The 144,179-nt window shown below is 40.4% G+C and overlaps 4 protein-coding genes and 1 long non-coding RNA gene across 7 annotated transcripts; 3 read left to right on the forward strand and 2 right to left on the reverse strand.

Moving 5' to 3' along the window:
* The first annotated feature begins 15,180 nt into the window (after positions 1-15,180).
* On the forward strand, positions 15,181-16,928 carry LOC128583890 (elongation factor 1-alpha 1-like). The gene has a single exon (XM_053588534.1). It carries the CDS (start codon positions 15,239-15,241, stop codon positions 16,625-16,627), a length of 1,389 nt encoding a protein of 462 aa, XP_053444509.1. The 5' UTR covers positions 15,181-15,238; the 3' UTR covers positions 16,628-16,928.
* A 10,576-nt stretch (positions 16,929-27,504) lies between these two features.
* Positions 27,505-62,017, forward strand: LOC128583862 (sulfotransferase 1C1). Its single transcript, XM_053588500.1, has 7 exons — positions 27,505-27,676; positions 31,446-31,574; positions 45,819-45,916; positions 59,213-59,339; positions 60,228-60,322; positions 61,494-61,674; positions 61,905-62,017. The coding sequence occupies exons 1-7, from the start codon at positions 27,505-27,507 to the stop codon at positions 62,015-62,017; spliced, it is 915 nt and encodes a 304-aa protein (XP_053444475.1).
* LOC128583863 (eukaryotic translation initiation factor 1b-like) lies at positions 37,675-38,573 on the reverse strand. The gene has a single exon (XM_053588501.1). It carries the CDS (start codon positions 38,402-38,404, stop codon positions 38,066-38,068), a length of 339 nt encoding a protein of 112 aa, XP_053444476.1. The 5' UTR covers positions 38,405-38,573; the 3' UTR covers positions 37,675-38,065.
* Positions 62,018-63,422: 1,405 nt separating the features above from the next.
* LOC128584609 (uncharacterized) lies at positions 63,423-75,599 on the reverse strand. The gene is made up of 3 exons (XR_008379696.1): positions 75,462-75,599; positions 74,704-74,848; positions 63,423-63,505 (listed from the first exon to the last, which is right to left on the reverse strand). It is a non-coding gene; the product is annotated as an uncharacterized LOC128584609 (long non-coding RNA).
* On the forward strand, positions 66,001-110,950 carry SULT1C2 (sulfotransferase family 1C member 2). 3 transcript variants are annotated; one of them, XM_053589657.1, is made up of 8 exons: positions 66,001-66,159; positions 87,366-87,543; positions 87,914-88,039; positions 96,758-96,855; positions 100,169-100,295; positions 100,888-100,982; positions 101,140-101,320; positions 110,610-110,950. In XM_053589657.1, the coding sequence occupies exons 2-8, from the start codon at positions 87,393-87,395 to the stop codon at positions 110,720-110,722; spliced, it is 891 nt and encodes a 296-aa protein (XP_053445632.1). In that variant the 5' UTR covers positions 66,001-66,159; positions 87,366-87,392; the 3' UTR covers positions 110,723-110,950. The 3 variants fall into 3 exon arrangements, with proteins under 3 accessions (XP_053445632.1, XP_053445633.1, XP_053445634.1); XM_053589658.1 differs by lacking the exon at positions 66,001-66,159 and adding an exon at positions 70,949-70,994; XM_053589659.1 differs by lacking the exon at positions 66,001-66,159 and adding an exon at positions 72,024-72,127.
* The last annotated feature ends 33,229 nt before the right edge of the window (positions 110,951-144,179 follow it).

Genomic DNA, 144,179 nt, shown 5'->3' on the forward strand with positions numbered 1-144,179 from the left:
CAAAATTTCCTAAATTACTCTATAATTTCCAGAAATTTGGTGGGGGGCGGGGTTGTAGATATATATCTTCTCAATGAATTTTCCATTTATATCCTGAATTATTTGTTTGGTTTCATTTTCTTGGTTTTCTATTTTCTCATTGATCCTACTAAATTTGCTTACAATCCATATTTTATTTTGTTTTCTTTGTTTTTTCTTATTGTTTTTGTTTCTGAGAGGGTCTCACTGTCACCCAAGCTGGAGTGTCGTGGCATCATCATAACCCACTGCAACCTCAAATTTCTGGGCTTAAGCGATCCTCTTGCCTCAGCCTCCAAAGTAGCCAAGAGTACAGGCGCATGCCACCCTTATCCCAGCTAATGTTTTCCTGTGTATTGGAGAGATGGGGGTCTCACTTTTATTCAGGTTTGGTGTCAAACTCCTGACCTCAAGCAATCCTGCTGCCTTGGCCTCCCAGAGTGCTAAGACTCTACCTGTAATCCATATTTTCAATTCCATATTTGACATATTAGAATTTTCCCCTTCTTTGTACTCCATTGTTGGAGATCCTTTGGGAGTGTCAAAATGGCCTGTTTTTTATATTGCCAGAGTTCTTATGCTGGTTCTTTCTCATCTGGAACCTCTTCCCTCAGCTCAAACAGATAGATAGCTTTTCAATTCACCTATTCTCCTCTGTTGGGAACTCTGCTGCTCAGTGTAGAGAGGGAGAGGTCCACTGCCTTTCAGCTTATCATGTAGGTAACCACTGTGGTACTGTTGGCAAATTTTGGACCTCAGACCCTTGGGACAGCATTCAGGTGCTAATAGTGATGGACTAAGTTTAGTAATCCCTGTTTCTCCAGTTTACTTGAGTCCTAGGGAGACCAGACTGAGACCCAGCTGCCAAACTTGCCTTCAGGCCTCCCTGGGTTCAGGTTCTGGCCGTGGCAGAGAAGGGTGGATCATATGCTCCTCTAAGCTCAGGCAGGAGGAGGGCAGATGCACTGTGAGCCTGCAACAGTCAGTGTGGGCCTCTCTTGATGAGATGAGCAGTGGCACAAAGCTGTAGGACAAACTACCCACTCATATCTCCCTCTCTCATCAGCAGCAGCAGTCTCTGTCCTCCAGGGGCACAATAGTACTCGGATTCCCAGCTCCCACTCTGCCCCAGCTGAAGCAATGGTGGTGGAGGCAGCTCTGCCCAACTAGCTATGGGCTGTGACTGAAAGGCTGCAGGCTGTGGCTGGAAGTCTCCTGCAAGAGAGGTGCAGTTGTGCCAGGGACTTGTCCCGAGGGTAGGCTGCTCCTCCCAGAGGAGACAGGCAGCTCAGAGACAGGGCTATGAGCCTGCCCTTACTCATAGGAGGTGGTAGGTTTGTCCTTGGGGCCACATGAAAGCACTTGCTGCATTTTAGAGGAAAAGGAGTGAGCCCCAAGCTCTGCGGAGGGAACAGAAGAGAACTCTGACTGAGGGCTTGCAAGTGCCCTGACTTAATTGTTCCCTGCGGAACCTTCACCAATCCTGATTAGAAAAGCTACACTGCCACAGCAGCAGTGAGCCGGGGAGGGCAGGAGAATATCTCAAATAGTGGGACATTGGAGCCCCATTCTCATTTGTCCTAAAAGGCCCTCTGGCCATGTTGTTCTCTCAGCTGGAAGCAGCCCTCCCTGGATCCCCAAGCTCTAGGAGACCTGCAGTTCTCCCAGGACCCACTGTTTCTCCAGGATGCCTTATACTGAGTGGGTGATGAGGGCATTGGCTGTGAATCCAGTTGTGTAGAGACCCAAAGGCTGAGGTTCTTGGGTTGAGACAGCCTGTCCATCCACAAAGGGAAGGAAATGAACTGCACCCTCCGGGCAGAACCCAGGCACGGTGAGCAGAGTATTGTTCAGGCTGTAACCACCCCGCTGTGAGCCTGGCTGTCCTTTAGCTCACCCACACCAAAAGCCATGCTTCAGAACAGAGGCCACTATGGCCACAGCATTGGGTGGCAGGAGGAAAAGGTCCCTGTCTCCAGCCTGGGGAAAGAGGTCCCTTCGCAGCTTTAAGCTCCCAAAATAGAGGGCCTGGGAGTGCAGAGGGCAGGGCTTCTTCCACACAGTGTGGGCAAGATGGCAGGTAGAGTGCTGCCCACTGGGGTCTCCATCTCACTGCAGCTCATAGCAAGGCAGTGGGGATCATCCTAGGAGTAGGTGCAAGAGCTCGAGCACCTCTGCTCATTCACGTGGGCAAGGCTACAGCTCATCCCAAGAGCTGGGTGCTGCCCAGCTTTAGATTCCCAAACTAACACTTTGGCCTGTGACCAGAGAAGGTAGGGCTTCTTCCAGGCAAACAGCATGGGCCAAATGAGAGGCAGTGCAGTCTGCTCACAACCCAGTCCCACAGCAGCCCACAGAAGGGTGGTGGGAATTGTCCTAGGCGTATGTAGGAGAGTTTGGGCTCCCCTGTCCCTCCTCAGCTACGTGGGGCTGCATCAGCCAGAATTCAGCCCTAGGGTGGGTTGCTGTCCAGGCTCAACTCCCAAAATGGTCCCCTGGGCCTCTGACCAGACAAGGCAGGGCTCTTTTCAGGCAGGCTGCACCTCCAGCAGGAAACTGTAAGGAGTGCAGCTTTCTTGAGGCTTGGTCATACAGCAGCTGGCTGCAGGATGATGGACACTGTCCCACATGTGTGCTGGAAAACCTGGCTTCTCTGCCCCTCCCGAGTCAGTAAGAGTTTCAACCATGTCAAACCCAAACCCAATCCAAGGGCAGGGGATAGCCCAGAGTCAAACCCTCAAAATAGCATCTTATATTTGTGACAGAAAGACTGGGGCTCCACTCAGGCAGTCAGTGTGGATGAGGAACTGTGAAAAATGCTGTCTGCCCACACCTCTGTCTCCAAAGCAGCCCATAGCAGCAGGGTAGTGGAGACCCCCTTGGGCGTCTGAGAGCACATGGCTCCTCTGTGCCTCTTCGGAACAGTGCAGTGGTGGCAGGTGCACCTGAGAACCAGTGTCCAGGCTCTCAGAATAGTGGCAGGTTCAAGTTGCTCTAGGCTTGGGATTCCATGTGAGTTCCCCTTCTAGAACGAAACCTCTGTGCAATCTCCAAGCAGCTCCCTATGTTAGGCCTCAGACCAGTGTGGGTCAGGAAGTTCTCTTGTAGCCAAGAGCACAAAAGCTTATCTCAGAGAAAAGCCCTGGAGCTTCTCTCTTAGTACAACTCACATCCAGGAGTTTCTCCCAGCTTTTAGCAGCCAGGCAGCCAGGCAAATTGCCGTGAACCCTCTCTTTACTCAAACTTTGTGCTTCCCAATCACTTCCCTGGTGAGTCCTAGCATTTTTCTCTAGATGAGCTATTCAAAATTTGAGAATCTGCTCACTATTCTGATTCCTCTCCATGGAGAGGCACATTCCATGTGTCTAGCAAGCCATCTTGATCAAGCCATCAAGTTAATTTATTTATAATCTGAGAATAAAGAAGCCCTTACAAACTAGGACACAAAACCCCAAAGCCAGTAGGGAAAACATTAGCAACTTTAAACATGTACATATTTGTATTTTTTTATTTCAGAAGAGAAATGCCATAAACAAAGTTAAACGACAAGCTGGGGAAAACTATTGCAACATATATGAAAAGAAATAGCTATTAATTACAGAGAGCTCACATAAAGCAATAGTAAAAAGACAACCCAATAAAAAAAGGTACATTCTGTATAAACAAGCATGTGAAAGAAAAGTAAATACTAAGGAAAGCCAACAAGTTTATGAAAGGATATTTATTCTTCTTAGATATAAATGAGTTAAAGTTCAAAACAAGGTATATTTTCTGCACAAATTGGTAAATATTAGGACGTTGGAGAATACCAGGAAAGGGATGTGATACAGACACCCTCTCACCCTGCAATGGAAACCATACCCTTTATTGGAGAAAAATTGGGCTATTGAGCTATACGTACCAACTTTCATTTATTTTTTTTTTTTTGAGACAGAGTCTCACTATGTCACCCTGAGTAGAATGCAGTGGTATCACAGCTCCCTCAACTCTTGGGCTTAAGTGATTCTCTTGCCTCAGCTTCCCAAGTAGCTGGAACTATAGGCCCCTGCCACAATGCCAGGTTGTAGTTTGTCATTGTTGTTTGGCAGGCCTGGGCTGGAGTTCAAGCTACCAACTCGAGAGTATGTGGCTGGCACCCTAGCCACTGAGCTATACGCGCCGAGCCTATGTACCAACATTTTATTTTATTTTTTTTCTTATAGACTAGGAATTTTTCTTTTTTTTTTGTATTGACTTTATTTATTTATTTTTTATTGTTAAATCATAGTTGTGTACATTTGTGCAATCAAAGGGTACAATGTGCTGGTTTCATACACAATCCGAAATATTCCCATCAAACTGTTCAATGTAGCCTTCATGGCATTTTCTTAGTTATTGTATGTAGACATTTGTATTCTGCATTTAGTAGGTTTCGCCTGTACCAATTCTAAGATGCACTGTAGGTGTGGCCCCACCCATTACCCTCCCTCCACCCTGACTTCCCTCCTCCCTTCCCTTCCCTTGGCCCTTTCCCCATATTCTTGTGCTGTAGTTGGGTTATAGTCTTCATATGAAAGCTATAAATTAGCTTCATAGTAGGGCTGAGTACATTGGATATGTTTTCTTCCATTCTTAAGATACTTTGCTAAGAAGAGTATGTTCCAGCTCCATCCATGTAAACATGAAAGAGGTAAAGTCTCCATCTTTCTTTAAGGGTGCATAATATTCCATGGTACACATGTATCACAATTTGCAAGTCCATTTGTGGGTCGATGGGCACTTTGGCTTCTTCCATGACTTACCAATTATGAATTGGGCTGCAATAAACATTCTGGTACTGATGTCTTTGTTATATTGTGATTTTTGGTCTTCTGGGTATAAACCTAGTAAAGGAATTATAGGATCAAATGGCAGGTCTATTTTTAGGTCTCTAAGTATTCTCCAAACATCCTTCCAGAAGGGATGTATTAGTGTGCATTCCCACCAGCAATGTAGAAGTGTGCCCTTTTCTCCACATCCATGCCAACATCTCTGGTTTTGGGATTTTGTTATGTAGGCTACTCTTACTGGGGTTAGGTGATATCTCAAAGTAGTTTTGATTTGCATTTCTCTGATGATTAAGGATGATGAGCTTTTTTTCATGCGTCTGTAGATTGTGTGTCTTCTTTAGAGAAGTTTCTATTCAAGTCCTTTGCCCACCCTGAGATGGGATCACTTGTTCTTTTCTTGCTAATACGTTTGAGTTCTCTGTGGATTCTGCTTATTAAACCTTTATCGGAGTTTAATCTGCAAATATTTTCTCCAATTCTGTGGGCTGTCTGCTTGCTTTACTTACTATGTTCTTGGCTGGGCAAAAGCTTTTTAGTTTGATCAGGTCCCAGTAATGTATTTTTGATACTGCTTCAATTGCCTGGGGAGTCCTCCTCATAAAATATTCATCCAGGATGATTCCTTCAAGAGTTTTCCCTGCACTTTCTTCAAGTATTTTTGTAGTTTCATGTCTTAAGTTTAAATCTTTTATCCAGTAAGAGTCTATCTTAGTTAATGGTGAAAGGTGTGGGTCCAGTTTCAGTCTTTTACAGATCGCAAGCCAGTTCACCCAGCACCTTTTGTTAAATAGGGAATCTTTTCCCCACTGAATGTTTTTAATTGGCTTGTCAAAGATCAAATGATGGTCAGTAGCTGGATTCATCTCTTGGTTCTCTATTCCATTCCAGACATCTAATACTCTGCTTTTGTGCCAGTACCATGCTGTTTTGATCACTATCGATTTATAGTACAGTCTCAGGCCTGGTAGCGTGATTCCTCCTGCTTTATTTTTATTGCTGGGTAATGTTTTGGCTATTTGAGGTTTTTTCTGATTCCATATAAAATAAAGTATTATTTTTTCAAGATCTTTAAAATATGACAATGGAGCTTTTATAGGAATTGCATTAAAATTATATATTGCTTTGGGTAGTATAGACATTTTAACGATGTTGATTCTTCCCAGCCATGAGCATGGTATGTTTTTCCATTTGTTAACATCTTCAGCTATTTCTTTTCTTAAAGTTTCATAGTTCTCTTTATAGAGCTCTTTCGCATCCTTTGTTAGATAAACTCCCAAATATTTCATCTTCTTTGGCACTACTGTGAAAGGAATAGAGTCATTGACTGTTTTTTTGGCTTGGCTGTTGTTGGTATATATAAAGGCTACAGATTTATGGGTGTTGATTTTGTAGCCTGAGCCATTGCTGTATTCCTTGATCATTTCTAAAAGTTGTGTGGTAGAATCCCTATATTTCCAAATATACGATCATGTCATCTGCGAAGAGTGAAAGTTTGATCTCCTCTGACCCTCTATGGATACCCTTAATCACCTTTTCTTCCCTAATTGCAATGGCTAAAACTTCCATTACAATGTTAAAGAGCAATGGAGACAATGGGCAACTTTGCCTGGTTCCTGATCTAAGTGGAAATGATTTCAATTTAACTCCATTCAATACAATATTGGCTGTGGGTTTGCTGTAGATGGCCTCTATTTATGAAGTGTCCCTTCTATACTAATTTTCTTAAGTGTTCTGATCATGAAGGGATGCTGTATATTATCTAAAGCTTTTTATGCATCAATTGAGAGAATCATATGGTCTTTATTTTTTAGTTTGTTTATGTGCTGAATTACATTTATAGATTTACATAGGTTGAACCAGCCTTGAGACCCTGGGATAAATCCCACTTGGTCCTGGTGTATAATTTTTTTGATGTGTTGTTGGATTCTGTTTGTTAGGATCTTATTGAGTATTTTAGCATCAATATTCATTAGGGATATTGGTCTATAATTTTCTTTTCTTGTTGGGACTTTCCCTGGTCGTTTAGTGATCAAGATGATGTTTGCTTCGTAGAATGTGTTGCGTAGTATTCGTTCCTTTTCTATATTTTGAAAGAGGTTTAGTAATATAGGTACTAGTTCTTCTTTAAAGGTTTAGTAGAATACTGACGTAAAGCCATCTGGTCCTATGCTTTTCTTTTTAGGGAGATTTTGTATAGTCGATGCTATTTCAAAACTTGATATAGGTCTGTTCAAAATTTCCACTTCGTTCTGGCTAAGTCTTGGTAGGTGGCATACTTCCAAGTATTGGTCAATTTCTTTCAAATTTTCATATTTCTGAGAGTAAAGTTTCTTGTAATATTCGTTAAGGATTTCTTAAATTTCCGAAGGGTCTGTTGTTTCTTCATCTTTACCATTTCTGATTGAGGAAATTAGAGATTTTACTCTTTTTTTACTGGTTAGGTTGGCCAAAGCTTTCTCTATTTTATTTACCTTTTCAAAAAAACAACTTTTGGATTTATTAATCTGTTGTATAATTCTTTTGTTTTCAATTTCATTTAATTCTGCTCTAATTTTGGTTATTTCTTTTCTTCTGCTGGGTTTGGGGTTGGAATGTTCTTCCTTCTCCAGTAGCTTGAGATGTCTCATTAAGTTATTAACTTCCTCTCTTTCCGTTTTCTTGAGGAAGGCTTGCAGTGCTATAAATTTCTCTCTTAGGACTGCCTTTGCAGTATCCCAGAGGTTCTTATAATTTGTGTCTTAATTGTTGTTTTGTTCCAAAAATTTGGTGATTTCCTTCTTAATCTCATCTATAATTCATCTATCCTTCAGCATCATGTTATTTAGCTTCCATGTTCTTATATGGGTATGCACATTCCTGTTGTTATTGAGTTCAACTTTTATTCCATGATAGTCTGCGATGATGCAAGGAATCATTTCTATTTTTTTAAATTTGCTGAGGTTATACTTGTCCCCTAGGACGTGGTCAATTTTGGAGTATGCTCCATGGGCTGATGAGAAGAATGTGTATTCAGTTTTGTTGGGATGAAATGTTCTGTAGATGTCTTGTTAAGTCCAGATGTTGAGTGGTTAAGTTTAAATCTAAGATTTCTTTGCTTTGCTTTTTTTTGGAGGATCTATCCAGCACTGCTAAAGGGGTGTTAAAGTCTCCAACTACTATGGAACTGGAGGAAATCAAGTTGGTCATGTCTGTTAGAGTTTCTCCTATAAACTGAGGTGCATTCTGGTTGGGTGCATAAATATTAATAATTGAAATCTCATCATATTGAGTATTACCTTTAACAAGTATGAAGTGTCCATCCTTATCCTTCCTTATTTGGGTTGGTTAAAAGTTTATTGCATCTGCAAATAGGATTGCAATGCCTGCTTTTTTCTGCTTTCCCTTTGCCTCAGTATAGATGACCATCCCTTCACCTTGAGTCTCTATTTGTCTTTTAATGTAAGATGAGATTCTTGTATGCAGCAGATATCTGGCTTGAGTTTTTGTATCCAGTCAGCCAACCTGTGCCTCTTTAGAGGACAATTTAAACTATTCACATTAATTGAGAATATTGATAAGCCTTTTGAGAGTCCGGTGGACATTTTTAATCCTTTTGCAACAGTGGAAGTTGGAATTTGATCAAAATTTTCTGGGTGGGTTTACTTTTGTGGTGGAGGATTACACTGGTCTTTATGGAGGATAGATCTGAGAATATCCTGGAGAGCTGGTTTAGTGATGGCAAATTTCTTCAACATGTGAATGTCATTAAAGTATTTAATTTCTCTGTCATAAATGAAACTCAGTTTAGCTGGGTACAGGATCCTGGGTTGAAAGTTATTTTGTTTTAATAGATTAAAAGTCAATGACCATCCTCTTCTAGCTTGAAAGGTTTCAGCAGAGAGATCTGCAGTTATTCTAATATTCTTCCCCTTGTAGGTAATGGTTTTCTTTCATCTGGCTGCTTTCAGAATTTTCTCCTTCATATTAACTTTAGTGAAATTAATTATGATGTGTCTGGGGGATGTGTCGGGTTCAGTCATGCTGGAGTTCTGAAACTGTCAGCTATCTGGAATTCAGAATCTCTTGGCATGTCTGCAAAGTTCTCTTTCATAATCTCATGGAGAAGAGACTCTGTGCCTTGTGAAGCCACTTCATCACTTTCAGGGATCCCTATAAGATGAATATTGATTTTCTTTGAATTATCCCAGAGCTCTCTGAGAAAGTGATCTGTTTTTGCCCTCCATTTCTCTTCCTCTCTGAGAGTGTGGGAGCGTTCGAAAGCTTTCTCTTCAATGTCAGAAATCCTTTCTTCTGCTTGCTCCATTCTGTTACTGAGGGATTCTACTGTGTTTCTCAGATCTTTGAGGGATGCAACTTCTTGTCTCAATGTGTCAAAAATCTTTGGTCATTTGTTCTTTGAATTCGTTGAATTCTTGAGACATCTTTTGGGTTAGTGTTTGAAATTCTAATTCGATCTTATTTGCTATCCAGATTCTGAATTCGATTTCTGACATCTCAGTTATTTGTTTGTGCATGGGATTTTGTGCTATGTCTGCCCATTGTTCCTTGGGGGACTTGATCTACTCTGATTATTCATATTTCCAGAGTTTTTCCTTTGATTTCATCTCATGATTGTTTTTCACCATTGCCTCTGGCCATCCTCAGAGTCGGGGTGGTGTCTCTCAGAGATTAGACCCCGGGGGGATCACTCTATTGTTGCTGGATCTTTGTAGGGAGTGACCCTGTGTAGCTCTTCTGGGGCTGCCCTAGCCAGGGAGTTCTGGTTGTGGGAGCAGCACCAGAGTGTGACACCCCCGGATCCAGCAACAGGGCGGAGGGTGGTGCACACGGTTCTGGGAGTGCCTGGCGCCCAGTGACTTTGGCACAGAGGGCCCAAGACTCCAGCAGTCTCTGGCCAGGTGAAGGGCTCCGTGCAGAGGCAGGGGGGGCTCCAGAGGGCACGAGGCTACTGGAGTCCCTGGCCAGATGAGCAGGTGGTGTGGAGGCAGAAGGGTACAGGAGGGAGGAGGTGGGGTTGCGGGGCTCCCGGTGTTCCTAGTCAGGGCGTGGGGAGGTCCAGCAGGCTGGGTAGCAGGTCCTGGCGCAGCTCTTACCAAGGTCCAGGCTGATGCAGCTCTTACACAGGTCTGGGAGGGTGCCAATCGCGGGTCCAGCGCCTGTACCAACATTTTAAATGTACATTCCCCTGTACAACTCAGAGTGCAGTCTTAATCCCAGATTTTTCAAATCCATGTTCAAGGATCTTCTTTGCAGTCCCTCAGGGCCTGCTTAAATAAATTATACTGTATTTATGCACCAGAATAAAGAGTAGCTACTCAAAGGAATGATGGAAGAGGAATATCAGTTAAGTACCAACTTTATAGATCAATCAATTATGCTAAGTTTACAAAAAGAAAGTTACCAAGCAGTGTATTTAGGATTATCTCCTTTGGGTAAACAAAATAAAGTAGAGAAATGAAAGCTAGTTAGGTCAGTGATAGCTAAAAATGTTAAAAGATAGATGATAGACAGCCACCTATGGATACCTTTCTAATGCAAAGAAACAGTAGAACTTTTTGACAATATTTTACATAGTTTACCTTCGGAGAGAAGAGCCAAGAGTATGAATGAGAGAAAGAATTTCATTAAGGAAAATAAAATCTCAGGATTATCCTCCCAACTCTTTATGTAAAAAGGAAGGAGGCTGAGTCATGCAATGCCCCTTTCCAAAGGGATAGACAGATGTTACTAACATTATGCATCAATCAGACCCTGCAGAAAGACAAAGCCTTCAGGCACCTGCCAAGGGATGCCCCTACAGATTATTTGCCAGGAAATTCTTTGCTAACTTCCCATAAAGGAGTACATGCAAACTGCAAATTTGAGTCTGTGGCTAAGTCTAGCTTTTAAAACAACTCTCGTCAATCCCATACTATATTAGTCCATTTTGTACCACTATAATGGAATGCTTGAGCCTGGATAATTTATAAAGAAAAGATTTTGACTCGGCTCATGGTTTTGCAGACTGTGCAAGAGACATCACACCACCATCTGCTTCAGGTGAGGACTTCAGGGAGTTTCCAATCAAGGTGAAAAATGAAGGGAGAATGGGTCTGTTAAATGGCAAGAGAAGGAGAAAAGAGAGAGTCCTCTGGGAGATGGTGCCAGGCTCCCTAAACAACCAACTCTGTAGAACTCTCTCAAACTCATTGTGGGGAGGGCACCAGCCATTATGAAAGATCTGTTCCCATGACCCAGACACCTCCAGCAGGCTCCAACTTCAATATGGGGATCAAAGTTTAACTTGAGATCTGGAGGGGCCACACATCCAAACCCTATCACTAACATGAACACTAATAATGTTGATTATAGGTTTATTTTCCCAAGTGCAGCACAGCAACAAGACAAGATCAAACATTCTTTTGCCTCCCCAGAGACTCCTGCATAATCAATGCTTTTTTCAATCCCTTTTTCTCTTCTAACGTTCACCTTATCTTATGTAAAATCGATGTCATGGGTCTCAGGAGAATGTAACCATTTTGTTTCCATACCCACGTCACTCCTTTTCATTTCTTTCTGTATGCCCTATCCCCTTTCAAATCTGAACTCTCAAATTCCACTTTGGAAAAACAGCCACTAATTCATGTATGGTTGGTGTCTTTCCCAGGCACATCCTCAAACTTTGGCTTAATAGCCCTTCAGTAATGAGATCTTTACCTGGGTTAGTTATTTGTCATTATACAGGGTGTCCATAAGTTCATGTGCAACGTTAAATATTTTATTTTAAATTGCACACAAACTTTATAGACACCCTGTATATGCCTTTGTACCTCTAAATTTTTTTCTTACATTCAGTTTTCAATTAATGCTAACAAGTTTATTAGACCATGAAATTATTTTTCACTATTGTTGCCTTTCTACACTTAGATTTTTTGAACTGCACACGCAATGTTGTTTGTGGGTGTTAATTAAGGAAATAGTGCAGTTTAGGCCAGGATCCTCTTGTGCTGACACATTGCACATAGGCTAGTAATAGCCTGGCAGTTTAAATGGGATGCCTGCACCTGGAGGCTCAGGGCTAGCATTCTCAGAGGATGTATTTGGCCAGAGTCTAGGGCAGCCATCCTCAAACTTTTTAAACAGGGGGCCAATTCACTGTCCCTTAGATGGTTGGAGGGCCAGATTATAGTTTAAAAAAAAACAACTATGAACAAATTCCTATGCACACTGCACATATCTTATTTTGAAGTAAAAAAACAAAATGGGAACAAATACAATCACACCACCTCATGTGGCCCATGGGCCGCAGTTTGAGGACCCCTGTCTGAGCTATGCTAAGATATAGATGGGAATCACCAAAGTGAGTTAGGAAAGTTAAAATTTACCCCTTTACTTCTTTGATTGGATTTTTGGAATCACATGATGGGCCCTTATGATTTTTTCGCCTTTACTTCCAATTTTTTACTGTTAATAATTGCTTGGGATGCCCAGTTCCTTTATTTCTATTATTAATCTTATGGTCCATGTGTTCAGCACATTTTATGGCTCTTTGCTAAATAAAAGGACCCTTGAGAAATCTGTGTGGGGCTGCACTTGCTGGCCTCCTCTGGCTAGTGACAGAATATGCCTCTCCAGGCTCTCATTGGTTATTTCACCCGAGATAATTGAGTCTGAGTCTACCTTGCTCCATTCAACCTCAGTGTCTGACTGCCTGACTTTTGTGGGGTCCCGCAGGTCCCCACAGTTGATGCTTTGAGGCTGTCTAGTCATTGAGTCTGTACATGGATCCATCATTTTTTTTATTTTATTTTATTATTATTTATTTTTATTGTTAAATCATAGCTGTGTACATTAGTGCAATCAAGGGGTACAATGTGCTGGTTTCATATACAATCCAAAATATTCTCATCAAACTGTTCAACGTAGCCTTCATGGCATTTTCTTAGTTACTGTATGTAGGCATTTGTATTCTGCATTTAGTAAGTTTCGCCTGTACCCATTCTAAGATGCACTGTAGGTGTGGTCCCACCCATTACCCTTCCTCCATCATAACCTCCCCCCTCCCTTTCCCTTCTTTGGCCCTTTCTCCATAGTCTTGTGCTATAGTTGGGTTATAGCCTTCATGTGAAAGCTATAATTTAGCTTCATAGTAGAGCTGAGTACATTGGATACTTTTTCTTCCATTCCTGAGATACTTTGCTAAGAAGAATATGTTCTAGCTCCATCCATGTAAACATGAAAGAGGTAAAGTCTCCATCTTTCTTTAAGGGTGCATAATATTCCATGGTATACATGTACCACAATTTGCTAGCCCATTCGTGGGTCGATGGGCACTTGGGCTTCTTCCATTATGAATTGGGCTGCAATAAACATTCTGGTACTGATGTCTTTATTATATTGTGATTTTTGGTCTTCTGGGTATAAACCTAGTAAAGGAATTATAGGATCAAATGGCAGGTCTATTTTTAGGTCTCTAAGTATTCTCCAAACATCCTTCCAGAAGGGATGTATTAGTGTGCATTCCCACCAGCAATGTAGAAGTGTGCCCTTTTCTCCACATCCATGCCAACATCTCTGGTTTTGGGATTTTGTTATGTGGGCTACTCTTAGTGGGCTTAGGTGATATCTCAGAGTAGTTTTGATTTGCATTTCTCTGATGATTAAGGATGATGAGCTTTTTTTCATGTGTTTGTAGGTTGTGCATCTGTCTTCTTTGGAGAAGTTTCTATTCAAGTCCCTTGCCCACCCTGAGATGGGGTCATGTGTTCTTTTCTTGCTAATATGTTTGAGTTCTCTGTGGATTCTGGTTATTAGACCTTTATCGGAGGTATAACCTGCAAATATTTTCTCCCATTCTGAGGGCTGTCTGCTTGCTTTACTCACTATGTTCTTGGCTGTGCAGAAGCTTTTTAGTTTGATCAGGTCCCAGCAGTGTATTTTTGATACTGCTTCAATTGCCTGGGGAGTCTTCCTCATAAAATATTCACCTAGGCCGATTCTTTCAAGAGTTTTCCCTGCACTTTCTTCAAGTATTTTTATAGTTTCAAGTCTTAAGTTTAAATCTTTTATCCAGTGAGAGTCTGTCTTAGTTAATGGTGAAAGGTGTGGGTTCAGTTTCAATCTTCTACAGGTTGCCAGCCAGTTCACCCAGCACCATTTGTTAAATAGGGAATCTTTTCCCCACTGAATGTTTTTAATTGGCTTGTCAAAAATCAAATAACGGTCAGTAGCTGGATTCATCTCTTGGTTCTGCCGCACCCACGGCACCACAGCCGTAGTGAGGCAGCGCTGTCCGCGTTTTAGAACGCTGGTAAGGAGGCTTGTGCTCCACGGAGCTTTGCCCCCAGCGACCCCTGCACAAACGGCATCAGAAACGGTGCTTTACGTGCCAGGTCATCCGCAGGAGCTTGAACGACCGTGGCAGCCTTTAAAATTTATTACTTTGTTTTTCTTTAGCATAGGTCTGTGTGCTCTGACACTAATCACAATGTACTTTCTCAAAGCTGAACCCATCACACTACAGAATAAGATAAGGCACAAGCCTGCTAGACTCAGAGCCGCCTATAAGTCAGGCACTAAAACGTTTAAGTAATAAATACCATCACAGTAAATACCAATGATTTAGGAGTAAAACAATTTCACAACCATGAGCGGTACTGTTTATTTTAGGTATGCTTTTAACTGCTATCAATTACGAACAGAGACAAAGTAATTACATTGTTAAAAATATCTAAAACAATCAGAGCTTACCTAAACACAAAACTGCAACCTAAGGAAAAAATTTGTAACTTTCCCAGTAATTCAGAATGACCCTTGTGTAACCCATGACGCCCCTGCCTGTGAGCAGAAGTGTATAAGTACTTGCATAAGTTTCACAGTAAAATTACAGCTGCATACTTCACCCGTGGTGTGCCAGACTGTCTTTCCTGCGCCGACCTCTCAACTTTCCTCGTTCCTTCTCCCTGCTCCCCCTCGGACTGAAGCCCACCGACAGGGTGGTCCGCGGCATGGTTCTCTATTCTGTTCCAGACATCCACTTCTCTGTTTTTGTGCCTGTACCATGCTGTTTTGATCACGGATCCATCATTCTTGCATTCAGTAGGCAAGTGTTGAGTGCCCTTGATATGCCACTCTGGTGCCGCGGAAGACAGAGGCCACAGGGCACATCCCCACCCTTGAGGAGTTCATGGCCTTCCTAGTAGGGAGAAGCTGTTCATTAGAGGTTTGCTAACTATACACTAAGTGACATCCTGGAGAAAATCATAGTGTGATGAGAGGGCACAGAAAAGAGGGGGATGACCCTACCTGCCAGTGTGCCCGTGAAAGAATGCAGTTACAGCCATGAGGATTAATGAAAGTCTGTCCTTTCGCTTTTTCACAATGGGTTTGCCGCCAGAACACAGGTGTTGTGAAAACCGCCCATATGATCCAAAATGGGGAAGGAAAAGACTCATATCAACATCATTGTCATTGGACACATAGATTCGGGCAAGTCCACCACTACTGGCCATCTGATCTACAAATGTGGTGGCATTGACAAGAGAACCATTGAAAAATTTGAGAAAGAGGCTGCTGAGATGGGAAAGGGCTCCTTCAAGGACGCGTGGGTCTTGGATAAACTGAAGGCTGAACGTGAGCGTGGTATCACCACTGATATCTCCCTATGGAAATTTGAGACCAGCAAATACTATGTTACTATCATTGATGCCCCAGGACACAGAGACTTTATCAAAAACATGATCACAGGCACATCTCAGGCTGACTGTGCTGTCCTGATAGTTGCTGCTGGTGTTGGTGAATTTGAAGCTGGTATCTCAAAGAATGGGCAGACCCGTGAGCATGCCCTTCTGGCTTACACACTAGGTGTGAGACAACTAATTGTTGACGTTAACAAGATGGATTCTACTGAGCCGCCCTATAGCCAGAAGAGATACGAGGAAATCGTTAAAGAAGTCAGCACTTACATTAAGAAAATTGGCTACAACCCTGACACAGTAGCATTCATGCCAATTTCTGGTTGGAATGGTGACAACATGTTGGAGCCAAGTGCAAACATGTCTTGGTTCAAGGGATGGAAAGTCACCGGGAAGGATGGCAATGCCAGTGGAACCACGCTGCTTGAACCTCTGGATTGCATTCTGCCACCAACTCGTCCAACTGACAAGCCCTTGAGTCTGCTTCTGCAGGATGTCTACAAAATTGGTGGTATTGGTACTGTCCCTGTGGGCCGAGTGGAGACTGGTGTTCTCAAACCTGGCATGGGGGTCACCTTTGCTCCAGTTAATGTTACAACTGAAGTAAAGTCTGTTGAAATGCAGCATGAAGCTTTGAGTGAAGCTCTTCCAGGAGACAACGTGGGCTTCAATATCAAGAATGTGTCTGTCAAAGATGTTCGTCGTGGCAGTGTTGCTGGTGATAGCAAAAATGACCCACCAATGGAAGCAGCTGGCTTCACTGCTCAGGTGATTATCCTGAACCATCCAGGCCAAATTAGTGCTGGCTACGCTCCTGTACTAGATTGTCACACAGCTCACACTGCCTGCAAGTTTGCTGAGCTGAAGGAAAAGATTGACCGCCGCTCTGGTAAAAAGCTGGAAGATGGCCCTAAATTCCTGAAATCCAGTGACGCCGCCATCGTCGATATGGTTCCTGGCAAACCCATGTGTGTTGAGAGGTTCTCAGATTATCCTCCTCTGGGTCATTTTGCTGTTCGTGACATGAGACAGACAATTGCTGTTGGTGTCATCAAAGCAATGGACAAGAAGGCTGCTGGAGCTGGCAAGGTCACCAAGTCTGCCCAGAAAGCTCAGAAGGCTAAATGAATATTATCTCTAATACCTGCCACCCCAGTCTTAATCAGTGGTGGAAGAACGGTCTCAGAACTGTTTGTTTCAATTGGCCATTTAAGTTTAATAGTAAAAGACTGGTTAATGATAACAATGCATCGTAAAACCTTCAGAAGGAAAGGAAAATGTTTTGTGGACCATTTGTTTCTTTTTGTGTGGCAGTTTTAAGTTATTAGTTTTTAAAATCAGTACTTTTTAATGGAAACAACATGACCAAAAATCTGTCACAGAATTTTGAGACCCATTAAAACAAAGTTTAATGAGAAAAAAAAAAAAAGAAAGTCTGTCCTTTCACTTCATGAGATGATAAAATTTAGTCACCCTAGGAGAGGAGCATGATATAGCCTGGACCAGGGGACACAGCTCAAGAAAGACAGCAAGGAAAGGGTAGCTTTATCTGACCCTCAGGGAAGAAACAGGTCTATCTTAGTCTGCTAGGGACTCTATGACAATACTACAGACTGGGTGGCTAAAACATCAGATAGTTATATTCTCACTGTTCTGTAGGCTTAAACTTCAAGATGAAGGCATTGGGAAGTCCAAATCCTTTCTTATGTAGGACACTGGTCATTCTGGATGAGGATGCACTCTAAATACCTCACTTTAACAGAATTTTCTCTTAAGGGCTGACCTCCAAATTCAGCCACATTCTGAGGTAGGAGGGGTTAAGAATTCAATATTTGAATTGGAGCTGGGGGTGGGGGGCGATACAATTCAGCCCATCAAAAGATCTTAGCCAAAAACTAAGTTGACAGTGGTCAGAGGAACACTGTGTCATGCTGAAGGCTGCTTCCTATCAGCCTTTAACAAACAAATGTATCTGTGTTAACAAATAAATGTATCAGCTTTGAGCTGACTGGTTTGTTAATTATGCCAGGTGTGGTGGAGAGCAGAGGGGAGACACTTTCTGGCCATCCAGCAGAGAGATGTTGTGCCACTATTCCTGCCTGAGCAAGAGGGAGCTCAGGGCTTATCCAAGAGCCCAGATTATAGAATCCCCAGATAAAGCCCCCACATGTCACCATCAGGAGTGTCTAGCAGGCCCAGGACAATCTGGCTCCAGCTTCAGCCTCCCTCACTTGGGAACTGTGAGTTTCCCCATGACAGCACAAACCCAGCACCTGCCGGCCATCCCCACTGAGCTCTCCTCTCACCTGCTGCCCTGTGGCTGCCCTCTACAAACTAGGACAAGTAACAGTCACCAAGGATGTACAGTTAAGACTCATTCCAGATCTCAGGAACTTCAGTCTTTATAAAGACTCAAGACTGAAGTCTATTAGTCTATTTAGGAAATCAACAGTAAATTTCCTGGGGGGAGGAGGGTCAGACTCTATTTCTCAGAGAAGTTTACTGTTCTCACCTGTTTGGGTTTTTCTTTCTTTCTTTCTTTCTTTTTCTTTATTGCTTATTTGCTTTTTCCAACTAAAATTATAACCCTGTGCCTGAGAAGAAAATGTCACTCCACCGCATTTTCCCTCTTCACTCTGTAAGGAAGGAGGAAGCCACCACCCATAGTCCTGCTAAGCCCACTCCCCACGCCCATGCTTCTGTTCACAGGCTCCGCAAGTGGCCACCTCCTCAGGGGCAGGTAAACAATTCTTTAATCCTTTAATCCTTTTATGCTGACATACAATTGAGCTTATTTCCACTAGTGATGAAATCCTCTAATCTCCCAAGTAACTGAGCAGTGAGTATGGCTTTCCCTGCAAACACATCTGTTGTGGAGAGAAATAAATGATCCCTGCAGGTGTCCAAGTGGTAAATCTATACTCTCAGCAGGTGTTTCCACTGAAGGGCCAACAGGTAAGGCCACTGGGATCCCCGACTATTTCTTTCCCCCAGACAAATAGTAGCCAGAGTACATATTCCCATCACCACTGCCAACACATTTAGTCCAGAAGATGCCTATAAAGTGAATGTTTTTTTCCATTACTTCAAGACAGAATAAATACAATCATTTGACTGCAGAGGAGTCTCTGAGCTGGTCTCAGCCATTGGAATTCCTGTTCCCTACCAACAACTCTCCAACAGCAACCAGTGTGCTCTCTGACCAAAGGAAATCAGAGTTCTGACTTTTTTTTCATATTTTAAAATTTAGTCTGAATTATTCATGTTTTCTCCATTGCTTTAAGTCTAGAAGATCAACAATACAATAAATCAAGCCCTGATTTATGGCATTTGACAATTACCAAGGAATAAATCATTCCATCGTGGTTGATTTCAAGCTACCAATACGAGATAAACTTCTCCTGAGCCAACAAGAGAGGCTCAAGCCCATATAATTTATTGTAATAATTTAATAAATTTGATTAATTTTTTTTTTGAGACAGAGTCTCACTCTGGTGCCCTGGGTAGAGTGCTGTGACATCATAGCTCACAGCAAGCTCCAACTCCTGGGCTCAAATGGTGCTCTTGCCTCAGCCTCCTGAGTATCTGGGCCTTCAGGTGCCTGCCATAGCACCCAGTTAGTTTGTCTATTTTTAGTAGAGATGGGGTCTCACTCTTGCTCAGGCAGGTCTCAAACTTCTGAGCTCAGGCGATCTACCCACCTTGGCCTCCCAGAGTGCTAGGATTACAGATGTGAGCCACTGCAGCTGGCCTGATTAAATTTTATAATTTAATCAAGTAAATAATATCAGAGTTCTGATTTTAAGCAAGTGGATTTAAACCCTTCAAAGGGCCCCTCTTGATTTGGAATAAAAGCCAGCCCAACTCTTTCCTAATCACAAAGCCTACTTGGCCTGACCCCTCCCTACCCTCCTGATCTCACCCCACCACTCACCCCTGATGACCACATGGATTTGAGCCTCATGTTGGCTCAGGAGCTGGTCTGGCTCCATGGGGCTCTCAGGACCTGGCATTCCCTCACCAAGACTCTTGTTCTGCTTAGCTCCTCAGGTCCAAATTCCACCCACTTCAGAGAGCATGTTCACAACACCTTGCCCATCATGCCATTGCTTTCCATCACTGAATCTCATTAGTTTCTTCATGGCACAGCACCTGCTGCAATCTTATTATTTGATTATTACATGGGGTCTGCCTCCTCACACCGAATTGGAAGCTCTTCCCCACTACCGAAAGGTAAGCAATCCTAGAAGGTGCTCAGTAACTATTTGTGGGAAGGATAGGTTAACGTACAAATGAGGGCTACCTATCTACATACAGAAGTCAGACAAAAAGCTCCATAGTTATCTTGTTTGAAATTATCTGAGTAAGTCCCTATAATTTGTATTTTGTTCCTTAGTACTCACAAACTTGTCATGATTTTTGAACATCATGGTCCAGATGTGACTAGCATTTCAGATTTCTTAGGTCATTTCCACCATCCCTACGATTAGCTAGTCCAGTCAGAAGTTCTAAGGCATTTATACATGGACAGAAGAATCAACACAATTATTATAAATTTTTTTGTAATTCACAATTAAACACACATCTTTCATATGACCATCATTGCAGTTCTGGGTGGGGGCCTCAGTGATGATTATTCTGGACTAACAGTCCAGAACATAACATTTCCAGTAATTGCCAATATACCATTTCTCTCACTTCATTCATTTTCCCTAGAACAAATGGCAATGGACTAAATTGACATCAAATGTGTAGTATTTTAAAATTTAAAGTTTTATAGCTTAGAGCAGTGGTTCTCAACCTGTGGGTCACTACCCCTTTTTAACAATGAAAATACATTGCGGCAGTAGGAAGGTTGAGAACCATTGGCTTAGAGCAAGTATCTTTCGGAGGCCATTGCTTTACTATTTTTAAATGTATAATCATACATATAAATAACTTGGTTGGCTTTGAAGATTATTAGTTTAACATATAAAAATGTGAAATATAGTTTATTTAGACAATTACAGGTTTCCTAATCTAATTTCCTTCAAAGTCATTGCTTCAAAATCTGGAGCAACCTATAGCTCTGCTTCTGTTATCAAAAGTAAGCCTCTTGGCATTAAACTGCACTAATCAATTTTACATTAAGACCTTTCTGTCCACTGTAGGAAGGACTGTATAATAATGACTAAGAAGATTTGAAGGTCACCTGCCTGAGTTCATATCCCAAATTAGCTGTGTAACTCTTGGGGGGTTATTGAAGCTCTCTTAGCCTTAGATTTCTCACCTGTAAAATGGGAAAAATCATAATATCTATGTGCCAGGACTATAGTAAAGGTTTTAAAATGATAGTAAGACAAGTAGAGCTCTTACAAGTTGGTCTCAGTTATATACTGACCTTTAATGAGTATTAGCTATTTATTGTTTCACTTATTTCATTTGGGGGTCCATAGGTCCTTTGCATGGCAATTACCGAAAGTGATAAAAATTAACATATTAACCCTCACACACATAATAAGATATTTAAATGCTGTTTAAGCTATATGTGGAACAAAAGCATATGCAAAATAACATTAAGACAAGGTAGCTATAGTTTTATGAAATAAATAAAAACAGTGAATTTAGCAAATACAAAATTGCCATGCAGCATGTTCATAGGAACATTCATGATAAGAGAATCATGTGAAGCACAATTAAATTAAACAAGCAAAACCAAATAAAAATGCTTAGTTTATAATTATTAATAAATAGAAAAAATGAAAAAAATTAATGGAAAAAATGGAATTCTAAACAAGAAAGGTGTCATTGCATCTTTAACCTTTGGCATTTATTCCATTTGAACATCAAGTAAATGATGAACCAGGGGTAGTAGTCAGGTTTTATCTTTTCGCCAACTCTTTCCAATTGGAAGTGACTCTCTGGAAATTTGGGATAAAAGAATTCTGAGGACACATCTGGGTTCACTGGGAAAAGAGTTCCCTGTCCATTTATGGATGTACATACACTACAGGTACAGGAGGGAAGGAAGCTGCTCTACCTTGTAATTTCAAACTTACAATTTCAAAATGGTTTGCCAGTGCCAGGAAATAGCCATGAAACAAAGCAGTTTGGAATCAATGGTCAAACTGTGCCATCGGGAAAACTGGCTGCAGTTCATGACGGGGCTTTCATTGGTTACTTCCTTTACTTTCTCCTTCATCTGTGGAGCACTTAGATGCAACCTGATCCCTGAAGCAGGTCCTATATCAAGGGAAGGAAGGGACAGGATAATGCAAGAACCACTCCACAAGCCCTCCTCCGTATGTGACGCATGTCAGGGCTTCAGAACTCATGAACTGCCCTGGAGAAGACACTAAAGAAAGCAAAGTCATCAAGGGTCAACAAAAAGCAAAGAGCAAAGTCTTGAACCTCTCTCGCTTGGAACTTGTGAGTATTACTGAAAGTTCCCATCTTTCACTACCAATCAGCTTCCTTCAGGGGGAACACTTAGCAAGGTCAGGAAGAAGGGGGGGAAGGGGGTCACTTTCTCCAGCAAAAAATAGAAAAACATTTTTTTTTTCAAAAATATGAAGGAAGCAAAAAAAGTATTTTTCTTCCCCAGTCCCAAATTTCCCAAGGCTTCTGTCCTTCGGCCCCATTGTGGCCTTATTAAATTAAAGAGTAATTCTCCTCAAAAGTTAGCTTAAATTCCCCTGAGAAAACTATTGCCAAGTTTCTCCCTGCAGGTGGGAGACAGCCTGACAATCCCAGCTCTCTTTGGGGGCCAGGGTAGGAGATCACCGAAGGTTAGGTAATGGAGATGCACCCAAGCAAGACTAAGACCCCCGTCTCAGCAAATATAGAAAAAAACAGCCCTCCATTGTGGTGGGGCCTGCAGTCCCAGCCACTTGGGAAGTGGGCGAGTCTCACAAACCCAGGGGTTCAAGGCTGTTGTGAGTGCCAGTGTCACAACACAGTCTAGCCCAGGAGCAAGACTGCCCCAAAAAACAAAAAACAAAACAAACAGGATGTCTTGGTTGTCTAAAGGAGTTATGAAAGAAAGATAAGAAAAATAGAAAACTAACCCAAAAAAGGAAAAAAGCAACAGAAGAACCAAAAGTTAATATTTAAAAAATAGATATTACACGGAGGCCAGATGGCTCCAGGATAGGAAAAGAAAAAGAAAAGAAAAAAAATTATTGTAAAGGATACCAGTTGGCGCTCCTGGGTTTAAAAACAAACAAGCTAGAAAACAAGCAACAACAACAACAACAAAACCCTGCGTTCAATTCTGAATGTGGTGGGGGCAGGAAGTTACTAGCTATTTGCCATGAAAACCCAGCCTTGATTTCCTGATTTTTTTTATTTTAATCTGGGCATGGTAGCTATGCAAGAGTCAGATCCCTGTAGGGGTGGGGAAACAAAGTCCTGAAGCTTAGGCCAGACTTTCTGGGGGATGCACCTTGGCCATCCAAACAGTTCCTGGCAGCTATAGGGGCATCTGTGTGAGAGGCAGTGTCTGCCCAATTCAGCCTGCTCCCCTGTGGGAGTAGGTTGACCCCTCAACACTGCTCGAAACTGGGTCTCCATGGGTGCCGACTGGTTCAAGTTTTCAGCACTCTCCTTTCCTTGCCTGCAGCTCTCAGGATGGGGCATAGGGAGGTGCCTAGCAGCCAGGGCCCTAGCTGGACAAGTTCCACGTCTAAACCTACACCTGGCGCTGCTGCTATGAGTGCCCAGGCTCAAGCCTCCAGCTCCATTTCAAAGAGGAGTCCTGTGGAACCTTAATTTCTGCTCAGTTCATACCACACCCACTCCTGGAGAGACAGGCCCTCCCAGAGTTCAGTCCGATCCCCAGATCACCCCAACAGGGTGCTGTGGAGGGAGGGGATGGAGGAGAATCTTCTGCAGACTTAATGCCACTGGGATTCCACGTGTGGGCTCTGTCCCTGTGTCACAGCATTCCCTTGCACCACTTTCTGTACAAGCCTCCCATTCATTTTATCTTTTTTGGCTTCTGGTGTCCCACGCTGTCTCACTGTGTTATCACAATGTTGCTTCTGGGCAGGACCATCTGTGGAGGCCACTAGACACTCTTTTCCCTGACATCATTGAGAGGGGCAGATGAGGCATGTCTCTAGTCCAACATCTTGGAGGCATTTCCTCTAAGTTGTATGTCAGAGGCTCTTAAAGAATAAATTACAGGGCAGCACCTGTGTCTCAAAGGAGTAGGGCACCAGCCCCATATACCAGAGGTGGCAGGTTCAAACCCAGCCCCGGCCAAAAAGTGCAAAAAAAAGAATGAATTAAAGATTTATCACCTAGGGCTGTGGGCATAGTTACACAAACTGGGGTCATGAAAGGTCTAGTCCTGTCCAGGATATAGAATTAAGTCCAAGGTGGGGCAAACACAGTATGGGGCAGGAGAGTGATGGCAGCTGCAAAGCAATGTCCATCCGGGACCAGATTCTGTCCTTCATGAGGCTTTTTGGAATAGTTGATCACACTTCTTGGAAGATTACACCACTTTTAATATCTCAAACTTCTACCCAATTTCTAAAAAAACTCGTAAGAACATGCCTCTGGGTGGCGCCCGTAGCTCAGTGAATAGGTTGCCAGCCACATACACTGAGGCTGGCCGGTTTGAATCTGGGAGTAGTGGCTAAAACAACAATGACAACTGCAACAACAAAAAATTGCTGGACCTTGTGGACGGCGCCTGTAGTCCCAGCTACTTGGCAGGCTGAAGCAAGAGAATCGCTTAAGCCCAATAGTTTGAGGTTGCTGTGAGCTGAGCCGCCACGGCACTATCATCAGGGCAACAGCTTGAGACTCTGTCTCAAAAAATAAATAAATAAGAGAACATGCCTCCCATTTTGGAGAAAGAGGCAGCACAAACAAGTATATTGGCAACATGTGCCAAAGTCAGCTTCACTGGCCTGCATTTACTTTCCAACTTTGGAGCTGATTCTTTAAGTTCTGTGTCTCTGTGACCCCATTAAAGCTGTCCTTCCAGGGACCGGTAATCCGTCAAATTTATTCTTCAACAAAATCAAGAATGTTGCAAAATATGTGTAGTAGGCCTGCGTAGGCCTAAAACATAATACATATTTCTGAAGCATCAATTTTTCTTCTACATTCTGGGTAGAAGGAAATCATTTTTATGTGAACTATTAATAGATATATCACAGGAAAAAAAATGTAAAACATTCAATTTTTCTAAACAGATTTTATTTTTAGGGAAGTTTTAGGTTCACAGCAAAATTAAGCACAAGGTATGTAGCAGCCCGTATAGCCTATGGCTAGGAGGATGGAGAGTTATAAAAAAATACCTATATAGCTCAATAATGGAACACCTTGGTGAAAAGGGCATAGAGAGGGACTTAGCGCTCCTAACAAGCATGAGAGCTCGCGCCATGAGAGCAGTGGTGAATTGGCAGTCTCTACACCTGTGGTGTTGAGAGGCATGAGATCAGCCTTAAATTGGGCTGGAGGAGCAGGCAGTCAGGAGCATGTGCATTCTATCACAGACCCACTTACTCTGACTCTGTCTCCTCTCCTGCCTGTAGAATGCCAGCACAGTGTCTCTCTGCTGAAGATTACCGAGCTCTACTAACGACTATGATCTATCTATTCTAAGACTGCTTTACTCTAATACTCTCTCTCTCTCCTGCAGAAGTAGATAGCCCTCAGGCACCTAAGAGACATTAGCGGTCTGCGTCCAGAACCTAGTTAAGCTGGACCCTGACAAAGGTATGCAGAGATTTCCTGCATCCTCCCCCCAACCCGCACACATGTATAGCCTCCCCCAGTTTCTGCCACCCCAACCAGAGTGGGACATTTGTTACTTCATCTATGAACCTACATGGATAGACACATCATTATCACCCAAAGTCCTGAGTAAACATGACAGTTCACTCTTGGTACTGTATATTCTATGGGTATTAACAAATGTATGACAATGCCTATCCACTATTATAGTATCATAGAGAGTAGTTTCCCTGCCCTGAGAAGTCTGTGTCATCTGTCTGATCATTTTTCTTCCCAACCCGGGCAACCACTGATCTTTTACTGTCTCCACAGTTTTCCCTTCTCTAGAGTGTCACATAGATGGAATCCTACAGGATGCAGCCTTTTCAGATTGGTTTCTCAACCTTAGTGACAGGCACTTAGGTTCCTCCATGGCTTCTCATGGCTTGGTAACTCATTTCTTTTTAGCTCTAGATAATATTCAGTTATAACTCATTTAATTTTTAAGACAAAAGAAAATTCTTCAAAATTTTCTCTTTTGCCTGGTGCGGCTTTAGGACACAACTCCAGCTGTCCCTTCTCCCCTACCTATGATGTTACATCTTCAGTCACCTTAAGGACTTCAATTCCTGGAAAAGTCAAAGCTTTTACAATGTTCAGCTGTTAACATGGGCTGCTTTTTTTTCACTTTAGAAGGGAGTGCAGTGTCCTATAAAGGTGGTGTCACACTTGTTTTATTAATTCCAGAACACTTTGTTAGAAATAAAATGTACAGGATCCCCAAAATAGAAGACAGGGAAGAGTGGACCTGCTTAGGTCAAATGGACGGGAAGGCGGGGCCAGATCCCATCCCCTCAGGAGCCACATGCACCCAGCTCTCCCGGGTGGATGGGGGCATCCCAAGTGTCTTCCAAGCATCTTCAGACCTGCCAGTGACTGGCCTTAAAGACTTAAGAAATTTTAAATTTAGACTTTGTCCTGGATATGGTGTGTCCTGCCTGCCTGAGAGACCCAAGGTGGAGGACAACAAGGGGCAGGCAAGTTGCAGAGACACACACTGCCATTGCACACTGCAGTCACTTTAAAGGTTATAACTCAGCAAGCAACTCATAAATGGAGTGGCCATGATTTTATTTGACTTTGAGTTAAGGAGACTGTTATATTAACATGCAATTATTAAGTCACAGGGAACTTACAATGACAGTCTGACCCCCTCATTTGCCAGCTGAAGGAAGCAAAATTCAGAATTAAGACCAGAATGGATTCTTCTGACATCAGCCCAATGCCCTTCTATCTCAAGCCTTCTTACTAGGCCTCAGAGTATTGAGGAAATATGGTAAATGTTTTCCATAAGGCTTTTCAACCTAGATAATAAAATTTCCCTGAGTGTTTTAAATTGCACATAACTTAATATGTTCTTCTGTTTTCTTAATATGCACTTCAGTTGTCTAACAACAAAAAGAAAAAATACAACTTCAATAAAGCTTACAAACCTAGTAAATCAAGCTTATGAATATGCTAACATTTAAATTCTCTAATATATTGTCAAGCTTGGTAAAATCGTCTGAATATTCAACCTAAAATCTCAAGCATAATATTAAAGTACTTAACAACATATTAACTTCCAACTTTAAAGTTCATCTGTTAGATATTCTGAAGTGCCAACTTCTTGTCTACGTAATAAGCACTTACTAAATGTTCCAAAATTATTCTTAAACTTGTAACAAAAATTGTGATGCTATGGTTTGATTTAGTTTATAGTATTTCTATAATAAGTTTAATTGCAATATTTTAATAGAGATTTAAAAAGTGATCTACTATGGAAAATATTATCATATCCCAAACCAGTCAGGTTTACTCCCCTAAGCAAAGTGAGGTTCCTCCTTATTTGGTGGACAGGAGTCTGTGAACTTAATGCCCTCCACCCATTGCCCCTGGGCTCCCCAAGGCTGCCTCTGCCTGACCCTTGGGCCTCAGACAAACATCTCTGATGAGCCCAAACAGAAGCAGCCCTCGGCTAACACATCTCCCAGATTTGCGATCCTGCCTGGTGGTTTTTCCATCAGAAGCGTGTTTATTTCTTTATCTTTACACCCTGAAACAAAGCTTTTACAATGTTCAGGCTCCCATAGTTTTGACTTCTCTCACGTAAGTTAACAGGAAACACAGTAATGAATTCCCACCACATATCCCTCCCAACTCTCTGACATAATATTTTTTTTTATGGACTGAACTGTTCTAACAGTTGACATGCATCCCTTTCTCTGAAACACCTTTCCAGTCCACATAGGAAGATGTCCTTGGATAACATGAAAGATCTACAGCTGGAAGAAAAATACCCACAACCGGAAACCAGAGAAGTGAATGGAATCCTCATGGCCAAGATGATAAGTGATAATTGGGACAAAATCTGGAATTTCCAAGCAAAACCTGATGATCTCCTCATTGCAACCTATGCAAAGGCAGGTAGGTATGAGAGCATGTCCGTCAAGCCAGTGCTAGCAGAGACTGACACCTGAAGGGAGCCTCCTAATTTAAAATACGCAGGGTTTCATCAGGGCTGGCCCTTGCAAAGCAGACATGCTCATGGGCTGCAGTTCCCTAGGGCCCAGTATCCTCCATTTATTTGGGTCCCTGATAAAGATGCAGACAGAATCCCAAGTCCCTAAAGGGCAGAATGAATTACAAAGCGATTTAAGAGCACAGAATCTGACCGACTGCATAGAAGTTCTTACAGTAAATCCTGCCAACCCAGCCAGTCCCTGCTCTCACCCATAAGCTCCCTGGAATTAAGCACAATCCTTTCCTCAAAGAAGCTCCTCCTAGTGGCAGGAGGCAGACGTGGCACTGAGTACTTTTCACCTCAGTATAAAAGTGCTGGTACAGTTGGGTCCAAAACTTATGTGAGGGTGCAGGCGAGGATCTGGGAAAGTGGGGAGGGGGTGACATTTACCAAAGCCTTAGAAAATAATGGGTCTGTGGGGAAATCAAGAATTAGGAAGCTGTTTCAGGCTTGTGTAGATAGATGAATAGGAAATATCCCCACCAGGGAAGACTGTGGGGTCAGCTGTGTATTAATAATAGCTATCCCCCTAGGTCAGCTGTGTTAATAATTTCAAGCAGTGTGACCAAGTGAGGTAATAAACTTTAAGCTGTAACCATTTCAGGAAAGTCACTAGGCACTTGACTCAACAAGAGGACAATGGACAGTCCATAGCCAGAAAGATATCAGAAAAGGTCCGTTCCCCAGTTCTGTGAAATGTGCTTCTGTCCTCACTGGTTGCAAATTCCTCCTTAGCCTCATTCCCATCTCTCTCACTCAGCATTTGCTGGAAAGGACTTAATGTGGGCAGGGGCTTGTTGTTAGCAGATTTTAATTTCTCAATAAACTCCTTTTTTCCATCTAGTTTGCACTGGACACTTCTCTTGCTCAGATATGAACTTAAACCTCTATCTCCCCAGGGCAGAAATTTTGTTTTAGCCCACCCTGGAAATTATGGAACCCACCCCAAGGCCTTTCATCCAAAGATACAAAATTGTCCCCCCGCCCCACCTCTCCCACCAACTCTCAACTTGCTATGAGCCTTACTTCCCTCCCACCATGATATATGCTGCCTTTATCTTAGCTTATGAGGTTCCACAGCTGGCAAGCCCTACCCTCACATGAAGGGGACATTCTATTATTGCAAAGCTATAGGTATTCCTAGCTATAGGAATTCCTCCTCAGCTGAGCCCTCTGCATTCGGTCAGCCCTCCTGTTCTGAACTGCTGTGGCGCTTAGCACTCCTTTACAGCCCTTCCTTTGAACCATTTATCTCTCAGTTATCTGGGTATATGTCTCCCATATCAGTTGTTAGTACTACCAACCTTAGCTGCAAGCCACAGACACCCCAAAACTAGAAAAGAGGAAATTAGATATTTGGTGGACAATTAGCTCTCTCCCCGACAGCCCAGCTTTTTACTTACCCACATGTTCGTTTACACACCTCTTCTACATCAGTTAGGATTCAATTTAGGATCCAAATGTTGGAAAATCCAAAATAAAGCAAATGAAAAATGAATCTGAAGGTTGGTAGTCCAGGGATGATGTGGTGGTTGCGCTGATTATCAGCAAACCGAGCTCTTTCTTTCTGCTCCACCATCTTCAGGTGTGGCTTTTGATTTCATGGTCCAATGACTGCTTCCATCACATGCACGTCCAAAGAGAAGCAAGTTTTGCTTTTTTGTTTGTGTTTTGAGACAGGGTTTCACTCTGTTGCCCAGGCTGAAGCGCAATAGCATGAACACATCTTACTTCAAGTTCAAACTCCTGGGCTCAGTTGATCCTCCTGTCCCAGCCTCCCAAGTATCTCGAACTGCAGGTGTGTGCCACCTTGCCAGGCTAATTGTTCTATTTTTTGTAGAGAAAGGGAGGGTCTCTCTGTGTTGCTCAGGCTGGTCTCAAACTTCCAGTCCCAAGTGATCTTCTCACCTCAGCCTCCCAAAGTACCAGGATTATAGAGGGTCACAGCTCAGCAAATTCATGAGTAGATTAAGCCATAGAAGAAAATAAAATGACTTGACGCGGTGGCTCATATCTGTAATCCTACCACTCTGGGAGGCCAAGGGGGGTAGATTGCATGAGTGCATGGGTTTAAGACCAGCCTGAACAAGAGCAAAACCCCTGTCTCTAAAAATAGCTGGACGTTGTGATGGGTGCCTGTAGTCCCATCTACTTGAGAGACTGAGGCAAGAGAATCGCTTCAGCCCAAGAGTTTGAGATTGCTGTGAGCCATAATGCCACGGCACACAAGCCAAGGGTAATAGAGTGAGACTCTGTCTCAAAATAAATAAAATAATGTCTTTTGCAGCAACATGTATGGAACTGGAGACTCATATCCTAAACAAAGTATCCAGGAATGGAAAAATAAACACCACATGTGCTCTCTAGTATTTGGGAGCTAAATGACAGGCACACACAGGCACAAAGAGATGTAAAGGTCATTGGAATCCAAGTAGGGGGCAGCATGGGATGGAGTGAGAGGTAAAAACTCACCCCAACTTAAACGTTATACAAGGTATCCAGGTAACAAAAACATTTTACCCCCTTAACATTTTGAATTTTTTTTATTTCCTTGCTTATTTTTTATTTTTATTTCTTTACGTTGTTGTTGTTGTTGTTGTTGTTATAGAGTCCCACCCTATGCCCTGAGCAGAGTGCAATGGCATCATAGCTCACTGCAACCTCGGACTTGGGCTATAGGCATCACACTGCCTCAGCCTCTAGAAGCCGCTGGGATTACAGGAGGTCACCGCGGTGCCGGCTGGGTTTTTAATTTTTTTAGGAGTTGGGTTTCACTCTCGCTCAGGCAATTCCTGAGCTCCCTCAGGAATTTTCCCTTCTCAGCCTCCCACAGTGCTGGGATTACTGGCGTGAGCCACTGTGCCTGGCTTGAATTTTTTTTTAATGAAATGATTGCAGTGAGAAAAAATAGTAGCAAGGAGGTATGAAGGAAGAAATAATGTCACTTTCTCTCCCTTTAAAGACAAGTTCCCTGAATTTAGTGGCATGGCCCCATTTGGCTGCAAGAAAGACTGGAAAATGTAGCCTTAAGCCCAGCAGGCACATGCCCAGCTAGAAACCGAGACTCTGTTAAGTTGAAAGAGAAGGGAGGTGTGAATAGTAACTATGCAAGAAGCAGTCTCTGTCACATCTTACCCCTCCCCTCCAAAATTATAAGCTTGTTAGAGCAGGTGCAAAGGCTAATTCATCTATATATCTCTCTGCTTTCATTTGATTCAATATTCATTCAATCAAGCTACATTTCTTGGGCTTAAAGGCCTGTGCCTCTAAAGGTATGAGGGAAAAGAGAACAAAAGGATGAGTCCCTCCCTGTGCTGAGCTCTCAGGGCTGCAAGAAAGCAGATAGTAAGCGGGCCATCATAGGAGCACAGGGCCACCAGTGTGCACAGAAGAGGTCCTGCCCACACTGCGTGGCACATAGAGGCCCTTCCCATCCTGGTTGACACAAAGGAACCCTGCCCTCCCTGGGTGGTAAGTTGAAGCCCTACCCACCTACGCTTGGTGTCAGCCAGAATCCCTACCCATGCTGGTAGCAGGTGGAGGAGTGGCCAAGGGAGAGGATTCTGCTCAACACTGAGCAAATGTGAATTTAACTGAATACACAAATAATCCAGGAAATAGAATTAAACTGTGTCACAAATACCTGGAATAGAGTATAACTAATACTTCTAGGCACAACCTGGACACAAGAGATTGTGGACATGATCCAAAATGATGGGGATTTGCAGAAGTGCCAGCGAGCCAACACCTTTGACCGGCATCCTTTCATAGAGTGGACGCTGGCCCCTCCCCTCAACTCAGGTCAGTTTTCATATGAAAGGAAAATCACTTCCACAATCTGCCTTTTAGAAATTAATGTCAAATGGAACTGGGAAGGGGTTTGAAGGGGTTTTAGGTCAAAATAGCTTGGGGTAAAAAGCGTCCCAAATTCCTTTCCTAAGATGTATGATGTGGCCGTATCAGACAGCACATCCCTACTGCTGTGTGCGGGTTTGGCTTATAAGACAGTGAATGAGGACTGGGGACACAGCATCCAGTCAGTAAAGACCACATTCTGGTCTCACTGTGCTACTAGCTCATGCAATGTTGTCTTCAAAAATATTTTATCTATAACCTGTCTACTGGGGAATGCTAAATTATATTATCAACAAATGCTTACAAATGCATGACCTAACACCCTTGAAGAGTTTGTAATCAGGTTGAAAATAAAAGACATATTTTTATAAAGTAAACAGTAACAAATAGTTTTCTCAGTGGGAGACAACCTTATGGTGAGAATGCATAGACTTGAAAATCAAACAGTCCAGCTTTAAACATGGGTTTGAATTCTCATCTGGGTGACCTGGAGCAAGTTATTTCGCATCTCCAAACTTACTATTTCTTCATTTGTAAAATAGTAATACCTAATATATATGGGAAACATGTTATTTATTGCACTGATTATTCCAGCAATATTTGTTGAAAAGTTTATCTTTTATCCCATTGAATAGCATCCACCCCTTTGCCAAAATCAATTAAGCATATATGCATGGGTGTAATTCTGGATTTTCTATTATGTTTTTTTCCATTTTGTATCTATCTTTATGCCAGACTACACAATTTTGACTACTGTAGCATTATAAGTTTTGAAATTAAGTAGTATACTACACAGTATAAGTCCTCTCGACCTTTCCTTCTTATTTTTGCTTTAGCTATTCTTAGATCTTTATATTTCCATATAAATTTAGAATCAAGTTGCCAGTTTCTACCAAAACAAACAAGCAAATGAACAAAAATCTGCTCATATGGGCTTGTACCGAATCTATAAATCCATTTGGGAATAATTAAACCCTAACAAAATTGAGTTTTCTAATGTACGAAAGTGGTTTATCTCTCCAATTACTTAGATCTTTTTAAATTTCCATCAGCAATGTTTTATAGCTTTCATATTAAGTCTGGCATATCTTTAGTTAAATCTAACCCTAAGCATTTTTTATTGTATGGTATTATAAATGGCATTTTTATATTTTGATTACTTGTTGCTAATATGTTTAAATATAATTGTTTTTGGCTTCAACCATGTACCCTACAACATGGCTATTAGTTCTACTAGATTTCTTGTACATTCCATTGGTTTTCTACATAAGATGGTCTCTTCTGTAAATAACAAAAATTGTACTTCTTCTTTGCCTTGTCCTGATATCTGTGATTTCTTTTTCTTGCATGATTGCACTGTCTAGGACTCCCAGTGCAATGCTGAATAGAAATCACAAGAGCAAACATCCTTGCTTGTTCCTGATCTCAGTAGAAAAGCATGGAGTCTTCCAAAATTAAGTATGATGCTCCTTCTCAGACTGAAGAAGTCCTCTTTATTCTTTGTTTTTTCTGAGTTTTAAGTCATATATCAGTGTTGGATTTAGTCAAATGGTTTCTGAGTCAGGAATGTAATTCACTTACTTTTATTTATTGCTTGTTTAGGGCTATAAATTTTTATGTGATTACTAAGCTAAAATGCATTTCATTTTGATATGTAGTATTTTCATTACATTACATTTTACCACATCTTAAATTTTTTTCCTAATTTTACACCTGAAATATTTAGTAGATGTCTTTAATTTCCCAATGGAAGTGCCTTTTAAGATTTTAGCCTTAGGTTTTATTGCATTGTGATAAGAGAATATTGTTTGTAAAATTCCAACTTTATGAAAATCTACTGATATTTTACTTGTGCCTTAATATATGATGACTTTTTGTGAATTTTCTATGTACACTTTAGAAGTAAGTATCATCTCTATTACCCAAAAGATCTAATATGTCATTTATGTTGTTTCAATCTTTTGTAACTTTTCTTTTTTTGCCCATAGACCTGTTTTTGCACTGAAAGTGAAAATATACCATTATTAATGTGTTTCTATTTCTCTTTGCATCTGCTGTGGATTTTTTAAATTTATACATAATATTTACATATTTCAAGGTACACATGAGTATCTGTCACACAGATAGAATATATAATGATCAATTCAGGGCATGTGGGGTATCTATCACCTTGAGTATTTAACATTTCGGTGTGTTGGAAACATTCCAAGTCCTCTTTTCTAGCTATGTTGAAATATATAATACACAGTTGCTAAACATAGTCACCCTATTCTACCATTGAACATTAGAACTTATATCTTCTATCTAACCATACATTTTGCCCATTAACCAACCTCTTTCCATCCCTCTTTCCACCCACAGACCTTTCCAATCCTCTAGTAGCTACCATTTTATTCTCTACATTGATGAGATTAACTTTTTAGCTTCCACACATGTTTCTTTTTGTGCCTGGCTGATTTTATTTAACATAATGGCCTCTAGTTCCATCCATGTTGCCACAATGACATAATTTATTCTTTTTATGGCCAAGTAGTATTCCATTGTGTATATATTGCATATTTTCTTTATCCATTTGTCCGGTGATGGACACTTACATTGACTCCATATTTTGGCTATTGAGTATACTGCTGTGACAGACATAGGAGTGCAGGTATACCTTTGATATACTGTTTTTCTCTCTTTGGATTGTTGTATCTGTAGCAGCCTGTAAGGATAGACTCGGGCCCCACTTAGGATAGTCAGATGGTGATTTTATTACACCTGTGCAGGGGACCGCTGAGCAAAGAGGCAGACGGCCCCGAAGTGAGGAGCAGGCTGATTTTTATACCTTTTTGGTGCTGCATGGCAAGCAAGCAGGCAAGTACAGAAGCGGAGTGTGACGGTTAGCTCGGGGCAGGGTTACAGTGTGAGAAACACAGCTCGAGTCCATTGTTTTGTTCACCAGGAACTAGGGGGGTTTTCGGGAACTTGGGGACTTTCTGTGCTTTCTCATTCTGAAGCTGTTTCTTGGAATCTACTGGGGAGGGGGCTGGGGTTTTGGGAGCTAACAGGCTTTTGCAGGATAAACATTTAGTAGTGGGATTGCTAGAACATATGATAGTTCTACTGTTAGTTCTCTGTGAAATCTCCATATTGTTTTTCATAGTGGTTATGCTAATTTATATTCCCCTTCTCTGCATTCACACCATCATTTGTATATTTTATCTTTTAATAATAGCAATTATAACTGGAGGAAAATGATGCCTCACTGTTGTTTTCATTTGCATTTCCCTGATTAGTGATGTTGAACATTTTTTCATATACCTGTTGGCCATTTGTATGTCTTCTTCTTCAAAATGCCTAGTCATGTCTTATTGCTCACCTTTTAATGTTTTACTGTGTTTATTTTTTACTGTTTAACTGTTTGAGTTTATTGTATATTCTTGACATTAGCCTCTTGTCAAATGAATAGTTTTTAAATATTTTCTCTCGTTTAACAGATTTTCTCTTCATTCTCTTGTTTCCTTTGCTATGAAGAAGGCTTTTTCATTTACTATGGTCCCATTTGTCTGTTTTGGGGTTTTTTTGGTCTGTGTGTTTGAGGTCTTAGCCATAAAATCATTACCTAGACTAATGTCCTAAAGTGTTTTTTCTATGTTTTATTCTAGGAGTTTTATAGTTTTAGGTCTTACATTTAAGTCTTTAATCCATCTTGAGTTGATTTTTCTATACAGTGAAAGATAGGGGTCTAGTTTCATTCTTCTGCATATAAATATCCAATTTTCCCAGCACAATTTATTGAAGACAGTGTCCTTTCCCCAAGTACATTCTTGGTATCTTTGTTGAAATCAGCTGGCTATAAAGACATAGATTTATTTCTGGATTTTCTACTCTCTCCCCTTGTTCTATGTGTCTGTTTTTACATAAATACAAATACCATGCTGTTTTGGTTACTGTAGCCTTATCATATATTTTGAAGATAGGTAGTGTGATGCCTCCAGCTTTGTTCTTATTGCTCAGGATTGCTTTTGCTGTTTTGGATATTTTTTAGTTCCATATAAATTTTAGGATTTTTTAATAATTCTGTGAAAAAAAGACGGTAGTATTCTTTTTTTTTTTAGTTTAAAACAGTGTCCATTTATTATTTCACAATAAGACAGTAGTATTTTGATAGGGCTTGCATTAAATCTGTAGATTTCTTTGGGCAATATGATCATTTTAATGCTGTTATTTCTTCCAATCCATGAGCGTGAGATATCTTTCCATTTGTTTGTGTCCTCTTCAATTTCTTTCATCATTGTTGTAGAGTTTTCCTTGTAGAGATCTTTTATCTCCTTGGCTAAATTTATTTCTAGGTGTGCTATTTTGTTTTCATAGCTTTGGTAAATGGGATTACCTTCTTGATTTCTTTCTCCACTGGTTCATTACTGTTGTACAGAAATGCTACTAATTTTTTGCATGTTGCTTTTGTCTTCTGCAACATTACTGAATTTATTAATCAGTTCTAAGAGTTTACTGGTGAAGTCTTTGTTTTTCTGATATAACATCATATCATCAGCAAAGAAAAGCAATTTGAATTATTCTTTTCCAGTATGGATGCCTTTTATTTATTTCTCTTGTCTGATTGCTCTGGTTAGGACTTCCGGTACTGTGTTGAGTAGAAATGGTGGAAGTGGACATCCTTGTCTTGTTCCAATTCGAGGAAAAGCTTTCCTCCTTTCCCCATTCAGTGTGGTGTTAGCTGTAGGTTTATAATATGTGACCTGTATTACACTGAGGTATGTTCTTTCTATGCCTAGTTTGTTGAGAGTTTTTATTATGAAAGGATGCTGAATTTTACCAAAAGCTTTTTTTGTATTTGTGATGATTATAAGGTTTTTATCTTTCATTCTGATATATCACAGAATATATCACATTTATTGATTTATGTATGTCAAACTACATTTGCATCCCTGAAATAAATCCTACTTGATAATGGTATATTTTTTATATGCTATTAGATTCTATCTGCTAGTATTTTTGTATCTATGTTTATGAGGGATATGAGCCTGTGGTATTCTGTTTTTGTTGCATTCTCGTCTGGTTTTGGAATCAGGTAATGTTGGCCTTGTAGAATGAATTTGAGAGAATTTATTTATCTTCAGTTTTTTGTAATAGTTTTAGGAGAACTAATGTTACTTCTTCTTCTTTTTTTTTTTAGAGACAGAGTCTCACTTTGTCACCCCAGGTAGAGTGCTGTGGCATCACAGCTCACAGCAACCTCCAGCTCTTGGGCTTAGGTGATTCTCTTGCCTCAGCCTCCTGAGTAGCTGGGACTACAGGCACTCACCACAATGCCCAGCTATTTTGTTTGTTGTTGCAGTTTGGCTGAGGCCGGGTTTGAACTATGGGGCCAGCCCTACTCACTGAGCCACAGGTGCCACCCCTAATGTTACTTCTTATTAAAAGTTTGATAGAATTCAGCAGTGAAACCATTCAGTCCTAAACATTTCCTTGTTGGGAGACTTTATTACTGCTTTGATCTCATTACTTGTTAGTGGCTTATTCAAGTTTTCTATTCTTAATTCACTCTTGGTAGATTGTATTTGTCCAGGAATTTATCCATTTCCTCTAGATTTTCCAGTTTGCTAGTGCGCAGTTGTTAATAATAGTCTCTTTTTATGTTTTGTATCTATAGGTATCAGTTGTAATCTCCTTTTTCATTTCTGATTTTATTTAGATCTTCTTTTTTCTTTGTTAATATAGAAAATCCTTTATTGATTTTGTTTCTATTTAGAACTATTCATTTCATCGATTCTTTGATTTTTTTCTTAGTCTCCATCTCATTTAGTTCTGCTCTGATCTTTATTATTTCCTTCCTTCTACTAATATTGGGTTTGTTTTGTTCTTTCTTTTCCAGTTCCTTGAGGTGTATCCTTGGATTGTTTATTTGAAATCTTTCCACTTTTTGGATGTATGTGCTTTTTTGTAATAAACTTTCTTCTTAGCAGTGCCTTTTCTGTATCTCATAGATTTCAGTATGATATGTGTCAATTTTTTTTTTTAAAGATAAAACACGTGTATTTTACTTAGATTTAGGAGCATAACTGCTCACAAAAAGATTCACAGTTTTTTTTTTTTATTGTTAAGCTGCAACATGCATGGTTTAATACAACAAAAACTTTTAATTAAATGAAAATAAACTGAACAATAAACAAATAAACACTCAAAACAAAATATTTTCCATTGGAAACATGTTAAGATGAATACGGGGTTTTGTTACCATCTCACTGCAATTTTCTTATGTGTTACTAGCCTACATACCCCATTTTTTCTGTGATCATGCAGATGTGAATGGAAGTTTGAATGATTAAATAAATGAGAAGTCCGTTTACTGCAGAGAATCATTTCACAAGGCAGCCAAACTGGGTTTAGGGAACAAAATTATTCAAGATATTCTCCACGTATTTAGGTTCATTTTAGAATCCATTAACCTTAAGCTGCTCCTCCTTGACGCCAACCTCCAAGAGAAACTGGCAAATATTCTTTCTTTGGTCACCTTGCAGGGGAATAACCTCTCCGTATTCAGGATGTTCAATCACAGTACCATTACAGGCAAATTTCTTTTTGAAAGCTTTCACAAGTTTCTTTTTGTCATAATCATCTGCAATGCCCTGAACAGTAGTCAGTGTCTTTCTGCCGTTTCGTTGCTGGATTCTTACATGAATGTGATCCTCAGTCCCTGCCGGGAGTAAGTCGTCACCCTTAGTTGCATCAGCAAAGGGGTCGAAAGATTGGAGGTTCTGGATAGTGGCCATGCGATACTAGTGTGAGGCCGGAGAGGGAATAAGATTTCTGCGGGGCCCGCCCGGATCACGGTGTCAGGAGGCTGCAGTGGCGAGAAAACGGAAATAAATAAGAAAACGCTTCGCCCGGGGTTGGGATTCGACTGGAGCGGCGGCAGCAGAAGCAGAGACGAGGCAGGAAGAGGCGGCGGCGACCGCTGAGAAGACGCGAGAGGAGCGATATGTGTCAATTCTCATTTGTTTAAAGAAAGTTTTTATTTCCTCCTTAATTTCTTTCTTGGTCATTAGGAAAATGTTTAATTTTCATGTGTTTGTATAGTTTCAAAGTTCTGATTATTACATTTTGGTCTGAGTTCATGCTTGATATGATTTTAATTTTTTTTTTAACTTGTTGAGTTTTGGGGTCGAACGTATGGTCTATACTGAAGAATGTTCCATCAACTAAGAAGAATGTATGTCCTGCAGCTATTGGGTGAAATGTTTTGTCAATGTCTTCTAGGTTCATTTGGTCCAATGTGTAGTTTAAATTCAATGTTTCTCAGTTAATTTTATGTTTAGATGATCTTTCTAATGCTAAGAGTGGGATGTTGAAGTCCTTGACTATTATTTATTGGAGTCTACCTCTTCTTTTAAATCAAATAATATTTGCTTTATATATCTGGGTGTTCTGGTGTCGTGGGGTACATATATGTTTGAAAATTAATCCCTTTATCATTATGTAATGACCTTAGTTGTCTCTTTGTACTTCTTTTGACTTAAAGTCTATTTAATCTGATATAAGATAGCTATTCCTACTCATGTCTGGTTTCTGTTTTCATGGAATATCTTTATCCATCTCTTTACTTTTTGTCTATATATGTCTTTACAGGTGAGATGAGTTTCTTGTAAGCAGTATAAAGTTGCATCGTGTTTCTTCATCCATTTAGGCAGTCTATATCTTTTCAATGGAAAGTTTAATCTGTTTACATTCAAGGTTTTTATGAATCTGTGAGGGCTTATTCCTGCCATTTTATTAATTGATTGCTGTTTGTTTCATACATCATTTGTTCCTTTTTTCTTTTCTTTCTTTTTTTTTTTTTTTTTTGTCATTGTGGTTTGGTGGTTTTCTGTAGTGGTAACATTTGGGTCCTTTCTCCTTGTTGTTTGCATATTTGCTCCTCAACTGGTTTTTATATTTTCTTGTGTTTTTGTGATGGTATATAGTGCTCTTTCGCTTCTGGATATAAGACTCCCTTAGGTTTTTCTTATAGAACTAGTGAAGTGATGAATTCTCTCAGCTTTTGTTTGTCCAGGAAAGACTTATTTCTCCTCTATTTATAAAGGATAACTGTGCTAGATATAGTATATCCTTGGATGCAGGGTTTTTTTTTCTTTCAGCACTTTGAATATATCATCCAATACTCTCTTGGTCTGTAAGGTTTCTGCTAAGAAATCTACTGTTATTCTACCTTTATGATTGAATAGCCACTTTTCTCTTGATTATTTTAGAATTCACTCTTTGTCTTTGTCTATGACTTATGACAGTTTTCCTATAATGTGCCAAAGAGAAAATCTTTTCATTTTGTATACATTTGGCAATCTCTGGGCCCACTGTGTCTAGATATCCAAATCTCTCCCTAGACTTGAGAAGTTTTCATCCATTATTTTGTTAAATGGCTTCTCTAACACTTTTGTTTTCTCTTTAACTTCTTGAACTCCAAAAATTCAAATATTTCATTGCTTTATGGTATTCCATATGTCATGCATGTAGGCTTTGCTCCTTTTTTATTCTTTTTTTTTTTTTCTGAGTGGGTTAGTTCAAAAGACTGGGCTTCATAGTCTGAGATTCTTTCTTCTACTTAATCTAGTCTATTGGAGATTTTTTTTTTTTTTTTTTTGAGACAGAGTCTCATTATGTTGCCCTGGGTAGAGTGCCATGGTGTTATAGCTCACAGCAACCTCAAACTCTTGGGCTTAAGTGATCTTCTTGTCTCAGCCTCCCAAGTAACTAGGACTACTTTGTTTGGCAGGCCAGGGCTGGATTTGAAACCACCAGCTCTGGTGTACGTGGCTGGCACCCTAGCCTCTGAGCTATAGGCCTGAGCCTCTGTTGGGGATTTAGAGGGGAGGTGTTCTCATTTTTTTAAAGACAGGATCTCACTTATGTTGCCCAGTCTGACCTTGAACTCCTGGCCTCCAATCGTCCTCCTGGGATTCCTGGGATTACAGGTATGAGCCACTGCATCTGGATCATCTGGTCTTTTTGAAAGTTTCAAATGTATTTAGTATTTGATTCAGTGAATTCTTCACTTCCAGAAATTTATTTGGTTCTTTTCTATGATATCTATCTCTAAGTGAATTTTTCATTCATATTGTTTCTACTTTGTTGGAACCTATAAGGTTTACACATTATCCTTCTATCCAGGCCTTCACCTTCATTAACTTTTAGTTCTAGTATTATTTAATGTAAAATATTTACCATTAGTCTTTTTGATAAAATTTTTCAATTCATCCCTTGGTTGAACTAAATTTATCCTAGCAGATTGCTCAGGAAAGGCATATGTATACTATATTCTCTGAGTTCTTGCACATTTAAAACTTTTATCTATTATTTTGATACTTGAAGCAGAGCTTGCCTGAGCATAGCTTTCATTCACACATTTTTCCCTTAAGTTTTTTTAAAATGCTACTGCAGTGTTTTCTTGCTTTTTGTGCTGTTTTTTTCAGAAATCTGAAACCAGTTTAACTCCTTTCACTTTATGATTTATTTCATCTTTTACCTGGAGGCCCTAAGAATTATTTTCCTTATCATAAAACATAAAAACATTTTTATGTTTAAGAATTGATCATTAAAAATCAACTTTCCCTGATAACTCCATAACTCCAGAAGTAAATGAAGGGTTTTTTCCTAGAAACCTTCAGATTATAGGTTTAAATACTAGTTCTATTTACTATTTTTATTTACTTTTCAGGGACTGTGATTTATACTAATATTGGACATTCTTTACCTTTCTTCTGAACAATTTTACATCTTTCTTTATCTTATTGTCATTCTCTTGGTTGTTTTCTTGCTTTTATTCAATGAACTTTGTAAATTTATTTTTTAAACTACTTCTGGCATATATGGGTAGAATAAAGGTTTGTGTTTGATTAACTATATTTAATTTCAACTAGCTGCAAGTTTCTTTGTATTTTTTTTTATTCCAAAAAATTTACAGGATACAAGTATTTTTTGTTACATAGATGAATTATATCATGCGGAAGTCAGGACTTTCAATTTACCCATCTCCCCCCATCTTAGTTTTTCAATATACATCATGCCACTTTAGGATCATATATATCCCTCATTTAGCTTCCATTTATATGTAAGTGAGAATATGTGGTATTTTGTTTTCTAACCCTGATAATCTCTCTCCTTCTCTCTCCCTCTCCCTCTCCCTCTCCCTCTCTCTCTCTCTCTCTCTCTATATATATATATATATATATATATCCATTTATATATACACACACAAAAGATATTTTCTTTATCCACTCATCAATTGGTGAGCACTTAGGTTGGCTCCGTATCTTTGCAATTGTGAATTATGCTGTGATAAACATGCAGGTGCAGATGTCTTTTTATAGAATGACTTCTTTTCCTTTAGGTAGATACTTAATCATGGGGTTGCTGGATTAAATGATAGGTCTACTTTTAGTTCTTTTAGAAATCGCCATACTGTTTACATAGTAATTTACTAGTTGACATTCCCACTAATAATATAAAAGTATTCCCTTTCATCACATCTGCACCAACATCTATTGTTTTTTATTTATTAATAATGGCCATTCAGAGAGGGGTAAAGTGGTATCTCACTTAGCTTTAACCTTTTGGCTGTAAACAACACCTACAGGCATTCAAACAAGATGTTCAGTGGGTGTGAATGATGTCTGTAGGTGTTGTTCACTTTGCAAACAAAAAGTTGATGACACATGTTACTGTTATGTTACCTGACTTGATTTTGTAAGCATCATGTGTTTCATTCTCGATATTTTTCACAGTTCTACCTGATATAATTTGTACAAAAAGCAGAAACTAAAACCAACTTTGGTGAATTATTTTGATTGGTAAAAAACCAAAGAACAACCAGTGGCACTCATATATTCCCACCACTGGTTGTTGTGATCACTGCATGCCTCAATTGGCATATCTCATTTCTAAGTACTGCACAGTCCCTGGGTTAATTTGCATTTCCCTGATAATTAAAGATGTTGACAATTTTTTCTTTTTCTTTTTTTTTTTTTTTTGACACTTGTCCATCTTCATTGGAGAAAAATCTGTTCCTATCTTTTCCCAAATTTTGATGGGGTTATTTGTTTATTGATTACTTGTTTGTTTGAGTTCTTTGTAAATTATGATAATAAGCCCTTTGTCAGATGTAGACTTTGTGAATATTTTCTCCCAGTCTGTAGGTTTTCTACTTACTCTGTTGATTATTGTTTTTGCTATGGAGAAACCTTTTAGTTTAGTTAAGCCCTATTTATTTATTTTTGTTGTTCCTGCACTTTCTTCTGGAGTCTTGTTCATAAATTTTCTGCCTAGCCCCAATGGCTAGAAGAGTTTTTCCTACATTTTTTTCTAGAATTTTTATGGTTTCACTTCTAACATTTAAGTCTTGAGTTAATTTTTATATATGGTTAGAGATAGGAATCCAATGTTATTCTTCTGCATGTTTCTATTCAGTTTTCCCAGAATCATTTACCAAGTAAGTGGTCCTATACCAAGTGCATGTTTTTGTCTACATTGTCAAAAGTCAGCTGGTTGTAGCTAAATCGTTTTGTATCTGAGTTCACTATTTAGTTCCATGGGTCTATGTGTCTACCTTTATCCCAGTACGTTTCTTTTTGGTTACTACAGCTTTGTAGTATAATTTGAAATCAGGTAATGTGATACCTCAGGATTTCTTCTTTTTGCTTAGGATTTCTTTGGATATTTGGGCTCTTTTTTAGTTCCATGTGAACTTATTTTTCTAGATCTATGAAAAATAATGTTGACATTTTGATGGAAACTTCAGTGAATCTGTAAATCACTTTGGGAAGTACAGATATATATTTTTTTAATGTTGATTCTTCCAATCCAGGAACATGGTACATTTTTCCATTTGCTTGTGTCATCTATGATCTCTTATTCAGTGTTTTGTACTTCCCCTTGTAGAGATCTTTCACTTCTATGATTAAGTATATTCCTCAGTATTTTATTTTCTTTACAGTTATTATAAATGGTATTATGTTCTTGATTTGACTCTCAGCTTGATTGTTGTTAGTATATAGAAATGTTATTGAATTGTATATATTGATTTTGTAACCTAAGACATTACTAAATTTATTTATCAATTCTAAGAGTCTTTTGGTTGAGTCTTCAAGGTTTTCTACATAGAAACAAAAAGGCATAATTTGACCACTTCTTTCATTATTTGATGTTCTTTTTATTTTGTCTTGCCTGATTGCTCTGGCTAGACTTTCCAGTACTGTGTTGAAGAAGAGTGATGACAGTGTCTTGTTCCAGTTTGTGGGGGAATGTGTTCAGCTTTTCCACATTCAACATGATACTGGCTGTGGGTTTGTCACATTTGGCTTTTTTATTTTGAGGTATTTTCCTTCTATGCCTTCTATCATCACAAACGAGTGCTGGATTTTATTGAATGCTTTTTGTGTACTTATTGAGATGATTATATGGTCTTTGTTTTTACTTCTGTTTATATGGTGAATCACATTTATAGATTTGCATGTATTGCATCATAGTTTCATCCCTGGAATGATATCCACTTGATCATGATGAGTTATCTTTGTGATGTACTTTTGAATTTGTTTTGCTAGTGTTGATGTTGATATTAATCTGCAATTTTATGTTTTCATTACATTTTTTCCTGGCTTTTGGTATCAAGGTGATACTGACCTTGTAGAATGAGTTAGGGAGGATTCCATCCTCAATGTTATGGAACATGTCATGTTAAGTAGAATAGGAGCTGGTTCTTATTTGTAGGTGTGGTAGAATTTGCCTGAAATAAGAATGGAAAAATTATCTAAAGAGATAGATAACGTAAGAAAAGCTATAACGGAACTTAAATGAAAAAGTCATTTTAGGAATTTTAAAATTTTAACAACTTTCTAGGCTAAGCAATTAAAATAATTTCAGTGTTTGAAAACAGGCTTCCAAATTACCCCCAGTCAGTTAAAAAATGTAGTGAAAGATTAAAGAAGAATAAACAATCACTATGAGAAATATGGAAGTAAGCAAAATGAGCTAGTATAAGAATCAGTATCCCAGAGGGAGAAGAAGAAAAAGCAAAAAGCATGGAAAACCAATTTGATAGAATAATTGATGAGAACTTCCCTGGTATCACTAGAGATTCAGATATCCAAATTTGAGATGGTCATTGAACACACCTGGAAGACTTGTAGCAAATAGAACATCACCGAGGCAGACAGTCAACAGGCTGGCCAAAATCAAAGTGAATAAAGAAATCCTAAAAGCTTCAATACAAAGCAGGAAGTTACTTAGAAAGGAAACCCCATCATTCAAACTGCAGAGTTCTCCACAGAGACCTTATAAGCCAGAAGGGATTGAATTTCCCTATTTAGTCTTCTTATACAGGATAACTGCATAGAAGTCTTTATAGTAGTCAAAGATGATATTTTGTGTTTCTGTGGTATCAGTTGTAATGTCTTCTTTTTCACTTCTGATTGAGCTTATTTGAATCTTGTCTCTTTCATTTCTCATTAATCCAGCTAGAGGTCTACTGATTTTGTTTATCTTTTCAAAGAACTAACTTTTTGTTTCATTGATCTTGTGTACTTTTTTAATTTTTAGTTTTTTGTTTCAATTTCATTTAATTCAGCTATGAGCTTTGCTATTTCTTTTCTTCTGGCAGCTTTGGGTTTTGTTTGCTTTTCTTTTTCTAATTCCTTGAGGTGCAACACTAGGTTTTTTATTTGTGATCTTTCTCACTTCTTGATGTACAGATTTAAGGCTGGGAATGTCTCTCTTAGCACTGCTTCTGTGTGCAAAATCCCAAAGATTTTTGAAGCTGGTGTCATCACTGTTGTACAATTTGAAAAATCTTTTGATTTCTATCTAAATTTCATCATTGACCCATGTATTGTTCAGCAGCAATTTGTTTAATTTCCATTACTTTATGTGGATTTGAGAGTTCTTGTAACTAACTTCTACTGTTGTCTGAGAAGATACATCAAATAATTATGATTTTTCTGCTTTGTTTGAAACTTGTTTTATGATCTAATATAACCGATCTTGGGGGAAAAAAGAGGTAAACAGACATGTAGGCCATTATTTTAGGCAAAGGTCCAATCATTTGGCCAAATTGTTTCCAGATGATTGACAACAGCAATAATACTGAGTTCATGCAGATGATGAGAAATGTGTGGCTGAATGTGTGGCCTTATTTCCCAGGTCTGGATCTGGCTAACAAAATGCCTTCTCCTAGAACTTTGAAGACTCATCTGCCTGTTCAGATGCTACCACCTTCCTTCTGGAAAGAAAATTCAAAGGTAAGAAAAGTCAACTCTTCAAACAAAGTTTTGATCAGTATGGCCAAATGATGTCTTTATCTAAGTAGAAACAATCAAAGGAATTAGAAGAGAAATGAGCAGTGGAGCTATAGGGCAGATAGTGACACAGCTCCACATTCCCACATACTCCATTCTGGATCCACCTTTCCTTCAAAATATAATTTCTAGGTACAAACTGGGAAGTTTTCAGACAAAACCATTCGGATTTTCTACCAATAAAGCCACTTTCAAAATGGATGATTAATGAAACAAAGCACGTGTCTCCTAAGGAAGGCTATTATCTTAGTTTGAGTCTTCTAAGAAGCACCCACCAAAGCATGGTGAGATATGAAAGAGAACTATTTGGGGGGAAACCTGGGAAATATAATTTTACATATTTCCAAAATATGATCCTCTTCCTTTCCAGAATATAAATCTGATTTTTTCAGTGTATAGGAACTTGGTCTGACCTTACATGAGTATAGAAAACATATCTCATGAATTAAGCCCTCAAGTAGTATTCTACACCTATTTCCTCCATTTTCAAAAAACTTTTTTTGATACTTCCAAATTCAGACCCTAAATGTAATATACATTGAATATACTAGTGTTTTCTTTTAATATCTGCTTCACAGTCTTGAAATTAATGAAATATGGACTATAAAGGAAATATCAATTTATGATTTTCAATTAAATGTATCAAATTAAACACTTATATCAGCTGGACCAGCACATCTTCTTTGGTGGACAAGCTATTTTGGAAATATGATTGGTGCTGAGACAGCGAGTTAATTTTTAAAAGTATCTCTCAGTTAAGACAACTGCAGAGTCTTTTACTTTCTGGACTAAACAAGAAAATCATAAAAGTCAAGTCTAGCCAAGATTTTCTCCTCAGTGTGGGGCTCAGACACACAATGCAAATGATTGCTTTTGACTCTCTTTTTTCCAGGTTTCCACGACTCACCAGCTCTTTATTTTGCCAATTTCCTATCTCCAAATAAAGTACAATACCACTGAATAGTTTTCTGTGTATCAAAATGGATAACTATTTCTGATTTGCTTCTCTGAGATTAAACCTAGATTGTTTCGACTTGTGAGAACATCCTGGTTTATTCCCACCAATAGATACCTTCACTCATTTCTTTTGCTGCTCCAGAGCCAATATTATTTACAAACCCTATAGATGCAATGTCAAAAGACAACCTAAGACCTGGTTAGTCGTTATACTCACACTTTCTTTTTGTAAAATCAAGACTTCTAACCAACACAAAAATCTCAATTGCAGCACTTCTCCTTATACTTTTAGACTTGTGGATTATTTGATTAGGAGATGACTTCAGAGAGATTAGGCTAAGCTTTTCATGTTATGAAGGCTTAGTAATTGTCACAGAACAATAATCTACATCCTAATCACCAAAATCTGGGAATATTGCAAACTAGACTCTGCAGATGAGACTAAGTCAAGGATTGTGAGATGAGAAGATTATCATGGATTATTTGGGTCCTAAATATCATCACAAGAGTCTTTACAAAAGAGATACAAGGATGATGGCAGACAGGACGGGCATGTAGCCCACCTCTCCCAAGTCATCAGGTGAGAGGAAGGGGAGTCTGGATCTTTTCCCCGCGTGGATTATTGGTGTGGACAGACAGCTGGAGATGCGCAGCAAATTGGCGGATTGCTGTATATGAGGTATAATTTAAAACCACGGACTCTGTTGTAGAGATTTTCCCTGCTTGGCCATGCTGGCCAGCAGGACCCTCCCTCACAGAGGACAGTAGTTTGCAATTCCTGGCAAAACCCAACTGACGAAAATTTATTCCTGAGCAGAGTTTGGTACCCAAAAGGGGAGCCACTCAGAATCACAAGGAACTTAGCAACTCAATGGAAAATTGAAAGAGAGAGATCCCACCCAGGAAACAGACATTTTGAATTGTCCGAAATGGTGGACACCTTCCCCCAGAACAACAGGAGTGATTAAACAGACTGGACCATTCCTGGTGGGGAATATTTGTGCGGGCTGGTAGTTGAGGCAGCGCAGCGAACTGGTGGGTGGCTGAACTCAAAATTCCAGACTCAAAAGTGACACTCTGAGCCACAAAACTGAGTATAAGGTTTCTGTGCTGCAGCTGCAATGGCAGCAACCCGGCAGCAGCCAGCACCCTCCCCCACAGCCGATTGCAGTTGCCAGTTTGCAGGAGAATATGGGAGCAGAGTGGAAAGATTTGTGAAACATGGACTCCTGCACTGAGTTGGGAGGTCAGATAAGAGGGCTGGCTGGAACAGAGCAGCTGAGGTTGCACAAAAATTAGGTAAAAAAACTTTTACAGAAACTCCAAAATGGTGATCAGGCCAGGTAGGGTGGTTACCGTGGTAACAGTATAAACTGTGAATCAGGTATAAGCCTGGGAACCTCTCACAGCACCACCTAGTGTCCAGAAAGTATATTGCATTATAAATATATTCCTACAAAAGGCGATCCCTACGTCATATATATAGATGTATATTTCTACATATATACAAGAATAATATTTTTGTGGTTGGTGCCTTTTTTTTTCTTTTCTTATCATTTTCTTGGAGGAATTATCTTTATTTTTATTTTTTTTACATTTTTTTATTTTTATTTTTTCTATTTTTAATTATTTCTTCTTTTTTAACATTTTTATGAACACCACCTTTTTTTTCTCACTTCGCTCTTCCTCTTCTTCCATTCCTATGGTATCTGAGAATGCTAACATCAGATTTCTAGAGGGTTTTTTGTTTGTTCATTTTGTTTGTATGTTTTTTACCCTTTTTTCCCTCAATTATTATATGATTATCATTATTTTTATTGTAGTTATTTTTGTTGTTATCCGTATGTCTATGTGTTTCTGATTGTTTGTGCATCTGTGGGCTTGTGTCTCTGGTAGCCTTTTTGTCTGTTTATTTGCTCATTTGGTATCAATGAGTGGTGATTCGACCTGCAATTCTGAGCTCCCAGCACTCTCCTCCACTCTCACTCTGAGGTCTGGAGGCCTGTCCCCCAGGAGTCCAGATTCTTGGGTGATTTCTCAAGGAGTGTGGACAGGGCCTAAACTGCAGCTGGTCAGTGCTGATTCTGTGGCACAGGAGTGAGGAGATGACAGTCGGCTGAGTTGGAACCACACCAGAGCGGCAGTGCGCTGAGGTACAGAGCAGCAGCCATTTTTGGCAACAATACAGCCCACCCCCGGATATTCCAAAGCCACAACCCCTATCTCCCTGGGCAACCAGAGGAGGCCAGGCATCTTCTCAGATGGCAACCACCGCGGAACACATGTGGGACTGAAACACAGGCCTCGTGAGTAAAGGGTTTGCCTGTAGTGGTACCAGCCTGGGTGGAGCATGGGGACTAGAAAACGCATGCTCAGAGCCGGGAAATTCCCAGGAAAGGACTGACCCAGAGGACCACTTTACTGAGCCTAAGACGCACCTGGCCCTCAGGGGATCATCAGCCTATAGACAAAGGAAGGCAGGAGGCTAGAGCTGACCCTGCTACCAATACAAACCTGCAGGAGTAAAGACAGGGCCTGAGGCACAAGTTCTGGGAACTCAAAACAGCTTCTCTTCTGCAGAGGAATTTAGCAGGGACAGAAACAAATTCCCACAAAGTTGTTCTGTTCTGTCAGTAACATCAATCAGGGGCGGGGCTGGAATTGAGTGAACACCCCCCAGCCTCCATCAAGCACCCAAGGTTGTCAGGCCTCACCACTCCCTGCTGGATAGAGGCAGAGACAGTGGTCTGGCTGAGGAGATACAGATTTCCTTGTGATTCAGGCAGGTGCAAACCCCTGGAGTATCTGCTCACAGGAGGCAACTGAGTCACAGCCCTGCGGGGCTATCAGTGACTGGGTGTGACAGAGGTGCAAGGTGGGGAAGGAGGCATCAACCTTCCCAGACTACTCTATTTGCTGGGTGGGTCCTCCTGACTTCACGGAGCACCGGAGCAAGTCATATTTGAGTTGTCACCAGAACCCTGCGATCCAGATCCCAGAGACTTTTGAAACTCTCACACCTGAGACAGGTGCTGACTGAGACAATTGATTTGGACCTTTTGAACTGAGCCAATCGCCTGAGGACTATTCAAGTGGTGCCCTGGGTGTGTAGTTGTAGGAAAGTTTGATTTTCCTTTTCCAATTGTTGCCTATGGAGGTTGACTTAATTGCTGGTATTTCTCCACAGCTGAGACTTCAACCCAGAATAACTGTTTCACTAGGGTCAAACAAAGACCAGCTGAAAACAAGACAGAACCACTTAGCCCCACCACACCAAATAGGTCCCCAGTTTCTCAGGCTGTAGCACTGTACGGGTCCTCAACAAAGCTTCAGGGGAAAGGTCAAATAGTGTAAAATAATCATGGGGTGGAATCAGCGGAAAAACTCTGGTAACATGAATAACCAGAACAGATCAACACCCCCAAGGAAAAATATGGCAGATGTAACTGAAGATCCCATTCATAAACAGCTGGCCAAGATGTCAGAAATCGAATTCAGAATTTGGATTGCAAACAAGATTAATAGAATGGAGGAAAAATTGGAAGTAGAAATTCAGAGAGCAATTCAAAAGTCAGAATTAGAAATACAAGGAGAAATTCAAAAGTTATCTCAAGAATTTAATGAATTTAAAGACAAAACCACCAAAGAGTTTGATGCACTGAAGCAAAAATTTGCAGCCCTCAAAGATCTGAAAAATACAGTAGAATCCCTCAGTAACAGAGTGGAGCAAGCAGAAGAAAGCATTTCTGACATTGAAGACAAAGCTTTTGAATGCTCCCAAACTCTGGAGAGCCAAAACAGATCATTCTCTCAGAGAGCTCTGGGATAATTCAAGGAAGGCTAATATCCAACTCATTGGAATCCCTGAAAGTGATAAAGTGGACTCGCAAGGCACAGAGGCCCTTCTCCATGAAATTATGAAAGAAAACTTTCAGACATGCCAAGAGATTCTGAAATTCAGATAGCAGACGGTTTCAGAACCCCAGCACGACTCAATCCAAATAAGACATTCCCCAAGGCATATCGTAATTAGCTTCACTAGTGTTAAAATGAAAGAGAAAATTCTCAAAGCAGCTAGATGTAAGAAATCTATTACCTACAAAGGGAAGAATATTAGAATGACTGCAGATCTCTATGCTGAAACTTTTCAAGCCAGAAGAGGGTGGTCATCGACTTTTAATCTCCTAAAGCAAAATAACTTTCAACCCCGGATCCTGTATCCAGCTAAACTGAGTTTTATTTATGATGGAGCAATTAAATACTTTAATGACATTCATATGTTGAAGAAATTTGCCATAACCAAACCAGCTCTTCAGGATATTCTCAGACCTATCCTCCATAATGACCAGCCCAATCCTCTACCAGAAAAATAAACTCACTCAGAAACTTTCATCAAACTCCAACATCCACAGTGGCAAAAGGATTAAAAGTGTCCACTGGACTTTCGAAAAACTTGATACCCAAAATTTTACCAGACTTATCAATATTCTCCATTAATGTGAGCGGATTAAACTGTCCTCTAAAGAGGCACAGTTTAGCTGACTGCATACAAAAACTTAGGCCAGATATTTGCTACATACAAGAGTCACATCTTACCTTAAAAGATAAATACAGACTCAGGGTGAAAGGATGGTTGTCCGTATTTCAGGCAAATGGTAGCCATAAAAATGCAGGCATTGCAATTCTATTTGCAGACACAACAGGCTTTAAACCAACAAAAGTACGAAAGAATAAGAATGGTCACTTCATATTTGTTAAGGGTAATACTCAATATGATGAGTTTTCAATTGTGAATATTAATGCATCCAACCAGAATGTGCCTCAATTTATAAGACAAACTCTAACTGACATGAGCAACTTGATTTCCTTCAGCTCCATAATAGTCAGAGATTTCAACACTTCTTTGCCAGTGTTGAATAGATCCTCCAATAAGAAGCTGAGCAAAGAAATTTTAGATTTAAACCTAAATCCAACATTTGGATTTAGCAGACATCTACAGAACATTTCATCCCAACAAAACTGAATACACATACTTGTCATCAGCCCATGAAACATACTCCAAAATCGATCACATCTTAGGTCACAAATCTAACCTCAGTAAATTTAAAGGAATAGAAATTATTCCTTGCATCCTCTCGAACCACCATGGAATAAAAGTTGAACTCAGTAACAACAGGAACCTGTATACTCATACAAAAACATGGAAGTTAAATAACCTTCTGCTGAATGATAGCTGGGTCAGAGATGAGAGCAAGAAGGAAATTGCCAATTTTTGGAACAAAACAACAATGAAGACACAAATTATCAGAACCTCTCAGATCCCGCAAAGGCCGTCCTAAAAGGGAAATTTATAGCACTGCAAGCCTTCCTCAAGAGAACGGAAAGAGAGGAAGTTAACAACTTAACAGGACATCTCAAGCAACTGTAAAAGGAAGAACATTCCAACCCCAAACCCAGTAGAAGAAAAGAAATAACCAAAATTAGAGCAGAATTAAATAAAATTGAAAACAAAAGAATTATACAACAGATCAATAAATCAAAAAGTTGGTTTTTCAAAAAGGTCAATAAAATAGATAAACCCATGGCTAACCTAACCAGGAAAAAAAGAGTAAAATCTCTAATTTCATCAATCAGAAATGACAAAGACAAAATAACAACAGACTCCTCAGAAATTAAAAAAATTCTTAATGAATATTACAAGAAACTTTATTCTCAGAAATATGAAAATCTGAAGGAAATTTACCAATAGTTGGAAGCACGTCACCTTCCAACACTTAGCCAGAATCAAGTGGAAATGTTGAACAGACCAATATCAAGTTCTGAAATAGCATCAACCATACAAAATCTCCCTAAAAGGAAAAGCCCGGGACCAGATGGCTTCACGTCAGAATTCTACCAAACCTTTAAAGAGGAACTAGTACCTATATTACTCAACCTGTTCCAAAATGTAGAAAAAGAAGGAACACTACCCAACACATTCTATGAAACAAACATCACCCTGATCTCCAAACCAGGAAAAGACCCAACAAGAAAAGAAAATTATAGACCAACATCACTAATGAATATAGATGCAAAACTATTCAACAAGATCCTAACAAACAGAATCCAGCAACACATCACACAAATTATACATCATGACAAAGTCAGTTTTATCCCAGGGTCTCAAGGCTGGTTCAATATACGTAAATCTATAAGTATAATTCAGCACATAAACAAATTAAAAAACAAAGACCATATGATTCTCTCAATTGATGCAGAAAAAGCTTTTGATAATATCCAGCATCCCTTCATGATCAGAACACTTAAGAAAATTGGTATAGAAGGGACATTTCTTAAACCGATAGAGGCCATCTACAGCAAACCCACAGCCAATATCATATTGAATGGACTTAAATTGAAATCATTTCCACTCAGATCAGGAACCGGACAAGGCTGCCCATTGTCTCCACTGCTCTTTAACATTGTAATGGAAGTTTTAGCCATCGCAATTAGGGAAGAAAAGGCGATCAAGGGTATTCATATAGAGTCAGAAGAGATCAAATTTTTGCTCTTCACAGATGATATGATTGTATATCTGGAAAACACCAGGGATTCTACTACAAAACTCTTAGAAGTGATCAAGGAATACAGCAGCATCTCAGGTTACAAAATCAACATTCATAAATCGATAGCCTTTATATATACCAACAATAGTCAAGTTGAAAAAACAGCTAAGGACTCTATTCCATTCACAGTAGTGCCAAAGAAGATGAAATATTTGGGAGTTTATCTGACAAACGACATGAAAGATCTCTATAAAGAGAACTATGAAACTCTAAGAAAAGAAATAGCTGAAAATGTTAACAAATGGAAAAACATACCATGTTCATGGCTGGGAAGAATCAACATTGTTAAAATGTCCATACTACCCAAAGCAATATACAATTTTAATGCAATCCCTATTAAAGCTCCACTGTCATACTTTAAAGCTCTTGAAAAAAAAATACTTCATTTTATATGGAATCAGAAAAAACCTCGAATAGCCAAGACATTACTCAGAAATAAAAACAAAGCAGGAGGAATCACGCTACCAGACCTGAGACCAGACTATAAATCGATAGTGATCAAAACAGCATGGTACTGGCACAAAAACAGAGAAGTAGATGTCTGGAACAGAATAGAGAACCAAGAGATGAATCCAGCTAATTACCGTTATTTGATCTTTGACAAGCCAATTAAAAACATCCAGTGGGGAAAAGATTCACTATTTAACAAATGGTGCTGGGTGAACTGTCTGGCAACCTGTAGAAGACTGAAACTGGACCCACACCTCTCACCATTAACTAAGATAGACTCTCACTGGATTAAAGATTTAAACTTAAGACATGAAACTATAAAAATACTAGAAGAGAGTACAGGGAAAACTCTTGAATAAATCGGTCTGGGTGAGTATTTTATAAGGAGGACCCCCCCTGGCAATTGAAGCAGCTTCAAAAATACACTATTGGGACCTGATCAAACTAAAAAGCTTCTGCACAGCCAAGAACACAGTAAATAAAGCAAGCAGACAGCCCCCAGAATGGGAGAAGATATTTGCAGGTTAAGTCTCTGACAAAGGTTTAATAATCCACAGAGAATCCAGAATCCACAGAGAACTCAAATGTATAAGCAAGAATAGAACAAGTGATCCCATCTCAGGCTGGGCAAGGGACTTGAAGAGAAACTTCTCTGAAGAAGACAGGTGCATGGCCTACAGACAGATGAAAAAATGCTCATCATCTTTAATCATCAGAGAAATGCAAATCAAAACTACCTTGACATACCATCTAACTCCAGTAAGATTAGCCCATATCACAAAATCCCAAGACCAGAGATGTTGGCATGGATGTGGAGAAAAGGGAACACTTCTACATTGCTGGTGGGAATGCAAATTAATACATTCCTTTTGGAAAGATGTTTGGAGAACACTTAGAGATCTAAAAATAGATCTGCCATTCAATCCTATAATTCCTCTACTAGGTATATACCTGGAAGACCAAAAAATCACATTATAACAAAGATATTTGCACCAGAATGTTTATTGCAGGCCAATTCACAATTGCTAAGTCATGGAAAAAGCCCAAGTGCTCATCGATCCACGAATGGATTAATAAATTGTGGTATATGCACAGCATGGAATATTATGCAGCCTTAAAGAAAGATGGAGACTTTACCTCTTTCATGTTTACCTGGATGGAGCTGGAACATATTCTTCTTAGTAAAGTATCTCAAGAATGGAAGAAAAAGTATCCAATGTACTCAGCCATACTATGAAACTAATTTATGGCTTTCATATGAAAGCTATAACCCAGTTATAACCTAAGAATATGGGGAAGGGGGAGAGGGAATGGAGGGAGGGGGCAAGGATGGGCAGAGGGAGGGTGATTGGTGGGATTACACCTGCGGTAAATCTTACAAGGGTATATGTGAAACTTAGTAAATGTAGAATATAATTCTCTTAACACAATAACTAAGAAAATGACAGGAAGGCTATGTTAACCAGTGTGATGAAAATGTGTCAAACTGTTTATAAAACCAGTGTATGGTGCCTCATGATCACATTAATGTACACAGCTATGATTTCATATTAATAAAAAATAACAATAAAAAATAAATAAAAGAGATACAAGCAAATTGAAGAAGGGAGTAGTTGTGGCCATTGAAGACAGAGATTGGAGTGATTGGAGGAAAGGGTCATGAGCCCCAGAGGGAAAGGGAAAGTGGCATCCAGATGCTAAAACAACAAGAAAATGAATTCCGTCTGAGAGCCACCAGAAAGAGCCAGCCCTGGTGACAGCCATGAAATCTGGCCTCCACAACTGTGAGAGAATAAACCTGTGTCATTTATATCACTACATTTGTAGTAATTTGTTACAGTGGCAATGGGAAACTAATACAAATAGATCAACAGATTCTCAGTAACCTTTTTTGACATTGGACTCCACATCGAAAGTACATTTGAATATGTTCCCTGTCTGGCCCTGGGCTCACCCTGTTTCCAGATACTCAAGCATTAAGAAACATGAAATATTATACTAAACATATTTACAGAATAAGATTTTCCAGTTATGTAATACTTTTTGGTTTCCTAAATGCTTTCATGAATATTAGATAGAAATCCAGCAGCAAGAAAGGGGGCAGAGAAACACAGTCACACCAAAGCTGTGTTCATCTGAGAGAGCAACGAGGGGATGCAGATGAGAATGCAAAAGTCTGGGGCAATTTGGTCCCAGGAAACTAGGACTGGGTTGTCAGTTGTGTTGGACACAAAAGTTCTATTGAGTAAATGAGACACAGGACACAGATGCTTGAGAAACCACTGATGTGCTCTTTCTCCCCAACCCTGCTGAGAAGGCAGACAGCAGTACAGGCTGGCATGGGAGCAGGGTGGTGAGGAAGGAAAGAGACAGCAGGACTGGAAGACAGGAGGTCAGCTCTCCCCACCCCCACCCCAGACCACAACCCTGCCCTTCCTGTGGAAAGATATCATCACCAACAGCTCCAAAGGGGGACTTGGCACTCCCCTCAGGGCTCCTTCCACCTTATCAGCAATGGGAAAGTGGGAGTGATCATTCATCTGAAAGGCTAGGATTCATCCTGTGAAATAAGAATGGATGTCTAACTGCTTTAGCTCCTCCCATCCTATACCCTGGGTAGATTCCCTGCTTAGTGAAAGCCAGGGTGGAACAGGGGAACCCTCTCTGCACACTGAAAAATACTATGTGCTACAGTCTGAGTGTGCCCCCCTTAAAATTTGCATGTTGAAATCCTAACCCCCAAAGTGATAGTATTAGGAGGTGGAGACGGGGGGGAGATGATTAGGTCACAGGGAAGGACGCTCCTGAATTAGATTAACACCTTATAAAACATGGTCATCTAGAGGAAGAAGACCCCCACCAGACACAGAACCTGCCAGCACCTTTATCTTTTAGGACTGTCCAGCCTCTGAAACTGTGAAGAATAAATTTACGAACAGGCGTTCTAAGATCATGGACCTTGGCACTGAATAATATTTGAGGTGGAGGTCAGAGGTGTGAGAGGCAGGGTCCTGTAGTCAGCATGGCGCAGAGGTGAAGAAGGCAGCCCTGGTGCTATTTCTTGCCTCACCTGCTGCTACCACCTGGAGCCTGGCCAGGCTGCCTGGAGAGGCTGCCACCTGGCTGGAAGAAGGAGGATGTGGTGATTACAGTATTGTGGACGTGAGGTGTCTTCTGGAAGTCTGGGAGAAAGATGATTACATGAAGAAGGAGATCTTCCAGAGCATGAGAGACCGCTGACTGTGGACTTCTCAAAGATAGACCTGGAAAGCCTGAAAGCATATTGAAAATGATCCCAAAAAAGAGAAAGCTTTCATGATGTGTGTCACTGCATCAGGAAACCCCTCTGAGAAGCAGAGGAAATGAGGAGCTTCTGGCAGGGAAGTCTGTTTAATGCCAATTACAATGTCCCGGCGTTCATTGTGGGATCAGACCATGCTATCTTCGTGCTTTGTGAGGGGAGCTACGCCTGGAAGATCAAGGACTTTTTGGTCAGTCAAGACAGGTTTGCTGATGTAACTCTGGAGGGACCTGTGTGCCCTGCCAAAGGAGAAGGAAGCAAAGAGAAAAATAAAATGAAGCCAGACAAAGGCAAAAAACAAGAAGGAAGGAGATTCAAAATCTTGGGTTTCCAAGGAAGACAATCAAGCAGGAAATAAAAGGGAAAACGTGGGACGGGACAGCCATGGTGCTCTGCAGAGGAACAGGTGGACAGGAAATGCTCCTTGCCAGGATGGTGGGGGGTGGGGACAGACACAGAAAACCACACACCAAATGACATTCTAGTTTCCCTGGAAATTGTCTGCCACCTGGTCAGTGTAAGAATTGCTGTTTAAAAGCCCTCAAATAAGAAGACACGTTTTCTAATTAATAGTATCAGTCATTGACAAATTCATGTTTACTATAAAAACACCTCACCTCACCTTGACCGTGTTGCTTCTTCCCACTGAAACTTAGTGAGTCATCGACTCTACTGAGGTTCCACACCCTTCCTCCATGCACCTGCTCTGATAAGGTGGCCTGCTGTTCTCATGCTTTTTATTTTCTGTTAACTACAAGGATAGCAGATTCTAATCAGACAAGTTTTTAAAACTCTTAATTGAATCAGATTCTTCCACTACAAACATCATTTTCATTGCTATAGAAGTAAAGATGCCATTATACCCCTGCAGCAAGCTCTGATACCTAAATGTAAAACCAGGAAACCAGGGTGTGTAAATCCCAAATCTCTGCAGGCAGAGCAGAACAGAAAATAATGGCGCTTGGAAATCCTGAGTAGCTACCTTGAATTTCTTTCTTTTCTTTCTTTCTTTTTTTTTTTTTTTTTGAGACAGAGTCTCACTTCGTCACCCTTGGCAGAGTGCTGTGGTGTCATAGCTCACAGCAAGCTCAAATTCTTGGGTTCAAGTGATTCTCTTACTTCAGCCTCCCAAGTAGCTGGGACTACAGGTGCCTGCCATAATGCCTGGCTATTTTTAGAGACAGAGTCTTGCTTTCGATCAGGCTGGTCTTGAACTCCTGAATTCAAGTAGTCCACCCATATCAGCCTCCCAGAGTGCTAGGATTATAGGTATGAGCCACTGAGCCCTGCTCTACTTTGAATTTCTTTGACCTGAATTACACTCATCAGTTAAAGAGATCTGTCGTGTGCCTGCCAGGTTTCATGTGGTCTATAAAACCTGTTCTGTTTCCTTAGTTTGGAAAGAGTAATGCTGGTCCAAGCATTTATAGGTTCCATTTAATGTGACAGTTTCAGAGTACATGAACAGGGAACCAGTAGTGTCCTGTCACAGGGTGTGATAGCTTCATTTATTTCTAAGCACTTTTCTTTGATAGAGTGCCTGAACGCATGGTGGCTCTGTGTGGTCTGAACCACGTGCTACTGTCAGTGTCTGGTTTGCTGTCCACATGTTGTAGCCTACTCTGAATAAGAGAACATTTATATCCAGGTGTCATTAAGAATTAAAATTCTTTGGGAAAAACTCAATTATAATTTTAAGAAATTAAAAATAGCACATGTACTTGGTTAGAAAATGTCCATGTTAAGAATGCTACAAAGTGGAGAAGATAGCCCTCCCCTGCTGCCAGGACCTTGTCCCAGTGGCAGTTACTGTTAATGATGTGACCGCTCCTTCCCTAAAAAGTACATTTACAAGTTTACAGTGAAAATGTATTTTTATGACTTTCTTTCTATCTGCCTCTCACTCCTCCTGCCGGCTGATTTCAGATTATCTATGTGGCTAGAAATGCCAAGGATTGCCTGGTATCCTACTACCATTTCTCAAGAATGAATAAAATGCTGCCTGACCCTGGTACTTGGGAAGAATATGTTGAGACATTCAAAGCTGGGAAAGGTAAGTAAAGGAATCTGTAGGTTCATATTTCCTTATTCATGTGGACATTGGAAAAGAATGCTGGTATTCATCGGAAGCAGATAAGGTCCATTCAAACTGGGTCATCTGGGGAGACTTTAACAAGGAGACAATTTACAAAAACATAGACAGAGCCAACAGGGGCTGGTACAGTCTTCTGGGGAAAGCAACATCCGGGAGCCTTTGTCACCCGAGGCAGGAGAGGACCTTTTGACTAGAGTTGGTGCAGAGACCAGTAAGCCACAGTGAGCCAACAGGAAGGATACTAGGGAAATAAATACAACATCCTCCCTTCCCTTCTGCCTCTACAAGCCTCCCAAAAACTCCTGCTGGCAAAGTCCAGCTATAAGCATGATGGCGAAGGCCCTACTTACAGTCCTGCCAAGTCCACCCTTCACCCTCTTTCACCCCACCCAGTGTCTATTGACACAGTCCATCCATAGTGGGCACTGAGTGGGGTGGAAGAGGGTGAAGGGTGGAGTTGGCAGGACCTTCAGAAGATACCCAGAGCACTCACTTCCTCCTACTTACCATTACGGGGAATGAAGCTACCCACAATCTGGTCATTATAGTCTTCTTTTCAAAGTCAGCCAGTTAAGAAACAATATTTATTGCACAGCATTATGCAATGATGCAAGAAAAGTAAGGGTGGTGAATCCCTAGCCATGAGGAAGTAATAAGTTCAAGGTAGAAATATAAACCAAGAAATCCAGAATATATTTTAAGGTCTCCCTAAATCGTCTTTTGAAAATCCCTGTCTTCTGCACATGAGATTTCTGCCTAGGGTCTTTGTCTTTTATTTAAGGCATCCATGCTTGTTCTCTAAGTTTCAAATTAACATTAACATCTCATCTCTCTCCTTCCCCTCAGTGCTGTGGGGCTCCTGGTATGACCACGTAAAGGGATGGTGGGATGTGAAAGACCAACACCGCATTCTCTACCTATTCTACGAGGACATGAAGGAGGTGAGGGCAGTGTCGTCTCCATGAGATCCTCCCACATTCTCAGAGGCAACAAGCCCCAGTTAGGATGCTGCTGCATGGGCCTGCCCACAGAAGAGCTCTCAGTGCACACCCATGACATTTTTTCCACCTCAGTTTCACAGTTTCATCCTCAGAAGGAAGCTCTAACTGGTTTTTGAGTTTTTGTTTTTTGTTTTTTGTCTTCTAAATTTTCTTTGCTTCCATTTAGTTTCTAGAAGATCCCTCTTCCTCAGTTAATAGCACATGCTTTAGAGTCAAATCAATCTCTGGGATACTGACACATGGGAGCCATGTTACAAAATGGTGTCATGTTTACCTCATGAGATTGTTATAAACATTTACACAATGATGTTTGAAAAGTGTACATAACTGTGTTCAGGAACTGTAGCTTCCTTCTCCCTCTTCCACACCTCAAACCCACATCACAAACTAAAGTTTAATCCATATAAACACTGGTTGGCTTAACCCCATATAGCAGGATGGTAGACTGACTTCTGCATTTCAAGTCATTGTGTGTGAGTGGCATCACAAATTCACTCTCATAATTCAGTGGGTTATTGTCCCAAAGTTACAAAAATACCTCCTCTGCCCATGCCAAGAAATCTAATCAAAAGCTATAGCTTCATCACTTTCTACATCTTTTTGATCAGAAGAAGCATTCACAATTCTGGGTCAACTTGAGGTTCCTTTTACTTATGACCTTCTGTTCAACTCAGTAGACTCTTTTTGCCACCTCTTGTATGATGACACATACTAGCACTAGTCATGCTGCACTCCACCGCCAACATAATTCCTGCCTCCATGGACTTCCCCAATCTGCCCCGGAGATATCACTGCTCCTTCCCCCACATCTCCTGGCATCCCCTCTGTGTGCAGGCAGCATGTGCTTTCTCAGGGAGGAGTCCCAGTTGTTTATGTTTATATCTGATTCCCTTCCTACAGGATAAGCCTCTTGAGGGCAGGGATAGTCCTCAACCTCGTGTTGCTGCATCCGGGACAGCACAGTGCCTTGACTAGCAGTCAATTGAGACCTATTGTAGAATATATTTGAATTGATCCCTTAGCTCATTCCTCTCCAAACACTGTCCCAACAGAACATCATTCCTTATAGAAGACCCAAAATGATTTGTCTGGTGTGACTGTTCACATACAGGACCCAAAGCGGGAAATTGAGAAGATATTGAAGTTCCTAGAGAAAGACATACCAGAAGAAGTTCTGAATAAAATCATCTATCACACCTCCTTTGATGTAATGAAGCAGAACCCAATGGCCAACTATACCACTTTGCCCAGCAGCATCATGGACCACTCCATCTCCCCTTTCATGAGGAAAGGTAGATGAGATTTATATTCTGAGGTGCCAAGTGTGACTCTGTGGTTCCCACAGTCTGCTTCAATTTTCCAGTAATGTTTTGCTCTGTTATTCATTCATGCCAAGCAGCATCACTGTACAATTTCTGGAGCAAACTTACTGTTTATCCCCTTTCTTTTGGGGGTAGTAAAAGGACATGCTTGCTTCCCCCTGCACTCCAGCTGCAATCACTGAGATTTTGCCTTGTTTCAGGGATGCCTGGGGACTGGAAGAACTATTTTACTGTGGCCCAAAATGAAGAATTTGACAAGGACTACCAGAAGAAGATGGCGGGAAGCACCCTGACCTTCCGCACGGAGATCTGAGAACAATGAGGGAGTCTGTCGTGGACTTTCTTGGTAGATTTTAGCTACTTGAGTTTTCTAATCATGGAACTTAAAACAAAGACACCCCTTCTGCAATCCAGAGCTGTTCCACACTATCTGTGGATCCTAAGCCACTATGATAACACTTCACAAAGTGCCATCAAATTCTGGGTAGAAAATGTTTAATTAAGTTACACAATCATTTATGTAGACACATACCACATGATAATGTACTCATATTTCCTAAGGCAAAATAAAGGTATCTTAATTCCATTACTAGTTTATAACAATCTGGCCTCTCAGAGGCAAAATTCAGAAATAGATAAGTAAGAATGTAATTTCAGCACAAGAAAAAATGAATAAGAAAAACAAAGAGAATGAGAAGGGAGCACCAGAAAGAATATGATTAACTTTTATTCTTAACAGTCAATACAGAGGATGGTCCAGGTCTGGGAGACAGGAAGATGTGAAAGGGAACATGAAGAAGGGAATTCAGTGCTGGATCTGACTCAGGAGGCCTCAAACTGAGACAGTCCCACAACCCAGGATAAGGGCATCAGAGTGAGTGATGATGGACCCAGCATGAACAAGAAACCGAAGGCTGGAGTGCACAGAAAGATTTTCTCTATCAGATGGACTTCTTGGAGAAAGAAAGTCTTAAATGAGCTCCAGAAAAAATAAAATAAAATTTCCAGTATCTCCCGCACTTTAAGAAAAACTTGAATCCATCTCTGGGAAACATCAATTTTTATACTTCTTTCTAAAAGGGCTCCTAGCAAAGTTGTCAGCACGGCCAGGTTGTTCTTCTACACATATAATCATGTTACATTTCTTCTTTTTTAAAAAACCCACATCAAGAAAGTCTTTGCCATTATTTACACAAGTTATACAAAGATCAGTGCATTTTATTTTTAATGTCAGGAACATATATTTTATGGGAGGGGTGATTTCTGTATCACTAAATCCTACCACACAGAAAACTAGCTACTACACCCAATAACAAAGTAAGCCCTTTTTGCGTTCTTTCATCTTTCCACATTCTAAGCATGCAAATAAGGATACAGATATCCTAGTACAGTATTTACTCAGAGTGCTGAGCTACACTGAGGAACCATCCAGGGAACTGAACTAGTGTGATTCAGTAGCATATAAACTGTTATCAGTAAACGCCCACAGCAAACATCTTAGGTTCGCATTCCAAGAGCTACCTGTAACTTTAAACAGCAGCACAGGATAACTCCCTTTCTGAATTACAATAGAGACTTAGGACATGGGAGGTATGGGTAAGAATATAGGCAATGGGTCCAGCGTTGACAATTGGGTGAAACTTGCCTTTCTTCCTTTATAAACTGCAAAAATCTTTTTACTTTTATAAAACGAATTCCATTCTTCTATGTCGTATTCTTCATAAATTTCACTCACAGAAAATATGTCTGTGCTTCTCTCTTAAAAAGTTCTGCCATCTCCTTTTGAACAATACTTGAAGTACTATGAAGAAAAATTAATAGTTTAATTCCATTTTAAAATATCTTTGGGGCTGGGTACAGTGGCTCATGCCTGTAATCCTAGCATTTGGAGGGGCTGAGGAGAGTAGATGGCCTGAGCTCATGAGTTCAAGGCCAGCCTGAGCAAGAGTGAGACCTGGCCTCTAAAAATAGCCAGGCAGCTAAAAGACAGAAAATAAAATGTGTAAAGAAATTAGAGCCTTCATACACTACTGGTAGAAATATAAAATGGTGTTGCTGCTTGGGAAAATAATCTGGCAGTCTCCAAAAATGTTAAATGGCACTCTACCAAAGGTGACAACTACCATTGGGCCCAGCAATTCATCGATTTGGTATTGTATGTACAAATCCTAGGTACATACAATAATATCACTCATTGATAAAAGGAATGAAGCACTGATATGCTACAACACAGGGGAACCTTGAAAAGATTACAAAATTTAAATTGTAAGATTGAGAGTAGAATAAAAGAAGCCAGTGACAAATGGCCACATATTGTGTGATTTCATTTAAATGAAATGTCCAAGGCCAGCTGCAGTGTCTCACACCTGTAATCTTAGCACTCTGGGAGACTGAGGTGGGTGGATTGCTTGACCTCAGGAGTTTGAGACCAGCCTGAGCAAGAGTGAGACCCTGTCTCTAAAATTAGTCAGGTGTTGTGGCAGGCACCTGTAGTCATAGCTACTGGAGAAGTTGAGGCAATAGGATCACTTGAGCCCAAGAGTTTGAGGTTGCTGTTAGCTATGATACCATGGCACTCTACCAAAGGTGGAAAAACTCAGACTTTGTCTCAAAAAAAAAAGGAAATGTCCAGATAGGCACATCTACAGGGACATGAAGTGTATTAGTGGTTTCCTGGGGCTGGGGTTCAGGGACTGTAGAGTGGCAACTAAGGGACAAGGCATTTCCTTCAGAGGTGAGAAGAATGTTCTAAAATTGAGTGTGGCACACTCCATGAATATACTGAAACCCATGGAATTGTACATTTTAAGTGGGTGAATTGTATCATGTGTGAATTATATCTAAATGAAGTCGTTACAAGAATAAACAAATGAAAAAAAAATAGCAGTGACATGAAGGCCTTCGAAACGAGAGCTAGGCATATGAGGATGGAGAACCAGCAAAGAAGCTGGAAGTGCAGGCAGGAGAAAGTTCACTGAAAGTGGTTTTTATTTCATGTTTGAGAGTTTCCTATTTTATACCACACTGCTGCGTAAACCACAGCTCACATCCTATCTTTGTAAATAAAGTTTTATTGGAACGCAGCCACCTCTCTGTGTACCACTGTCTATGGCTGCTTTCACACTTCAGCGACAGTTAGTAACTGCAACTGACAACGTATGATTACCAAATCCTAAAATAGTCATTCCTTGATATTTTACAGAGAAAGTTTGCTGGCACCTGCTGTTTGCTGGCACCTCAGGTTGCTGCTTGGAGAATAAATTTGAGGGAGGAGAGACAAAGACAGCATACTCACCCCTGCACTGTGTGCTTTCTTCTCAGGCCCCCAGAACTGCCCACCTTCTTCTGTTCCTCAGAGTCTCCTGCTTGAACTCCTGCCTTTCTCTCTCTTGGGATTATACACAGGAAAGCACTGCCCAGCACTCCACTTCCACCTGCCCCTGAGACTGGGCTTACAGGCTCGTTTATTTCAGGACTTTTCTATCTCATCACTATAAGTAAATGAAGAGGAAAGTAGCAAAATACACCAGCGCCAAATTCCATAAATCATATAAAGATCTTACAAAGCTCTATTTCTTTGTTTTCTCAGTGCCTAATGCAGTGCCTGGTGATCAATATATCTTGAATGAACGAATGAAATCTCAGTAGCTCTTTATTCCCTTTCTTATTTGTGAGGTGAGATTCCTTTGGGCCCTTCTCCATCTTTTCATAGAATTCCCACCCCCACCCCCCAATCTGCTTCCAGTACTTTCTGGCTTTCTATACCTATATCATAATGCCAGAAGCAAATACAGTAGAACCTCTGTAAGTTGACCACCCAAGGGACTGTAACAAACTGGTCAACATATGGAGGTGGTCAACATGAGGAACTAGGCCTCCTGTACTGACATGTACATGTGATGCATGTCCAGTCTATGAAAATTAGGTCAACTTCAGATTATGGTCAATTTAGGGAGGTGGTCAACTATGGATGTTCTACTATGTTTAAACTAGTAGCCATCCCCAAGGGGGCCCCTTACTTCTCAAAGGAACTGAAGAGAGCATGTGGTCCTCTTCTTGTGGCTTGACTTTCATGGAGGGTTCTCATTTAGTCACCTTAGGGAGTGAATTTACCCTGTGTGCCCTTGTACCCAGAGGGCAGAAATCCAACCCTGATTCTGTACCTAGGCATGCTCAATACTATCAAAAGTAAACTCATTAATCAGAGAGCTGACAAGGTGATAATAGAAAGTGAATTATTGGTTCGATAAGAAAACTGTCGACACGTAGAAGCTGCCACTTTGCCAAGATGTGGCCACATACCTCATGGTAGGGCTAAATCTACACTGCTAGTTAACCCTACTTAGAGTACTCAAGTAGCCTGAAGACAAGTGCTAACGGCCCTTTTAGCAGAACCAGGACCTGGACCCCAACCTCCTTGCTTGGGGATACTCCGCTTGCCTTTAAATACCAACTGTAAGTAATTATGGAAACAAAATGTATTTGCAGCTTTTCCTTTAGTTAATCCTTTAAATGCAAATGGTTAAAATATGCTATTATAATATCTTGGAAAGTGTGTGGGATTGTTACTCACTTAAAAGACAAAAATAACTTTCAGATGACTTTGACTATAAAAAAAGTTTTTAAAAACTGCTACTGCTCCATAACCTGAACCCTCAAATTCCCTTTGAACTTAAAAGATGAAACTTCAAGGATGAGGGAATAATTTCCATAGAGAACAAAATGAGTTATAGCTGCTTTAAAGACAAGATCCAGAGCTCCCTCAGGCATGGGGGGAGTGGACTTTAGGGGGAGCTGTGCTGGTGGGAGGCCAAGGAAGCCCTTTGCCTCCAGCATTCAGCCTGGAAGTCTGGCCTCAAGGGAAGTAACCCAGCAAAGAATATTTCTCATGTTGGTGCCAACCCCACTACTCTGCATCCACCAGAAAATAGAGCTATGGAAGACAGGCTTAAACAGAGAGTGGTGTGTGTTTGAAAGCCACAACTGAGGAGGCAGCCTTCTGGAGTTCGAATCCTGGCTCTGTTGCTCTGATGTGGAGCACAGTATTTTCCCCACCAATGCCTCAGTGTCATAAAAGGGAGACAACAACATTAGCCACCTCACAGGGCTACTAACCGTCTCTAGAACAGTGCCAGTGATACAGCGAGACATATTATATCATCGTTAATGTCCTAAAAAAAGAGATTTCTTATTTCAAAGAAAGGAAACTACTAAACAACAAACTAAGCTAATTTGCTTACTGGAAAGTGCACACCTTGAAGAATGACAATATTGTCCAGAAACCTGCTGGATTGGCTGACATCACATTGGGTAGACATGCCTAGGGATGAAATGCCAGACTAAATAAACCTGCTGTGTATTTGGCCAAGAACTGTGACAGTTTCTAAAGGGAAGTATATCAGAGTAGGACGTCCTGGAAAAACTGAGGCAGAAGAAACAGCAGCCACCAAGACCCTGTCATTGGCCCATCAAACTATTAGAGTTCCGTGGGACAATGTGCCACTCAATATCAAAGCCACCATGCTGTGCTGAGGGGCACCAACCCAGAGTCTGTCCTGCCGAAGCTCTTCCTTCAGAAATCATTTGGCCTTAAATTACCCACCTGAATCTGGTCCATGAAATTTCCCCATGCCCTCTGAGGACCCGTCTAAAACTTGCCAGACATATTTGGATACATCCTTCAGTTCTGTCTGTCCTTCAGTTTTAGATGCTGGGCAGAAAAGCATTAAGAATACAAGCATCTGCTCTAGTGAAAAAACATCATCGTGTTCTGATTACAAAGAAATGTAAATTCAATAGAGAATTTAGTTTCTAGAGAAACTAAAAAAAAAGCAGAAAGAAAAAAACAACCATAATTGGATCCCAGTTTCTCATTATCACCAAAATTTGGTATATCTTGACTTTGATTTTAGACATTGTAGTGGTTAGGCAGTAGTAATATTGGATTGGGATTTTACTTTTAATTGAATTTAAAGTGAATTGATTTAAGTACTTTTTCATTATCACCAAAATTTGGTATATCTTAACTTTGATTTTAGACATTATAGTGGTTAGGCAGTAGTAATATTGGATTGGAATTTTACTTTTAATTGAATTTATTTAAATTCAATTGATTTAACTACTTCTCTGATAACTACTGGTGTTAGCATTTTCATGTGTTTAATGGTCATATCATCATTTGCAAAGTACCTGTTCAAGTGTTTTTCCCACTTTGGGGTTGTCAGTCTTTTTCTCATGGATTTGCAGGAGTTCTTTTTATAACCTAGATATGAATTTTTTGTTAACTTGTATGTCACAAATAACTTATCCCACTTTGTGGCTTGCCTTTTTACTCTATTAATGGTGTTTTTGGTAAACAGTCTTTTTCATTTTAACTTAATCCTATTTTCTGATTGCTTTCCTTAATACCAGGTGCTCATTTTAACCTGTTTAATAAATCTTGACTTTATCAAGGGTCATAAAAATATTCTTTTATGTTTCCTTCTAAAATTCTAAAAGCTTTATTATTTTACTTCTCACATTTAGATCTACAATCCACCCAAAAGTGATTTTTATGTATGGCACACAATGGGGTGAGGACTCAGTTTTTCCAGCTGGACATCCACTTGATTCAGCACTGTTCATTGGAAAGGCCTCCCTTTCCCCTCTATTGCAGTACCACCTTCATCATAAATCAAGCGGCGGTTTACTTGTGGCTGTTTCTGTACTCTCCACTGTGTTTCACTGGTCTGTTTGTCTATCCTTGCACAAATACCCACTATCTCAATTAATGTACTTTTATAATAATCTTGATATCAAGTGTATAATTTCCCCACCTTTGTTTGTCAAGATTGCCTTGACTATTTTGGGGTCTTTGCATTTCCATATAAATTTTAGAATCAGCTTATCAATTCTATTCTAGAAAAAAATTCTGCTGGCTTTTGACAGGGATCACATTTGAATCTATAAATCAATTTGAAGAGAATTGACATTTTTATATTGTTGAGTTTTTCAATGCATGAACATGGTATATCCTTTCATTTATTTGGGTATATCCTTCAGTTCTGCCTGTCCTTGGGTTTTAAGTTTTGTAGCTTTTAGTATAACAGTATTACATATCCTATGTTAGATTTATTTCCAGGTTATCTGATGCTTTATAATGCTATTATAAGTGATATAATTTTAAAATTTTCTTTCTATGTTGATGCTGGTATGTAGGATGGGAAGTAAATCAGTACAACCACTTTGGAAAATTTGCAATAACTTATAAAGGTGAATGTCTACATATTTAATGTAGCAGACAAATTCAGTGCTCCAGACTGGGTTAATTTTTTTGTCCCTTACAATGCAACAGAAAAATAAAACAACAAAAATTATACATGTAACAACATGAATGATTTTCATAGACATAATGTTGAACAAAAGATAGATATATGCACAGTGTAATTTCATCTTATTTTATTTATCTTAGATAGAACCAAATGAAATTGACATTTTGGAGGGCAAAAAATAGTTGATTACCAGCAATTTCGTCTGGTTCTTAGGAACCAATATGATAAGGATTAACTACCAAACTGGGTATGAGATAGAATTCCCATACCTGGAATTTAAGAGAAAATCATAAAAAGATTACTCATTGCTTCTTGGAACTTTCACTCAGGTTGAAAATATTGAAAAGGTATTGGGGTGTGGAAAGGAGAGAGGGTTTAGGAAGAGATCTCTGTCAAGGGAGAGTGTGTCCCTGTGCCAGCAGACAGCCAGGATGAATAAGATGCTCCCTCCTTTGCCTCCAGCCTACAGCATATAGGCCTCACTGGGAGGACTGAGTTGCTCTAAACTGTGGGAGCCGTGGGCTCTAGACTCTCAGCCTCACTGGGGAAATCTGGGAAATTGGGCAGGACTACTGAATTGTCATTGCCCTGCATGACCAAGGTGGTCAATACAAGAACATACTAAATGTAGAATATAAATGTCTTAACACAATAACTAAGAAAATGCCAGGAAGGGTATGTTAATCAGTGTGATGAAAATATGTCAAATTGTACATAAAACCAGGGTATGGTGCCCCATGATTACATTAATGTACACAGCTATGATTTAATAAAAAAATAATATTAATAAAATATTAATATTTGTGGCATGAACAGGATCTATAAATAGGGTTATACAAGTGTTCCTCATTTAAGCAAAGATAAATGAATACAGAATCCTGAGTGGGATCTTACATTGCAGGTGAGCACCTTTTATTTTTTTTTCACAGCCATTTATTTTTACAAGTCAGTGTTTTCTCAGGTATTTCTACAGATTAAATCACTTTGAATGTTTTTTATTTTTTTAATGTGCCACTTATTTATAGAACATTAAAATTACATGGTCAAAAAAATAAAATAAACATTGGATGTTTCCAATGGGCTGCCTGGCAGTGAACCAGGACCTGAGGGGACAGCCTCTAGCTGGGGCATGTGTACCTAAGATACAAGAATGGCCAATGAGCATGAGCAAGTCTGGGAAGCTTCAAAGAGGATGCGGAAACATCCCACAAGAGAAAGACTCAACTTCAAATATCTGCCAGGTCAGAGATCACAGAAAGCCCCCAACCACGTTAGCAATTTCCTATCCCCTTCTCTCTTCCTTTGCCATCTATGACCCTATTAGGAACTAAACCGGTAACTAGTGAGTGAAGGCAAACATGGGGTGTACAAGTAGAACCAATTCCATTCTGTTTTATAAATGTAGGCCTTAGAGTAGGAAAGGGCTCACCCATGATAAAAATTGAAGCATTGGGGCAGCGCCTGTGGCTCAACAGATAGGGCGCCAGCCCCATATGCCAGAGATGGTGGGTTCAAACACAGCCTGGGCCAAAAGCTGAAAAAAAAAAAAAAAATGAAGCATTGATCCAAGATGAAAATCTAATAGAGAATCACCAGCATTTTAAAGTAAAAGTGGTACTAATTAATGAAGAGGGACATGCGCTGCCCAAGATCCCACCTGACCCTAGAAGAATATTAACCCCCCTCAAACATACTGAGGGAACTGAGGGAGAACAAGAGTTCCCCCTCTGCAGCCAGGTCAGGGAACTTTTCTCAGTTTGATGGTGATTCCTCCAGTAAGAGCTCTAACTTCACACACTGTTGCTGAGAGCAAGTGCCTGCTCCCTCCTGAGTGCTCCTGAATCTCTGACTCATGGTAATTTGAGCCTTTGCAATTGCCATACCCAGGGAACTTTGCCCTGCTTCCTTGGAATGTTCTTTCTCTGCCCACTGACCCTTGCTCGGGCATTTTGGCTGTGGACTGTCAGCTGGAACTTAAAGGTAAAAATATGGCTTAAAAGACATTCTGGGCTTAACTCAATCAGTTTTTTTAAATCTTTATTCTAACCATTAAAAACCATAGACAGATTTACTCATGCCAAAAAAAGATCCTAAGAAAACTGAACAAGTTAAGATATTTTTTACTGTCATAAAGAAGAAAGAAGTGATTAAAAACTGCTTATCAAAAAATCAGCAAGCTTAAGTAAAAACATCTTAGTGTGAGGGGTCAGGGCACAGGTTCTCCCATCTCTCGCCTTTTTTGTTTTTCAACAGGGTTAGTTGTACATAGGCAAACATCTCATCCTGTTCCGTCAATCAGTGATTCAGGTGACACATGATCATCCAAGTGAGATGAAGATAATGAAGAAGGGGATGAAAAAGGAACCACAAACCCACATTCTTAAATTTAATCCTGAAAACTAATGAGAAGGAGATAATCACTGAAAATCTTTTTTTCAAAGTGTTAAACACGGAATGTTGGCTGGCCTTTTGGATGGCTTTGAGCCTGTTCACGTAGCTGACTAGATAAATCAGCTATGTCCTGAGCCATTGTATCATTGAAGGCACTATGCAGGTGTTTCTTAACCAGTTCCCAAGGGTGCAGGGAACTATTGAGTTTGCCAGTTGAGAAGGAGGTTTTGTAAGGTGGTGCTGGTAGAGCACAGGCCATTATCTGTTTTTAATTTGGAGGGGATTCCCATAAAAATAAAACATTTTAACAAGTGGGAATGGGCATGATGAGTTTTTTTCACCATACAGTGTAGCATAGATAGACCTGCTATGAGTCGCAATAGAGACATGAATTAATTTCAGGCTATATTTAAATGATGGGTAATGTGTAACATCTGTTTGCCATAGTTCATTACTGTGTAAACTTCCAGGGTTGGAATCTTTCCCAAGGGAAAGTCTTTGGATAGCTTGACAATCCAGATAAGCCCGTACTATTGGTTTGGCAAGCTTCATAGGTAATTTACATTGATATGCTAATGCTTTTAGCATTTTCATGATGAAAGGCATGAGAGACTGAAGCTTGTCATACTGATATTGTGAAAATTTCTTTGTGAGACACTGGTGTGCCTACTTGGTCATTTCCTAGGATTAAAGGCCTTGGTAATTTGGTATGGGATCTAATTGTGAGTAATGAAATAAGGGTATGTTTGTTTTTAAAGAAGATTTTGTAATTCTAAGAATAACTGATACAAAAGTTCATTACATGTCTTTTTTTATCTGAGAATTGGATAAATATTTTGTTGTAAATACAACATATTAAGAATCTCTGATTATGTAATCAGTTAATCAATAAAGAGTTGAAAAGTTAGGATTATGGCTGGTAATTGAGCTTGCTGAGTAGTTTTGTGTCCTGAAGTGGTTTTGTATTTCCATTGGTTGTGTTCAAGCCAGCCAATACCTGCTAGACCAGTTTTTTGACCCCTCAGTAAAAACAGTTAAGGCTTAAGGTAAGGGTTGGGAGGAGGTAAGGTTATTAACTCTAAAAGAACTGTGGATATGAACTGAAGCAATGGAGTATAATGTTCTGATAAATTTGTCTAGTAAAATCTGTGAGGGCTATTTGCATAGTTAATGAAGAAGTAATTAGGTTCTCTATTTGGTCAGCGGGTGCTAGTAAGTGTATGTCTTTTTTATCTTGTCCTGATATTCGTAGGCATTGATGTGTTGCTTTGCTAATCGTATTAGCAAGATGTCCTACTTTTGTATAAATGGATTTTTTAGATGTGGCTGGCAAAAAGACCCATTCTAGGATTAAAGAATCTGGGGAGTTTTGAAGCAAAATGCCCAAACTGTTTACAGGGGTGTTAATTATTAATAGGTCCATGGATAATATCACATTGTATCTGAAACAAAACTTTGTGTTTCTTTGTATTTAAAATAAAGCTAACTGAATTTTAGCTTCTGGAGATAATATTTGTGGGGATTTAAGCTGGGGGTCTCCTTCTAAGGTATCAAATGAGTGAGATAATTGATAATTAGGAATTTCTAAAGTAGGGTTAAGCCAATTAATGTGATCCAGTCATTTTTGTAAACTATTTAAAGTTAATGGATTAGAAGGGAGAATTGAATATTTGGGGGGTAAATAGTGGAGTCAGTTGACTTGTAACCTAAATAGGAAATGGGGGTCTTAGTTTGTATTTTTGTCATTAGTCAATGTTGAGAAATTTGCTTTAGAAGGTGTACATAGGCATCATGGAGAACAGCCTCTGGTTTGCTGCTAGGAGAATGTCATGCATATAATGATCCATTAAAACTTTTGGAAACAGTTTTCTGGTTGATTTTATAATTTTTCCAGTCTGACGCTGGCAAATTGTTGGACTATTTCTCATTCCTTGTGCTAAAGCTTTCCACTGATACTGTTGAAACAGTTCTTGTAAATTAATGCTAGGGCCTGGGAAAGCAAACTTTTCACATTCTTGAGGTGTTAGAGGTATGGTGAAAAAACAATCTTTAAGATCAATGACAATAAGATGCCAGTCTTTTGGTATCAATTGAAGGGTTGGCAATCCAAACTGTAAAGTTCCATACAGTGAGAGCATTAAATGCTCTTTGATCATGGATAAATATCCATTTTCCGGATTTCTTTGATACAGTGAATACTCGGCTATTCTAAGGGGAGGTTGATTTTTCTATACGTCCAGCTTCAAGGTGTTGTTCTACCAAGATTTATAATTGATGAGGCCACTCCTTGGAAAGGAGCCATTGGTCTACCCAGACTGGCATTTTAGTGGTCCAGGTTAAAGAAATGGGAGTGACTGTGATCAAGGTCCCTACTAAAATGGTGGTATCTGGACAATAGCTTCACACGGAGTAAATCTCTTCTCCATAGTGAATAAGGAAGGGGAAAGACTACAGGGTTGACAACTCCAGTTCTTTTTTCTGGCCCAGTAATGGTTAAATATTGCAAGCTTTCCCAGGCATCTGAAGGCCCTTCTACTCATATGAAGTTACAACTTGATGGCTGCTTTGGCCAGGTAGGGGGCCATTGAGAGGTTGAAATAATAGAAACATCAGCCCCTGTGTCTAATAGTCCATGGAATTTATGTTTCCCTATTGAGACCATGATGTAAGGTCTGGCAGAATTAATAGTGGCAGTCCAATTGATATCAGCACTGCTAAATCCTTTATTTCCCCTATGGCAGGGCAGTGCTCTGGGCACTGTGGAAGGCAGAAGTGATAACTGAGCTATTTTTGTGTTTCCAGGGTCACAACCAGTTGCAAAGAATAGGTCATTATTTTTATTTGGCCAGTGTAGTCAGATCAATGACTCCTGCATAAACTATGATTCCTTTTTTATTTTATCCTTTTATATTGAGACAGAGTCTCACTTTGTTGCCTTTGGGAGAGTGCCATGGTGTCACAGCTCACACCAACCTCAAATTCTCAGGCTTAAGCAATTTTCTTGTCTCAGCCTCCCAAGTAGCTGGAACTACAGGCACCTGCCATGCCTATTTTTCAGAGACAGGGTCTAGCCCTTGCTCAGGCTCGTCTAGAACTCCTGAATTCAGGCAATCTACCTGCCTCAGCCTCCCAGAGTGCTAGGATTACAGGTGTGAGCCACTGTGCCTGGCCTTATGATTCCTTTTTTAGACCAGTTGGATCGACCTAGTAAAAGATCAACAATGCCTTTAGGAAAGAGTTCAGTTATTCCTGTTTCTAAAAGCTGGACCTGGAATGAAATTGATGAGTATTCTTTTACCTTTGAGACTTTGACTTCTGAATGCTTTTTTTTCAATTCCTTTAAAAAGTGAATAGGGCAAATGTTCATACTCCATGCAATTGTTCCTCAGAACCTCTGGGAAAGCGAGATGGTCACCTTGGGCTGGCCCCTCTTTTAGACATTCCTGAAAGGATGATGTATAATCCTTAGAACAAGGCTCCTATTTGGGAGCTGAGGCCACTATGGGGGTAGTTCTGTAGGTGTGAGTGGAGGTGGAAAGTCATGGTCTTCTTGATTAGGAGGAATTAGTTCTGGCTCCTCTGGAGGCCAGGAGGGGCAGGCGTGGCCTCCAGAAGTGAGGGGACCCTTAACATCTTGTGCATAGTGTTTTCTATTCTAGAGGCATCTCCCATTGTACTGGAGATGTGCAATGGCATGAGAGCTGTTAGAACAAGGCTCCATACTATAAAGGTAGAAACGGGAATTTTGTGACCCTTAGTAGTATGTAGTTCAAGTATACGACCCACCTGTTCCCCTAGGGCTAAGTATAAGTTTCCTTCACCTGGGAATCAAGGGCAGTGCTGCTCTACTGTCAGTAAAAGTGAAGAAAAGAAGAAAAGTGAAAAGGCTAAGGCCTTTCATCAAGGGAGCAATCAGCAGCTTTAATAGCTCCTTGAGAGTGGCAATGTACAAATGTTGCTCCTTGGAAAGTTCTTGCCCCATACTTGCAAGTCCACTATAGTTAATCCAGCAAAAGGGAAATTTCCCCGTTCTGTGGGTATTTCTGGGCTTCTTACCTTAGCCAATGGATGTCCAAGTTTTCCCTGCCATCACTGGTCCTGCGCTGCTGGTCTTATCATTTGGCCTGATTTCTGGTCTATCACATCAGGGTCACCTGATGAAGAAGTTCAGGACAAGGAATGAGGAGACTGACACAGATTATGTGTGTAGAGGACTGGGGAGCTCTGATGGAGTCCTACTGAGCAAACCTCAGGTCCGTGTTTATTATCATAAAGCAAGAAGAGGTGGTTAAAAATTTCTTACCAAAACATCATCAGTAAAAGGAGGGACATGGAAAACAACAGATAATATGTCTCCAACTTATTTTTGCAAGGTGACAGACCTTAAGCAGTCCTTGCCTCTGACATCAAGTGACCTTTGGAGTCTAGAGAATTTTTACCATAACCCTTTGGCCTGTTATTGTCATACACCATGAATTTAATCTCTTCTGGAGGCCAGCATTCTGGCTTCCTGCACGTACACAGCTCACATACTCTTCTCGTGACTCTTTAGGTCTCTTAGACAGAAAACAAGTTTATGCTAAAAGTCAGGGTATGCAGAGAACAAACTTAAGTAAAAATATCTTAGTATGGGAGGCAGGGAGTCAGGGCACAGTTTCTCCTATAAACAGTCACATACCAGAGTTTGTTTTGTTGCTGTAGATTTGTTTATTCATGGAGTTACAGTATCATCATTTAGAACTTTGTTGTTAGACCCTTACCCACCCATCTGTGACAATTTCACCTACTAGCACTCTTGGATCAGCAGTTCTTAACACTTTTCTTTCTTTCTTTTTTTTTTTTCTTAACACTTTTCTTATAGGCAGTGACTAGTTAAGCTATCCTTTCCAGGAAAAGCTGGCGTTCTATTTTTCCTATTTTCTACTTTTTTTAAGTGCTTTTCATATTGAAGTTAGTTAAGCAGTGTATTTCCATTTGGTGAAGATCAAGCTATGTATGACTGAAAATAGAGACTATTTGCTAATTCTATAAATCCCTTTATGTCAAGCAATGACTTACTTTTATTCTCATGATACAGAGACATATATGGCGAAGAGGCAATATAATTTGTCAGTAGCTGCGATAGAAGAACTGATAGCTTCAGATTTTGAAGGAAAGGATGAGGACATTTTTCACTAGTTTGGTTGTTTCTTGCTGATTTGCTTGAGTTCTCTGTAGATTCTGTTATCAGTTTTTTTATCAGCTATATAGCAGGTGAATACTTTCTCCCATTCTATGAGTTGTCTATTTGCTCTTTTGATTGTGACCTTGGCTGTGCAGATTTTTAATTTGATCAAGTGTCATTGATTTATTTTTGTTGTTACTGTAATTGCTTTTGAGGTCTTCTTTATGAATTTTTTGCCTAAGCCAATATCTATAAGAGTTTTTCCAACATTTTCTTCTTCTAGGATTCTTACAGTTGCCTGCCTTAGGTGTAAATCTTTTATCCATCATGAATTAATATTTGTGAGTAATGAGAAGTGGGGATTCTGTTTCAGTCTTTTACATGTGGCTATCCAGTTTTCCCAGCACTATTTGTTAACAGGGATTCTTTCCCTCAGTGTATGCTTTTATCTGTTTTGTCAAAAAACAGATGGGAATATAAGGATGATTTTATCTCTGGGGTCTCTGTTCATATCCATAGGTCCATGTCTCCATTTCATGCCATGCTATTTTGGTTACTAAAGCCTTGTAGTAGCTTGAAGACTACTGCTGGGACTGCAGGCATCAGCCACAATGCCCAGCTAATTTTTCTATTTTTAGTAGAGACAGAGTCTCACTCTTGCTCAGGCTGGTCTTGAATTCCTTGAGCTCAAGAATTCACCTACCTCAACCTGTCAGAGTGCTAAGATTCCAAGCAACAGCCACCATGCCCAGCCTTGACCTCTTCTTTTTTCATTGGATAGCCCTGATTTCCCTCTCTTTTCTGACTGCTCTGCCTAGAACTTCCAGGATATGTTGAACAAAAGTGGAGACAGTGTGCAACCTTGTCTTCCAGTTCTAAGTGGGAATGCTTTCAATCTTTCATTCTGCATTCAGGATGATATTGGCTGTGAGTTTGTCATACCTGGCCTTTATAATTTTGAGTAAATCCCATCTATGCCTATTTTGTTAGGTATTGTTATCATAAAAGGGTCCTGAATTTTGTTAAATGTTTTTTTCTGAATCTATGAAAGGTCTCTGTTGTTTGCATCTATTTATATGGTGGATTACACTTATAGATTTGCATCTATTGAACCATCCTACATCTCTAGGATGAAGCCCACTTGGTCATGATGAATTATTTATTTGATGTGCAACTGGATTCAGTTTACTAAGGTTTTATTTAGAATTTCTGTACTACATCCACAAGGGATATTAATCTATGGTTCCTGGCTTTGGTATCAAGGTGATATTGGCTTCATAGAATAAGTTAGGGAGGATTTCTTCCTTTTCAGTGTTAAAGAATAATTTCTGCAGTATGGGTAGAAGCTCTTCTTTGTAGGTTTGGTAAAATTTAGATGTGAAACTGTCTGGTCTGGGACTTTTTTATTGAAAAAAAATTTTTTATTAAGTCAAATACACATAGATCATGAATACATTTATGCATATGTGGAGTACAATGTGTTGTTTTTTTTATACAATCTGACATGGTTAGATCAAACCAATCAACATAGCTTTCACCTCTTTTATTTGATTATTGTGCTAAGGCCTTTATGTTCTACACTTGACAGATTGGACTTGTACCCTTGCAATATGCTCCGTAGGTGTGGTTCTGCCATTTACCCTCCCTCTACCTATCCTTTCCCTTCCCCTCCCTTCCCACTCCATTTCTCTCCTTCATCCTGGGCTATAGTTGTGTTCTATCTTTCATAAGAAAGTGTGAGTAAATATAAGTTGGTTTCATAGTAGTACTGAGTACATTGGATACTTTTTCCTCCATTCTTGAGACACTTTACTCAGGAGAAATGGAAGATATTTTTATTGTTGATTCAATGTTGGTGCTCGATATTGGTCCACTGGCTGATTTTCAGCTATTTATTGACAATGAAACTGTGGATGTAATTGTTAGCTTACAAACCAGAAGCTACATCTATTCAAAGAGTTACCTAAGGACATACTCATCCAAAATTCTGGCAATTTCATAAAAGAAGAAATTTCAAGACTAATTGGAATTCTTCTAAATTGTGGTGTGGACCAGGAAAATCAAGACAATATCTGAGATCTTCTCAGTGAGGAGAATTTTCCAGTTTACTGGTACCATGTTTTCAGAAACAGAAAGCAACTCCTACTGAAATGTCTAGTTTTGATGGTGCTGCAACACATGAAGCTCACAGACAGCGTGTAAATTTGCTCTAGTTCAAGAGCCTTGGGATACGGTTATAAATAAGCTCTCACTTTATCATAATCCTCATGAGTCTGTCACTATCGACAAGGAATTGATGTCCATTCAGATTTTATATATCAGCTAAACCTGGGCAGTATGGAACTGCAATGAATCTTTTGGGTGACTCTTCCACAAACTACTGTTTTTCAGCAGAGCCATATGCTGGGAAATCAGAGACCCTTCCAAGAAATTATAACAGATGGCCCCAAGGCTGTAATAAGATCAGTTCAGAACTGTCATTTGGATCAGCCCAAAAGAAGTATTACCATGGACAGAAAATTTACTTCCATCCCCCTGGCTTTAGTATTGCTTCAAAAGAATATAGCTGCAGTTGGTCCTATTTGCAGTGACAAAAGGATTTGCCTCTAGAACTCAGGTGACAAAGGTATTTGCCTCTAGAACTCAAGTGAGCATTGATGAAAAACTCTCCATCTGGTGCAGTAAGACTTGCCTTCTCTCCTAAGTTACATTCCCAAAACAGGTAATTATAGTACCTTCCACACAGCATGAAGACATGAAGGTGGTGGATAACAGCTCTGATGGAAACCACTTTTATAATGCTACTAAAGCAGGTGTTGATGCACTTAACAATTGCCTGAGAGCATATTCTCTGAGGAACTCACCATTGGCCCCTGGCAATTTTCTTTAACATCATTGACATTACAGTATATAATTCGTTTCTAAGTCTTTCAGGAACCACATAGCCATTCGTTGCAACTTCATTCGTTGAATCAGTCTGGAAGACAATACTTTCTGAAAGATTTGGCACAACATCTCTGTGAAGGAAACATAAGGAGGCAGGCCCAAACTGTGCATGGTCTCCACAAAAAACATACGATGACAATGAATCTTTGTGGACACGAGGGCAATCAAGGACAAGGCATCGTGACAAGAGGAATGGTTTGTACCAAACTAAAAGGAAGAGTTACGAGACAAGCAGTGAAAAACTTACCCCAAAAAAGTCACTGCTTTTGTCTCATGTGAGAGACAGGAAATATATGAAGGCATTTGCTTACATTGAGTGCAGCAAATACATCTGTCCCAGCTACACATCAAAAGAATAAAATATGATAAAAAGAACATGCAGAGAATGTGATTAAAATGTTAGTTACTAGTACAACAATATGTAAAACATATTTTTCTTTTCACAAAATTGTAGTACTATATTTATTCTAAGGCCCATGCATTGGTGTTCATTGGGTACCAAATTGCCATTGATATGCAGCTGCTACAAATGAGTTAATGTATATAAGACACTTAGCCCAGCCATAGCAAACTGAAGTGCTCAACAAATTTTAACTATTATTTTATTATTAGCAGTAGTAATAAATGTCTCCTGGAACCCCAATAGCCAATTATTCTTGAGTAATAGTCCAACTTCTCTGGCTCCCTCTTTTGTCTTTTGAAAGTGTTCTCTCTGGCCAGATGCAGTAGTTCACACCTGTAATCCTAGCATTCTGGGAGCTGAGGCAGGTGAATTGCTTGAGCTCAGTAGTTAGACCAACCTCAGCAAGAGCAAGACCCAATCTCTACTAAAAATAGAAAAACCAGCTGAGCATTGTGGTGGATATCTGTAGTCCCAGCTACTTGGGAGGCGGAGGCAAGAGGATCACTTGAGCCCAAGAGCTTGAGGTTGCTGTGAGCTATGACGCAATAGAGTGAAGGCAATAGAGTGAGACTCTGTCTAAAATATAAATAAATAAATAAATATCTTCCTCAATACGACAACAACAAATATGACAAAAATGGGCAAAGGTGGACCTCCAGAAGAGCTACACCGGGACCCGCGATCGGCACCCTCCCAGACCTCTAGAAGAGCTGCCCTGCCACCCATGATCGGCACCCTCCTGGACCTCCGGAAGAGTTGCCCCAGGACCCGCGACTGGCACCCTCCCAGACCTCCGGAAGAGCTGCACCGGGACCCACTATCAACACCTGCCAGGACCTCCGTAAGAGCTGCCCCATGACCCGTGATTGGCACCCTCCTGGACCTCCATAAGAACTGCCCTGGGACCCGCAATCGGCACCCTCCCAGACCTCTATAAGAGCTGCACCCACCCAGACCCAGTAAGAGCTACACCAGGACCTGCTACCCTGCCTGGTGGACCTCCCCACACCCTGACCAGGAACTCTGGGAGCTGCACAACCCCACAGCCTCCTTCCTGTACCCTCCCTGCCTCCAAACCAGCCTGCTCATCTGGCCAGGGACTCTGGTAGCTGCATGTCCTCTGGATCCCTCCCTGCCTCTGCACAGAGCCCTTCTCCTGGCCAGAGATGGAGCCTTGGGCCCTCTGTGCCAAAGTCATTGGGTGCCAGGCACTCCCAGAGCTGTGTGCGTCACCCCGCCTTGTTGCTGGATCCAGGGGTGTCACACTCCGGAGCTGCTCCCACAACCAGAACTCCCTGGCTGGGGCATCCCCAGAAGAGCTACACTGGGTCACTCCCTAAAAATATCCAGCAACAATACAGTGATCCCCCGGAGTCTAATCTCTGAGAGATACCACCCCACCTTTGAGGACAGCCAGAGGCAACGGTGAAAAATAATCATGAGACAAAATCGAAGGAAAAACTCTGGAAATATGAATAATCAGAGTAGATCAACTCCCCTAAGGAACAATGGGGCAGACACAGCACAAGATCCCATGCACAAATAGCTGAGATATCAGAAATCGAATTCAGAATCTGGATAACAAATAAGATCAAATTAGAATTCCAAGCAGTAACCCAAAAGATGTCTCAAGAATTCAAAAAATTCAAAGAACAAATAACAAAAGATTTGGACACATTGAGGCAAGATGTTGCAGCACTCAAAGATCTGAGAAACACAGTAGAATCCCTCAGTAACAGAATGGAGCAAGCAGAAGAAAGGATTTCTGACATTGAAGACAAAGCTTATGAATGCACCCAAACTCTCAAAGAGGAAGAGAAATGAAGGGCAAAAACAGATCACTCTCTCAGAGAGCTCTGGGATAATTCAAAGAAAATCAATATTCATCTTATAGGGATCCGTGAAAGCGATGAAGTGGCTTCACAAGGCACAGAGTCTCTTCTCCATGAGATTATGAAAGAGAACTTTCCAGACATGCCAAGAGATTCTGAAATTCAGATAGCAGGCAGTTTCAGAACTCCAGCATGACTCAACCCAAATAAGACATCCCCCAGACACATCATAATCAATTTCACTAAAGTTAATATGAAGGAGAAAATTCTGAAAGCAGCCAGATGAAAGAAAACCATTACCTACAAGGAGAAGAATATTAGAATAACTGCAGATCTCTCTGCTGAAACCTTTCAAGCTAGAAGAGGATGGTCATTGGCTTTTAATCTAATAAAACAAAATAACTTTCAACCCAGGATCCAGTACCCAGCTAAACTGAGTTTCACTTATGATGGAGAAATTAAATACTTTAATGACATTCACATGTTGAAGAAATCTGCCATAACTAAACCAGCTCTCCAGGATATTCTCAGACCTATCCTCTATAAAGACCAGCATAATCCTCCACCACAAAAGTAAACCCACCCAGAAAATTTTGATCAAATTCCAACTTCCACAGTCGCAAAAGGATTAAAGATGTCCACCGGACTCTCAAAAGGCTTATCAATATTCTCAATTAATGTGAATGGTTTAAATTGTCCTCTAAAGAGGCAGAGGTTGGCTGACTGGATACAAAAACTCAAGCCAGATATCTGCTACATACAAGAATCTCATCTTACATTAAAAGACAAATATAGGCTCAAGGTGAAGGGATGGTCATCTATACTCCAGGTAAGTGGAAAGCAGAACAAAGCAGGCATTGCAATCCTACTCGCAGATGCAATAGGCTTTAAACCAACCAAAATAAAGAAGAATAAGGATGGACACTTCATATTTGTTAAAGGTAACACTCAATATGATGAGATTTCAATTATTAATATTTATGCACCCAACCAGAATGCACCTCAATTTATAAAAGAAACTCTAACAGACATGAGTAACTTGATTTCCTCCAGTTCCATAGTAGTTGGAGATTTTAACACCCCTTTAGCAGTGCTGCATAGATCCTCCAAAAAGAAGCTAAGCAAAGAAATCTTAGATTGAAACTTAACCATTCAACATCTGGACTTAACAGATATCTACAAAACATTTCATCCCAACAAAACTGAATACACATTCTTCTCATCAACCCACAGAACTTACTCCAAAATTGACCACAACCTAGGCGATGAATCTAACCACAGCAAATTTTAAAAAATTGAAATTACTCCTTGCATCTTCTCAGACCATCGTGGAATAAAAGTTGAACTCAATAACAACAGGAATCTGCATACCCATACAAAAACATGGAAGCTAAATAACCTTATGCTGAAGGATAGATGGGTTATAGACCATCTTAAGAAGGAAATCACCAAATTTCTGGAACAAAACAACAATGAAGACACGAATTATCAGAACCTCTGGGATACTGCAAAGGCAGTCCTAAGAGGGGAATTTATAGCACTGCAAGCCTTCCTCAAGAAAACGGAAAGAGAGGAAGTTAATAACTTAATGGGACATCTCAAGCAACTGGAGAAGGAAACCCCAAACCCAGTAGAAGAAAAGAAATAACCAAAATCAGAGCAGAATTAAATGAAATTGAAAACAAAAAAATTATACAACAGATCAATAAATCCAAAAGTTGGTTTTTTGAAAAGGTCGATAAAATAGATAAACCTTTGGCCAACCTAACCAGGGAAAAAAGAGTAAAATCTCTAATTTCATCAATCAGAAATGGTAAAGATGAAATAGCAACAGACCCCTCAGAAATTCAAAAAATCTTTAACGAATATTACAAGAAACTTCACTCTCTGAAATATAAAAATCTGAAAGAAATCAACCAATACTTGGAAGTATGCCACCTACCAAGACTTAGCCAGAACAAAGGGGAAATATTGAACCAGCCTATATCAAGTTCTGAAATAGCATCAATTAGACAATATCTACCTAAAAAGAAAAGCCCAGGACCAGATGGCTTTACATCAGAATTCTACATAACCTTTAAAGAAGAACTAGTACCTATATTACTAAACCTCTTCTAAAATATAGAAAAAGAAGGAACACTACACAACACATTCTACGAAGCAAACATCACCTTGATCCCTAAACCAGGGAAAGACTTAACAAGAAAAGAAAATTATAGACCAATATCACTAATGAATATTGATGCAAAAATACTCAATAAGATCCTAACAAACACAATCCAACAACACATCAAAAAAACTATACACCATGACCAAGTGGGATTTATTCCAGGGTCTCAAGGCTGGTTCAATATACATAAATCTATAAATGTAATTCAGCACATAAACTAAAAAATAAAGACCATATGATGCTCTCAATTGATGCAGAAAAAGCTTTTGATAATATCCAGCATCCCTTCTTGATCAGAACACTTAAGAAAATTGGTATAGAAGGGACATTTCTTAAACAAATAGAGGCCATCCCCAGCAAACCCACAGCCAATATCATATTGAATGGAGTTAAATTGAAATTATTTCCACTTAGATCAGGAACCAAGCAAGGTTGCCCATTGTCTCCATTGCTCTTCAACATTGTAATGGAAGTTTTAGCCATTGCAATTAGGGAAGAAAAGTTGACCAAGGGTATCCACATAGGGTCAGAAGAGATCAAACTTTCACTCTTCGCAGATGACATGATTGTATATCTGGAAAACACTAAGGATTCTACTACACAACTTTTAGAAGTGATCAAGGAAAACAGCAATGTCTCAGGCTACAAAATCAACACCCATAAATCTGTAGCCTTTATATATACCAACAACAGCCAAGCCAGAAAAACAGTCAAGGACTCTATTCCTTTCACAGTAGTGCCAAAGAAGATGAAATATTTGGGAGTTTATCTAACAAAGGATGTGAAAGACCTATATAAAGAGAACTATGAAACTTTAAGAAAAGAAATAGCTGAATATGTTAACAAACGGAAAAACATACCATGCTCATGGCTGGGAAGAATCAACATCGTTAAAATGTCTATACTACCCAAAGCAATATATAATTTTAATGCAATTCCTATCAAAGCTCCATTGTCATATTTTAAAGATCCTGAAAAAATAATACTTTGTTTTATATGGAATCAGAAAAAACCTCGAATAGCCAAAACATTACTCAGAAATAAAAACAAAGCAGAAGGAATCACGCTACCAGACCTGAAACTGTACTATAAATCAATAGTGATCAAAACAGCATGGTACTGGCACAAAAACAGAGTATTAGATGTCGTGGAACAGAATAGAGAACCAAGAGATGAATCCAGCTACTTACCGTTATTTGATCTTTGACAAGCCAATTAAAAACATTCAGTGGGGAAAAGATTCCCTATTTAACAAATGGTGCTGGGTGAACTGGCTGGCCTTCTGTAAAAGACTGAAACTGGACCCACACCTCTCACCATTAACTAAGATAGACTCTCACTGGATTAAAGATTTAAACTTAAGACATGAAACTATAAAAATACTTGAAGAAAGTGCAGGGAAAACTCTTGAAGGAATTGGCCCGGGTGAATATTTTATGAGGAGGACTCCCCAGGCAATCGAAGCAGTATCAAAAATACATTACTGGGACCTGATCAAACTAAAAAGCTTCTGCATAGCTAAGAACATAGTAAGTAAAGCAAGCAGACAGTCCTCAGAATGGGAGAAAATATTTGCAGGTTATACCTCCAATAGAGGTCTAATAACCAGAATCCATAGAGAACTCAAACGTATTAGCAAGAAAAGATCAAGTGATCCCATCTTAGGGTGGGCAAAGGACTTGAAGAGAAACTTCTCTAAAGAAGACAGACGCATGATCTACAGATACATGAAAAAAGCTCATCATCCTTAATCATCGGGGAAATGCAAATCAAAACTACTTTGAGATATCACCTAACCCCAGTAAGAGTAGCCCACATAACAAAATCCCAAAACCAGAGATGTTGGCATGGATGTGGAGAAAAGGGCACACTTCTACACTGCTGGTGGGAATGCACACTAATATGTCCCTTTTGGAAGGATATTTGGAGAATACTTAGAGATCTAAAAATAGACCTGCGATTCGATCCTATAATTCCTTTACTAGGTATATACCCGGAAGACCAAAACTCACAATATAACAAAGACATCTGTACCAGAATGTTTATTGCAGCCCAATTCATAATCGCTAAGTCATGGAAGAAGCCCAAGTGCCCATCGACCCACGAATGTACTAGCAAATTGTGGTACATGTGGAATATTAAGCAGCCTTAAAGAAAGATGAAAACTTTACCTCTTTCATGTTTACATGGATGGAGCTGGAACGTATTCTTCTTAGCAAAGTATCTCAAGAATGGAAGAAAAAGTATCCAATGTACTCAGCCCTACTATGAAGCTAATTTATAGCTTTCATATGAAGGCTATAACTCAACTATAGCACAAGAATATGGGAAAAGGGCCAAGGGATGGGGGAGGTTAGGGTGGAGTGAGGGGAATGGGTGGGGCCACACCTATGGTGCATCTTAGAATGGGTACAGGCCAAACCTACTAAATGCAGAATACAAATGTCTAAATACAATAACTAAGAAAATGCCACAAAGGCTATGTTGAACAGTTTAACGAGAATATTTCAGATTATATATGAAACCAGCACATTGTATCCCTTCATTGCACAAATGTACACAGCTATGATTTAACAATAAAAAAAAATAAGAAAAAAATAAGAAACCACACCAAAAAACATAAAAAATGGGCAAAGGACTTGATTAGATATTTCTCAAAAAAAAAAGTGGCAAATAAGTACATTGGATGGTGCTCAACATCATTAGTCATTAGGGAAATACAAGTCAAAACCACAATGAGATATCACCTCCACCCATTAAGATGGCATTAGTACAAACAAATGTGGTAACAAGTTAGTGAACTCACGGTCACTACTCATGGGAAACATAAAATGTTACATCTACTGTGGAAAATGGCAAGGCAGTTTCTCAAAACATTAAACACAGAATTACCATTGGGAATTTCACATTGGGAATATATACCAAACAGAACTGAAGGCAGTAACTCAAAGATGTATTCCTACACCCACATTCATAACAGCATTATTCACAACAGGCAAAAAGTTCTATCCATGGATGAATATGGTACCAACAAAATGTGGTACATACACACAATGGACTATTACTCAGTCTTAAAAAGGAAGGAAACCTTGTCACCTGGTACAGTGAGGTAAACCATAAAGATATTAAACTAAGTAAGATAAGCCATTCACAAAAGGACAAATCCTATATGATGCCACTTATGTAAGATATGTGGAGTCCACATAGACAGAAAGTAGAATAGTGGTTGCTAGGGGCTAGAAGGAGAGCTGGTGTTCAATGAGCACAGAGTTTCAGTTCAGGAAGATGGAAAGCTCTGGAGATGGACAGTCGTGATGGTTGCATGGCAATGAGCATATACTTAGTGCCTGTGAACTATATACCTATCAAGGGTTGAAATGGTCAATTTTACATTATGCGTATCTTACCACAGTGTTTCTAAAGTCTCTCTATTCTCTTCCTGTAGGAATTATTCTCATAATTCCAAGACACTATGGCCGGGAGCACGGAGTTGGGGAAACAGACACAACTGAGTGAGGTGGCAGGGATCCTCCTGCAGACTGCAACTGCAGGCAACTGGAACCACATTCAGAGCTTTGAGGCCAAGCCGGATGATCTCCTCATCTGCACCTACCCTAAATCAGGTGACTGCAACTGCAACCTGCAGAGCCAGCATGGACCCTCACCTACTTGGAATTCCCTGTAGGAAACCTGCCCCTTCCCATCATTCCCTGGTGGGGCTTCATGCTCCGGTGCCTGGCGCCCTGACCTTCCCCCTGGACCAGCATGAAGCTTGTGGCCTTACTGCCATGCACTGCTCTTGGGTGGGCCACTCTTTGCCTGTGCTTACCCCCAGGGATCCAAACTCCATTCAGTCCATCACTCATGGCTAACAAGATCCTGCCCAGAGGGGAGGCAAAGCCAACACCAGGCTGTGTCCCCTTCATTTACTTGGGACACAGGGGACACTATCTAATAGGTTTCTGCTTCTCATCCCTCCCTTCTGAGCCTCAGGGACAACATGGATACAGGAAATCGTGGACATGATTGAACAGAGTGGGGACGTGGAGAAGTGCCAGCGAGCCCTCATCCAGCACCGCCACCCTTTCATTGAGTGGGCTCGGCCACCCCAGCTCTCCGGTGAGAGCAGCTCCATCCACTCCTTCTCTCCCTCTCCGGTTTCTCCATCTCTTCTCTCTCTCTCTCTAGCTCTCTCTCTCTCACTCATTACTATTGCCAAATGTTTTCTCCTTTTATCTTCTCCTCCTCCTTTGTCTACATATTATCTAAGACTATTTGCCAAAAGTGAATCACCAAGTAAGAAGGTTATGTGATGGGGCCAGATCCTGCTTTATTTTCTTCTTTAACCCTCCCTCTGGTCATGTGCTACTGTAGAACATGCAGAGAAGAAAACCTATAAGCAATTCACACCCCTCTTCTCCCCATACCCCACCTCCACAAAAGCACAGTGCAGCCAGGGGAGTACCTGTACCTGGTAATGCGCACACACACACACACACACATATATACACACACAGGCACACATACACACATATAAGCACACATACATGCACGCATGCCTATACACATATGCACATGCATATACACATACATGCACAGGCATGCACATATGCACATACACACATGCACACATATACACATAGGCACACACACATACAGATACACACATACACAGGTGCACACACATACATACACATATGCACATACACACATACACATGCATATACACACACATACACCTGTGCATACACACATATACACATACAGGTGTCCATACATACACATGCACACATACACACATATGCACATACATGCACACATATACCCATACACACACATATACATGCATACAGACACACATACACACGTGCATACACATATATATGCACATGTACACACTTACACACGTGCACATACACACATATACACATGCACATACACACACACAAACACATTTGGAGCCAATGGTTTCTGTTCAGTAGAGAAGCCTATTTCTGGTAATGCTCAACCTGGAAGTTTTTCTCTTCATCCCATAATAGGTAACCAGAAAGTAAAAGAAGCTATTCTACATAACCAGCAGCTGCTGGACATAGTTTGTGAAACAAGGACAGGAGGAAGGGCTACTTCCCTAAGTCTCAGCATTGCAGAGATCTATGTAACAGAAAATGGGGAACACAGGTAGCTGGAACTATGAAAATATAGTTAATGCAACTCTAGGATGAAGACAGACTTAAAGCAACTCTTGACAGAGTCCCTACAAATGCCTTCAGATAGGAAGTTGCTGATCTGATGCACACAGATACTTGTGTGCTGGGGGAGTGGTGTCTCCAAGTCAGAACAGCCTGGAGGTGCTTTGTTTTTCCTTATGATCCTCCCTGCCAACCCATCTGGCTCCTCTGGACCCGTGCGGATAATCACTACCTCTGCAATCCACTGCCTCTTTCTCCCCTGCCCTCCTCTGGATTATATGTGGGGGTCCAGCCCCATACACAAGACATCTTCAGCTTGCTGAGCTGTGACCCCCCACTCTGTGTGCAGTCAGGACCTGGCATTTTGTGTGTGTCATCTGGGCTTCTGCCCCTCGAGCAGCAGGAACATATGGTGGTTAAGAGTGACCAGGATTTAAATCTCGACTCCATGACCTATAGCAAGTTACTTAACCTCTCTGTGTTAAGCTACCAAGTGTCAATAGAATTTTAATTAGTGCCTACCTCAAAGGACTGATGCAGAAATTAAATGAATTTAATATATACATAAAGCTTGAAACTGTGACACTTAGGAGATACAATCTAAGTCAGTGATTTTCAACCAACATGCCATGGCACACTGCTGTGCCATGAGAGGATCTTGGGTGTGCCATGAAAATATTTAAAGATCATTAGTTAAATTATTTTCTAAAGAAGTTCTAAGCACAATGAGTATATTCTTTTTTCCACTCTTTTTTATCATAATTTAAGATAATTTTTATCTTAATTTAAGTATCATAAATTTGTATCATAATTAAGTTTTTTTTAACAGAAGTTTAACTATAGGTTCAAGACTACCATGAGATTTAAAAAAGGTTGAAAATCACAGGTCTAAGTGTTAGATATGATTATAATCACCTCTCCAAGGAAAATCCCTTGTCCCAGAAGGCTATGTGTTTCCCAATCATCCAAGACCAGACTTTGGGTTGGGCACGGTGGCTCACACTTGTAATCCCAGGGCTCTGGGAGGCCAAGATGGGAGGATCACTTGAGTTCAGGAGTTCAAGATCAGCCTGAGCAAGAGCCAGACCCTGTCTCTAAAAAATAGCCAGATGTGGTGGGCGCCTGTAGACCCAGCGACTTGGGAGGCTGAGGCAGGAGGATTGCTTGAGCCCAAGAGTTTGAGGTTGCTGTGAGCTATGATGATGCCATTGCACTCCACCAAGGCCAACAAAGTGAGATTCTGTCTCAAAAAAGGAATTAAAAGACCAGATCTTGATCTTTTTCTACATTTTGCCCCTGCCACCATTGTCTTACTTCTGACTAAAAAAGGTGATGGAGGGCGGCGCCTATGGCTCAGTCGGTAAGGCGCCGGCCCCATATACCGAGGGTGGTGGGTTCAAACCCGGCCCCGGCCAAACTGCAACCAAAAAATAGCCGGGCGTTGTGGTGGGCACCTGTAGTCCCAGCTGCTCGGGAGGCTGAGGCAAGAGAATTGCTTAAGCCCAGGAGTTGGAGGTTGCTGTGAGCTGTGTGAGGCCACGGCACTCTACCGAGGGCCAGAAAGTGAGACTCTGTCTCTACAAAAAAAAAAAAAAAAGGTGATGGAATCAAGAGGAAAAGCCTAACCAAGATTTCTAAGGAGGTATGTAATCAGATATTCCTCACCATAAGGAGTAGAGCAGTGGTTCTCAACCTTCCTAATGCCACAACCTTTTAATACAGTTCCTGTGGGTCATGACCCAAAGGTTGAGGACCGCTGGAGTAGAGGGTCTAATGACTAAGTCAGCATCAAAACCAGAATAGATCTTCTCACAAGCCAACTCCAGCAGCTGTAGAATTTCCTGAAAGGATGGTAACTGATTGCCCATCATACGGAGACCAAGATTGTTAATCAAGGTGTCCTGTGTCCAAAGAGGTAGCAGTCTCAAGCTTTATGATCTTCCCAGCCACAGAAGGCTGGGTGAAAATTTAGCCATGCAGTGGTTTTATTTCAAAGTAAATGATCCTGCCAACAGAGGTTAGAGGCACCTTTGAGAGGAGAGTGTGGCTGACACAGGTTCATGGGTGTTGGTCAAGCTCCTATCCAGCCTGAGAGGGCTCTGGAGTGGGCAGCATCACTAGACAATGGATGAGCTCATGCCCTGGCCGCTTGATAACCTTTTCTGGTCTCCTTCCATACTCCCACCCGCCCCAAGCTACAGAGCCCTTCCACATCAAAGGTATCACAACTGTGACCCAGTAAGAACAGGTATGGAAAGACTGTGTGTGTGAACTGGCTATCGGTGAAACCAAGAAGTAGTCCACAGAGTCCAACAAGCATTTACATGATAAGTCAGGCGCTGCTCATATCTACTTGTCAATAAAATATGGTCCCACAGAAGAGAGAAATGCAGAATCTGCTATGTGTAATAATAAGCAGTGAACATGTTGTTCAGAGCTTACCATAAAATGCTATTGGGCAGGGTGAGGGAGAGGGGAATGTGGCCAAAAACAGTTCCTGGGGGTGACACCTGAGTAAGCTTTTGTTATTGTTGCGGAGTATCTGCCTATCTCTCCAGCAAGCTCCCCAACAATAAGAAACTAGTTCTGTTTAACTTTTCACTTGATAGTAAGAAACTTGTTCCATTTAACTTTGGACCACTATGGAGCTATTTCCACAATATTGGCTGAATTGATTTATCTTCACACAGTCACCTGCTGTTTGGCTGAAATGCCAAAGCTAAGATCTTAGTGTGGATGGTGAAGCCCCAAAGGACTCCATTTGCCCCTTCCTCCTTGCTATGGGCTCAGGAGTGGACTCTGCAGCCTCTGGTTTGTCCTGCATACTCTCACCCTGGTTCCCCTACCCACAGTCTCAGGAGCCAGGGCAGCGAACTCAGGGTGAGACAGCTCCAACAAGCACTGACGGGAGAGATGGAGTGGCAGAAAAAAACAGGAATGTACAATTTACCCATATTTGTAAAAGAGAACACTGGTGAGCTGCTTTATGTACAGCCTCAAACCCACAGAGTCTCTCTCCCGTAGGGGTTCTTTGCCAGAAAAGTCTGGAGATGGAGCGGGGCCAAGCCCACTGGGAGGGCTGCATCAGGAGGAGGGTGCTGCCAGTATACAGGACTGTGGTGACCAAACACAGACTTCCCAAGTAAAAGAATAAGCACCTTTTTAAGGCCCTGGATGACTTCTGTCTACATGGCATTAGCTCAGGTGTGACAGGAAAGATCAGAGCCAGCTGGAGGGAAATGGAGCAGCGTGCAGATCCAGCGTCCTACAGACTCCCTGGGTCTTGCTCCCGGGGTAGGACTGACAGTCCAACTCCACCTGTCACCCTCTGCCCTCTGTGCCCATTAGGGGTTCTCACAGTTTCCATCTCTGGGCCTCTTTGTGTTGTGCTTCTTTAACTTTGTCATCATTTTGCTTTTCAGCTTCTATGTTCTGCTGTTTAACCCCATTCATTGTGGATTTCTACTTCTGGAAGCTTTATAAATCTTCCTGGTCTTTTTGGTAGTTTCTTCTAACACTTGCTCAAGTTTTCAATTGCCTCTTTTATTATTTGCACATTTTCTTTTTTTTTTTTTGTAGAGACAGAGTCTCACTTTATGGCCCTCAGTAGAGTGCCGTGGCCTCACACAGCTCACAGCAACCTCCAATTCCTGGGCTTAAGCGATTCTCTTGCCTCAGCCTCCTGAGTAGCTGGGACTACAGGCGCCCGCCACAACACCCAGCTATTTTTTTGGTTGCAGTTTGGCTGGGGCGAGTTTGAACCCGCCACCCTCGGTATATGGGGCCGGCGCCTTACCGACTGAACCACAGGCGCCGCCCCATTTTCTTTTTTTTTTTATTGTATATAAAATTTATTTATTATTAACTGCTTAATTTTTCTTTGTTTTTTTTCTTTTTTTATTTTTATTAAATCATAGCTGTGTACATTAATATGATCATGGGGCACCATACACTTGGTTCATAGATCGTTTGACACATTTTCATCACACTAATTAACATAGCTTTCATAGCATTTTCTTAGTTATTTTGCTGAGACCTTTACATTCCACGTGAAAGATCTATATAAAGAGAACTATGAAAGTCTAAGAAAAGAGATAGCTGAGATTGTTAACAAATGGAAAAATATACCATGCTCATGGTTGGGAAGAATCAACAATGTTAAAATGTCCATACTACCCAAAGCAATATATAATTTCAACGCAATCCCCATTAAAGCTCCACTGTCATACTTTAAAGATCTTGAAAAAACAATACTTCATTTTATATTTGCACGTTTTCAACATAGTGATTTATATTTTCTATCAAAGCCTCCAATACTTGTGGTCTTTAGGGGTTTAATTCCTACATGTATTTTTTTTTTTCTAACTCCTGCTCATGAAGTGCATTTTCTCATTGATTTTGTAATTTTGTATAATGAGCTTTTTTTCTCTCCTGGTCTTGATCTTCTACCTGAGCTGGAGCATTTCAAAGGTAGACTAGTTTAAGGTATTTTCTGGAACAAGCAGATAGTGTGATTTCAAGTCCATGCAGGTGGTCTGAGGACAGTGTTGTGATATGAGTTTCTAAGCAAGCCCATTTTTTCTGCATGCAGAGCCAAGGCAGAGACAAAGAAATACCTTGTCTCACTTTGTCAGTGGGTGAAACTTTCCTCTCTCACCCTTTCACTGAAGTCACAAACATCTGAGTTTCTCAGGCTAATACATGGGTTTCTACATCATGGGTCACAAAGCCTGGGCTACTGGCCTCCTCCCCGTGCAGGGGTCACTGAACTGAGGACTAGGGGTCCCAGCATGGGCAAACCCATTCAAGGTAGCTGTGAGCACAGCCTTTGCCTATCTGTCCATCTTTCAGTTCCCTCTTCACTTGAGCCCTGGAAGGTCCCCTTATTTTCTTATGAGCCTGGTCATGCATTTAAAGGATGTATGTGGTGTTTTAATCAGAATCTGCAGGTTTGTGATAACAGGAGAGGTCTTCACAATGCCCAGGCCACTATGTCACCAGCAGTGGAAGTGTCTGAGTGGGACCAACCAGGTGCACAGAGATGAAGACAGGAGGGCAGATGCATGCACACCACTCAAGGGCCCAGAGCGGCAGGTCCAGTGCAAACAGAAGAGCAGAGTATGAGTTGGAGATGAGGAGGAAGCTGAGGAATGACACGAGAGGAGGAATGGTTTTACAGTTCTTGCTAAAGAACAAGGAATTTAAAAACCTTTAAAAGTGGTTTTCCAACTTTCCTTTTTAGTACCAAAATGCTTTTTTATTTAAAAAAATACTGATACCCTATGATCCAGCAATTCCACTTCTGGGAATACAACTAAAAGAAATGAAAATACGGTCTCAAACATATATTTATACACCTACATTCATAACAGCATTATCTGAAATAGCCCATGTGCGCTGATGGATGAATGATAAACAAGATGTGTATCCACACATGAGGAAATATCATTCAGCCTTCAAAGGAAGGCGATTCTGACACATGCTGCAACCTGGATGGACATTGAAAACACGTGCTGACATAAGTCGGATATAAAAGGACAAACACCATTTGATTCCACTTACATGAAATACCTAGAGTAGTCAAATTCAGAGAGACAGAGCAGAATGGTGGTTTCCAAGAGCTAGGGGAGGGGAAAGTGAAGTTGTTTAATGGGGAGAGAGTTTTCATTTGGGAAGATGATGAAGTTCTGGAGATGAATAGAGATGGACTGTTGCACAATAAAATGTGAATGTACTTAAATTAATACCACTACACTGCATACTTAAAATGGTTGAGACAGTGAATTCTAAATTATATGTATTTTACCATGATTTTTAAAAAATAATATTGGGGATTCCCAACATACAAAACAAATAATATCAAAGAGAAGCAGAATCAGATATGGTCCTTCATTCTTCACCACCCCAGGCCTCCTACACAGAGAGAGGAGAGAGAGATAGAGCTTAGGGAGCAAGTGTGAGCAGCCATATAGGAGACCATGCAAGTTTTCCAAGAGGAAGACTCAATCAGAGCTGCTCAAAAGCAGTGACAATTTGAAGGCTCTGGAGCCACTAACATTTCCAGGTGTTGGTAACAACAGCTTCAGCTGTACACCTGGTCCCTCCCAGCTGAAGGGCTCAATCCTCATCCTCTTTCCGGATCTGGCAGGAAGTGTCCCCATTCTTCAGGCTCAGAAGAGCCACCAAAGCACAATGCTTAAGGATCACACAAGAATCTAATTTATAGTAGGGAAAGGAGAGTTTGCAATCAGAGTAACATTCCTGGCATGAAGCTTCTTAAAAGTCAAGACTTGGCCACGGTACTCCTTCAGTGACTGTAGGAGTGACTGTACAGTGACTGTACCCTTGGTACAGAGGGCCATCTTTCCTGCAGATTCCCCCACTCCCATCTTTGGAAGACTAGGCCCTGAAAGGAAAGGGCCTGGCTCCTCAGTCAGTTCACTTTAGTGCTCAGAGGTCCAAGGATTATGTGCTTAGGACAAGAGACCTGCTCAACTGCAAACCTTACACCAGGCCAGGGAGGTGGGAGGTCAAATGGAGCGTCACTTCAGAACATCCCTGTTGTTGTACATTTAAAATAAGATGCTGTTTTATTATCAGCTCTTATTCCCCATTTTTAGAAATACGCTCCTCCATTCATTCAGTCTTCCTGACCACTTTGTTTGTTTGTTTGTTTGTTTTGAGACAGTCTCACTCTATTGCCCTGGGTAGAGTGCCATGGCATCATAGCTCAAACTCTCGGGCTCAAGATATTTTCTCAGTATCCTGAGTAACTGGGACTACAGGCACAACACTCAACTAGTTTTTCTATTTTTAGTAGAGATGGGGTCTCGCTCTTGCTCAGGTTGGTCTGGAACTCCTGAGCTCAAGAAATCCACCCATCTCTGCCTCCCAGAGTGCTGGGATTACAGGTGTGAGCCACAGTGCCCAGCTCATTCTTGACCATTCTTGAAGAGGGATTTTTACTCACCCACTATGCGTCGAGTCCAAACTCCAGAGTGCACCTGACAGTATCAATTCACTCCAGATTCTTGGGGCACTTTTGTTTCTCTGCATTAACTCACCCCAGCTCCCCCCATCTTATTTGCAGAAGCCTCTGATTCCTGCACTAGAATGGGAGGTCCTCAGAGAGAAGGTCCATCTTTACTTTTGCTGCCTTTTCTCTTAATCTCAATCTAACATGATGACTGCACAGAGCAAGTGCCCAGTAAGGTTCTTTAATAAGAGAGTAGAAATTAGGAGTCACAGGACAGCAACAAGTAGTTGCAAACAGGCCAAGTACATGGGCAGCCTACTGCAGGCACATGGGGCTTGGCTCTGGCTGGCAGGGAGGCAAGACAGTCCTGCTCTCTGGTTCTGGCTGGTGCTGCCTCAACGAGACTTCACTTGTCTATTCTCTGCTTCTACCTCCTCACCCTCAAAGTGACAGAGTAGGTGAACTCTAAGCTCCCTTCCAGCTCTCAAGCTGTGTGGTACTACAAAATTGATATGAAGATCATATCAATAAGCTCATTGTGAAATCCCAAAAGAAAATCAAGAGACTAGTGGAAACTTAGGTGAGACGGGATATTCTGGACAGAGCCCAGATCCTAAGGTTCCCATGTAGCATTTCTGCTGTGTAAATGTTTCCTCTTGAATTATTTTAAAGGTGTGGAAAAAGCCAAAGCGATGCCCTCTCCACGGATACTAAGGACTCACCTTCCCACGAGGCTGCTGCCACCATCTTTCTGGGAAAACAACTGCAAGGTAAGACAGCAGCAGCTCCTGGTGACAGGAGGGAGAGGAGGCCCTGACTCAGAAAGTCCATCATTATGTTTGCCTGTCCACTGTCTCTGAAGTATATGAGCAATCACAGAAAATGTAAAGTCCTACTCAGCAGGGTATTCACCTGAACAGTTTCAAATCAGGGCGACGCCTGTGGCTCAGTCCGTAGGGCGCCGGCCCCATATGCCGAGGGTGGCGGGTTCAAACCCGGCCCCGGGCAAACTGCAACCAAAAAATAGCCGGGCGTTGTGGCGGGCGCCTGTAGTCCCAGCTGCTCGGGAGGCCGAGGCAAGAGAATTGCTTAAGCCCAAGAGTTTGAGTTGCTGTAAGCTGTGATGCCACAGCCTTCTACCATGGGTAACATAAAAAAGAAAAGTGCTGAATAAATGAGGGACTCATGACTGTGGAGTAAAAGGGGACAAGGATACAAAGTGAGCTGGCAGCCTTGGTGAGAAAGTAGGGCCCTGTTTCTTAGGGGTGGGGAGGATGAAGGGGAAAGAAGGGCTAAGAAAGATGTATTTCTGAAGGGCAAGAGTACAGCTGAGGAAGGACTCACATCAAATGATTTCAGTCCTTTCTGTATAGCCAGATGAGGGGACAGGAACTTCCATTTCCAGGATTATGGCAGGTAGATACCCTGAAACCCTTTTGTATAAAACACCTAGGAAGACTATTCCTGGTGTTTCCTAGTGCATTCCTAGTGCATTCCTTTCCAATGCATAACCAAGATCAGAATAAAGTGAGGAAAGTTTAAAAATGAAGAAGGAACTTGAAACTCAAAAAGATAAATTGAAACTGGAGCTCTCCTGGGGGATGTCATTAACCGGAAGATGCAGCAACTTAAGCTTTAATGGCTGCATGGGGACAAGGTCAATGTCTATAGCAAAAGGATGCAAAAAGGTGATGGCCCAAATCTGGGACTGAAAGGCTACATTCTCAATGGACAGGTGAAGGCGGCAAAGGGAATCTCTTTGTCTTGACCTAAACTTCAGGTTGAGAAACTAACATGGGGTGATCGCCACATACTCCCTGGAGGGACACAGCTTCAACTTAGGCCCCACAGGACTCCATCTTGAGCTCAACATCCTGTGTTACAAAACACACAAAAGAACAAGCATGTTCAGAAAGAAAAAACAGCAATCAGACCTCAAGAACTTCACCGGCAGGCCACCACAGGGCCGTGCGTGCAGAGGGAGTGGGGAAAGAACAGCAAGAGCCTTCATTGCTGTTTCTGCTAGAAGGAGTAGGTGAGGCAGGGTAAGGTGGATAACAAAATTATCAGACATAGAAATAAGAGAAGAATGTTTATGTTGTTTAAAGAAATAAGACCAAATCAAAAGTAAAGGGCTGACTCATTAGTTTTAGAAACAGACTATTAAATAATTACATGAAATGTTTATAACTGAAAAAAATGTACATTGAAATTAAAAACTCAAGAATAAACTAAAATGCAGAAGAGATACAGCTGAAGAAAGAATTACTGAACTGATGGAATGGGGGTGGGAGAAAGGCGGGAGGAGGGATGAGAGGTAAGAAATATGAGAGGGAACAAAGGAGAGGTTAATAAAATGATCACACACAGCAATAAAGTGAAAGAAAACTTGAGGTTTAAAAGTTTAAGAATTTAGATGGCTTTTTTAAAATCAACATTTTGAAAAATTTCATTGGCATCTGGCATCTTGGTAAGTTGGAGAAAAGAGAATGGGCACTACTAAGATGTGGCAGATGGTGACAGAGCGAGCATCTGCAGAAGCAGGGTTCTCAACCTCTAACGTGTTCTAATCAAGTGCAGTGAGACAGGTAAATGTGGAATTGACTGTCACAAGGAAGCCCTGTACACCCACAGGCCACCACAGAGCCACATGTGCAGAAGTACTAGGTCAGGAGGCAGAGGGAGTGGGGAAAGCACAGCAAGAGCCTTTATTGCTTTTGCTGCTGGAAGGAGTGGGTAAGGCGGGATAAACGGAAAGGCCACTGGCTAATGTGAACCACATTGGCAGGCTCTGGAGCACAACAGCTGTGCCTGGATGTCTGGTACCTGGCCCTGAGGGTTCCAGGGAGGTGGGTAGAGCCCCAGAGGGTGAGTCTGATGACGCAGGCAGTTAGGGGTCTGGGCTCAGGATTGGTTAGTTTACATAGTTACTGTCTCTAGGAATGAGCTACCCATGGGAGGAGCAGTCTCCCCAGAGTCACAAAGGAACCAGGATGTCAAAGCGTCAGAATATAGAATATAACAGACGTGACTAATACAGCACTACTGACATTCAGGCCAGAGCACTCTTCCTTGTGGGCAGGAGCAGGCGTCTCTCCTCTGTGTTGTAGTTATTTTCTTGCTCCACGGCCTAAACTCTTAACCATGAAGCTCTCCTGCTTCTCTGGTAACCTAAGAAGAGAGTATGAGAAGGGCATCAGCATTCCAGTGGAAGTTTCTTAGTTGTATGGTAGGTCACAATTTCTAGAGAAAGATTCTGCTCCTGATACCAAAGGGGCAATCAGGAGTCAAGCTCATTAACTAATCAATAGGACCAAGTTCAAAATAGAGAGCAGGATTGGCAAAGAAGCAGGAACAGGCATCTGAGAGACAGGTCACAAGGGGCATAGCCAGCACTGCGGACCTGAGTCACTGTGCACAGCCCCCCTCAGAACGGCACAATGCGGGGGTACACTTCAGAACAACTAAGAGTATATTATAAATGTCTTATCACAAGAAATGAGTACGTGAGGTGATGGTTGTGTTAATCAGTTTGATTTAAGCATTCCACATTGTATATCAAATCATCACATTGTACCCCATAAATGTATACAATTATGATTTAATAAAAAGTAAGAAAAAAGAAAAACTCCTTTTCTCTGGGTAAGAGGTCAGTATCCTTTATTATGTATAATTCATCCCTCAAAATTTTACATAAAATGAAGCATTCAAGCCCTATCAATCTGAAATCTTAGACTAAACGTACATATACAACTTTGAAAAGTCTTATAAGTCTAAATGCATTTTCAATGACTTGACTTAAAGGCAGTGTCTGTGTGGTTCCTTGTAATATTGAAAGCTGTATTATTTAGCTATAAAACAACGAGAAGTGGGAGATTTTCATTATCAGTATGAGTAACTGATTTTTATACATTACATAGTGGTCATTTCTCTGTCATAAAATTGCAACACCTAAGTAAGAGTTGTTATTAAAAATGAGTTTCCTGTGGCAAAAAAAAAAAAAAGAATGGCTCAAGGTAAAGAAACTGTGAAAAATCCATGTTTTATACCATCTTTCACTCACTTCTTCACTTTACCCCAAAGTTCCTTTACATAGCTCGGAATGCTAAAGACTGTATGGTTTCCTACTACCATTTCCAAAGGATGAATCAAATGCTTCCTGACCCTGGTACCTGGGATGAGTATTTTGAAACCTTCATCAAAGGAAAAGGTAAAGGAAAATCTTTTTTTTTTTTTTTTTTTTTTTGCAGTTTTGGCCAGGGCTGGGTTTGAACCCACCACCTCTGGCATATGGCACCAGTGCCCTACCCCTTTGAGCCACAGGCACCACCCAAGGAAAATCCTTTTGCATTCTCACTCTAGCAAGGCTTACTCTAGGAAATCAGGCAAACCATTTCAATTCCCTAGAATGCCATGTTCCTTATTGGGTGTGATTCCCACAGATTGGGACCGGACAGAGTACACTGGCTGCTTTTACTGTGCACACCCACTGCTGTCAGCAAACATCTTCCACCTGATTCAAAAGCCTTTATTCTGGGTCACATGGCCCACAGAGCTGCCCCCATTCCAAAGAGTATCCCTGTCCCAATATGAGGGAATAACAAACATGAAGCCACCTTAGGTGGCAAATAACCCCAAAGTTGTCCCAACCTACATCACCCTTAAATTCAGGACCCTTAGGACGTATCCGATACAGAATTGGTTTTTCTCTCTCTCCACTGCACTTTAGGTAACTAAAATCCCTGACATCCAAAAGGTGCTATACCACCTCTAAGTGGACTGTTCCATGTCCTCTGTTTCAGTGGCCTGGGGTTCCTGGTTTGACCATGTGAAAGGATGGTGGGAGATAAAAGACAGATACCGAGTTCTCTTCCTCTTCTTCGAGGACATAAAGAGAGTGAGTAAAGGCCCTTTGGAAGAACTATGTCAGACCCAGGTGCAGAAAAATCCAAAGTTGTTTCAAGGCTGTACTTGTGGGAGGGATGTCCCAAAGAATTGAACTGTGTCTTTCTGATACTTTCCTCCGTTCTAATCCAATGTTGCTCTGACCACAGGACCCAAAGCGTGAAATTCAGAAGGTGATGCAGTTCATGGGAAAGAGCCTGGATGAAACAGTGATAGATAAAATTGTCCAGGAGACATCATTTGAGAAAATGAAAGAAAATCCCATGATAAATCGTTCTACAATTCCCAAATCTATCCTGGATCAGTCCATTTCCCCCTTCATGAGAAAAGGTTTGTGAAGCCTCTTTTTTTTTTTTTTTTTTTTTTTTTTTAATTTTTTTTTTTTTTTTTTTATCTTTTTTTTTTTTTTTATTGTTGGGGATTCATTGAGGGTACAATAAGCCAGTTACACTGATTGCAATTGTTAGGTAAAGTCCCTCTTGCAATCATGTCTTGCCCCCATAAAGTGTGACACACACTAAGGCCCCACCCCCCTCCCTCCATCCCTCTTTCTGCACCCCCCCATAACCTTAATTCTCATTAATTGTCCTCATATCAAGATTGAGTACATAGGATTCATGCTTCTCCATTCTTGTGATGCTTTACTAAGAATAATGTCTTCCACTTCCATCCAGGTTAATACGAAGGATGTAAAGTCTCCATTTTTTTTAGTGGCTGAATAGTATTCCATGGTATACATATACCACAGCTTGTTAATCCATTCCTGGGTTGGTGGGCATTTAGGCTGTTTCCACATTTTGGCGATTGTAAATTGAGCTGCAATAAACAGTCTAGTACAAGTGTCCTTATGATAAAAGGATTTTTTTCCTTCTGGGTAGATGCCCAGTAATGGGATTGCAGGATCGAATGGGAGGTCTAGGTTGAGTGCTTTGAGGTTTCTCCATACTTCCTTCCAGAAAGGTTGTACTAGTTTGCAGTCCCACCAGCAGTGTAAAAGTGTTCCCTTCTCTCCACATCCACGCCAGCATCTGCAGTTTTGAGATTTTGTGATGTGGGCCATTCTCACTGGGGTTAGATGGTATCTCAGGGATGTTTTGATTTGCATTTCTCTAATATATAGAGATGATGAACATTTTTTCATGTGTTTGTTAGCCATTCGTCTGTCGTCTTTAGAGAAAGTTCTATTCATGTCTCTTGCCCATTGATATAAGGGATTGTTGGCTTTTTTCATGTGGATTAATTTGAGTTCTCTATAGATCCTGGTTATCAAGCTTTTGTCTGATTGAAAATATGCAAATATCCTTTCCCATTGTGTGGGTTGTCTCATTGCTTTGGTTATCGTCACCTTAGCTGTACAGAAGCTTTTCAGTTTAATGAAGTCCCATTTGTTTATTTTTGTTGTTGTTGCAATTGCCATGGCAGTCTTCTTCATGAAGTTTTCCCCCAGGCCAATATCTTCCAGTGTTTTTCCTATGCTTTCTTTGAGGATTTTTATTGTTTCGTGCCTTAAATTTAAGTCCTTTATCCATCTTGAATCAATTTTTGTGAGTGGGGAAAGGTGTGGGTCCAGTTTCAGTCTTTTACACGCAGACATCCAGTTCTCCCAACACCATTTATTGAATAGGGAGTCTTTCCCCCAAGGTAAGTTCTTGTTTGGTTTATCGAAGATTAGGTGGTTGTAAGATGTTAGTTTCATTTCTTGGTGTTCAATTCGATTCCAAGTGTCTATGTCTCTGTTTTTGTGCCAGTACCATGCTGTCTTGAGCACTATGGCTTTGTAGTACAGACTAAAATCTGGTATGCTGATGCCCCCAGCTTTATTTTTGTTACTAAGAACTGCCTTAGCTATACGGGGTTTTTTCCGGTTCCATACAAAACGCAGAATCATTTTTTCCAAATCTTGAAAGTACGATGTAGGTACTTTGATAGGAATGGCATTGAATAGGTAGATTGCTTTGGGAAGTATAGACATTTTAACAATGTTGATTCTTCCAAGCCATGAGCATGGTATGTTCTTCCATTTGTTAATATCCTCTGCTATTTCCTTTCTGAGGAGTTCATAGTTTTCTTTATAGAGGTCCTTCACCTCCTTCGTTAGGTATATTCCTAGGTATTTCATTTTCTTTGAAACTATGGTGAAGGGAGTTGTGTCCTTAATTAGCTTCTCCTCTTGACTGTTATTGGTGTATACAAAGGCTACTGACTTGTGGACATTGATTTTATATCCTGAAACATTACTGTATTTTTTGATGACTTCTAGGAGTCTTGTGGTTGAGTCTTTGGGGTTCTCTAAGTATAAGATCATGTCGTCAGCAAAGAGGGAGAGTTTGACCTCCTCTGCTCCCATTTGGATTCCCTTTATTTCCTTGTCTTGCCTAATTGTATTGGCTAGAACTTCCAGCACTATGTTGAATAGTAAAGGTGACAGAGGACAACCTTGTCTGGTTCCAGTTCTAAGAGGAAAAGCTTTCAGTTTTACTCCATTCAGTAAAATATTGGCTGTGGGTTTGTCATAGATAGCTTCAATCAGTTTTAGAAATGTGCCACCTATGCCTATACTCTTCAGTGTTCTAATTAGAAAAGGATGCTGGATTTTATCAAATGCTTTTTCTGCATCTATTGAGAGGATCATGTGATCTTTATTTTTGCCTCTGTTAATATGGTGGATAACGTTTATGGACTTGCGTATGTTGAACCAGCCTTGCATCCCTGGGATGAAGCCTGCTTGATCATGATGAATGACTTTTTTGATGATAAGCTGTAATCTATTGGCTAGGATTTTGTTGAGAATTTTTCCATCTATATTCATGAGTGAGATTGGTCTGAAATTCTCCTTTTTGTTTGGGTCTTTTCCTGGTTTTGGTATCAGGGTGATGTTTGCTTCATAGAATGTGTTGGGGAAGATTCCTTCTTCCTCAATTTTTTGGAATAATTTCTGCAGTACAGGAATAAGCTCTTCCTTGAAGGTTTGATAGAATTCTGGAGTGAAGCCATCTGGACCAGGGCATTTTTTAGTTGGAAGCTTTTTTATTGTTTCTTTGATCTCAGTGCTTGAAATTGGTCTGTTCAGGAGGTCTATTTCTTCCTGGCCAAGTCTAGGGAGAGGGTGTGATTCCAAATATTGATCCATTTCCTTCACATTGTCAAATTTCTGGGCATACAGTTTCTGGTAGTATTCAGAGATGATCTCTTGTATCTCTGTGGGATCAGTTGTTATTTCCCCTTTATCATTTCTGATTGAGGTTACTAGAGATTTTACTTTTCTATTTCTAGTTAGTCTGGCCAATGGTTTATCTATTTTATTTATTTTTTCAAAAAACCAACTCCTTGTTTCATTAATTTTCTGAATGATTCTTTTGTTTTCAATTTCATTGATCTCTGATTTGATTTTGGACATTTCTTTTCTTCTACTGAGTTTAGGCTTAGATTGTTCTTCTTTTTCCAATTCCATAAGGTCTCTTGTGAGATTGTTGATGTGCTCTCTGTCTGTTTTTCGAATGTAGGCATCTAAAGCGATGAATTTTCCTCTCCAAACTGCTTTTGCAGTATCCCACAGGTTTTGGTAGCTTGTGTCTTCATTGTTGTTATGCTTAAGGAGGTTAGTGATTTCCTGTTTGATTTCTTCCTGCACCCATCTGTTATTCAACAGAAGATTGTTTAATTTCCATGCCTTTGGATGGGGTCGAGCATTTTTGTTAGAGTTGAGTTCCACCTTTAGTGCCTTATGGTCTGAAAAGATACAAGGTAAAATTTCAATTCTTTTGATTCTGTTGATATTTGTTTTGTGTCCCAGGATATGATCAATTTTGGAGAATGTTCCATGGGGTGATGAGAAGAATGTATATTCTTTATCTTTGGGGTGGAGTGTTCTATATGCGTCTATCAAGCATAATTGTTCTAGGGTCTCATTTAAATCTCTTATATCTTTGTTTAATTTCTGTTTAGAGGATCTGTCCAGCTCTGTAAGAGGTGTGTTAAAGTCCCCTGTTATGATGGTATTATCAGATATCATATTGCTCAGACTGAGTAAGGTCTGTTTCAAGAATCTGGGAGCATTTAAATTTGGTGCATAGATATTTAGAATTGAAATGTCTTCTTGTTGTAGTTTTCCCTTGACCAATATAAAGTGACCATCTTTGTCTTTTTTGACTTTAGTTGCTTTAAATCCACATGTATCTGAAAATAAGATTGCAACTCCTCTTTTCTTCTGAATTCCATTTGCCTGAAAAATTGTCTTCCAACCCTTGACTCGGAGCTTTAATTTGTCTTTTGAAGCCAGGTGTGTTTCCTGCAGACAGCAAATGGATGGCTTGTGTTTTTTAATCCAGTCAGCCAATCTATGTCTCTTCAGTGGGGAATTCAAACCATTAACATTTATGGAGATAATTGATAAGTGTGGTAGTATTCTATTCGTCTTATTTTGTGAGAGTCCATTGCTTAGTTTTATCTTTTGCATCAGTGTGGAGGTTAGGTTCTGTCCTTTAATTTCTGAGTTCTTACTTTGCTGCTGATCCATTGTGGTGGTCAGTGTGCAGAACAGGTTGAAGTATTCCCTGTAGAGCTGGTCTTGTTGTGGTGAATTTCCTCAATGTTTGTATATCCGTAAATGATTTGATTTCTCCATCAATTTTGAAGCTTAGCTTAGCAGGGTACAGAATTCTGGGCTGAAAATTGTTCTGTTTAAGTAGATTAAAGGTAGATGACCATTGTCTTCTTGCTTGGAAAGTTTCATTAGAGAAGTCTGAGGTCACCCTGATGGATTTGCCCCTGTAGGTCAACTGGCGCTTACTCCTGGCAGCTTGCAGAATCTTTTCTTTTGTCTTGACTTTAGACAGGTTCATCACAATGTGTCTTGGAGAAGCTCGGTTAGAGTTGAGGCGACCTGGGGTCCGATATCCCTCTGAAAGCAGTGTGTCAGAATCTTTGGTGACGTTTGGGAAATTTTCTTTTATAATATTCTCTAGTATGGCTTCCATTCCTCTGGGGCATTCTTCTTCCCCTTCTGGAATTCCTATAACTCGTATGTTGGAACGTTTCATAAAGTCCCATAATTCTGACAGTGAACGTTCTGCTTTCTCTCTCTTCTTTTCTGCCTCTTTTACTATCTGAGTTATCTCAAAAACTTTGTCTTCTACCTCTGAAATTCTTTCTTCTGCATGGTCTAACCTGTTGCTGATACTTTCCATTGCATCTTTAAGTTCCCCGATTGACTGTTTCATTTCCTTCAGCTCTGCTATATCCTTTTTATATTCTTCATATCGTTCATCTCTGATTTGATTCTGTTTTTGGATTTCCTTTTGGTTATTTTCCACTTTATTAGCAGTTTCCTTCATTGTTTCCATCATTTCTTTCATTGTTTTCAACATGTGTATTCTAAATTCTCTTTCTGTCATTCCTAACATTTCTGTATAGGTGGAATCCTCTGCAGTAGCTACCTCATGGTCCCTTGGCGGGGTTGTTCTGGACTGGTTCTTCATGTTGCCTGGAGTTTTCTGCTGATTCTTCCTCATGAGTGATTTCTTTTATCTGTTTCCTTGCCCTAATTTTCCTTTCACTTCCTCTTGCTCTTTAAGTTCTTGTGCCTGTGGACTAAGGGTTACAGGACCAGAAAGGTGAGAAGGTTGAAGAGCAAAAAAGGGATGAAAGAAAGGAGGACCGAGTGAAAAGAAAAAAAAGAAAGATAGAGAAAGGAGAGGGGGTAGGGATAAGGAATATTGACAAAAAGAAGAGAGGCACAGAAAGAGGGAGACAGGGCAATATAGGTGTACAGTAGGGTACTTTGACACAACCTTAAAAAACCCCACCTTCTGGGGGTTGGGTGCCCAGTTGGGTGGTTCCCTTGAGGTCAGCAGCTCTTTGCTAACCTGGTCAGACACAGTACCCCACCTCCACCAAGTAGAGAGGAAAAACAAAAATGCTATAACTCAAACCAAAACAAGCAAACAGAAAACTTTATGGCGATAAAATTGGGTGAAAAACCAAGTGATAGCGGTAGAAACACTAGCAAAAATGAAGTTGTAGTTATTAAAAAAGGCAGCAATGGGAAATTATAATTAAACTAGAAAAATTGAGAAAGAAAAAGGGATCTGTATGGAAAAGATTGAAATTAAGAAACAAAAGAACATCAACAACGTCAAAATAAACAAACAAAAAAACCCAACCAAACAAAAAAAAAAAAAAAAAAGAAAAAAAAATACACAACCAAAAACAAAGCAGTTTGTATATGTTGTTGAATATTGTCTGGGCAACACGTGGTCTTTTGGGGTATGGGATGTTAGTCACAGTTCCAATACGACTGGAGGCTGCTGATTTCTCAAACCCCAGCAGGTAGACACCCTAAATCTCTCTTCAGCCCACTTAAAAGGCACTTTGAACTTGTAAACTTGCTGAGCAGAAGCTTTCCCAGCTTTCTCGCTGGAATCGCTGCTGAAGTGGCTATCCACTTACTCAGTGTGCCAAAACCGGTCTCACTCTGCCCCTGAGGGTTAGGGCTGCAAGGCGGCTCAGACCCCACCCTTAGGCTACTTGGTTGCTGGGTTACCAGCTCCCACCCGTTTCTAGCTCTGTGACCCTGAGGGCGGAGCTTGCCGGGGCAGATCACTGACAATGGATCCGTGTGACCCACCACCAAACACTATTAGCTCCGTCTGGCTCAGCGGCTCAGACTGGGGCCCTAGACAACGGCCAAAGTTCTCCGCACTCCCACTCAGGCCTTCCCCAAGGCAGTTCAACTCAGTGCCAAGTCCAAGGACATCAAAAGAGTTCACAGGTAAGGCCTTTCTGGTTTGCAGTCTCGCTGCTACTGAACTTACAGTTGTGGGCGGGTTTAGACGGGTTGAACACACGCGACCACTTGCCGGTTTTCCACTGTTTTAGTCCTCCTCTTGGGGTCCAGAAGTCTCTCGCTGACTCCCTGTATCCTCATAGGAGTGATGATAGGCAGTTCCCACCAGCCAGAGATGCCTGGAGTCCTATCTCCCCAGACTCACGGTGCCCAGATGCAAGGAAGCTGTTACTCGGCTCTGTGAAGCCTCTTTATCAAATACTCAGCTTGCCTCATAACGTCTTGCCCGCCCCTTATGAAGATGATATTTGGTTTTATTAATTCCAAGACAACACATTTCTACTATTCATCATACACATCACATCTGTTTCTAGTAAGGCCACAGTGTTGTGTGAATTGACTGTTGGCAGTGTAGCAAAGAATGAAACTTACAATGAAATATTGAAAGAAGGAAAGACTGCAGCCCTCTCTTGGCATGCAGCTTTTTTTCTTTATTCCAATACTGCTTATATAGGCAGCTCTGCCTGTACACACTATTAAACAATAATCATATGATTTCATCCTCCTAACCACCTCATAACCAGGCCTAACATGGCCCGGCACCTACATGTCTACTGATTAACTGAAAAACATTCCACTAACCTTTATCTAAAATTATTCTTATACTATTTAATTAAAACCAAACCACAAAACAAAACTCCAGGGGGAAAGAAGCTGATTGACCTTTAACAGACCATCTGGAGGCAGTCATCCATCTTAAGGAGTGGTCTAGAAATTCCTGAGATATACAGGAACCTGTTTGCAGGGTTGCCTCCATGACCAGACCTTCTAATCACTTCTATGTGACCAAGTCCTGACTCACTTAAGGAGTTCTATCCAGGACTTCCTTTTTCCTACTCACAAAAGACTTATAACTTGCTCTCTCAGAATGAATCTTGTTTAAAGGCTTTTTCATATAGGCTTTCTGCCTATACCAAGAATTTGATCCTGTTACAGAAGAGAGTACTCTAGGGCATTACTCTGGTATTTGGTTTCAAGGAACAGAGAGTCCCTCAAGCTAGCCCCAGTGCAAGCAGCTTCAATGGAAAGGAACTGCAATCTCATGGGTAACTAGGAACTTACAGAGCCCCTGGAGGCCCGTCCTCAGCATTAGGACATTAGGCTTTCCACATGTTTCTTACATCTGCCTTCCTCTACTGACCAGCTCCCTCTCGCCCATAACTTCTTCCTACTTTATACCTTCTGCTGGCTCCGTTTCTGCTCATCACTGCATCTTGACTGTGGCCTGAGCTTGCTCTACAACATCATTTTCAACTACTTGCTGAGAATTGCCTCATCCTCTTGATACTTCTTAGCTCCAATTACGTAAAGAGGAATTCCAATAGGCTCGCTAATATTTTTAAGGAAAAAAACCACTTTTATCATTTTTAATTTAAAAATCAACACATTTCATTGTTAAAAAGTAAATATGCACAAATTTATCCTTTTTAAAATGTTCTCGCTACACTCCAGTCCCAAGAAGTAACTACCAACAGGATGGAAGTCCCTTCCCCCTCTGTTTTATAAACATAAACTTTTGTTTTCACAACTGTGGAACTATGGTGTCTTTTCTTCTTCCTCTTTTTTTCTTTCTCGCATGTGTTTTGACTTTATTTACTTGCATTTACTGATCTACAATAGCATTCCATGCTAATAAAGCAAACCAAATAATTCTCTCTTTTCTCTTCAGATGAAGTTTGGCAGGTCCCCCTTCTTCAGATCCATACGTATCCAACTTTCTATACAAGCTCGTCTTCAGGCTCATACAAACACAAAGATATACTTGTGTATACCATAATGAAAGTTTGCTCCAGAAAATATAAAATGTGGTCAAGTTTACACCTCCCTTGCCAGAGTATGAAGGAGCCCCTGTCATACTCTGTAAATTCCTATACCTCACTGACTGTTGTGGCCCCACATTACATCAGGGTATGGATGCATCATAATTCATCTACCTGTTCCCCTTGTAGATAGTTATTGCTGTTTTCAATGTTTCAGTAAGCATCTTTGTGCATAAGTTATCATTTCCTGATGCTTTTATTTCTATTGCATAATTTCCCAGAAGAGGCATTGGTTGGGACAAAGACCAGTTCTTCTATTTAAAATTATTTTAAGTTACTGCTTGGTTAAAAATAATAGCTCATTAATATTTTTTCCAAATTCTTTTTTATTGAGATGTAATCTACACATCAAAATTCTTAAGTGAACAAATCTTGATAAATATATACACCCATACTACCAGCACCCCAATTGAGATATCAAACATTTTTGTCACCTCAGAAAGTTCCCTTTCATGCCCCTTTCAGTTAGTTTCTATCCCCAAAAACAACACTGTTCTAATTTCTATCACTATTCTAATTTCTATCACTATAGACTGACTTTTCCTGTTCTTGGACTTCACATAAATGGAAGCACGTACTATATACTTTCTTACATGTAGTGTCTTCTGCTCAACATAATATGCTGTGATTCCTTCACGTGTTTGTATCTAAACTATAGTTCATTCTTTTTTATGTCTGTCTGGTAATTCGTCATGTGAATATACCACAGGTGGGGCCAAGTCATGCCAGGTCACTGGCTCCTGTGGGTCAGTTGTCCAACTGATTTAGAGGCCACCTTGTACATGGGGCCCCACTTCTCAGAGCAGAGAGCTGCAGGTGGACAGGTGACCACTGAAGGGGAAGTTGGGTGAGTCAGGAATTAGGCCAGGCCCAGGCCGGGCACTCCCCTGCTTTACTCAGGGCCACCAAGTCTTTCCGTAAGAGTGACAATCCTGTCTGGGCTTCCCTCTTCTAGGAACTGTGGGGGATTGGAAAAACCACTTCACTGTGGCCCAAAATGAGAGGTTTGATGAAATCTACAGGAAAAAAATGGAAGGAACCTCCATAAACTTCTGTATGGAACTCTGAACAGGCCATAAAAGGTGAACAAGCCAGAATGCAGATGCTATTTTCAATGCTTCGGCCCCAGCCAAAAGAATCTCTGAAAGCATGTTGTAAATGTATATGATGTGGTGCAAACCATCTCTGAGATTATTAACAATATGTCACAACTTTATTTTTAAAAATTCTATTGCCTATTTTCTCAACTATTCTTTCCAAACTAAGAAAGAAGATAGTTTAACAAACGAAGTAAAATATAAGATATGAATACTAAAAGGATTTTTTTAATTCTCATTATTTTGGAAAGTGTATCCCAGTTTTTCATTCTATGATATCATAATACCTTGAATATAAGTACCAAGATCAGGTTATATCTATATTAATGATACAAAATTTCTGACATCTCTCCTGGCTGTTTAGGGACCTCTGGACTGGGCTGGATCTGGGGGTTCTTCCTGGTCACTGGTGAAGGGGAAGCTGTGGAGGCAGCCCCAGAGCAGCCAGCCCTGAGGAAACATGGTCTGAGAACCCTCACTGGTAGATAAAGAATACAAGGGAAGGCACAGAGATGTTACAAGACCAAAACCTAATTCAAAGAATCCTAGTGCTAGGTCACCTAAGAGACCAAAGCATTAGGTGGCCTTTTGAGAGCTGACATTGTATTCTGGTGAAATCAGAAATTAGGATATGGAACTGGGGTCAACAATGTCCACCTGGGCATGGCGCTTAGGTGTGAAGATACTTTGTTCTCACCTTCAGCACCATCCCTTCTGGGGAGCCCCTTATAACCAAGTAGGCATCCTGCTCCCCAGCTTCCCATACCTATCCCAGTTGTAGCCCTATTGCTCTTGTTAAACAGTCTATTTTCTGTCTATACTTCCTACTGGATTGCCAATTCCTTGGGGTTCAGTCCCATTTCTTTTTGATTCCTGGTACCTAATGCAATGCCTGGCACATAGCTTGTGCCCAGTAAGAACCTGTCAAATGAGTGAATGAATGCATAAATGAAGGAATACAGAAAATGACAAATTCCCAACTTTGATCCCTTTCTTCTAGTCACAAATAGTGACTGCCCACAAAGCTGAGGGCAGTAGGAACAGTTACACCCTGGGAGCAAGTAATCAGAAAATACATTAAGCCAACTAAAATACTGACTGTTTTTTATTATCTCCACACATTGGCAATTCTAAACAATGTCAGTGATAAAATACAAGGGAAGGGAAGGGAAAGGGAGGGGAGGGGAGGGAAGGGTACAATGCCCAGGTGGACATTACTATCGGGCCAAGTTCTAAACAATAGATTGGTTACTACTGAGCTTTAACCATATGTATGTAAGCTTCAAACAAGCACCTTTCTATCATGTTTTTTAAATGTGGTCTGTATTCCCATGAGATTATAAATTTTTGTTGTTTAGTTCCATGTTTTACTCACCTTTGTGTGAACGTTAATTCAGACAACCCACTAATAGAGACCAACTCCATAATTCCAAAATAAGCAGATGGAGCTATACTGCTTCTTTCCAGGTTCAAGTTCATCATAATTCAGAACCATTCAGGCTCACTTCAGGTACAGCCTGTGCCTCCAATCCTGGAGTATTTGAATATTTCTATGTTGAAACAGTAGATTTATTATAAATTATGATGGCATAGAGATGGTAATGACAAATAAGCAGAACTCAAGTTTTCTCTACTCTGTTATTCTCTGTGACTACTTGGAGTTTTCATTTCTATTTAGAACTTAAAACAGTAAAATTGAAGAGTATGAACTGCAAGGTATTTTTTTGTTTAGTAAGTGCAAAATTGAGTTCACATGGTAAATAATATACTGATTTTGAATAATAACTTTAAAATTGAGTTTACTCTCTGTTCCAAATGATAACTATTTGTATTAAAACTCAAGAATGTAGTTATTTATCTATTGGTTTTATATTAGTATTGGGTACAACTACACCTCCACATGAGAAATAAACAAAATTAAATTCAGAGAGGGAAGGAAAGGAGAGGTGGAAGAGGGAAGATGATTGGTAAGCTATCGCCTAATAGGCACAATGTAAAGGTATACAGCACACCCCTGGGTGAAGGGCTCAGCCACAACTTGAACTTTACCTAACAAACACAAACATTTGTACCTTCATATTAATCTGAAATTAAAAAATAAAATAAATAAACCTCAGGAAAGAATCAAGAAAATAAAACATTACATCAGCTGTATGATTTAGTAATTGTCTGACTTGTACTTCTTATGGATATTTGACTTCCATTACAATTGACTAATTCTGATTTTTTAATGGCGTAAGTCTATACACAAAGTTGAATAAAAGTTTCACCGATGAATTTCTTTGGTAATAATTATTATTATTTGTCTCTATTCACAATTAATACTGAATTGCATAGGGAAGGAAGGTGGCAAAAAGTTGTTCACTCAGGGCCTATAGTCCCAACTCACAAACTGCATTCTGCCCTAAACAAAGGTCCCATGTTGGAGACTTTCGACTTGGGTCTGTCTTCCCCTTTGCCAGAAGCTTTGGTCCTTTTTTACTCCTTCTGCATACCTTTCTGTCTAATAAAAATCCTACCATACCACTAAAAAAAAAAAAAACAATGCATTCTGATTTGTTGGTTGGTTGGTTGGTTTTGTTAAAGAAAAAATTATTTAATGACACTTGTTAAAAAGCACAGTAAGGCAGACTTTATTCAAGACTACCACAATAGGGGTAGGGAACCATAGCAATGGGGTCTTGCAGTAGGGGAAAGAGACTTGGCTCTCCATACAGCACAGGCAAGTAGGAATTTATAGCCATGTAGTGGGAGGGGATAGGAGACAGAAAATTACTAGGAGGAAACATCAGCGATAAGGGCTTAATGGAGATTCTGGCTAAATGCAACTAACATCATTCCAGCTGAAGTTAGGCCAGGGTGACCAGACACAACCTAGGGATTAGGACCATGATCAGGTGTTGAGGGTAGAGAGTTCTTACAAAACAGACTTAGCAGACTTTTGCAGAAACTAGATTTTACAATTATGCAAATGGGCTTAGGAGATAGTTCAAGAGTCTGACTAAAGTTGGATCAAACAAAGAATCTTTGTCATTTGATTTAAACTCTTTCTCTTTCCTTTTCCTTCACTCGCTAACCATCCTTCTTTCATTCATTTGAACACCAATGACATGTCAGGCACTGTGTAAATACAGCGCTGAACAAAGCCATTCTGTCACAATTTTGTAGTCTAGCATGTGAGATAAACATCAGTTACGTCATGACACACAGTCACCAATCAAGGACAATGTCCAGGGAATGGGTTACAGCCTACAAGATCACACAGTAAATCAAATGTGACTGGGGCCTAAGGGACAGCTTTCCCCAGGGGAGAAGGTCCTTCTCTTCCCAGGTTTTGAAGTATGTGCTAGCTTTATCTAGGAGAGAGGTGAGCAGAGAGAGGGAGATCCAGAAAGAGGCTGAAAGTGGAGGGGTGTTGCCTACTGATAGCCAGAAGGAAGAGTTTTGAGGAGGGAGCAGCAAACTCTGGGGAGGATCCGCAAAATGCAGCTGAAAAGAGAAGTGTGAGGGCCACACAGGGCCATGATGGTCATGGCTAGATGTTAGCAGCATCGAGCCCCTGAAGTCTCCAAGAAAGGCAGTGATACACCCACGTTAGCATCTTATTATGTCCACTGTAGCTATACTGCACATGCAGGATGTGGGCAGGAGCAGTGAGAGGAGGCCAAGGGCATGGAGGCTTTCAGGGTTAAAGCAAGAGGTAAGAAGCTGGCCTCCCTCCTCAGTGTTTGGCCCATGGTTACAAAAGCAGAGGGTGAGATTCAACATTGAAGAGTAGCAAACTCATTACTTATAGATTATCTTCATCATTTAATTGCAACGACATCTCTATAGTACCTACTGTGATAGGTGCCACTCAAGATTAATGAGAAGGGAAGAAAATGGGAGAAAGATAAAGAGCAGGATGATCGAGTCTCAGATCAGCAAGCAAAATATAACAGATTCACAGATCTCTCTGAAAAGGAAAATGTGGTCTGGGGTATATCTCTCTCTTTTAAGTTTCTCATTAATACAAAGGTAAATATAATTAGGTTACATTGTTTGCATTCTTAAGGGAAAGTCAAGGTTGCAGCTACATCCTTTACCCAGGAAGTGTGCTGTACACCCTCACACTGTTCCCACTGGAAAGGAAACTGCCAACCCCCTGACCTACCTCCCCCTTTCTTGGATTTAATACATTGATCACGTTGTTGTTAATCAACAAGTTTCAAACTAGTACTGAGTAAATGTGATGCTTATTTTTCCATTCTTGTATACTTAAGAGTGTTCTCCAAATCCAATCTAAGTTGTAACAAAGGATAGAAAATCTCCATCTTTTTATGGTTGAATAGTATTCCTTGATATATATATACCACAATTTATTAATCCATTCTTGTGTTGATATGCACTTGAGTTATTTCCTCATCTTTGCAATTGTAAATTGGGCTGCTATAAACATTCAAATGCACATGTCCTTAGGGGTAAAATACTTTTTTTTTCTTTCAAGTATATATCCAGTAATGGGATTGTAGGATCAAATGGTAGGTAAGTCTACTTTTAATTCTTAGAGAATCTCCATACTTCTTCCCATAAAAATGTTAGTAGTTTGCAATCCATCCATATCCACTCCAGCATCTGTTGCATTGATCTTGTAATGTGGGCCATTCATATTGGGGTTAGGTGATATGTCAAAGTGGTTTTTATTTTCATTTCCCCAACAATTAGAGACGACATTTTTTCATGAGTTTCTTGACCATTCATCTATCTTCATGAGAAAAGATTCTGGTAATGTCTCTTATTTCTCATTTGATGGACAAATCAAAGCTTTTACTGACAAGCAAACATTGAGGAAATTTGCCACTACAGGACCAGCTGTGCAAGAAGTATTCAGACCTGTACTATACATAGACCAGCACAATAGACCAAAACAAAGTAAAGACACCTGGAAACTAAAGGACAAAGCTTAGCTTCCACAATGGCCCAGATGATAAAACTAGGCAACAGACCTCCACAAAACAAGATGAACAGAACTCCACCATACTTACCAATTCTCTCAATAAATGAGAACAGCTTGAATTCCCCACTGAAGAGGCACAGGCTGGCCAACTGGATAAAAAAGTGGATAAAAAAAAAAAAGAAGAAGAAACTCCAAAAGATGAATCAGGACTCAAGGTGAAGGGTTGGAAAAACAGGTTTTTTTCAGGTACAAACAAACCAAAAGAAAGCATAATCATAATCTTTTATTGAGATACAATTAACTTTAAAGCAACGAAAGTAAAGAAAGACAAAGATGGACACTATATACTGGTCAAGAGAACAATACAATAAGAAGACATTTCAATCTTAAATATTTATGCACCAAATATTAATGCTCCCAGTTATATAAAACAACACCTACTTGATTTGAACAATACAATAACCTATAACACCCTAATAGGTACTTCAACACCACACTGACAATACTGGACAGGTCCTCCAAGCAAAAATTAAACAAAGAAACCTGGTAATTAAACAGAACTCCAAAAATAAATAAAAAATAAAAAATAAACAGAACTCCAAAACAGGTAGGCTTAACACACATGTATAGAACACATCACCCCAATAATACTGAATATACATTCTTTTCTCATCAGCTCATGGATCATTCCCCAAGATTGATCTATGATTGATGTGTGCTCGATCTTGGACACAAATCAAACCTCCACAAATTTAAAAGAATAGAAATTATACTTTGTATCTTCACAGACCACAACAGAATAAAAGTAGAACTTAATTCCAATAGAAACACTCATCCACAAAGTTGTGGAAACTAAGCAACCTTTTGCAGAATGATAGCTGGATGGAGGAGACAAAGAAGGAAATATCTCGGCAACATAAACAGCAACATATCTCAGCCAAGAGATAAAGTATAGTTAAGACCCTGATGCCAGATGGAGGTCTAGACTCACCCAAGCAAGTTGTTGTGAGTCAAAGACCTGGGATCAGGAGGATGCCTGGTCAGGTTGCCCACTGGGTGCAATGAGTGACCTGTGTGGTCTGCTCTGCTCTGCTTAGTCAGTGGCATAACTCAGAGACAGAATAATAGAGGCTAGCCTGGAGGCCTTCCAGCCTTTCCCTCTCCCATCTCTCTTTTCCTGGCCACATCATTCCTGCTCATTCTTTCCACCTTTCCCAGTCATCAAAGCACAAGTTGGCTGATCATTTTGAAATAAAGAATACTAAAAACATCACCTTAAGTACTTCCTGACCCCTCTAAGCTCTCCCAAGAAAATACTTTTCAATAAAAGAATACCATAGGTACCACTGAAGGTTAATTTATTTAAAAGAGGGTCAGCAGAAGTAAGTAGAGGAATGGGGATGGGACAAGGGGAAGAAGGAAGACAGGGTGGGAGGGCAAGGAAGGGTACTAAAGAAAAACATACCTAAGCCCACATGACCCCCAGTTAGAGAGACCAGAACCCAAGTCCACCACAACACCATGAGGTAGGTTCTCAGATTGCATGGTGAACTATTTTAGAGTGTGCCAAGAATTAACATACTAATGGTATCTCTCATTGTTCTCAGCCATACGATAATATAGAAATAACGGTGCCTTGCCTACAACTGGAAGCATTGTGAGATAAATCATAGCCCTAACCATGCCCTCCAGTAAGGCATTTCCTTTCTAGCCCTCTGATAGCCAGAATATTTCCCATATCAAACAAGCTGCCACATTCTTTCACAGCTCTGTTTCTAAAAATCTCCACTGAGACAACCTCCATCAACTGCAACAAAATATTTTCCCACTCATTTTGATATTCTTTTGTTTGTTTTATTTTAGAATGCCCTGGAGAAAAAAAGTCAAAATCAGTGTCCTGAAATGGATTACATGAAAGGGATTTTGTTGATCACAGCCATGTATGCCTTCTGTGATAAAATCCTGTACTTTCAGGCTAAACCTAATGAGCTCTTCATTGCGGGGTTATCCTAAATCAGGTGTGTGAGATTGCCTGGGAAGACAGGGAGGTCAGTTGTGGGAAGCCAAAGAAAGCATTTTACTGCTAACCCTTCCCATGCACCATCCACATGTGGGTTAAGACTAAAAGAATTAAAATGAAATAGTTAAGCATTCAAGGAACACAAAAAAGACAAGAGCCTGTTTCCTTAATCTTTAAAGCTGAAGACGGCAATAAAGGATAGAATGCTTGACCAGTTTGAAACAGTTCTATAAATGTTGGAATAGAACAGTGGTTTAGATTAGGAAGTAGTTGACATTTACCCCCTGGGTTAATGTATATGCTTTTTTTAAGGTCAATTTTAACATAGTCCTCTTATCTACCTTCCCAGACTTTGATGTTGATACAAGACCACTCATGTGTCACAGTGTGGTCAGAGTTACTCCCCTAGGCCCAGATTATCTTGATGATGTCCGTACTATTTAAGATGTTAACATTGTTAAGAAGACAACAAAAACCCCATGAGGTTTTAGGTCAAGGCAACACATTCCCTGCATGCCTTTGCACTGGTGAAGTTGTTTGCCTCTCCCAGCCTCATCAGTTATTACATTGTTAATAACTGAGTGTATGAGGTCTTCTTTACCACATCACCTTCCTCCTCCTCACTGGCCAGCCACTTTGGCATGCAAAGGGGGGTCACAACATCCACATACTTAGGTTTATTGCCACCTTCATTCTCCTGGCCATTCCAGGAGCAGGACAAAACTTTCACCACACACTGAGGCACTGGCACATGTGCACACACACCGGGCATGTGCAAACATACATGCACACATTTTCTCCTGGCCCTAAGAGATCCCCTCCATTTTCTAATCATCTTATTTCATTTTAGATGGTCTCTTCACGTCTCACTTCTCTTCTATTAGCTCCCAATTTTTTAACAAACAGAAATCAGTCAGATTCCTAGTTGGTAGTCACTGTGTCTAAAGTGATTAGGATACCTGTCCCCTGCTCCTGTGCCTACCCCTAACTGCTCAGACTTTCATTACCTTATATATAAAGTGGGAATGTTAGAAGAAGATATTCTAAGACATCTGAGTCCTTTATTTTAATAAAAATGTGCTGACTTTTATAGCGTGTTAGGCACTGTGTTGTGACCTAAAACAAGTAATAAAAACAGCCCTAAAAAAAAAAAAAAAACAGCCCTAAGACCTAAAGATAAGTGGTGTGGGTCCATGGAAAGAGACAGTCCTCTGGCCTCAGACTCTGCCTTTATGAGCTATGTGATCTTAGACAAGGTAATTAGTCTTTCTGGGCCCATTTCCTCATCAGGGAAATGAGAGTAGTGTATTCCTGACAGTTTTGTGGAGATTGGGATCAAACAGCAAAGGAAAAGCAGCCATCTGGTGCACAGCTTGAACCAGCCAGGACCTGGTACCTGAGCTCCTCATCCTCGCCCTCTGCTCCCCGCAAAAAACCTCAAATAGAGGTCTGCTGAAAGCACTATGGGACACAGACTGCCTACATCATTAGACCTCCAGTTCTTCCATTTGCTGTTTTCTTCCTGAAATCGTCCTCTTCCCCACTCCACCTTCACAGAGATGGTGCCCACTTACCCCTCAGTTATGACCTTAGCCTCCTTCATGAGTTCTCAGAGCACCCACTGCTCACACCCATCACACCAGCCAGCTGCACTGTCCTTGCCTGTTGGCCTGTCTCCTTCCTGTCCTGAACTGAACTCTAATTCCTTGAAGGTGGAATTGGATCTCCTTCAGAAGTTTATTCTCAGCCTGCAGCAGAAAGTTCTTAGTATAAACTCAATAAGATCTCAACAAAGTACTGAATGCATGCACAAATGATGGACCAAAACAAGTGAGAAGAGTGGACAAACACGAAGGGAGAAGGGTTGCTCAACCTAATAACATGGCTACTTATTCATCATACTTTTTGTTACATCCAGTACAGGTGGGGATGAAATTATACACCTATATTTATACTGCAACTGTGAGGGATTAAATTGAAATGTATTTTAAATATTAATTAAATATTGTCATTCCACTCTTTCATCTGTGTGGCCAACCAGGGACAAAGTGGAGAAAGAAGATTGTGGATGTGATATTCCATCATGGGAATGTTGATAAATACAAGAGAGAATCTGTACACAGGGAACACCCTTTCTCTGAATGGATTACTCCAGAGGATCACTCTGGTGAGTAGCTATTAGTGACCCTCTTCATATTCCAACCTCAGGGGTGCAGGTCTCCCTGGTCAGAGAAACCAACCATGAGAAATACACAGGAAATAAATTCTGGAGAAAAAAATTAACAATAATAATGCCTGGGGCAGGCATGGTAACTCATGCCTGTAATCCCAGCACTTTGGGAGGCCAAAGCAGAAGAATTGCTTAAGGCCAGGAGTTTGAGACAAATTTGGACAATATACCAAGACCCCATTTCTAAAAAAAAAAAAAAAAAAATTTTTTTTGTAATTAGCTGGGTGTGGTGCAGGCATCTGTAGCCCTAGCTATTCCAGAGGCTGAGGCAGGAAGATTGCTTGAGCCCAGACTTCAAGGCTGCTGTAAGCCATGATTGCACCACTATATTCTAGCCTACGTGACAGAGTGAGATGCTTTCTCTAAAAAAATTAAAATATAAGTAAATAAATAAATTGCCTGATTTTTTCCTGCATAATCAAGAGGTGAAAAAAGACAATTGTAGCAGCACGTGGGGCTTTAAACAGATTTTATGCCCTAAAAGGGTGCTCTTATCTTTTCAGAATATTGCAATGGTTTCATATCAAGTACAAACTTCTCAAGGTATAAAGGTGAACATTAAAAACAAGTCCCTGCTACTGTCTTTTGATTAATACTACCCTGTTTCCCCGAAAATAAGACAGTGTCTTATGTTAAGGTGTGCTCCCAAAGATGCGCTAGGTCTTACTTTTAGGGGACGTCTTATCTTTCCCGTGAGTAGGTCTTATTTTCGGAGGATGTCTTATTTTCAGGGAAACAGGGTAGTAGCTATTTCAGTGTTCTTCTCAAAGATAAGAATGTTACTCCTTGCCCTGAGTCCAAGAGCAGACTCATCCTTGAAAATGAAAACCAAACAACTAACTTGTAAAGTGGAGAGAGCAGAATTGCAGATTACAAGCCAAACTCATTCCTGCATATTTACTAGTGGCCTCAAGGTCTTCCCCATCCAGATATCTGGTATCTGAGGTGCAGAGCCAGGTTAGGCATTGCTCTCTACCAGGGTCATAGTTAATGACTGTTGTGACAGAGACAGGGACAGGGTGTCAGGTGCCGAGGGGACATCTGACATAGCCTTGAAGGAGTCAGATGGTGTGCCAATGAGCTAAAATCTGAGCTGGGTCTCCATGGACAAAATGGGCTACTGCCGGGGAGTACCCTATGGCTCAAGGAGTAGGGCGCTGGCCCCATTTGCCAGAGGTGGCGGGTTCAAACCCGGCCCCGGCCAAAAAAAAAAAAAAATTGGGCTACTGCCACAGAGATGTGTCCAGAAAAGCATAATTTAGGTATAAACATATTATATCATGGTCTGTATGGGAAGCTGCCAGTTCAGCATGACTGGATGGTAGTAGAAATTGCTGAATAACAGAATGAGGCCAAATACTGGATAGTGATTAGATCTTTGGCCCAAGGCCATATGTGTGGACTATGTGGCACAGATTTGTGGCAGACTCCAGCTTGGGTCTTTTCATGACCACAAAACAATATCATTGAGGAATTTACCTAACGTTGACAAAGTTGGATCTTCAATTCAGAAAGGGTACTCAAGCAGCAGTAGGAGGACAGCTAGAAAGTGACAAGGAAAGCCAGAAACTACATCTGTGGTGGCGATGGCCAGACCCCAGGCTGAAGGTGATATGGTCCGGGCCCAGAGAAGGTACAGTGAGAATAGAGGAACGGTTAATAAGGACTTGGGAATTGTGGAATAAGGGGTGTGATGGATGCTAACCAGGCCCCTGGCTTGAGCACCAGGGATGGTGATGATTTCTCTTTGGGGAAGTAGGAGGTGACCGTGGAATGTTTGTTGAGCTGGTGCTCCAGAGACTACACTAGAGAAGTAGATAGGCATCACTAGCTATGGACAGGAAGTAAAGTCACATGACAAGCTGAGATCGACATGGAGAACATTCAGATGGAAAAATGGGCCTTCTTGTGGAAATGGAAAACATAAATTAATACTGGTCCCAGCACATAGTAAAGTAGAAGGCCAAAGAAGCAAAAGCATTGAAGACTCTGGCAAGATTAGTTGCTGTGATGAATGGCGAGGTCTGGGTTGGATGTAACATAAAGTGAAGGCAGAAAGGAGCGGCAGATTGGGAGCAGTGATGAAGGGGACTGTGGGGTAAGGTGTTTGTAAGGAAAAAGGAACATTGAATCAATGATAGTCAGAGCACCACTGGGGGAGGGTAAACTCTCAGAGAAGAGTGTCTCCATATGACATTAACCTTGGGCATAATATTCTCCTTACTCATTCAGCAAACATAAATAACGTTAACATTAATTTGCAGGTTTGGAAAAGTCCAATGCAATGCCTTCCCCACAGATCCTTAAAATCTATCTTCCAATGCAGGGGCCAAGATGGCAGACTAAAAGCAGGCTGCACGATGCTGGTCCCATGAGAAGATCAAAAGTGGCCAATAGATAACCACCTTTGGATCAATTGTCTAAGCAAGAGCTCTGGGAATCCACAAAAAGGAGGCAGGAGTGAAGCACAGCAGACAGGAGGTGGAATGATCCACTCCACAGGACTGAAGGTACTCAGGGAAGGTGCTAATATGAGGGAAAGGGACAAAGGAGAGAATCCCAGGCTCCCTGCTTCCCCTGAGGATATTCAACAGGAGCAGGAGGAAAGCCCCTCCTTCCACTGCTACCGGCCTCTCTACTGATACAGTGGTCTGATTGGAGGCTACGTAGCTGGGTTGCCCAGAAAGAAGGGATGACTGGCTTGAGACCCCTGGGTGCTGAGTCTGGCATCATTGTTACATACCAACCCCAGAATGCTACTTTTGCCCGAAGAACAGATTTTTTTACTACTGCCTCCCCTTCTCCCGCTAGGTGGTGGAAGAGTAAGAAATCCCAAATGTGCCCTGTGGGCAGGTGATGTGCACCCCTGCCACTACCCCAACCAGGGGTAAGGCCCCTTGTTGGAGCAGAAGACTACAGGCATTGTGCCACATTATGTCCACTGCTGTGGCTTGGACAATACTGCTTAATCACATGGACCCATGCAGAGTATATGCCCATAGTCCTCAGTGCTTACTGCCCACTGCTAGGAGAACTAGACCACTGCCATCACCACTGCCTAAAAAGCCCCAAGTAGGGAAGTCCAAAGGTCCAAAAAGCCAATGCAGTTACAGCCTTTGTATTGGGCATATTGCACTCCATTAACCCGTGCCATCCTGCACCCTGCATGTGCCCTGCTTCACCCACACACCCCACACTGCAGCTAAAACATGAGCCTCAGACCTTACAGTCCTGCTGCATCACATATAGGACCCTGCCCCATGGTCTATTCTGTCTAGGGAGTCCCATTCCATGCTTTAAGTAAGATGTGACCCACTAGCCCACTCAGCACCAGTGACCCACTGTGTCCCACACCTCTTGGGTCTAGGGAACCACTATGCTTTGCATACCTGCTACGCTCAGCACTGCATCCTCTTTGGACCTTGCCCTCCACACATGCCTGGTACCTTGGCTGCCCAGACCTGCACAAGTGTGCACTATGCCCAATGGACCCCCTCAATCCCACATGCATGCCCTACCACAATAGCCCAGTGACAACCACAGGGGAACAGATGTAGCAGGGCAGTAGCGTTAAAAACTCACAGTGCATCCACCTGCCTCCTGCCTGGTCAATCTTCCAGAGTAGGACACAAGCACACCACCCAAGACACCCCTGCCTTCAGCAAGCAAAAGAGGCCCCAACAGAGGATAACTGGCATACCAAATGTGCTACCTGTTTTGAACTAAGAGAAGTGGCTCCAGAAGAAACCAGCATAAAAACTCTAAGAATGTGAAAATACAGGCTGTCTCACTCAATACCCCCAAAGCATCAAAATAGTTCTCCAGTAATGAACTCCAACAACAGGAACTTGTTGAAACCAAAAATACAATTCAGGACATGAAAAAAATTCACTAAAGAGAAAGATAATAGTAGAAAAGAGATAACAGAACTAAATGAAAAAGTCATTTAGGGAATTTCCAAATACATCAAAAATCTTTAACAACAGATTAAATGAACCACAAGAAATAATTTCATAGTTTGAAGATGAGGATATCAAAGTAACATAGTCAGTAAAAAATACAGAAAAAAGAGCAAAGAAAAATGAATAAGAAACATAGAATTATTAGGAATCTGGTGGGATTACACCCACAGTGCATCTTACAAGGGTACATGTGAAACTTAGTAAATGTAGAATATAAATGTCTTAACACAATAACTAAGAAAATGCCAGGAAGGCTATGTTAACCAGTGTGATGAAAATGTGTCAAATGGTCTATAAAACCAGTGTATGGTGCCCCATGATCATACTAATGTACACAGCTATGATTTAATAATAAAAAAATAAATAAAAATAAAAAAAGAATCACAGGAATCCCTGAGGGAAAAGAAGAAAAGCAATAAGCACAGAAATGCTATTTGACAGAATGATAAAGGAAAACATCTCTAGTATTGCTAGAGATTTAGATATCCATATACATGATGGTCTTCAAATACCTGGACTACTCATAGCAAATAGGACATCACCAAGACATATAGTCATCAGCCTGACCAAAGTGAAAGGGGAGGAGAAAAATCCCGTAGGCTGCAAGATAAAAGCAACAAGTTGTTTTCAAAGAAAACCCCATCAGACTAGCAGCAGACCTCTCCACAGAGACCTTTCAAGCCAAAAAGGACTAGGGTTCCATTTTTTAATCTTTTTAGAAAGAATAACTGCCATCCAAGAATTTTGTATCCTACAAAACAAAGTTTTATGAATGAAGGTAAAATAAAGTCGTTTCCCAGGCAACCAAACACTAAGAGAATTTGTCACAATAGGCCTGCCCTACAGGAAATACTTAAAAGTGCTCTGTACATGGAAAACATTCGGTACCCACGATAAAAACACCCAAAAGGTAAGGCTCACAACTGTTATAGAACAGTAGCACAAGGGAGAAAATAAAGCAACTAGGTATCATTCAACATGAGGAAAAGAACAGTGTCTAACATATGAACACTGACATTGAATTTAAATGGTCTTAATGCTTCATATAAAATATATGGACTGTCTGAACAGATGGAAAAAAAAAAAAAACAGAGTATCTGCTTATCTCCAAGAGACCCATTTAATTCTCAAGTATTCTCATAAACTCAGATTGAGGGATAGAGAAAAATATCACATGCAAATGAAAACCAAAAGTGAACAGGAATAGCTATTCAGATAAAATCAATAATGGTGGAAAAATCAAGGAAAAAAGGACATTATATAATAATAAAGGGAGAAATTCAGCAGGAAGATACAAAAATCCTAAATATATATACACCTCATATAGGGGCTCTCAGATTCATAAATCAAATACTACTAGATCTAAGCAAAGAAATAAACAGCTACATCATAATTTCTGGGGACTTCAACACTCCACTGACAGAATTAGATTATTGAGTCAGAAGATCAACAAACATTGGACTTAAACAGCCCTCTAGAACAAATGGACCTAACAAGCTCAGTACCCATAGCTCAGTGGTTAGGGAGCCGGCCACAAGCACCAGAGCTGGTGGGTTTGAAACCAGCCCAGGCTTGCTAAACAACAACAACAACAACATAATAGCCAGGCATTGTGGCAGGCCCCTGTAGTTCTAGCTACTTGGGAGGCTAAGGTAAGAGAATCACTTAAGCCCAAAAGTTTAAGGGTGCTGTGAGCTGTGATGCCATGGCACTCCATCAAGGGCAACAAAGTGAGACTCTGTCTCAAAAAAAAAAAAAAAAATGGACCTAACAGACATTTATAGAATATTCTATGCCAAAATAATAGAATACACATTCAATTTTTCAAACTTAACAACAATCAAGACTTGAGCACCCAAAATCTATAAGATACAATAAAAACAGTATTAAGAGGGAAATTCATAGCTTTAAATGTTTACATCAAAAAGACAAAAAGATCACAAATTAATACACTAAAGTCACACCTCAAAGAACTAGGGAAAAAAACCCAAAACTAGTGGAAGAAAGGAAATAGCAAAGCTCAGAGCTAGACTAAATGGAAACTAAAAAGGAAAAAAAAGGATCAATGATACAAAATGTAGGTTCTTAGAAAAGATAAACAAAATCAAAAGACCTCTAGCTACATTAACCAGAAATAAAAAAGACCCAAATAAGCTCAATAAAAAATAAAAAAGGAGACATTAGAAACAATACCACAAAAAAATACAAAATGTCATTCATGACTACTATGAAAACTTCTACACACACAAATTAGAAAATGGAGAAGAAATGAATAAATTTTTGGAAATGTGTGATCTCCCAAGCTTGAATCAGGAAGAAAAAGAAATTCTGAACAGACCAATAACAAGTAATGAGATAGGAAAAATAATAAAAACTACCCCCCCACAAAAAAAAATCCAGAAGGATTCACAGACAAATTCTACCAGATGTTCAAAAAAGAACTGGCACCCATTCTACTGAAATGGTTTCCTAATATTGAGAAAAAGAGAATCCTCTCTACCTTATTCTACAAAGCTGGTATCATCTTGATACCAAAGCCAGAAAAGGATAGAACAAAAAATGAAAATACAGACCACAGTGTGCCTTACAAACACAGGTGCAAAAATCCTCAACAAAATACTAGCAAACTGAATTTAATAGCTCATTAAAAAGATAATCCACCATAACTAAGTGGGATTCATTCCAGGATGCATGCATGGTTCAATATACGCAAATCAATAAATACAATTCACCTCATAAACAAGTAAAAACCAAGACCAAATGATCATCTCAACAAATGTAGAAACTCCATTCAATAAAATCCAGCACCTCTTCATGACAAACACCTTCAAAAAACTAGACATAGAAAGAAGTACCTCAAAATAATAAAAGCCATATATGACAAACCCAAGGACAGCATCATACTGAACAAGGGAAAACTGAAAGCATTCCCCCCTTAAGAACTGGGCCAAGAGAAGATGTACACTGTCACCACTCTATGCAATATAGTACTGGAAGTTCTAGCCAGAGCAATCAGTCAAGAGAAAGAAAGAAATGGCATCCAAATCAGGAAGAAAGAGGTCAAACTATCTTGAGGACAGTGTGATCTTATACTTAGAAAAACCTAAAAATGCCATCAAAGGACTCTTAGAATTGAAATTTTATTTACTTACTAAAGATAAATTCAGTAAAGTTTCAAGTTATAAAATTAATATACACAAAATGATAGCATTTCTATATACTAATAACAATCAAGCTGGGCGTCAAATCAAGAACTTAATATCATTTACAGTAACTACAAAGAAAACAAAATACCTAGGAATATACTTAACCAAGGAGTGAAAGATCTCTACAAGAAGAACTACAAAACTGATGAAAGAATTCAGAGATAACACAAAGGAATAAAAAACATGCCATGCTCATGGATTAGAAGAGTCAACATTGTTAAAATATCCATACTACCCCAAGTGATTTACAGATTAGATGCAATTCTCATCAAAATTCCAACATTATTTCTCATAGATCTAGAAAAAACAAACTTAAACTTTATATGGAACCAAAAAAAAAAAAAAAAGACTTTGAGTAGCCAAAAAAACAAAATTCTAAACAAAAAAAAAAAAAAAAGTTTGAGGCATCACATTACCTGACTTCAAATTATACTATAAGGCTATACTAACCAAATCAGCTAGGCATTAGGATAAAGAAAAACACAGAGACAAATATAACAAAATAGATACCCCAGAAATAAAATCATATAGCTACAACCAGCTGATCTTTGACAAAGCAGACAAAAATTTACACCAGAAAAAAGATATACTTTTATTTTATTTGGCGGGGGGGGGGGGGGATATGACCTTTATTGAGCTTATCCACCAGAGTGGAAATAATGTCTGTACAAAACCAAATGTTTGTTACTATAACTTCTGCATCACAATTAAAATCCAAACAGTTTTTTAAAAACAGTCAACTCAATCAAAACCCACTACTTCAGAATCAATAGCTTCTTTGAAGCCACAGTAACACTTAAATATGGTTAAGACTTGAATGCAGAACTTTGGTTGGTTGGAAAGCTAATTAAACTTCCAACTTGCTCAAATAGAATTACAAAAAGGCAAAATTGTGTTTTTCACACAGATACAGTCCACTGGAATCACCAACACTGGACAGCTGTTAGAGTATTTAGAGTCCTGAGATAATAAGGAATCCAGGCATCCTTTAGACAGTCTTCTGTTGTCCTTTCTTTCCAATCAGAGATTTGTGGATGTGTGGAATGACACCACCACCAGCAATTGTAGCCTTGATGAGAGAGTCCAATTCCTCATTGCAGCCATCCTGGAGTACCTCACCGCCATCCTGGAGTACCTCACCGCAAAGATACTCTTTTGAACAAATGGTGCTGGGAAAATTAGATAACCACATGCAGAGGCATAAAACTGGATCCCAATCTCTCACCAAATACAAAAATTAACTCAAGATAGAATAAAGGCTTAAACATAAGACCTGAAACATAAATATTCCAGAAGAAAATGGAGGAAAACCTCTTCAATCCATTGGCTTAGGCAATTTGTGAATAAGACTCTAAAAGCAAATAGAGTAACAAAAAAAAGGACTTAATTAAACTAAACTTTTCCACAGCAAAGGAAATAATCAAAAAAGGTAACAGATAACCTACAAAATGGGAGGAAATATTCAAACTATCTGTTAACAAAGGGCTAATATCCAGAATCTACAGAGAACTCAAAGCAGCAAGAAAAAAACAAATAACCTCCTCAAAAAGTGGGCAAAAGGCATGAATGCATTCTTCTCAAAAGAAGATGGACAATTGGCCAATAAACATATGAAACAAAGCTCAATTCTACTAATTATCAGAGAAATGCAAATTGAAACCACAATACCCCTGACAGAATTATCAAAAAAAATCAAAGAAGTTTGGATGTTGGTGTGGTTGTGGTGTAAAGGAAAGAGGTATATGCTGTTGGTGGGAAAGCAGCATGGAGACTCCTCAAAGCACTAAAAGTAGACCTAACATTTGAGCCAGAAATCCCACTATTGGCCATATACCCAAATGAAAAGAAATCATTTTATTAAAAAGACACCTGTGCCTGAATGTTTCTCCCAGAACAATTCAGAGTAGCAAACATATGCAGTCAATCTAAGGGCTCATCAATTGGTAAGTGGATAAAGAAAATGTAATATATGCACATACATGTAATATATATATATACACACACACATACATGCATACATATACACCAGGGAGTACTACTCAGCCATAAAAATGAATGAAATAATGTCTTTTTTAGCTCTTGAATGGAACTGGAGACCATTATCCTAAGTATCTCAGAACTGGAAAAACACATACCACACTTTCTCACTTATAAGTGGAAGCTAAACAAAAGATATATATGGTCATAAAGAGCAGTAATGGACGTCAGAAACTAAGACAGGAGGGAGGGTGGTGGGGGATAAAAATCTTCCTATCACGCACAGTGCACACTTTTCTGGTGACAGGTACCCTGAAAGCCATAAAGTATGATACCATTTATGTAACAAAAAAATAAAAAACTTTGCCCCCTAAATTTTTGAAATTAAAAAAATAATCAAGTGTTGACCCTATTGTAAGTCAAGACAAAGAAGGAAATAGTTTTAACTGACTTTTGAACAAACAGCAACTCTAGGCTATTGAGGGAGATAAAGCTTCTTGGTTCATTTTGTCCTAACTCTGTCCCTGTTGTTGTTTAGCATAGAACACTGAATGCCCCTCTATTAATAGAGGGACTTTACCCAGCAAACGCAAGCAGTGTTACCTGGCTCATTGTACCCTCAGTGATTCCCCAACAATAAAAATAAATAAAGAACACTGAATGTACAAATCAGAGACTTAGACCAGCATGATGGGCATGTGAACTGATAAGCATAACCCACTTCAGTTTTTTCTGAGCACCTGTGGACTTCGGATTTGGATGACGGTGGAAAGAGCCAGAGAGAGCAGGATCCCACAAGGAACCAGGTACCCTTTTCAGGCCATGCCTGCCATGCATTAGAATCACCTGGATGGAGCCCAGGTATTTGCTTCTAAAGCTCCCCAGCTGGTTTTAATAGGAAGCCATGGTTGCAAAAGTAGTATTCATGGTAATGCTTTCCTTTGGGAAAGAGTGAGAACACACCACCTGTGGTCAGAACAAGAGGATAAAGTCAGAGAGGAGCCTGTTACTTAGATCCTTCCACCTTCTCTAAAATTAGAAGACATGAAGAGACAGCCTCTCATTTCAGCTCATTTAACCAAGATTCTGCTTAGCAAATCTGTAGAGAAAAGCCACCATGAAGGGCCACAAATCCATCACAAATATGAGGGGCGATCCACACGTCAGAGTTGTTTTGAAATGGAACTATTGGTTTCAGTTCAAAATAAAATACCATCTTGTCATTGATTTGTTTTCTAAGACTATAAATCACACGAAAAGGATCTTTAAAAACAAGTAGACATTTCCTCATGCGAGTGCAAACTTTACATCAGCTTCCAGCCTACCTGTCTGCCAGTGCGACCAGTGTGCTACTCTTTTGGACAAAGGCCTGAATGCAGGCTACTTAGGCAGAGTCCTAGTGATAAAAGTCTCCAAATGCAAGCAAGGCATTTATATCTGAGTCACAGACTTTTGGTTCTCCTCCCACAAATTAGGACAGAATTTCAGGGAAGTGGGCTCTGTTGCTAGAGACAAGTAGGCAGAGATGAAGAGAAAGATGGTGGCAGCACAAAGGCCCAAGAAGTAAAAATCTGGAGAATGAAGATGGTGCAGACTTGAAAAAACACACGTAGACCAAAGAGAGAGGTGACCAAAGACAGCAAGAACCAGAGAGATCCAGGAAAAAGTCAAAGCCAATAATCAAGCAAAGAAAGTGGTGAGGCTGGCTTGGGGCCCGTGCTCAGTGGTTAGGTGCACTGCACCTATAGTCCCAGGTACTTGGGAGGCTGAGGCAAGAGAATTGCTTAAGGCCAAGAGTTAAAGGTTGCTGTGAGCTGTGACAGCACAGCACTCTACCGAGGACAACATAGTGAGACTCTGTCTCCAAAAAAGAAAAGAAAGAAAGAAAGTGGTGAGGCAACACCGAGCCAGAACAAGCAAATACAGCAGCCCTCAGGAGAGTACGTTGGCAAGGAGCTGTAATGGTGGAGCCGTAGGAGAGGGCAGGGCACAAGAGCAGGATACCATTGGGATCTGGTGCTTTCTGTACTCATATTCCTGTGTTCCTCCAGCTGTGGAAAAAGCAGAAAAAATAGAACTCAGAAGAAGCTAGTCTAGAGGAGATGTGCAGAACAAGAACTGGGATACCAGCTGCCTAAACTGAGGAAGGAAACCCGTGCTGGAAAACCAAAGCTAGTGTAAGAGAAGAATCCTCAGACCCCACTGAAAAAACTAAGGAATCTTTTCATTCCTTAAAGGGCACTAAATTGATTCTATTTTTGAATTGTGCTGCAATAGCTAATGTGAGTATTGCTGTAACATACCCAGTGGTGCAATTGCTAAATCATATGGTAGTTCTGTTTGGGGGGGCGGGGGAACTATTGTCAATGAAAGCTATACTAATTTACATTCCCACCAACAGTATAGAGAGTTCCCTATTCTCCACATCCATGCCAGCAATTGTTATTTTTTGTCTTTCTGAGAATGCAGAGAAATTGAAGGACAAAAGGAAAACAAAATGGCATTCACACAGTTAGCCTTCATTCATTTGGCTAATGCAGCAAAACTTGATGAACACAATTCATAAGGAGGAAAAACAGCAGAGGTGCTCTTCAGCTGGTGCCTTAGCATCTCCAGTCCTAGACTTCTCATCTCTGTGCAGCCTAGTGAACTGGATCTAAATAATGCCTGGGGTCCCTCCCAATGCTACCACCTTATGGGTCTATAGAACCACCAAGACCTACTATAGATAAATAGCCACACCTCCTCTAGCATACCAGCTAGCTCATTCTATTCTCATTCTCTAAGCTTCCCACAGTCCACCAAGGATAGAGCCAGTAAGTTACTCATGCAGTAAGGAATATCAATAATACTATCTCATGCTCAGACAGATTTTGGAAACACCAGTAAAGGGGAGAGGTATGAGACGTGGACAACTGGCATAGGGATCACAGCACCACTGAAAGCCTGAGGATGCTGGCAAGTTACTGTCTCTCTAAGCCTAGGTTTTCTCACCCACAAAGGAGCTCCTTGGCCACACTTTCTGGTAGTATTGTTCTGAGGACCCCCTGAGATCACTGAGGCATTATACAAAATATTCATTGTCATTTTAGAAACCTTGACCCGAGAAGAAAATATTGGTGTCTGTGCTCCCATTATTTTCAGTAACTTCTAGAATTTCAGGAAGTTCTGAACATTCTGACCTCATCTTGGCCTTGAAAATAAGCATGGGTCAGTTACCAAGGCCAGAGAAGATCAGACAATGGGTCTCCTAAGATTCATGGGGAGCTGCTAATCAAAACAAAACATTTTTCTGTCCTCCTTTTTTAAATTCTTTTTTTGTTAGGCTTCTAAGAGACTCTGCCATCGGCCAAAGACTGTGAACTTTCTGTGTTAGTAGAAACAGTTTGAGCCTAAGAAAGGTTCAGACAAATCTGGGAACTTATGAATCTTCCCATATGTTATTATAATCTTTTGTTTATCTCACTCTTCAAAAGACCGTGAACTCTGAGAAAGCGGTAACTTGTGCCGGCCTTTTCAGTGTTACCATCCCCACATCTATAAGCATCTGCTGGATGGATGGATGGATGGATGGATGGATGCAGGGATGCAGGAATACATGAGAAACCAAGACATCTAATAAGTGAGGATAGTAGGCACAGCAGAGTCATCATGCCTACAGTGTCTTACACTCCACAAGTATTTTACCAAGCTCCCAACTTGACTCACCCAAGAGCCCTGTGGTAGGCAGTGCTATAACCACAGGGCAGTAGGGGTCAAAGTCACTCATTTGGGTGACTCACATGTTCCCATTAGAACTGACAAACAAGTGAGATTTGTCACAAATTAGCCTGGTACACTTTGGACCTGGTTATATCTTGGTCCGAGAAAAAAGAAAATGATGATGTGAGCAGAAAGAAATACCATAAATATGAGATGTATTAGCAATATTATGCTTTGTTTAGGATATTTGCCTGAGGCACATTCCATAGGAAATCAGGATTTGTGCCTGGTACTTTCCACCATCATACACCAAAAAGGAGCCAGAGAAGACATCCAGCCTTCTACCTTTCCTTGGAGAGAATGAGAGCAAATTCCAAGGCAGAGAACTGCCCTGTTTTCCAGATAGGTTCAGCAAATGGTTCAGCAGACAGGAATAAAGAGTGAGAAGAAACCAGGGAGGTCTTGTGGTCCTGTGGCTGGGAGGAGGCTAAGGCCAGGCATGGTGCTAAGAGTGGCCTGCCTAGGTTCAGTGCACTGCTCTTCACCCACTAGGTGGCAGGTTGGTCCACCCTCATGTCCTTCCATGGCATCTGAGAGGACAGGTTGACCATTTGCCTTCTCACTGGGCTTCGGCAGGCATTAAAATAGTTACTGTGAATGAAGTGCCTGGCACACAATAAGGGCTTCCAGGTGTAACTGCTGTCTAGGGAGTTTTATTCATCAGAGATAGTCTAATCTGCTGGAAACAATGTAGGTCTAAAGCAGACAGAGCTGGGTTTGGAATAAAGCTCTGACATTACAAAACTTGTTTTACAATTGGAAAGTTGCTTATCCATTTTTTAAATCATAATGCTTAATTCAGAGTGTTTAAATTTGGAATAATGTAAAAAGAAAATAACCCAAGCTCCCATCCTACATAATGGCAGGCCACTCAACATTCTCCTCAATGTATTAAGTTTGTCTGCAGTTAATAGAAAATCTAGTGGTTTCAGACAAGATAGAAGTTTATCTCCAATATTAAATCCAGAGTTAGGTATTCAGGGCTGGTCTACGTCAGCCCCCTCCAAAGAAATTTCTAAACCAACAATTTACTCTCATCTGTAACAATGAATACTATGGAAAAAGAGGATATTGGACAGGCAAAAGTCAGTCTCTGCTACACCTCTCCAAGATTTCTAAGAACTCCAGTGGAAGAGGGAAGGAAGTGGTGACGGGAAGTGGATATTCTGCTGGAGGTGACTTTGCATCTCCTGCTCTCAACTCAGCTTGTTCAGCTAATCAGTCCCCAAGCTCACTTGCTTGCCTGCCACTTATCCAACATACTCTGGTCCACATGCCTGGCTCCTCCTAAGCAACCTGAGAACAGCATCCCTCCTGCCAGGGAACCACTAATACAAGACTTTTACAACAGACCTTTACTGAAGACTGGGACAGATGTAAGGTACTTGCATCAAATACTAAGAAATACATTTTAATGTCAGACCTCATTATTTTTCAAGCTCATCATTCAATAACTACCAGGGAATTCTTTATCCAGCCTTCTTGCTTCTGGGCCCCAGCTTGCTGCCACTCTACTAAAACCTGTCACTCTACTAAAACCCTTCCTCCATTCTCTCTCTTCCTTCAGGACTCCACCCATCACACTCTCTCTCATCAGAGTACACTGAGTAATGATAAGATTTCTGCAGCTAATTATATAACAGGAGGCAAATATAGGAAAATATAAAAGAGAAGGTTCCATAGAATGTGGCCTTTACCCACAGATATTGATTTAAAATATTATTCTCTTAAGATAAACAGACCTACATGGGCATGTCCTTCCGCATAGAGAGAGAAGAATCCGCAGCAAATCACAGGGGAACAGCCAGCTGCCCTGCTTAGACTCTGGCATGCAACCTAGACTTTCCCAACTTACCTCAGCAAAAGACAGGCTCATAGGAGGGCACAGGTCAAGGGCAGCTGAGCTGGCAGCAGCTCCAGGGTGATGCAAGATTGTTCTGTTTCTTTCTGGGCTGTGTGGTCTCACTCTGACTCTGCTTCCAGCCAAATAGGGATTCCATTCTCTTGCTCTTCCCCTAGATATTTCTTCTGCTTCCTCCTATTTTCTGCCTCCTCAATACTTTCCTCTGGTGGGTTATTTTTGCCACCAATTAACAAGCATTTTCTGTATGTTTGCTCCAATGCCCAAGAGGGAGAACCTGAATCCCACTTTCTTGAGATCACCCACTCCCACTGCATCTTACCAGTTCTGTCAGAAGGGCAAAAGAAAGGAGACACAGGAGAAAAAATTCCCAGGATGTCAACAACAAAAGGAATATGAAGGGGGAGCACCAGGAAGACAGTAGCTGACGTACCTAGAGTTCAAAGGGAGCTTGGACAAAGTTGGACATGCAAATGGCTCTACCACACCATTGCATGGAGGAGATCACCACATTAGCACAGGGCCTGGTAGAACCTTGTCTTGTTGAATATGTTAATGAATCAATCAATGAATTCATTAATCCTGGTAACCTCCTATTTTGAATGAGTAGAGAAATTAGTTCCTCCTGTCAATAACTAAATATTATCTGTCTGATGAATTTATTTCAAGAAAAATTAGGAAAGGCTAATTTAGACTTGTGATTAGATATTACAAAGAACTTGGCAATCCCCAAATCAAAGAGGAGAACTGTAATTTTATTGATTTATTGTGAAATGAGAGCAGTCTTTGACCAGGTCTCAGGGATGGATGATTCATTGGCAGATTCCTCCCTCTGGAAGCAGCTTGGAGGATCAGGCCTACCCATACACAGTAGCTCTTGCTGTTCATAGATCTTAACCCAGAAACAGACATCATAACCTGTTGCCAGAGTATCCAAGAGATTAGGTTGGCACTAACATGAGGTTCCCCTCACCTCTCCCCGGGAGAACCAGTGCACTTCCAGGGAATAGAAAACAGGCCCATCAAAATGTAAAACCCATCTTAACCCGGAAGGTAGGTCTGCCAAAAGTCTTAACCACATTTTACTCTTCACCTCTGAGCTACTTCTGTTTAAAGCTGAACAGAGAAAGGACTTTTTTTTGTGTGTGTGGAGACAGAGTCTCACTATGTCTGGTAGAGTGCCATAGCATCCCAGCTCACAGCAACCTCAAACTCTTGGGCTTAAGCAATTCTCTTGTCTTAGCCTCCCAAGTAGCTGGGATCACAGGTGCCCACCACAATGCCCGGCTATTTTTTGTTCCAATTGTCATTGTTGTTTGGCTGGCCCAAGCCAGGTTTGAACCCTCTAGCCTTGGTGTATGTGGCTGGCACTGTAACCACTGTGCTACAGGTGCCAAGCCAGGGAAAGGACTATTGTCTCCTACGTGTCAGGAGTCCTCTGGTCATGTTGGGTAGCTGATATAATCAGAGGCATCTATGGCCATGGCTGCTGTAAAGGAGCCTGAGGATCTTAGCTTAAAATAAAGCTTTTAACAATAAGGCCACAGCTTGATTATATAGATTCAGTGCTAGATCCTTGAAAAGAAAGGAGGAATTAGACAGAGTGCCTGCCCTTGAGGTGATGTTGGGGGAAAACATACAACAAATTTTAAGTCTTGTTCTTGTTTTTATGTTCTCTCTGACCCCTGGGTATTGAAACAATTGAGCAACATGAAGAATTCTAATTTTATGTAACCCAACATGCAGTACTAAAAGTTTTGGGCACCGAATCCTGTATTACTGAAGACTGTCTCAAAACAGAGACTCTGAAATTATGCAGACATTCTCACATGCAACTCTGTTTTCTTTTCAAAACACCAAGAGGAGGGTGTATGAGGCAATTTCCTGCTGTCTCACCATAGAGAGATGAATGTAAGTTTTCTCAAGGCCTTTTGGGTCTGTTTCTTAATGCATGATTGCATGGTTTCTATCAATAAGCATCTATCTCAGGTGCTGAGAAGTACATAAAGGTGAGAAATAAATGGGGCTGCCACTCCCCAGATGTCAACTCATCCACTTCACCCATGTGCTACCCTGCCTCTGTAGGACTAGAGTTGCTATCTCTAACAGACTATATGGCTCCTAACTTAAGAGTTTCTGATTGGAATGTATAAATCCTATCTAAAAGGATCAGTGCAAGACAGCAGAATCCAGAGCCTTGGAGCCAGCCCTGACAGCATCAGCACAAGAAGGGAAATCCAGAGCCTTGGAGCCAGCGAGTTGTGCCAGCTAACTCCTGAATAATAATCTTCAGGTTAAATAAAATTAGCCATTTCAGAGTTACTTTTTTATTTCAGATTTTTATTTCCCTGTAATGAAGTGAGTTTTGAAAAGCTTCAAACTTTCTCAGTGGAAGTTAGAGAAAAGCAAATGTGGTATGATGATAGCATTAAAGAGAAAATCCCGAGGCTAAGGGAGAGATCAAAACTCATCAAGGGAAAGTGTGGAAGGACAGCTGACCTCTCTGCCAAAAGAGACTTTTGCACGCACACCACATGCTCTTTTCGGAGGCCATTTACAAGATTGGTTTTCTTAAACATATGTTGAGGGAAGTTTTCTAACTGTGATAATGGATTTGAAATTATCAAGCTTAAGAGCCCAGTGTTGTAAACTGTTGGCTAGAGTTGGGATCTATGCCTGTGGGATGAATAGTGGACAAGTATAGTGGGCTTATATCTGAATGTCCAATTCTAGTCCATCAATCTATTTTTATCCTGATGTCAATAGCACAGTTTCTTGCCTACTATTACCCTCAACGTAAGCTTTGAAATCAGGAAATGTGAGTCCTCCATCTTTGTTCTTCTTTTCAAGGTTGTTTTAGCTATTCTGGCTCCCTTGCCTTCCCATATGAATTTCACAATTAACTTCTTGATTTCTGGAAAAAAAAAAAATTGATCTCGGGGACCTGCCTCAACACGCAGTGAGTTTACTTCCTTGTGATCTGGTGGTGCAAGGAGACAGGAAAATTATTAGTAGGAGTTATAGAATATTAAAATAGAGAAATAATAGACACAGACAAAGAGAGACAGAGATAGTTTTAAGAGCAGTGGGGCTCAGGAAGCAGCACACCCTTCTTTGTGAGGCTTCCAGTTGCCATGAGGAGTATCAGACTAGCTCTGTACTAATTTTATACATCAGTGTTACAGTCATAAATCTCATGAAAGCAAGGCAAACAATCCCATCATGGTTCTTGCTGCACTTGCATTCCTACTAACTAGACTAACTCTACAGTGGATTATGTTAATTGCATGGAGTTACTTGTTACTTTTTACTGCTTCAAAGTATTATGGTCTTAATGCAAACAAAGTCTTGATGAGGAAGCCAATCAGAGGCTGGCTCAAGGACTAAATCCTAGCTGATGCACAGTCACACACCACAGATGTGATGTTTTATACTCTGACAGCCTTGTGTCCAAACAGATGGACTCCCCTGGCCCAATCAAGGTGACAGAAGAAAACAGATCTTTCTTCTCCTTATCTGGTCCAAAGCAAATCTTCCTGAGTTGGACAAAGTTTAAAGAATTCACATTCTTAACTCCCAAAAACCACTCCCTCAGAGCACACAGCCTTGCCCTGGCAGAAAACAGCTTCAAGGCCTCCAGCCAGCTGCTGCTCATCAGCTGCGAGGGGGAAGGGGGATATGCAAATGCCAGGCTGCAGAAAATTAAAGTGACAGCATCTTGCTCTTTGTGCTCAGAGCCTGGAAAATGGATCCGAATCAAAATTCCCATAACTATCTCCCTTTGTCTAGACGTTCCCTATTCCTAAAAATATTTCTAATCTACTAACAATTAATAATTGAATATTGGTTTCAAACTTATAAAATCATTATTACTAGTAATGCAAGCACATCAAGATATGACTCCTCCCTTAAGTATTCCCACATGCACTCTTCAAATTAGAATTTTGAGAGGGATTGCACTGACTCTATAGATCAGTTTGGGAAACAGTTTCATCTTGACAATATTAAGTCTTCCGATACATGAATGTGGAATGTCATACATATTTAAGCCTTTAATTTATTTCGACATTGTTTTATGTATAATTTCTTAACATGTATTCTTTTACATGCTATTGTAAATGGAATTATTTTCTTAATTGTATTTTTGGACAGTTTCTTAACAGTATAAAGAAATATAACTAATTTTGTATATTGATCAGAAGCAATTACAGTGCCAGTCTAGAAACTCAGTCTGATTGCAGAGCTCAGTCAGTTGTTTTTGCCAGACAGCAGAACCTAGCCATTTAAAGGTCCATTTGAATTCAGAGTAAAGCTAGCAGTCCAGCCCTCTGGAGAAAATGAAAACAAGCTCTGCCTTCTCAGAGTCATTACCAGCTGGCCCATCTGTACTCACAGGCTAAATAGTGAAGGTCTAGCCCTGCAAAAGAATACCTGTTAAAGCTGGAAAGGTAGCTATCTCCCAAGATACTCAGACATCAACACAGGGACACAAGAATTTCAATGACTTGGGAAATCATGACACCTCCAAAAGAAACTAATAAAGCTCCAACAAGGAACCCCAAAGAAAGGGAGACCTATGAAATGACAGATAAAGAATTAAGAGTAATCCTCTTTATAGTCCCTTCAATAAATCATGCTCTATGGAAAGAAAACAAAAAACTCAATTAAAACCAAGGTGATGTACAAGCTCATTAGCTTGATATAATTATTCCACATTGTATTCATAAATCATAACTTAACTTCTGCACCATAATATATACAACTATAATTTGTCAACTTACAATATAAATAAATAAGCTGTAGAGACACTGGGGAGAATATAAAAACATTCTTAGGGGCGGCGCCTGTGGCTCAAGGAGTAGGACGCCGGTCCCATATGCAGGAGGTGGTGGGTTCAAACCTATCCCCAGCCAAAAACCACAAAAAAAAAAAAAAAACATTCTTAGATTTCTTTTTACATTCATAGTTCTTCGGTGATTCTAGTAAAGGAAATTGTATAGAGAAAAAGTAACCCCTCCCCCCAAATAACCAAAGGTTGTTTTCATATAAAGGCTACCTTAGCATCCTGATACTCTTATCCTTCATCATCTAATTTTTTTTAAGACTGCTTTTAATGGCCAGGCATGGTGCATCATGCCTGTAATCCTAGCACTGTGGGAGGCCGAGGCAGGAGGTCAAGAGGATTACTTGAGGTCAAGAGTTTGAGGTTGCTGTGAGCTAGGCTGAGAACATGGCACTCTAGCCCAGGTGACAGGTGAGACTTTGTCTTTAAAAAAAAAAAGTCTGCTTTTAATAAAAATATTAATTTGCAAATTATCATCCCCCCAAATTTAATTTTTTATAATATATGGAATTTTCTTGCCATATAGCAATCCTTTTCCCTTCATTTGACTATGTCTAAGAGGAGCTCAATGAAAAAGAAACAAATGAAATCTGAGATGTTTTACTATTTGCTAATGTAATCCCTAAAATTAGATTTTATAGATTTTCTGCAAATTCTCCCAGAGTTATCTTTGTTAACCCTATTCTCATTTATAACCTATTCAGTTCATCTTTTGCTAAAATTACCATTACATGTTTCACTTTGCACTATAGGAAGTTTACCTAAATAATATTTATATAGACAATTACCCTGCCTTGATTTCTTGGTTATTTCTTGGTCAGAAACCACTTGAACATGAGAGATTATAGAAATGGTACAGGATAATGGAAATACTAGAAAAAGACGGCAATCCCATTCAATCTTGGCACTTAACACTTGAGAGGGTAAGAGCAGTCCATGCTGGAATCTGGTGCACATAGTTCCCCACACAGCGTCATCTGAATTACTATTGACTCAGCCACAGGAAACAGCAAAGCAAGCATTAACATCCTGAGTCCACGCCCACTTCAGAACACCTGGAAATGACTGATACTCATCACTTGTTACCCCTCTTTAGCAAATGCAAAGGAGTAACTCATGTAAGTGTACAAAGTGGCTTCTTGGCTATTGATACTAAGTGTAGCAAACAAGATACTGGTATTTGTTGTTTTGTTAAATACATTTCCTGTCCCATCCTCTCCACAAAGCAAAAGGAACTAGTGCTCCACATTGGGAGATAGAATGCATTTGCCAAAGAGACACTGCCATGGATAGTGGCACTTGAAACGTTAGAACTTGTTAGTGTTTTAGATGGATGCAGTCAGGGTTTCAATGAACAAGGCCAGAGACATAAAGATAGATGATCAGACCTACAAATGAGAGGAAAGTGTCATATCCTATAACCAGTACTCATTTCAGTACGTAACAGAATTCATAGAGAAATTCTACATATGTGAAGAGTGTGACAATATCTTTAAATGTATCTCACACTTTACTAATCATAATTCAAATGGAAGAAATACTCTACAAATGTCAGTCATGTCTCGCAGCCTTAAAGTTGTGTTTATCCTGTTAGGTAGGGCTAAGGAGAGACAGGGGCAGATGATACTAGGAGACCCTTTGTGCATACTAAGAAGGACAAATTGCACAGAGGGTGCTTCCATGAAACAAAAGCTGACTGATGTTTGCTCTACAAAGATGAGTCTCAGAAGCAGAGAGGCCACAATGTGGAGATATGGCCAAGGCCACAGAAAAGGGGTCCTTGGAGTGGGCATACAAGTAAGATGACAGTAGGCTCAAGTGACCTATTTTCATTAACATAGTACAATTCAACCAGTTCTATCATACTCTACAATTACAACGACAAATAGTGTCCATTAATTACAGGGAAAGAAATGGGAGGACTCTCCATTCTGGAAGGTTTCTCCATTTCCAAGAAAAATCATGAATATTGTACACCCACACCACTTAACCTAAAATTGGAAAATCCGTGTAAGGGGAAACATCTTGCTAATCCCAAGGTCTTCTCCACTCGAAACTGAGATGTGTTCCTTCTCTGGAGTATACTGTCCTTTATAAACTTTGCCCTTTTGCACAAAAAAAAAAAGATAAATGATCAGGGTCCTAGTTCTATCACTCAAGCTGCGTGACCTTGGACAAGTGGCTTATTCTTAGCAACCCTCATTACTAAGAATTTTATATAAAAAAATTATTTATATAAACATTTTCACATAAAACGTTTATATAAATAAATAATGTTCCCCAGGCACCAAATTTCAAACTGTCTGTAAAGTGTGAGTAAGGTTGGGCAGTAATAAAATTAGGGCCTATGTCTGAGGAGGGATTGGTGTGGGGTCCAAGATCACACCATGAAGTGGGGTCAAGGAGGAGCTGGCACCCTGTGACACCTTGGTATCACAGACCCACTGGGCTATCAGCCAGGGACACGGGGGAGGCCAGAGGGTGATGACAGTGAAGAGTAACCCATTATTGCCCTGGCAGTTGCAATCCCCTACTCTGAGGAAGGCCTGATGAAGTTGCATATACTCTACACAGCAGTGTGTCTTTATAAGAAAACTGAATGACTGTAGGTGGCATTTGGCTCACTAAATCAAGGTGGTGTCTTGACAAAAGCCAGAGGAGTCACTGCTACTTGAGCAGCAGCTCATAGGCTGGTCACATAATGGCTTAGTTTAGCAATGTAATGAGAAATGAAATACATGATTAATAAGAAAATCACTTGTGGCTCTTACATATCAGCAAACAGCTGTGACTCAAGTCGGTAAAGAAAAGAAGTCTTACATGGCCTCTACACACCTTCTACACACACTCCCCTGTGTGTGGTACTTTTCAAACAACGTGGTGAAATCCCAAGAAGCAACTCATCTATCTTCTAACCCGTTGGCAAAGCAAGGAAACAGTACAGTCCTTTCTTCCAGGGTCTTGTCGAAATAAGTCATTAATGCTGCCTCGAAGTAAAGCAGATGTCTGGTTTTCCAAATGATTTAAAGTTTTTGAGGATACTATCTTCCTTAAAACCAAAGAAGGAAAAGCATTTCATTGGTGAGGCAAGTAAGTATTTAATTTAGAGTATATTACCATTGATCTGTCCTCCCTGGAACAACATGGCTATGTACAAACAGCAATGGTTAGCCATGCTCAAAGAGCTGAAGACCATGATGTTGACAATCAGGAAATCAATAAAGAAGAGCTTGAAGAGAACAGCATGAGCTGTGGCAGAAAAACGTACCAGTGAGTTCAGCTGGCAGACGACAGAGTTTCACTTCAGCTTTGCTTCAGGACAACACACAGAATCATCCCTGTGGCGGACTACGTCTGGTAACTTGCTTGCCCTGGAACAAGTAAATATCATCTCCCCACTCTTAAAAAATAATCAGGAATAAAGGGTGATGAAAATTAATGGGAAATTTCTCATTTTTTCTATCACAAATCTGCTGCAATTTCCTATAAATAATATCAAAAAGAAAAAATACAATAAGTATCATCAAAAGTGTGTGAATTTTTCTTCCTTTTTTTTTTTTGAGACAGAGTTTCACTCTGCCTCCCTGGGTAGAGTGCTGCAGCGTCTGCCTTGCTCACAGAACCTCAAACACCTGAGCTCAAGTGAGCCTCCTACCTCAGCCTACCAAGTAGCTGGGACTACAGGCACCAACCACAACACCCAGCTAATTTTTCTATTTTTAGTAGAGCTGGGGTCTCACTTTTGCTCAGACTGGTCTCAAACTCCTGAGCTTAAGCAATCCACCCGCCTCAGCCTCCCAGAGAGCTAGGATAACAGGTGTGAGCCACTGTACTCACCCTGAAGTGTGTAAGCTTGTTAATGGATTACATACTTTTTTTTATTATTATATCATAGCTGTGTACATTGATATGATCATGGGGCATCATACACTAGTTTCACAGAGGGTTTGACACACTTTCATCACAATCGTTGACATAGCCTTCCTGGCATTTTCTCAGTTATTATGCTAAGATATTTACATTCCACATTTACTAAGTTTCACATACACCCGTGTAAGATGCACTGCAGGTGTAATCAATCCTCCTCCCTCTACCCCCCCAACCCTCCCTTTCCCCCCTCCCCCTATTCTTAGGTTGTAACTGGGTTATAGCTTTCATGTGAAAGCCCTAAATTAGTTTCATAGTAGGGCTGAATACATTGGATACTTTTTCTTTCATTCTTGAGATACTTTACTAAGTAGGATATGTTCCGGCTCCATCCATGTAAACATGAAAGAGGTAAAGTCTCCATCTTTCTTTAAGGCTGCATAATATTCCATGGTGTACATATACATTCTTTTTTAAAAATGGTTATTTAATCCTCATTTGCGATAAGGACATCAAATCTAGATTATGTTGAACAGCTAGTATTTCAGCAAAACAAGCCTGTAACTTAGCCAGTAAATGACACAGGACAACACCCAACAGGCAGCAAAGTCAAATGATGGCTGTCAAGTTATAGTTGCTTGTTTAAGGGAAGTGGGCCAGGTTTCCAGGATCAGGTTAGAATTAAATGATCAACTCACGGGTTGGAAGAGCTCACTAGAACACCAAGTAAAATCCTTTTGCCCAGAGGGATTCCTCACAGACCG

The sequence above is a fragment of the Nycticebus coucang genome, chromosome 4 (assembly GCF_027406575.1).
Source record: "Nycticebus coucang isolate mNycCou1 chromosome 4, mNycCou1.pri, whole genome shotgun sequence".
Lineage (NCBI taxonomy): Eukaryota > Metazoa > Chordata > Mammalia > Primates > Lorisidae > Nycticebus > Nycticebus coucang.

Bases quoted from the DNA above. Each gene is read 5' to 3' on its own strand.
- LOC128583890 (XM_053588534.1), top strand. From the start codon at position 15,239: ATGGGGAAGGAAAAGACTCATATCAACATCATTGTCATTGGACACATA.
- LOC128583862 (XM_053588500.1), top strand. From the start codon at position 27,505: ATGTCCTTGGATAACATGAAAGATCTACAGCTGGAAGAAAAATACCCA. The intron at 31,575-45,818 runs GTCAGTTTTCAT...CTTATTTCCCAG, and splicing joins GGCCCCTCCCCTCAACTCAG to GTCTGGATCTGGCTAACAAA. The intron at 61,675-61,904 runs GTAGATGAGATT...GCCTTGTTTCAG, and splicing joins CTCCCCTTTCATGAGGAAAG to GGATGCCTGGGGACTGGAAG.
- LOC128583863 (XM_053588501.1), bottom strand. From the start codon at position 38,404: ATGGCCACTATCCAGAACCTCCAATCTTTCGACCCCTTTGCTGATGCA.
- SULT1C2 (XM_053589657.1), top strand. From the start codon at position 87,393: ATGGCCGGGAGCACGGAGTTGGGGAAACAGACACAACTGAGTGAGGTG. The intron at 87,544-87,913 runs GTGACTGCAACT...TCTGAGCCTCAG, and splicing joins CTGCACCTACCCTAAATCAG to GGACAACATGGATACAGGAA. The intron at 88,040-96,757 runs GTGAGAGCAGCT...ATTATTTTAAAG, and splicing joins TCGGCCACCCCAGCTCTCCG to GTGTGGAAAAAGCCAAAGCG.